Source organism: Chelonia mydas, chromosome 17, assembly GCF_015237465.2.
Source record: "Chelonia mydas isolate rCheMyd1 chromosome 17, rCheMyd1.pri.v2, whole genome shotgun sequence".
In the NCBI taxonomy this organism is placed as follows: Eukaryota; Metazoa; Chordata; order Testudines; family Cheloniidae; genus Chelonia; species Chelonia mydas.
In genome coordinates, this window is record NC_051257.2 from 24,108,213 (window position 1) to 24,238,584 (window position 130,372).

At 55.7% G+C, this 130,372-nt stretch overlaps 1 protein-coding gene across 29 annotated transcripts; it reads left to right on the forward strand.

The window, feature by feature from the left end:
• Nucleotides 1-4,768: 4,768 nt before the first annotated feature.
• Nucleotides 4,769-117,347, forward strand: ELN (elastin). 29 transcript variants are annotated; one of them, XM_043531120.1, is made up of 41 exons: nt 4,798-5,087; nt 15,133-15,180; nt 17,764-17,823; nt 18,449-18,481; nt 20,762-20,797; nt 27,964-28,062; nt 28,950-29,027; nt 29,163-29,231; nt 29,312-29,359; nt 32,641-32,712; nt 33,491-33,520; nt 33,813-33,884; nt 46,255-46,296; nt 47,403-47,465; nt 48,112-48,156; nt 49,360-49,470; nt 56,454-56,501; nt 57,204-57,281; nt 57,312-57,320; nt 57,415-57,462; nt 67,414-67,560; nt 67,655-67,702; nt 73,096-73,242; nt 73,337-73,384; nt 83,588-83,734; nt 83,829-83,876; nt 94,408-94,554; nt 94,649-94,696; nt 97,937-98,053; nt 98,148-98,207; nt 101,586-101,717; nt 102,017-102,070; nt 104,059-104,157; nt 104,909-104,962; nt 105,655-105,834; nt 106,142-106,189; nt 112,984-113,010; nt 113,701-113,742; nt 114,237-114,266; nt 115,556-115,606; nt 116,262-117,347. In XM_043531120.1, the coding sequence occupies exons 1-41, from the start codon at nt 5,009-5,011 to the stop codon at nt 116,309-116,311; spliced, it is 2,892 nt and encodes a 963-aa protein (XP_043387055.1). In that variant the 5' UTR covers nt 4,798-5,008; the 3' UTR covers nt 116,312-117,347. The 29 variants fall into 29 exon arrangements, with proteins under 29 accessions (XP_043387073.1, XP_043387076.1, XP_043387057.1 ...); XM_037880679.2 differs by having other exon boundaries at nt 4,799-5,087; nt 57,204-57,320; XM_043531122.1 differs by lacking the exon at nt 106,142-106,189 and having other exon boundaries at nt 4,797-5,087; nt 57,204-57,320.
• Nucleotides 117,348-130,372: the final 13,025 nt, after the last annotated feature.

Sequence of the window (130,372 nt, forward strand, 5' to 3'; positions counted from 1 at the left end):
CAGCGTGCTCCAGTCAGCCACACTGTGCTCTGCCCCTGCCCACTGCCCAACATGGAAGATGCCCTTTTCTCTCTGTGGCCACACCCACATCCTTACACACCCTACCAGGGGTTCTGCACATGGTGGGTGAGGATTTGCAAAGGGAAAGCAAGAGCAGGTGAAATAAAAAGTCCATTTGACTGAAAACCCTTCCACCCACAGCGGAGACACTGCCCTGTTTGTTTGCGTTTGCCTGCTGTTTGCATTCATTGGCTTAGCAAGTTCCTACAGACATCCCCTGCCCAATACTGCAAACTGTCCCCCAGATTTCCTGTGGCTGTAGCTACTAGCAGCTTCCCTAGAAGGCACAGGGAGGCGAAACAACCCAGACACTCAGCACCCAGTGATACTGTCTTGAGCAAGGATGTGAGCAGCACTTCTTGAAGCCGTGTCAGAGGTTCAGGAGCCCTCCCAAAAAGCTTCATATTCTTGGCTCCACCTGTAGGGGAGAAGAAGGAGCTAGGTGACCTTGTTGCTCATGTGCATGCCCAGGACGCTCAGGAAGCTGCTGTTTTCCAGTCGGGGGATCAGTGTGCCCGGTGACATGAGTGGCAAAGGTGGGTGTGCCCGGAGCAGCAAGAGAGGCCAGCAGGAAGCGGGCGCTCCGTGTGCACAGCCAAGGAGTGATGTGCTCACGCGGAAGAGGCAGTTGCCAATGGCTTGATGTTCCAAGACGGTGGGTTTCCAGCGCTCTTGCTGAAGTTCAGAGGCACCGCGGCTCAGCACCTGGCGATCAGGCTGCCTGCCTGGGCTACCGACCGTGGAGTGTGCAGCTCCCATTGACCCCTCCCCCTCCCAGTGAGGGGGCACGTTCCCTGCCCCTTTCTTAGTTCCTGCGTGGCATGTAGCTGGGATGCTTTCTCCGCCTCATGCCTCAAGCTGGTTTCCCCACCGCACCCGTGTGGCAATGAATGCTTTGTGGCTCAGGGTCCCTGAGGAGCATACTGTCTGGAGATCACAGTCCTGGGCTCTCTGCAGAGGTAGGAGCATGTGTGCCAGGGGCCACCCTCCCTTGTTTTAGCCTTTTCAAACTTCTATCAGTTACAAAAGCTGCCCACTGGGCCTTTGCTTCGGAGTGCCATCTGCCCCCCCCGCACACACACACACAAAGTTGCTCCACCCAGCCCCAGGCCCTGAAATGCTCTCTCTAGGGGCTCTTCCTTCCAGGAGGGAGGCAGAAGTGAAGCTGGCTCTCATGCCCATGGGGCCTCCTGGAGATCTCCTGCAGGGAAGCACCCTGTGCCCCAGGACAGCTTGCGCTGGGGAGGGGGCTGGGGAAGCATGTCCCCGGCTGCTCCCCAGAGCCTGGTGCTCTGGCAGGGAGGAGGCAGAGCACTGCAGCCGCTCTGGGCTCATGTTCATCATAAAACTCTGCTTTCTCTTTTGGAAGCCTCTGTTGGGAAATGCCGGTTCTTGGGCTTTTGAACACCTCACGGATGCCCCCTAATGGCTGCTGGGTAAATGGCAGTCTGGCACCAGCTCCGCTCACTCCCGAATCTGTCCCCTTAGACATCTGCTCTTGACACAGAAACCCAAGGAGCGTCAGGACATTGCTCACCCGCGCACGACCCGCCTACCAGCTCCCCGTTCTCCACCGCCCCACGCACCTGCTCACGCACCCTCGCCAAGCCCTGCATTCCCCCTGTCCCACGGGGCCCTGTCACCCCACAGCCTCACCTCACCTGCCTCTCATCTAGCCGCAAATTCATCGGCATCCCAGGGTCAGCAGCCTCACCTCCCCTGGGTCTGCATCCCCCCTGTGCCCCATGGGCCTGCTCTGACCCCCCCATCACTGTTCTCTCCCCTCGCCAGTCTGCATCCCCCCTGCGGCCCATGGGCCTGCTGTGACCCCCCATCACTGTACTCTCCCCCCAAGTCTGCATCCCCCCTGTGCCCCATGGGCCTGCTGTGACCCCCCATCACTGTACTCTCCCCTCGCCAGCCTGCATCCCCCCTGTGCCCCATGGGCCTGCTCTGACCCCCCCATCACTGTACTCTCCCCTCGCCAGTCTGCATCCCCCCTGTGCCCCATGGGCCTGCTGTGACCCCCCATCACTGTTCTCTCCCCTCGCCAGTCTGCATCCCCCCTGTGCCCCATGGGCCTGCTGTGACCCCCCATCACTGTACTCTCCCCCCCAAGTCTGCATCCCCCCTGTGCCCCATGGGCCTGCTGTGACCCCCCATCACTGTACTCTCCCCTCGCCAGTCTGCATCCCCCCTGTGCCCCATGGGCCTGCTGTGACCCCTCATCACTGTACTCTCCCCCCCCAAGTCTGCATCCCCCCTGTGCCCCATGGGCCTGCTGTGACCCCCCATCACTGTACTCTCCCCTCACCAGTCTGCATCCCCCCTGTGCCCCATGGGCCTGCTGTGACCCCTCATCACTGTACTCTCCCCTCACCAGCCTGCATCCCCCCTGTGCCCCATGGGCCTGCTGTGACCCCCCATCACTGTACTCTCCCCCCCCAAGTCTGCATCCCCCCTGTGCCCCATGGGCCTGCTGTGACCCCCCATCACTGTACTCTCCCCTCACCAGTCTGCATCCCCCCTGTGCCCCATGGGCCTGCTGTGACCCCCCATAACTGTACTCTCCCCTCGCCAGTCTGCATCCCCCCTGTGCCCCATGGGCCTGCTGTGACCCCTCATCACTGTACTCTCCCCTCGCCAGTCTGCATCCCCCCTGTGCCCCATGGGCCTGCTGTGACCCCGCATCACTGTACTCTCCCCTCGCCAGTCTGCATTCCCCCTGTGCCCCATGGGCCTGCTGTGACCCCTCATCACTGTACTCTCCCCTCGCCAGTCTGCATCCCCCCTGTGCCCCATGGGCCTGCTGTGACCCCCCATCACTGTTCTCTCCCCTCGCCAGTCTGCATCCCCCCTGTGCCCCATGGGCCTGCTGTGACCCCCCATCACTGTACTCTCCCCTCACCAGTCTGCATCCCCCCTGCGGCCCATGGGCCTGCTGTGACCCCGCATCACTGTACTCTCCCCTCGCCAGTCTGCATCCCCCCTGTGCCCCATGGGCCTGCTCTGACCCCCCCATCACTGTACTCTCCCCTCGCCAGTCTGCATCCCCCCTGTGCCCCATGGGCCTGCTGTGACCCCCCATAACTGTACTCTCCCCCCCCAAGTCTGCATCCCCCCTGTGCCCCATGGGCCTGCTGTGACCCCCCATCACTGTACTCTCCCCTCACCAGTCTGCATCCCCCTGCGGCCCATGGGCCTGCTGTGACCCCCCATCACTGTACTCTCCCCCCCAAGTCTGCATCCCCCCTGTGCCCCATGGGCCTGCTGTGACCCCCCATCACTGTTCTCTCCCCCCCAAGTCTGCATCCCCCCTGTGCCCCATGCGCCTGCTGTGATCCCCCATCACTGTTCTCTCCCCTCGCCAGTCTGCATCCCCCCTGTGCCCCATGGGCCTGCTCTGACCCCCCCATCACTGTACTCTCCCCTCGCCAGTCTGCATCCCCCCTGCGGCCCATGGGCCTGCTGTGACCCCCCATAACTGTACTCTCCCCTCGCCAGTCTGCATCCCCCCTGTGCCCCATGGGCCTGCTGTGACCCCCCATCACTGTACTCTCCCTCCCAAGTCTGCATCCCCCCTGTGCCCCATGGGCCTGCTGTGACCCCCCCATCACTGTACTCTCCCCCCCAAGTCTGCATCCCCCCTGCGGCCCATGGGCCTGCTGTGACCCCGCATCACTGTACTCTCCCCCCCCCAAGTCTGCATTCCCCCTGCGGCCCATGGGCCTCCTGTGACCCCCCATCACTGTACTCTCCCCCCCCCAAGTCTGCATTCCCCCTGCGGCCCATGGGCCTCCTGTGACCCCCCATCACTGTACTCTCCCCTCGCCAGTCTTCATTCCCCCTGCGGCCCATGGGCCTGCTGTGACCCCCCATCACTGAATTCTCACAGCATCACAACTGTCCTCACCACATTCACCTCCACCCCACATAGAGCTGCTGGGGTCCCTGCCGCATAACCTGCCAGTCCCCTCCCCCCCAGCCACTCCTGCATGGCACTGCTGGGATCCCACTGACTGGCCCCCGGACCGGAGAGCTGACTCCCCCTCCGCCCACCAGAGCCCTGCTGCGGCCCATGCGGCGGCAGGGTCCTGGCTGTCCAGGGTTAAACCCTTGGCCCTGGGATGCGCAGGGCCCTGGTACCCTGCAGGGTGAGCGCAGGTTCAGGTGTAGGGTGTCCAGCACAACCAGCATTAGCAATAGGGAGGGGGAAGCAGGCGTTGGGAGCAGGAACCCAAAGCAGATCCACCAAGATCTCTGGCCTCTCATCCCTCCCTTCCCCTGTCCTCCCTGCCCTGGCCTGCTGGGGCTGAGAGCTCAGCCTCTTCCTGCCACCCCAACCCCCCCTCGCCGCCTGGCTGCCCCAGCCTCCCCCGCCTCTGGAGGGGGATATCGCATGCCCCTCACGAGCCACTTGTGCCCCTGACAAGCCTGGCACCCCCAGCAGGGCTCCGACCCGGGCCTGGCAAGGGTGGTGAGGCTGTGCAGGGCTCACCGATGGCCCTGCCTGGGCTGCAAGGGGCGAGTGGGCAGGAATGGTTCCAGGCGCTGGGTCTGGGGCCTGCCGTGCCCACGTGCCCCCAGAGGCGTGATGTATGGCCTGGCCATTATGGTGCGGGGGCAGGGAGCGTTCGGCAGCCCAGCCCTCCCCCTTCCTCTCGCTGAAGGCTCTCTTGGCAGCTGCCCCGCTCTCTTGGCAGAGACGCACCAGAATTGGAGAAAGCAGCAAGAGAGAAATTAAAAAGGGAAAAAAGCCCAATAGCCTGGAGAAGCTTGTGTGTTTGCCCTTTGTAATGACGTAGTGTCCTGTGCCTCTCCCCTAACTCCCTTCCCCTCCCTTCGGCCAGCCCCCACCCCTCGCCCCTCACAGCCTTGGAAGCCACAATTAAGCGGCTCTGGGATAAAACACACTGGCTGCAAGAGGACTGGGGCATTGCTTCAAGAGATGGCAAGGCAGCTGGCTGCATCCCTCCTTCCCGGAGTCCTCCTCCTCCTCGCCATCCTCCCGGCTTCTCGGCAAGGAGGTAAGGAAAGCAACAGCTGCTTCTCCCCAGCCTGAGCCAGCCATTTAGCCCCAAGCCAGGCCACCTCTCTTGGGACACCTGACCTCAGGCGCTGGCTGGCTGGGACAAGGCTCCTGGGCAGCTGGTTCTGGGGCATGTGTCCCCAAGGGAAGGGGAATGCCCAGTGGGCAGGCTGCTAATGCCACGAACCCCCTTTGGGAACGGAGCAGCTCAACAAAGCCCCTGGGCCAATCGGAGACTTTGCCGTGTCTGCGCTGCCCTGGGCTCAACTTCCCCCTGCCGTCCGTGGGTCCCATCCACAGCTCCTCGCAGAACCTGGCCTGTCCCTTCTGCTCCCCGCCGCGGGGGCAGGCATGCTCCCAACTAGCCATGCCCAAGTGTGACATGGCACTAGGGCTCTCCCTGGGGCAGGGGTTGGAGCATGTCGAGCTGGGAGCCCAGCCAGGGGCTGCGCCTGGGGATCCCTGCCTGACACTGGACAGCCGCTCTCCTGGGGGGAGAGGTGCTTGTTGAGGGGCTCCTACCGGGTCATGCAACGTCCTCCCTAGCGCATCCCAGAAGGCAAGATCCCAGCCCCAGCTAGGGTACCAGGGCCCGCCGGGCTGTCAATGTGGGGGACTGAGACACAGAGAGCAGGCGTGGGGTGAGTGTGAGAGTCCGGGGTTCACTCTGTGTGTGTGTGTGTGAGACACAACCCATGTGTATCACACTCTCAGTATCTCATGTGTCACTCTGCATCTGTGTGTGTTACCCTCCGCGCATGTGACACAGCCTGTGTGTAGCCACCTCAGTGTGTATGTGAGAGACACAATACACGTGTCTCATTCTGTGTGTGTCTGACACAGCCTGTGTGTTTTGCTGTGTGTGACAGAGACACAACGTGTGTGGATCACTGTCAGTGAGTGTGTGTGACACGGTGCCTGTGTAGCACTCTCACTGCAGGTGTGGGTGTGATAGAACCTGTTCATAGCACCCTTGATGTGTGGATGTGAGAGACACAACCTGTTTGGAGCACTCTATGTGTGTGTGTTTGTATGCGTGTGTATGTATGGCACAGTCCATGTGTAGCACCTTCAGTGTGCGGGTGTATGAAAGAAAGAGAAACAAAGCCCCTGTGTATAATTCGCAGTGTGTGTGACACAGTCTTTGTGTATCACTTTGTGTGTGTGAGACAACACCCAAGTGCATTACTCTGTGTGTGTGTGTGTGTGTGTGTGACAGCCTGTGTGTATATGGGTATATGTGTGACACAGCCAGTATGGAACACTCTGTTTGTGTGTAGGTGTGACACAGCCCATCCGGATCACTCTGTGTGTGTGTGCGTGTGTGTGTGACATAGCCCAGGTGGATAACTCTGGGTGTGAGTGTGTAGTTCTGACACAGCCCATGTAGATCACTGTGTGTATATGTGTAAATGTGTGACACAGCCCGTGTGGAGCACTGTGTGTGTGTGTGTGTGTGTAGTTGTGACACAGCCCGTGTGGAGCACTCCCAAAGGCAAAAGGGATGAAAATGCAGCCTGTAGTTCACAATGCACATTGCAGCTGGAGGGGCGGGGCTGGGAGTGGCTGTGGGGCGGGGCAGGGCTGGGAGTGGCTGTGGGGTGGGGCAGGGCGAGTGTAGCTGTGGGGCGGGGCTGGGAATGGCTGCGGGGTGGGGCAGGGCGAGCGTAGCTGCGGGGTGGGGCTGGGAGTGGCTGTGGGGCAGGGCGGGGCTGGGAGTGGCTGTGGGGTGGGGCAGGGCGAGCGTAGCTGTGGGATGGGGCTAGGAGTGGCTGTGGGGTGGGGCGGGGCTGGGAGTGGCTGCGGGGTGGGGCAGGGCTGGGAGTGGCTGTGGGGTGGGGCAGGGCGAGTATAGCTGCGGGGCGGGGCTGGGAGTGGCTGTGGGGCAGGGCTGCGAGTGGCTGCGGGGTGGGACAGGGCGAGTATAGCTGTGGGATGGGGCTAGGAGTGGCTGTGGGGCAGGGCGGGGCTGGGAGTGGCTGTGGGGCGGGGCAGGGCGAGCGTAGCTGTGGGGTGGGGCTAGGAGTGGCTGTGGGGTGGGGCGGGGCTGGGAGTAGCTGTGGGGCGGGGTTGGGAGTGGCTGTGGGGCGGGGCAGGGCGAGTGTAGCTGCGGGGTGGGGCTGGGAGTGGCTGTGGGGCAGGGCGGGGCTGGGAGTGGCTGTGGGGTGGGGCAGGGAGAGCATAGCTGCGGGGCGGGGCTGGGAGTGGCTGTGGGGCGGGGCAAGGCGAGCGTAGCTGCGGGGCGGGGCGGGGCTGGGAGTGGCTGTGCCCGCCTGCGGGAGGGGCCGGCACGCCCAGGAAGGTCTCTGGGGGAGCGGGCAGCAGGGAGGGGACGTGTCAGCTGGCCTGGGCGGGCTGCGGGCGGCACGCTCTCGGCTGCCGAGCAGTGGCGGGGAGTGCCTAGGAGGAGGTGCCTAGTGGAGGGGCTGCCGAGCAGTGGAGGGGCTCGTGCCAGTGCAGACTGTCTCCTGGGGGCCTGTGGCACGTCTGCGTTTCCCAGGCGGGGCAGAGCTTTCTGCCCGGCCCTGTGACCGTGCCGCTGGCTGCAGCGGGCTCAGATTCTGCCCGCTTTGCAGCCGGCAACCCGGGTAGTGCCCACGCTGGCTCGACGGTGGGACTGGGCTTGCCTAGGGGGGAGGTGCAGGGGACCTGCCTCCAGTGGGCCCGACCCTGCCAGGGAACTGCTGTTTGTCCAGACTCCCCTCGCCTCCCCCCATGCCCACGGGGTCTCTGTGGCCACAGGGCTGGCCCCCCCAGAGACACACCTGTAGACCTGGGGTGTGCCTCTCCCCTGCCACGTGTAGGCAATGGGGCAAGTGGTGCTGGGGTAGTGGGAGAGGCCAGGGCTCTCTTCCCAACTCTGTGTGGGGCCCTGCTGCCCGTTGGCAGCTGTACACTGCACTCCCTCCACAGGCTTGAACTGGAAGAACCCAGGCTGCGCGAGCCATAGCATCAAGCACTCCCAGGCCAGGCAGGGTGCTGGCTTCGTCTCCCAGCTCTGCCCTGACAAATCCTGTCCACACAGGCTCACGGGCTGCAAAGGGCAGGAGTCCCGCAGGCCAGGCAGCAGGGACCATGGAGAGCGATTCCCACCCAGGCTGGGGCCAGGTGTGCAACCCAGGGCTGGATCACAGGCCTGGAAAGCAGGGCCTCGCGCCCGTGGCGTTTACTGCCCAGGCCCATCCCACCATCTGCCTGCTGCATCGCTGGGGATAATGCGAGCATGCCTGAGCCAGGCCCAAAGCCTGCACCTGCCCCGGCCCAGCTCCGCAGTAAGGCGATTAGCACTGAGCAGCCTCAGCCTGTGACGGTCACATGCTCACTGAGCACCTCCGAGGCAAGTGTCAGGCTGTGAGAAGCCAAGACCGCCCACGGGGCGCTTCTGGGGACTTGCAGCTCCTGACACTGTGCTCTAAGCTCTGTGTCTCGGAGCTCACAGCGAGACGGACAGAGAGGCCTTTGTTCTGTGCAATGCACTCTGCCCCATCTGGGCCCCCTCCTCACTTGGGGCCCTACAGAAATGGCGCCTACACTGCCCAAACCGTGGGCGCTCCATCGCCGGGATGGCCAACCTGGGAGCTGCCCCGCAGCCAGCACTCCTGCATTGGTCCCTCCAGCGCCTCCCGCTGGGGCAGGCTGGGAACTAGTGCTCCTCCACTCTCTACAGCACCTCCTGCTGGCGAGGCTGGTGCTCCCTGCAGCTAGGACTTCTGCACCATTCCCTGCCGCCTGGAGGAGCTTCTCAAAGCCAGTGCTGTTCCTACTCCCTCCAGCGCCTCCTGCTGGCAGAGGCCACAATGCTGCTGTGAGCTCGCCCCTGCTCTGCTTTTTGTGCAGCAGATAGGTCCAGTGCACAGCAGCTGGGTGTGGGGACGGGAGCTGCCCTATTCCCTGTACCTGTGCAGCAGGCATGGCCCCGTTTTCAGTCTACGTGTCTCCCACCCTTGTGCTGCACACCTGATGATGGCTATTCTCAGATATGGCCAGGCTTTCATAATCTGAATTTTGCCTCTTTTCTAGGGTGACCAGACGTCCCGATAAAATCAGGACTGTCCCAATTTTTAGTTCTTTGTCCCGTGTCCCGACCGATGCACGGTCAGGACGCCATGTATCCCGATATTGCGGCTTTGGCCGCTCCAGCGGGTTTTTTGTTGTTGTTGTTTCGGCAACTCCGGCCGGTTTTTTTTTTTTTTTTTTTGCTTCCCCCATGTGTCCCGATATTTTGTCCGTTTCATCTGGTCACCCTACTCTTTTCCTGCTCATGAATTGTTCCCCAGGGGCATGACTTTCACCCAGTGATTTCAGTGAATAATTTGCCATCTGCAGTTCCGCGACGCCCAGCACCGGTGAGCCCTGCTCCACAGCTGGCAGCAGGAACCAGCATGGCAGAGGTCTCCTGGAAGCCAGGACAAGGGCCCTGAATGGAGCTTTAGCCGCATGGCAGCGAGTGACTGGCCTCTGATTCCTGCCAGATGGTGCCACCCATCTTATCAGAGCCTCGTAGCCTGGTCCTTGCTGGGGTGGGGGGTCCAAGAGGGGCACTGCAATCTCAGCCCCACGCCAATGGGCAAGAGAACAAATGCCTCTGTGCTGGCTGGAAGGCGAGAAGTCTGCGGGAGCCCTGGAGTGCGCCATGTGGAGCTGCCCCTGACGAGCCCCCCTGGGTCGGGGATGCCCAGGGCGACCGCTGCAGTTCTGTTGGTTTCAGTGCGATCGCTTGCACCAGGGCTGAATTCGGTTCCTCGTGTCTGGTCGTTGGCTTTATAGCTCAACAGGTTAGGGCCCCCAGGGCCAGCCTTGCACGTCTGGAGGGGCTGTGCAGTCTGGGGCTCAGCAATCTCCTTAGCACAAGATCCTAGAGACCTGCCTGGCTGTGAGCAGCAGCCCCTGAAGCCAGCTGGGAGGGGACCTAACCAACTCGCCTTCAGGGAGCCTCTGAAGGAGACACTAGGGGCTATCTACTCTGCAGTTGGCAGCCAGCCGCCCAGCCTGGGTAGGGCTCTGGCAGGGCCCGAGCTAGTGCGCTAACTAGCTGTGTGAACGCCGTGGCTGTGGCCAACATGCAGGCTAGCCACCCAGCTCAGGCCCAGGGCTCGGGTGGGCCTGAGAGCTGAGCTGCAATGCCCACACAACTATTTCCAGCATGCTAGCTCGAGCCCCGCTAGCACGTCTGTCTGCCAGGGCTGGGAGGCTTGCCCCAGGTTCAGTGTGGACCACCCTCATGCTCCAACAAAAGGGCAGGACAGCCAACATCTGGCACCAGCGATCTGAGAGATCTGACCCGTGGACTCTTCAGAGCGTGCAGTGAAGAGCTGGTGCTAAGCTGGGGCCTGGGACTTATTGCCGTCAATACGAATGGGCTGGGATATGAACTAGCCAGCTTGGTGCATCTTGTCCAGCCATGGGCCAAGCTAACCGAGCTCAGAACGGGAGAGTCTGCCATTAGCAGATGTCACCTCCTGATATTCTTTCGACTGTAGGATTCCAAAACCCTCCTGCCAAGCAAGACAAGGCCCCCCTTCCAGCAGCACACAAGGCCACGGTGAGCTTTGCCAAGATCCAGGGGAGGTTGGCACACTCCTCACTCAGCTCAGCTCCACTCTCAGCCCTGTCTGGGGAGGGCAGACTCGGGAAAAGTTGGGATCAGAGCCTAGGAGAGATGGAAACCTCTGTGACAGCCAGTCAGTGAACAGCTGGTGAGGAGGGCTGAGTGGGAGATAACGCTGAAGGTAGCAGGGCCCCATGAGAGACATATAAGCCTGATGGATGGCGCCCGCCCAAAGGATCCAGAGTATCCTTAGGAGCCCTTTGCCCAGCAGCTGAGAAGCATGGCTGAGGCACCGAACATGAGAAGGTCTGCACAGAACAAGCCCGTCTCGATGACAAATCCTGAGTTAACAGGGACCTGCCCTTGGTGCTGGGGAGTGACGCCAATCAGGAGCTGGCACTGGGGCGAAGGAGAACTAGACCGAGGAGGAAGGATGCCCGGCTTCAAACCCCCCACCCCAGCCTACCCAGGCTGGGCAGGGACATTCATCAGCCATGGCTCCAGGAAGGCTTCTGTCCCATGTGTGGTGGTGCCAGGTGCTGCATTAAGTGGCACCAGTGCTGGGCCAGCTCCTGCCAATGGGCGCCATCCAGGTCGTGCCCACGCTGACTGCCGTCTCCTCTCCGCACACCCGGCCTTCTCAGACTGCTCTTCCTGGGAACCCAAACTCCGCGGGGAGGCTGGGCTGGGATGACTCAGCACCAAAGAACTTACCGGGAGCCAAAGGCCCCTCTGACCTCTCTGGAGGGGCAAATGGAGCCCCTCGCTCGAGTCTTGCTGAGGAATGTCCTCATCCCAGCCCAGCTGGCACTGCACAGCTAGCTGCTTTAGCCACCATGTGGGACCATTCCTCCCAGCAGCAGCCCAGAGGCTCCTGCGGCTCCCCCGGCTCTGGGGCAGTCACATGCCCTCAGTGCCGTGTCACGCTGGCAGCCGCGCCAGATAACCACTGCCTGGCGCACAGAGCTCCCGCCGACACAATAACCTACTTGGCAGCAATGAGCGCCGAGCTCTGAGCCCTGGAGACAGGGGACAGAGGCTCCCCCGAGAGCTGGGGGGGGGTGTCTCCCTTTCCCCTAGAGAGTCTGCCCCCCTTCCCCTCTCCCTCCCAGCAGGCAGGGGCAGCAGACTGGGGCTGCCCTCTGGACAGCTCTCCAGGGCCAGGGCTGGACGGCTTACTGGTGGGGAGGCTGGAAGCCCCACGGGGCCCCCCAGTCAGACACAAGCTGCTCCAGCTACTCCCACCACGGCTCCCCCACTCCTCTCAGCAGCCAGGGAAGGGGTCGGAGGGAGGTGAGTTCCCCTTGCCATGCTGTCCCTTCCTGTGGCCTTGGGTCCCCGGCTGCACATCGCAGTCCATGGCTCACAGGGCCAAGCTGCAGCCCGGTGCAAACATCAGTGCAGTTCTGCCATTTACAGCAGGGCTGCAGTTGGCCCTCAGAGTGAGTCTGTGGTGCAGACAGGGCATTGCTCTGGGGAACCTCGCAGCACTGGCATCCCAGCTGCGCCCCAGTCTGGGGAGCCCCCCTTGGAGATGTTTGCAGCGGCTGAGGCTGGCGGTGGTCTGAAGTGCAGGGCAGGGAGGGGCCGCACGGACACTTTGCGTTTGTTTTTAAACAAGGAATTATCTGGGATTTGTTTTTCCGAGCCAGCGGGAGGCGAGCGGAGCGGGAGCCAGGGTTCTAATCCCTGTTTGAAAAGGTCAGAGCCCTGTCATTCATCCCAGCCAATAACGCAGTCTCTGCGACGGGAAAGTGGGGCAGGGCCAGGCCAGGGGAGTGAGAGGGACAGACAGACAGACGGATGGGGAGACAGGAGAGCGAGGGCTGGAACGAGTGCCTTTGGCTGCGGGAACGTGTTATCGCTCTGAATTCCATGCAAAGTGAGATCAGCTCGTCTGGAATCTGGAACCAATTCCAAAGCCTGCGGAGGCTCAGTGTAATATGCTCCACATTAGGCCGGCTCTGTGCTAGCTGCGTGGGCCAAGGGCTGCGGGCCTGGGCATGCAAGCTGCTGCCAGTGCAGCAGAGGTCCACTGGGCTTTGCCTTCTCCAGGGCCTGACACCCAGGGCTCTCAAAACATTTTGCTGTCCTGTGACCTTCCCATCCCATCAGGGGCACCTAGCGCTACCTCACATTACAGGTGGGGCAACTTCCCTGAGACAGGAGGGGAAGCCCCTAGGCTGCCTGGCAAGTCATTGGCACAGGTGGGATGGCACCTATAACTCATGGATCCCAGCCTTGTACTCTGTCATCCATCCAGTGCTGCTAGTGTGAACCCTGGCACTAGTGCTCTGTCTGTGTCTGGGGCTATAAGTGTGACCCATGACACTAGTGTCCTCTGTGTATCTGGTCTGTGAATGTGAACCCTGGCACTAGTGCCCTGTGTGTACATGGGGGCTGTGAGTGTGAACCCTGGCACTAGTGCCCTATGTGTGTCTGGGGCTGGGGGTGTGAATCTTGGCACTAGTGCCCTGTGCGTGCCTGGGGCTGGGAGTCTATGTCTATGTCTTGGGGCTGTCTATGGCGCAGGCAGGATGTTGTCTCCTCCCCCAGGGGCAGAAGCAGCTGGAGCAGAAAGCACTAGGAAGGCTTGTCCCAGCTGGACACGTGTCCGTGTCCCTGGCTGGAGCGGGTGAGAGGGCAGCTGTAGGGAGCCTGGTCTGGGTGTTGGGAAGGAAACGAGAACTTCTCCAAAGCCTGCTAAAGCTCCCCAGCAGTGAGAGCAGCCGCCTGCGGGCAGGCTCCGTCTCAGCCCCTCGATGCCATCTGCTGGGCATGTTTATTTGGGCAGCTGCTAGTGACTCCTTCAACTTCCACGCCCGAAGAACATAACCTAGCTGGGCGAGCTGGCCCGGAAGGACCTGGCTGGGTAGAGACTTACACAGAGCACCCGGCCATGGGCTGGGCTGAGGTGGGAGCAGGGCTGCCACCCGTCACCCCTCTCCAATGTGGGAACAATGCCCCCTCAGACCAGCCCTTGCCTAGGGGCAGCTGTGCACACTGGGACTGGGCCAGCTCCTGCAGGCAGCGGGTAGGACGTCTGTGCCCTCCCAGCTGGAGGCCCCACCCAGGGCAGGCAGGCAAGCCGTGTGCCCCGATTTACACAGAGGTCGCACTAGGCCACCCCAGGCAGAACTCCATGCCTAGCATGGCAACCCCGGGCTCCCTGCTCAGCACAGCAAACCCATCCTCCGCTGTCTCCCCTGCAAGGGGGTCCTGGTCCTGCCTTTGAGGTGCTTAGTGATCTGGGCCTGGGATACCCCGTGGAACTCCAGCTCCCACATCCCAAACACCGCACCCCGTTTTGTGCTGTCTGGGAGACTCAGCAGAGGCCAAGAACTACCTGGCGCTGCCCTGTAGAAAGACGGAGTGTTCGCTCCCCAGTGCTGTGTCTAAATACAACAGCCCTCCCAGCACCGAGTCCACACACAAGGGCTTGTCAACAGAAGCATATGGCTCTATGCAAAGGAATGGAAGTTCATGCAGCAGTGCCCCAGTATGTCCTCAGGGCTGACTAACCTAGCTAGGAGCAGGGTGGTGGCAGGCAAAGGTGGGCCCTGTCCCTGCTCCGTATGGGGGCAGCTGTTGGTGGGATTGGGGCGAAGATCTGCCTGAGGGTATCAGGTGGGGCTCTCCTAGCCCCATGGCAGCCGTCAGGTTCATTGTAGCTCAGCCTCCCCTCCCCCGCCTGAGAAATGGTGCTGGCTTGAATCCCAGGCAGCACTGGGCTGGCACAGATCCTGCTGCAGGGCAGCCTTTACTGACACAGCCATGGGCCTCCCCCTTTCCGGGGCTGTCCCAGAGCTGTGTGGGGTGTTACAGGAACAGCCGGCATCCCAAAGCCGAGCCCCTCCCCCCACAGCGTGCTCAGCCGCCCAGAGATCAGGGCCCAGGAGACGGGCCTGTTAGTCCCAGACAGGCCCGTCTCCCTTGGAGACCCCCCCCCCCGGAGTCTTACACCAGCTGGATAGGAATTAGAGCCAGGCCAGACTCCTGCCCCAGGGAGGAGAGCCAGGTACTCCCTTGCCTCAGGGGTGAATAGCCCTCCGCCAGGGCCCTCAGGGGTGTACAGCCCTCCCCCTTGGGCCTGAAGGGTGTCACGGCCCTCCACCATGAGTCTCAGGGGCACATGTGGCTTTTCTGGGTCCCATTAGCAAAATGACAGGGCTCTGAGCACACCGACCCCGTGCTGCTACCTACACTGGGCTTGCCAATTGTAGATCTCAAAGCACTTCCCCAGGATAGGTCTGTGTCACTATCCCCACAGTAATGATGGGCAAACTGTGGCACAGGGAGGTGCAGGGAATGGCTCGTGATCCCACGGCAGAGCTGGGACCTGACACTGCCCCGCAGCTCGTGCACTCAAGAGGGCAGTCCTGCTTTCTCTGTTTGTCCCAGGAAGGTTTCTGGGGTCCCTATGGGCTGGGTGGACGAGGCCCGGCGGATGTGTTTCCCAGCTGGCTGTCTGTGACGCTGCCTGTTCCTTTTGCAGGGGTGCCTGGTGCTGGAGGGGGAGTTCCAGCTCTAGGATATTACCCAGGTAAGAACCCACTCCCCCAGCTGGACATGGGAAGCTGCTGTTTGCAGGGAATGGGACTGTCTCCCCACCCAGCAGGGCACGCTCTCCCCTGCATGGGAAGGGAAGTGAGGGTGCAGTGGAAGAGGGGTCCCCAGGCCGGTGGATGGAAATATCAGCCTGTCCCAGAAGGGGGTGCTAGCCCCAGGGGAGAGGGGTCCCCAGGGCTGGGAGCTCAGGGAATGTCTCCCTCGCCTCAGCAGGAGTGTGTTTGGATGAATCTGGCCAGCAGGAGCCATGTGCAGGGGTGGGAACCCCGCAAGGGACAGTCAGGTGTGGATCCAGGCAAGCAGAGCTGTCTGTGTCATCCCTCCACACGTGGCTGGGCTGGCCACGGTCCCTCTGGGCAGAGGCATTGCTGCTCGGTGTGGCTGGGCCTGAGCTGAGAGTCAGGAGAGCCCGGTTCCTGTGCCAGCTCTGGCAGTCACTTGCGGCGTGGCCCTGGCTGAGGCACTGCTTGGGGTCGGGGAGACACGGAGCCCGGGGAGCGGTCTCTGCTCAGTGAGCGCAGCCGCAGCCTGGGCCCCAGCAAAGCAGCCGTGCTCTGGCATTTGTGCGCTGGTGGCCCTGACCAGTGCCTGAGGGACGATCCAGGCAGTTGGGGTGGTGGCAGCAAGGTGACATCTGGTAACACAGCAGTGGGAGGCCTATCAGCAAGGCACGCTCTAGCCCGGCCCTCTCACGAGTCATGTTGTAGCCCAGTTCCTTTGTCTTGCCCCCGGTTTATGACAACTAGGGGTCCCATCCAGGCCTGAGTCGCTGCATGGGCTCAGGCCCGGATCCACAAGGGACGTAGGCACTGCAGTGCAGAGCATCGCAGTGCTTAACGTCTAGGTGCCTTGAGAATCCCTGGAACACGCTGCAATCCACAAAGCCCATCTAGGGGCCCAGGCCCCCTGCATAGTGCCTGGAAGAGGGGGTGCGCCAGACTGCTGGGCACAAAAGTCAGCACGTGGGGCAAGGAGCCACCTAAGCTAGCCAGTGGGCACGGCCGACGGCAGGGGCGTGTCCGCAGCCGGGCACCTGTCTCTGCTCGCAACCCAGAAAGGGTTCAGTAGGAAGCCCTCCGCTGGCGTCTGGGGGGCGCAGCTCCTGCTGGTTTCTCACAGGCATGAGGTAGCCTGTGCCTCACTCCACACACAACAGCTGGAGGAGAGCACGGGGCTATTCTGCTGTGGGGCCCCCTCAGGCTCTCAGTGGATCAGGGGGACTGGAACCAGGGGTCTCCCACCTCCCAGGGGGGCCAAAGCACTGGACTATAGAGCCATTCTCTTGCTGTCACTTTCTGCCCCAGTGGTTGAGCTACTGGGGATTAATGCTGGCCAGTCACTGGCCAGAGAGAGCGGGACTGTCTGTGGTTAGGGCACACGCTTCGGAGGTGGAAGCCCCGGGCCTGCCCCCTCCTCTAACCCTCGGATTAGTTAGCCCCATTGAACAGCTTCAGCAGGAGACCCAGAGGGAGCCTCCCACCATCAGACTATCCCATGGCTCAGTCGTTAGAGCACCTTGGTGAGCGGTGGGAGGCCCCTGTTCAGATCCTGGGGGGGATGGGAATTGAACCAGGGTCACCTACATCCCAGGTGAGCATGCCAGCCCCTGGCTACGCGTTATAAGATGGGCACCACTACTCCTCCAGCTGGATTTTGAATGGGCCCTGATCTGGCAGGTGGCCTCTGAGCCCGCCCCCGGATGGCGCTTGGCAATGACTCAGATGGAGGAATGCCTGTCTTCTCCCCCTCGCATCGGGGCTTGGGCCAGAGGTGGGCTTTGGGGGCCTAGAGAAGGCAGCAGGGCCTGTACCCAGATGCAGAAACGTAGGCACTGAGGGAACTTTAACCCTCAAAACGTAGGTGCCGAGAGTTTCGGCACCTCCAGCATGAGCGGGAGCTTTGTGGATTGCAGCGGGGCCTAGACCTGGGACTTGGGCGCCTAAAGCCTGAACTAGGCACTGCCTTACCTATGTCCCTCAGGGCTCAGCTCCTGCGCCGGGCTGTGACAGAGTTCAGAGCCTGCATTCCAGGCACAGAGCCAGCCCCTCAAGTCCTTCTGGGAGCCAGGGAACCACTGGCCCGTGAGCCCAGCTCTGGCTGGCGGGACTCTGTGCTTTGCAGCTCCATCTACTGAGAGCGCAGGGCTGCTGCAGCGCAGCACGAGCTGTCCTTGCTGCGGCGAGCACTGGAAGGGAGCTGTCTCACCGCGTGGCTTTAGCCACAGCCGGCAGCCTGGCTTCACCTGCTGCTGGCCTGACTGGGCCGGGGTGGGGCTGACAGGCAGTGACCTTCAGCAGGGTGCTTTCCGTGCCCTTTCACTGCCCATTTCCCAAAGGAAAGAGGAGTCTCACTCGGGCAGTCCGACTGCAAGCTGGCAGAGGACCAGCTGCCCATGTCTTCCTGGCTCTAGTTCCTGTGGCTCTGGGCTGGAGCATGGTGGGGTGGAGGCCCTGGGATGGCAGCTCTCGGAGCTATACCCATGGGTGCTGATTACTCCAAAGCCGTGATGCGGGCAGGGCTGGAGGGCAGGGCGCTAAGCACGTGCTGCTGTTTGCAGGAGCTGCTGGGGTTGGAGGCCTGGGAGCAGGAGGCCTGGGGGCGGGAGCTGGACTTGCAGGTGAGTGCTGCCCTGAGATGCACAACCCAAAGTCACCACCTACATGGCCCAAGGCAATGGTGGCTGGCGAGCAGGCTTGCTGCTGGCTGAGTCCCTGGAAACAAGCATCTCTCCTGGGTATGGGGGCACCGTACAGCAGCTCCCCCCAGTAAGGAGGCACCCCTGCCCCTGTGTGCAGAAGCGCCTGTAGTGGGTCCTTCACCTTAGTGTGGAGGTATCTGCTTCCTGAGCTGCAGTGTCCCCCCATAACCAAAGGGGGTGGCACATGCCCCCTTCTGTGGTGCTATTGGATTCTCCAGGGAGAGAGCCCTTCAGTCTTGCAAACTAACATCTGGAAGCTTCTGCTCCAGCCACCCAGGGATCAAGTCAGGGAAGTTCTCAGATCCATGCTGTCGAGGAGACCAGCCTCGTGGGGCCTTCGAACCCATGTGCCTGGCTCTCAGGTGGAACAGTACAGGTTCTCTGCCCTGAGCTGCATGGCCAGTGTGCCAAGTTCATCTTGCCGGCTCCAGGCCAGCTGCCTGTGTGACACAATCTCCCAAGGCCAGGGACTGGGCAAAGCCTTGTGTGTCTCCATCCAAACCACCAGACTTACCGCATCAATTGGGCTCTTGCTTTTCTCTAGGGCTCGGTGTTGGAGCGAAACCTCCCAAGCCAGGTAAGGACGTCTCCCCGTCTGTGGGCTCTCGGCTGTGCAGCACAGGGCTCCATTTGCTAGGGCAGGGCTCGGCAGAAGCCAGGCATGGACATGCAGGGGTTTCCCATCAGCTGCTCCGCTTGCTTCTCTCGCATGGGGCTGAGTGGGGGGTCACTACTATGACTCCTCTGTGGCTGCCTTCTCCCTCCCAGCCTGAGCCCTGCTCGCTGTGCCCTGATGGCACCCATGCCCGCACATCACACTGCCCCAGCTTAGACCCCTCCCACACTCTATAGTTCCCTGCTTTGACAGCTGCCCCCCTCCCCAGACGGGCAGAGCCCCCTGCCCTGTCTCCTTCCCCAGTGCCTTGGGATCACGAGACCTCTCTTGCTGCTCACCCACACGGAGCTCTCCTCAGCCACAGTCACACAGCTGGAAACGCTCCTGTCCATGCCTGGAGCCCAACGCAGGGATTCACACCTTGGGGGCAGAGAACTCACTGGGTTCTTGTGTGGGAACCTCCTTCATACCCTGGGGCTGGCAGCCCATGACCCCTGGGAGCACTGGTACGAGGGGTGGTGCTAGGGCTGTGGTTGGCACTGTCCCCGCTCTGCAGGAGGCAGAGTGGCAGCCAATGCCTCGATGAGAGGAAGGCCCAGGCCACAGCAGAGCTGCTGGCCTATGGTCATCTGCACCTTCCTGGTTCAGGGCCTGGCAGCCTCAGGGCACTGGTTCCAGGCAGCCTCTTCTGCTGCCAGCGAGGCTTGGTTAAGGCATGTGAGGCCCCAACTAGCCTGAAGTTAAATGCCAAATCCAGGGGACTGAGCCAAAGCCCAGCACTCCCCGGTGCCCAGCACCACCCGGGGAACTGCAGCATGCAGAGCCCTAGGGCAGGGAGAGGATCCTGGCTCCCCCAGCCTGTCTGTAAGTCAGCCATCCCGGCGCTAGGGACAGAGCTCAGGAGCTCCAGAGTCAGTTGTGCCCATCTGAGAGCAGACATAAAGTTGCAGTAATGTCAGCCCCGTGCCAAACCCAGTGGTTGCCAGGAGGTTGTGCCCTGGAAAGCTGGCAGAGCCTCTCTCCGACTTTCAGGATTCAGTGTCAGGCCAGACAACCAGCCAGGTGCCTTTGCTCAGGCAAACCCCACACTGGAGCAGGAGGCACCTGTGGGGCAGAGGGTCCCATTTACAGTGAGAGATGCGCAGCCCGCAGGAGGCTCAGCACAGGGCTCCCAGGAGCCTGCTTGTGTCCCTCAGATGGCAGTGCCCAGCCTGCCCAGTCCAGCCTTTCCCCTGCAATGCCTGCAGTGGGGTCAGCTGGGCAGGGTGCTTCCCAGAAACCTCTCTGGCATGGCTAGACATGGCTTCGGCCCTGTGGGGTGAGGGGCTCCCCGGTGGCTGTGATGGTGCCTGGAGACACCCAGCCCCGGGCGGCAGCACCCTCCAGCTGTGGATGGAGCTGCTGAGGAATCGTCTGGTTGTTGTAGGATGGATCCACACTTACTCCAAGGAGCATGTCGCTGGCAGTCCACATGTCATCACCGTACTGTTTGGTGGGACAGCTGGGCCAGTGCACATCTCATCATGGGACCCTCTGCTGTGCCAGGCTGGGCCAGTGTGTTTGGTCATCACCAGATCAGGGGCATGCAGCTGGGCCCTAGCTCATCTGGGTGCTAGGGAGGGAGCAGGAAGGAAGGGGGCTGAGCCCCTGGCATGTTGGGAGGCAGGTGAGAGATGCTGAGTCAGTCCCGGGGACAGGGCCTGGAGGTCGACCATGCTGCCAGGTGCCCATCTGAGTGGGGCCAGGAGGCTCAAACCCCTTTGGGGTACTCCCAGGTCAGACTGCCCACCCAACCTTGGCCCTGCCCAGAGCCTAAGTGAGCAGCAATGTGATTGGCCCCTGGGCCTGTCCATCTGCATCTCCGCGGGTGTCCCTGGCAAGGTGGGTCTCCGATTTCAGTGTATGGAAAGAAAAACAAGGCCTGTGTTTGTGGGTAATGAAACCCAAATGGTGCAGAGCTGTGCAGGCCCAGCCTGACTGCTGGCAGCCGCCCTGCGCCAAGGGCAGTGGAATGTGCGCCTGGAGGGAGCGAGCGGGTGATTAGGCACAGATGTTGGAAGGCAGCAAAGTCCTGAGCCAGAGCGATTGCCATTGTGTCTGCTCAGAGCCTGGCTGAAATAACTGGGCTGAGCTTAACTGTCCCCATCACCTGTGCCTGCCTCCAGCCTTCCCTCCTTACCCAGCATGCCAGGCTGGGCAGCCGTCCCCTGATGCCCCTTCTCACCAATCTTCTCTTTCCAGGCCTCGGGGGACTTGGCGCACTTGGCCTGCAGCCAGGTGAGTGTGTTGACTCTTAGGGGCTCTCTGGCGAGGCTGAGCCCTGCCCCGGAGGGGCTGGCATGGGACCCCTCAGCCAGGGCACTCCCTTGCATACAGCACACACTGCAGATCCTTGTGCACCTCTCCTGATTCCTGTTTGCCCAAGCCACAGAGACAGGCGCTGAGATATGCAAGGCTGCCAAGGGGGTTGGACAACCTCGCAGTGCGTGGGGGTTGGGGAGCCAGGCTCCCTCGCAGCTGTGGGGCCCAGGGAGCTGGGGCGGTTCCCAGTCTCGAGTGATGGGATTCAGCCACAGCCCCCGATCAGGGTCAGGGCTCCATTGTGCCAGGCACTCCAGGCCTGGCTCCCACCCCACAGGCATGAGCACATGGGGCAGGAAGGAGGGATGGAGCCCACCTTTTGGGGAGCCACAGGACAGCTGGGTGCTCCACACCATCTCGGGATCTTTTAACTGTCTGCAGCCCAGCTTGGCTGTGGTTGGCCAGCTGGGTCCCTACCAGGGGCTGCAGGGAGCAGAGGGTGAGGGTGCCAAGGGATAAGGCAGGAACATGGAGGAGAGCTCAGAGATATTTGTGGGACGGGGGTCAAAGCTGGGATGGGGAGAAACGTGGTCAGAGACACGGGGAGACACGTACAGAGGGGCAGAGCTGGGTAGGGGATGCGGTGGGAGTTAAGGAGTCTGGACAGACATTGAAGAGGGGAGAAAATGGTCATATAATAGCAGGAAGGGAAAAGTGTGCTCACTCCAGCAGCCCCCCTGCTATCCCAGCCCAGGGCTCCCCCCACAAACCTACTGATACAACTCAATCCTGACCACAGCCCCCAGCTGCGCCCAATCTGGGGCCCCCCCACAGCTCTGCCAGTGCCCACCCTGATCCTGCCCTTCAGTCCCTGCAGTCCCAGCCCTGGGCTCCCTACACAGCTCAGCTGGCGCTGTGAGCTGAGAGCCGGTTTCCACCCCAGGCTGCCTGGAGCAGCGACTCACTAGGAGTCCCCTCAGGAGGTGGTCCCGCTCCCTCCACATGGGCTCTGTGACGCAGCAGGGAGCGGGGAGCCTTGACCTGGGAATGTGGCAGGGGAGTTTCACTGGGGGTGGGAGACCTGAGAGCCTGTCACCTGAGCCAGGAGGGGGAGGGGGAGGTAACACCTCTGCCCGGGAACCTGGACAAAGGCTGCAGGAGAGAGCCTGCTGGTGGGGTTTTGGTTTCAGTTTGGGGCTGGGTGGAGGAACGCAGGGAACCCCAGGGCTGGGGTCTAAGCTCCCCACCTGCCCCCCAGAAGGACTTGACTGAGGGGTCCTGGTTGTACCCACAAGCTCTGTTTTGGACTGTGTTCCTATTGTCCAATAAACCTTCTGCTTTACTGGCTGGCTGAGAGTCACGGTGAATGCCAGGAAAAGGGGTGCAGGCCCCGGACTCCCCCACACTCCGTGACAACTGGTGGCAGCGGTGGGATGTACTGCACCCCCTGAACGGCGCTTCCTGCAGTAAGTGACTGGGGAACAGTAAAACGAAGGGGGATTGATGGGAACCAGGCGTGCTGAAGATTCAGAGAGAGACGGTTTCAGGGGGCAGTTAACCCCTGGGAGTGTGTGACCAGAGAGAAGGACTTTTGCAGTAACAGGGTCCCCCGGGGGATTGCAGCAAGCGGTCCCAGGGGCGGAGGAGTCTGCAGCTCGACCCTGGCAAAGAGGTGGTGACCTCAAGAAGGACTGGCACCCTCGGGGTTCTTCCTGGAAACCATTGGGAGGTCCACCAAAGAACAGCTGATTGCCCAGTTGAAGGATAGGGATCGCTTGGATGACCCGATCCCTGTCCCTGACGGAAGCCGCCCGGTGGACGCAGCGTGGGCCTGGGGCCTGACCAGGCTGGGAGGGGTCAGACTGCTGCCGAGGATATCCCGAGACCCATCCTACCTATGCCTAGGGGAGGGGTTGGGGGAAACCCAGCGAATGCCAAGGGCACCCTGACCCCGGCAGCCAGCGGGGGATCCTCCTGGCAGAGCTCCCCATCCCTGGAGCGGAGGCGGCTGGAATGGGAGAGGGAGATGAAAATGAGCAAGCTGGAGGATCATGAAAGGCAACGTCAGCATGAGCAGGAGGAGAAGGAGAAACAGAGGCAGCATGAAGAGAAGCAGAGACAGCATGAGCTGCAACTGGCCAGGCTGAGGAGCAGTGGGGCCCTGGCTGCGGTGTGTGAGGGGGGACCCAAGACTGCAAGGAGCTTTGATAAGTGCTTCCTGGCCCAGTGTAAGCAGGGGGAGGACATAGATAGCTTCCTGACGGCCTTTGAGAATGCCTGTGAGATGCACAGGATTGACCCTGCAGACAGGCTCCAGTTCTTCACCCCCTTACTGGACCCCAAAGCCGTGGAGGTGTACAGTCGAATGACAGGGGCGGAGGCAGGGGACTACGAACTGTTCAAACAGGCCCTGCTCCGTGAGTTTGGACAGACCCCCGAGATGTACTGGAGAAGGTTCCGGAGTCAGCGTAAAATGCCTGAGGTCACATACCTACAACTGGTCAACCGGATGCAGGGATATGTCCGCAAGTGGACAGCTGGGGCCCAAGCTAAAGAGGACCTGCTTGACCTAATCGTACTGGAGCAACTGTATGAACAGTGCCCTTCCGACCTGAGGCTGTGGCTGGTGGACAAAAAGCTAGAGAACCCCCAGCACGCAGGGCAGCTGGCCGACGAGTTTGTGAACAGTCGGTCAGGGGGTAGCAGGGAGGAGTCCCAAAAGAACAGCTCCCCCCCCCCCCCCCCCCCCCCGATGCAGAGAGAGAGTCACCATGGGACCTCCCAGCGGGGAAATATGGAGAACCCCCTCCCAAGGGGAACGCCTGGCGTTGGGCCCCTCCGACCCGCTCGAGGGGACCAACGCGACCTGAGCTGCTATCACGGTGGCCAGAGAGGCCACGTACAGACCCAGTGCCCCAGGCTCAGGGACAGACTGAGCAGACCCAACCTACCCAGGGTTAACTGGGTAGGGACCCAGCTGGACGAGGGGCAGATGGCCCAGGCAAGGGGGGCTGCCAGTTTACCACCTGCTCGGGAGGGAAGAGTACCCCCGGCCAGCTCCGCCAGAGGGCTGGATGCTCTGGACTCAGGGTGCTCGGTTTACAGGGTGGGCGCGGGGCTGTTCCTCCGGAGAGAGTGCCTTGTTCCCCTGGAGGTGGATGGGAGGAATGTCAATGGATACTGGGATACGGGCGCGGAGGTGACGCTGGCCTGGCCCGAGGTGGTGGCCCCAGATCGGGTGGTGTCCAACACCTACCTGACCCTAACAGGGGTGGGCGGGACCGCATTCAAGATGCCCGTGGCAAGGGTACACCTGAAATGGGAGGCCAAGGAGGGCCCCAAGGACGTGGGGGTGCACCACCATTTGCCCACTGAGGTTTTGATTGGGGGGGGACCTAGAGGACTGGCTGAACAACCCCCAGACTGCCCTGGTTGTGACCCGTAGCCAGAGCCGGCGAGGGGCACTGCACCCTGACCTTGGGGAGGGTACCACACCGGAGGCGCAGGACCCTACCCTGGTGGGGAGGGAGCGCCGAGGGGCACGGCTCAGAGAGGCTGTGGCCTCAGACCCGGCCAATGAGCGGGAACCGGGCCCCATCCCTTCCCCAGCCGCTGAGTTCCGGGCCGAGTTGAGGAAAGATCCCTCCTTGCGGAAGCTCAGGGACCTGGCCGACCTCAGTGTGGGACGGACCATGAGGAGAGGTTGCCAGGAGAGGTTCCTGTGGGAGAAGGGGTTCCTGTACTAAGAATGGGCTCCCCCAGGGGAAGTGGAGTCCTGTGGGATCAGGAGGCAGCTGGTGGTGCCCCAGAAGTATCGCTGCAAGCTCCTGTACCTGGCCCATGACATCCCCCTCGCAGGGCACCAGGGAATCCGGCGCACCCAGCAGAGGTTGCTACAGAACTTTTACTGCCCCGGGGTCTTTACCACCGTCCGGCAGTATTGCCGATCCTGTGACCCCTGTCAGAGGGTGGGGAAGGCCCGGGACAAGGGGAAAGTGCCTTTGAGACCTTTGCCCATCATAGAGGAGCTTTTCCAGAAGGTGGCCATGGACATAGTGGGGCCTCTCAGCAAGACGACCCGGTCGGGGAAGAAATACATTCTGGGGGTGGTAGATTTCGCCACCCGCTACCCCGAGGCAGTGCCCTTGGCTTCCATTGAAGCAGACACCGTGGCAGATGCGCTCCTGACCATTTTCAGCCGAGTGGGGTTCCCCAAGGAAGTCTTGACAGACCAAGGATCCAACTTCATGTCGGTCCTGCTCTGGTGCTTGTGGGAGAAATGTGGGGTCCGGCTTATCAACCCCAGTCCAATGGGCTGCTGGAGAGGTTCAATGGGATGCTAAAGATGATGCTGAAAACATTTATGAACCAGCACCCACAGGATTGGGACAAGTACTTACCTCACCTGCTGTTCGCGTACAGGGAGGTGCCCCAGGAGTCTACCGGATTTTCGCCTTTCGAACTGTTATATGGAAGGAGGGTAAAGGGCCCCCTGGACCTGATGAGAGACGAATGGGAGGGAAAGGCCACTCCCGATGGAGAGTCAGTGGTGGAGTATGTCCTGATCTTCCGAGAGAGACTGGCTGAACTCATGGGCCTGGCCAGGGAGAATCTGGCCAGAGCCCAGAAGAAGCAGAAGGTCTGGTATGACCGCACGGCGCGGGCCCGTGCCTACGCCGCCGGGGATCAGGTGATGGTTCTCATCCCCGTGAGAAAGAACAAACTACAGGCCGCCTGGGAAGGCCCTTTCAAGGTTGTCAAGCAGCTCAATGAGGTAAACTATGTGGTGGAGCTGTCGAAACGGGCGCACCACCGCCGGGTGTACCATGTGAATATGATGAAGCCATATTATGCCAGGGGGAATGTGGTGTTGGCCGTGTGTGGACATTGGGAGGAGCAGGGAGATGACCCTTTAGTAGATCTATTCCCTGGGACCAGAGCTGGCTCCCCCCTGGAAACAATTCCCCTCTCGGATCAGCTAACCCCTGCCCAGCAAGCTGAGGTCAGGGGGGTGCTGCATCCGTACCGACAGCTGTTTTCCAACCAGCCTGGACGCACTAATCTGACTGTCCACCGGGTGCAGACAGGGTCACATCTGCCGATAAGATGCTCCCCCTTCCGAGTCACAGGGAAAACTGCTCAGGACCTGGAGAGAGAGGTCAGGGACATGCTGGCTTTGGGGGTGATCCAGCCATCTGCCAGCCCTTGTGCCTCGCTGGTGGTGCTGGTCCCCAAAAAGGACAGGTCGGTCCGGTTCTGTGTGGACTATTGGAAGCTTCATGCCATCACTGTATCTGATGCCTACCCCATGCCCAGGCCCGACGAGCTCCTAGACAAGCTGGGAGGAGATCGGTACCTTACCACCATGGACCTTACAAAGGGCTACTGGCAAGTGCCGCTGGATGCAGATGCCTGGCTGAAATTGGCCTTTATCACCCCTCTGGAGCTCTACGAGTTGCTGACCCTGCCTTTCGGCCTCAAGGGAGTGCCAGCCACCTTCCAGCGCCTGGCGGACCAGCTACTGAGGGGGATGGAGAGTTTTGCCGTGGCGTATATTGATGACATCTGTGTCTTTAGCCAGACCTGGGAGGACCATGTGTCCCAGGTTAGACAAGTGCTGGACCGACTCCAGGGGGCTGGGCTGACTGTAAAAGCGGAGAAGTGCAAGGTGGGGATGGCTGAAGTATCTTACCTGGGCCATCGGGTGGGGAGCGGCCGCCTAAAGCTGGAACCAGCGAAGGTGGAGGTGATCAGAGACTGGCCCCCTCCCCAGACCAAAAAGCAGGTCCAGGCCTTTATTGGGTTGGCAGGATACTACCGAAGATTTGTGCCCAACTTTAGCGCCATAGCCAACCCCATCACCGAGCTATGCAAGAAGGGGAAGCCAGACAAGGTGGTCTGGACTGAGCAGTGCCAGGAGGCTTTCTGGGCGCTGAAGGAGGCTCTGGTCAGTGGCCTTTTTCTGGCAAACCCAGACTTTGGCAAGCCCTTTATGGTGTTCACCGATGCCTCAGACACGGGACTGGAGGCGGTGTTAATGCAGGAGGATGAAAAGGGGGAGAGACACCCCATCGTGTACCTGAGCAAGAAGTTGCTTCCCCGGGAGCAACACTACGCGGCCATCGAGAAGGGGTGCCTGGCCATGGTGTGGGCCCTCAAGAAACTAGAGCCCTATCTCTTCGGGCGACACTTCACCGTGTACACCAACCACTCTCCCAACATGAGAGCGGACGCGCTGTCCCGGAGAGGGGGCCCTGAACTTCCCAGGTCGCTGGTCAGAGTGACCCCGCTCCGTTCAGTCTCGAAGGGGGGAGAGATGTGACATGGCGGGGCGGGGGGGGGGGGGGGGGGGGGGGGGGGGGGGAGGGGAGTGTTGACCTGGGAATGTGGCAGGGGAGTTTCACTGGGGATGGGAGACCTGAGAACCTGTAACCTGAGCCAGGAGGGGGAGGGGGAGGTAACACCTCTGCCCGGGAAACTGGACAAAGGTTGCAGGAGATAGCTTGCTGGGGGGTTTTGGTTTCAGTTTGGTGCTGGGTGGAGGAACGCAGGGAACCCCAGGGCTGGTGTCTGAGCTCCCTGCCCCCCCAGAAGGACTTGACTGAGGGGTCCTGGTTGTACCCACAAGCTCTGTTTTGGACTGTGTTCCTATTGTCCAATAAATCTTCCGCTTTACTGGCTGGCTGAGAGTCACGGTGAATCCCAGGAAGAGGGGTGCAGGCCCCGGACTCCCCCACACTCCGTGACAGGCTCAACCCAACGCCTGCTGACGGGTGCCCTGGAGACCCGCCTGGGATGGAGTCTGTCCCCTGTGGGCCCTGGCAGCCATTCGCTCGATGGCACCTCAGAATACCGCTGCGGTGTGACTCCGAGCACGCGGCCCTGATTTACTGGGGTGCCCCTCTGACCCAGGCAGCAAGGCACCTGGCAGAGACGTGGGTGAGTCACCAGGGTGGGGACTGAGGGGGGCTGCTTGTGCCTCTGCTCTGTAGAACCGGCAGGGTCCAGTCCGGTCCCTGGGGCAGCCCTGAGGCCTGATTGCCCTCCCCCTGCCATGAGTCTTGCGGCAGTGAAAACAACAAGGAGTCCTTGTGGCACCTTAGAGACTAACAGGTCACAGCTAACTCTCCTCTTCCTGGCAGGTGGCATAGTCCAGCCAGGTTTCTACCCAGGAGGCGTCTACCCGGGCGGCATCTACCCAGGGGCTGGGCTGGGAGCCTATAAAGCTGTTGCCAAAGCTGGTGAGTGCACATGGCTTTCTGCTGCAGGGGCTGATCCCGGGTGCCTGCATGCCCCTGCGTCTCCCTGGTGCCCGCTGCCACTGCCAAACACCAGTTGCACTCATCTGCAAGCTGGCTTAGGACAGGCACTGGGACCGGCATCGCCAGACACCCTGGCACCTGGCACCGCAGCCAGACCAGGAGCTCAGGCCTCCCAGGGGGAAAGGCTGGTGCAACAGCACTTCATGATCTGGCAGAGCTGGGATGCCCTGGGCTTGAAGAGGTATCCCCTGCTGCCTCCCTTGCCTTACCCTCTTGCCTGGCTCTCTTGCCATGAGCCCTGGGGTTCCTGGCTTCTCTGGGACAGGTCCTGGTCTCCAGCCAGGTGTGAAGCGTCACATGAGAGGCTCTGGTCTCTTGGGCTAGAGCTGGCCTGGGGGGTGGGGTAGGGAGCTGGGGGTGAAGGGGCAGGAGTGGGCATGCACTAAGGGCCTGGAGACTGTGCCCGTGGGCCACATGCTGAGCCGCGTGCACTGGCTGGAGTTCGAGGTCGCTGCATGGGGAGCGCAGAGCTGGGTGTGCAGCACCTGGCACCTGACAGGTTGGGACCCCGCTGCCCAGGCTTGGGGAGGCCTCTCCCTATCCGATGCAACAGAGGTTGTCACTCCTGTGGCCTGTGGGACAGTGTGGGGAACCCCACATTGGATGGCAGCCGTCGGCGGAAGGGCAGCATGGGGAAGCCCAGAGAAGAGTGCCCACTGAGGCTGAGCTTCCCTCGCGCCCCTGGAGCATATGGTCCATCGAGGCTGGGCATGGGGCCCATGGCTGAGCCTGAAATACCTGGGGCTCTGGTCTCCTGCTCGGAGCCCGCTGTGCACTGTGGCTGAGCGCTTCCTTTTCGTAACCAGGTGCTGGTGTGGGCGGAGTCGGCGGTGTGGGCGGAGTCGGCGGTGTGGGTGGACCCGGTGGTGTTGGGGTCTCCACAGGTAAAGTGTGTCGCAGTCCAGAGCTTGCCCACCCCTGGGCGCAACTCTGACTGCCCCGTGCCCTGCCCTGAGAGGAGCAGGGGCCTGCCGTGCTGTCTGCTGCTCCAGTGCTCATGGCCTCTGGCTCTCCTGCAGGTGCTGTAGTGCCCCAGACTGGGGTTCAGCCAGGTGTAGGCGCTGGAGGGAAACCTGCCAAGGTACCAGGTAGGTGACGGAGAAGGCTGGGAAGGGTGGGACTGTGCAGCTGGACAGAAAGTCACTGCTCTTCCTTTCTTGGCCGGCAGGTGTTGGCATTCCAGGGGTGTACCCAGGAGGCGTGCTCCCAGGAACAGGTGAGCGGTAGTCGGGCCCTGGTACTGGGCTCTACTGATGAAGCCTCTGGCCAAGGGACCCACCAGTGGCAGTGTCCCATATGCCCAGTCCGTCAGGACACCGCCCAGCCAGCCTGACTGCCACCAGCTCGCTCTGGGAAGGGCCTCACCCTGTCCAGACCGAATCTAGACCAGAAACTGAGCACTTTGCTCATGGGTGCAAGCCCTGGAATGGGGCTGAGAGGGGCTCTTTGGGTGAGGGGCACGGAGTGGAGAGGGGCTGTTTGGGTTTGGGGCATGAGGTGGGGAGGGGAGGGGATGGGCTGTTTGGGTGTGGGGTGGGGAGGGGCTGTTTGGGTTTGAGACACAGAGTGGAGAGGGGCTGTTTGGGTTTGGGGTGCAGGGTGGGGAAGGGCTGTTTGGATTTAGGGGGCGGGGTGAAGAGGGTCTGTTTGGGTTTGGGGCACAGGGTGGGGAGGAGCTGTTTGGGTGTGGGGTGGGGAGGGCCTGTTTGGGTTTGGGGCGTGGGGTGGGAGGGGTTGTTTGGGTTTGGGGTGGGGAGGGGAGGAGCTGTTTGGATTTAGGGGGCGGGGTGGGGAGGGGCTGTTTGGGTTTGGGGCGTGTGGTACGGACAGGCTGTTTGGGTGTGGGGCATGGGGTGGGGAGGGGCTGTTTGGGTGTGGGGTGGGGAGGGGCTGTTTGGATTTAGGGGGTGGGGTGAAGAGGGTCTGTTTGGGTTTGGGGCACAGGGTGGGGAGGGGCTGTTTGGGTGTGGGGTGGGGAGGGGCTGTTTGCGCGTGGGGTGGGGAGGGGCTGTTTGGATTTAGGGGGCGTGGGGTGGGGAGGGGCTGTTTGGGTGTGGGGTGGGGAGGGGCTGTTTGGATTTAGGGGGCGTGGGGTGGGGAGGGGAGGAGCTATTTGAGTGGAGGTGGCCCAGGCTCCCCCAGGCGGCTGCTGCGGACACCAAGCAGCGGTGGCGTTGGGCAAAGCACTGGCGTGGGGCAGCTGCTGGCAGCAAAGCGCAGGAAATGTCAGGGTGGGGGGTAGAGTTGACAACATGGCAATGCCCGTCTCTCGTTCAGTGGGCTCCCATCCCCAGGGATACCTGGTGCACTTCCCCCCGTCCCTGAGCTGGGGGCTTGGGGGTGGGGTGGGAATGATCAGGACCCTGGAAACTTCCACCTCTGTCTGGGGCTGTGAACCCCGGAGCGCTCAGTGTCCACTGTGAAGGGGGTGCTGGAGAGACACAGGGGGAGAGATGGCAACTGGCGTGGCCACAGGCCTGGCCAAGAGGGGTGTGGAGTTCCTGGGGACAGGGGTCCGGCCCTGGTAATCGCAGTAACCACGGAGCCCCAGCTCTAAGGGGGTTGGGGGGGGTGTCAGAAAGTACAGCCCTCCCATGGCCTGCACAAGCCTGCAGGTGTGGGAGCAGGGGCCTGCTGGGCCATTTTCACTGTGGGGTGTGCTCTGGGCTCCTACTCCACATTCACAGGGCAGGAGCCCCGGGGCCTGTCCACCTGTCGGGAGAGCCCTGTGCCAGTGCTGCTCATGAGAGAGACATTGGCCACAGAGCTGGCCCCTCACCAGCCCTCAGAAGGCTGCAAGCTGCCCCCACAGCCACTGAGCCACCTCTAGGCATGGCTGCTTGGGCTGTTCAGTGCGGTGCCTACCCATGCACCAGGCGCCTGACGCCCTCCCCTCCCCAGGACCACGGGAGACCCTGAACAGTCTCTCGTACTGCCACCCGGGGTTAGATTTCAACAGGCACCCTAGAGGAGAAAAGCCCCACCTCCCATCCCCGATTCCCTGGAGCCAGCTAGTCCCCCGCCCTGGGGCCGGATGGGAGCTGGTGCCCCCTAAAGGGGAAAGGTCCAGAGTCCTATTCCCCACCCCCTGAGTCTCCCTCACCTGGATTGGATCAGAACAAGAGCCTTTGAAGGGCCCCATCTCCCAAGCCCCTCCCTGTCCATTCGTTGTAGATGTGGCCTTGATACGCTCTCTGCTCTAGAATGGCCCGGCTTGGTGTAGCTTGTGAGAAGGCAAGTCCCAGTGGATAGAGGCATATCATGCATCCCAGACACTGACTGCAGCCTGGGCGTGCAGAGGGGACACACCTCTCTCCCTCTGCCCCAGTGCTCGTGGGATGGCAGGAATCGGTCCATCCATCCCAGGAGCACTGGGGCAGGGAGAAAGATGAGGAAATGAGAGGGTGGGGGAGCGACTCCTCCAGCAAACTCCTCCAGACTGCCCGCCTTAACCGGACCTTCCAGGTGATATGCAGGGAACACCCAGGGAGCAGCTCCCAGAGACATCTCTGCAGAGTCCAGCTCCTATCACTGGCCACGCACAGAAATGACCAAGGCAGCTGCCTCCAAAGAGGCTCAGCTGAGGTTGTCCATCTCCCTTCAGTACAAAGCACTGAGATGGATTATAGAGAAACTAAGCATCAGTCTATTAATAAGGAATAGAGATTTAAGTGATACGAGCAAGAGAAAAATGGACAGATCTGGTTACAAACAAAACAAAAATAACCTGCTTTCTGGTGAGCAAAACTTCACTCCAGCAAGCTACAGTCTTTGCCTGAGCAGCTTTCTCACTTACCGCCAGCTACCAGCATCTCTGGCCCCTCAGGCAGGAGGACCCACCATGCACAGAATTTTGTCCCCTAAGTGATGGATAACCAAGTCCCCTTTCTTCCCTTTCATAGTCCAGCAAACCTCGGCAATGTGTTCTTGGGAAGTGTCTCCCCAGATGAAGCTTTCCTTTCCTGGTGCTTGTGCTCCAGGAAGCTGGTGCCCCTGCTGTCTAAACAGAGAATAGTACCGTATTTCTAGCACACCTCCATAACCTTATGCGCTAACCATACGGGCATCATGTAACATCCATGACCAGTGTCACCAGTCCATATCATACCTTGCAAGATACTTTTTGGATAAATATTATGACAGTGTGTTCTGTGTAGTGAGTTTGCCGGGCCCAGTAAAAACTGTAGCTACAGACAGTGACCCCTTTGGGCACTGAGGATCACGTGGATGGAGGAGACAGAAGGATGGGAATGGAGAGGGGGAGCAAGACTGCAAGAGACAGGAAGTAACAGGATCTGAGCCAGGGAACAGAACAGCCCAGCAGCAGCCGCTCAGCAGGAGTTGGGACAGAGCAGGGATCGGGGCACAGACAGGTGCCTGGCTCTCAGTCCCACGATCTGCGTTGGGACAGGGATCGGTGCGCAGGGGGCTGGTGGGGCTGTCACTGGGGGTGTCCCTGCCCTGCATTCAGTTGGCTCCCTCTGCACTGTGTTGTAGGGGTCCGTTACCCTGGCATAGGTGTCCTGCCTGGTGTACCCACTGGGACTGGAGTCAAGGCGAAAGCCCCAGGTATGTTGCCCTTCCCCAGGGAGTATCAGGTACCAGTGGGGTGGGAGCTGCCATGTCTCCTGTGTGGGCTGGAGTGGGCAGCGAGGTCTGGGCAGAGATGACAGGAGGCTGCATCCTTCTGTGAGGATGTGACGCAGCAGGGAGGGGGGAGTGTTGACCTGGGAATGTGCCCTGGGGATGGGAGACCTGAGAGCCTGTCACCTGAGCCAGGAGGGGGTGGGGAGGTAACACCTCTGCCTAGGAATGTGAACAGAGGCTGCAGGAGATAGCCTGCTGGGGGGGGGTTAGTTTTCAGTTTGGGGCTGGGTGGAGGAACACAGGGAACCCCAGGGCTGGGGTCTAAGCTCCCTGCTCCCCCAGAAGGACTTGACTGAGGGGTCCTGGTTGTACCCACAAGCTCCGTTTTGGACTGTGTTCCTATTGTCCAATAAACCTTCTGTTTTACTGGATGGCTGAGAGTCTCAGTGAATCCCAGGAAGAGGGGTGCAGGGCCTGGACTCCCCCACACTCCGTGACACCTTCATCATGCCAAGAGTGCACGGGGTGGGAGAAGGCACATTTTCTTGGGGTTGTCACAGGGTGTAGGAGGGACTTGGGTGAGGTGGAGGCCTACATTGATTGCCTCAGGCCCATATAGACCTGCTCAGGCCTGTATGGACCCGCATGGACCCCTGTGGACCAGCTAAGACCCACATGGACCAGCTCAGGCCTGTATGGACTAGCTCAGACCTATATTGGCTGGCTGTGAGGCTCATGTACCTGTTTCTGTCTTTAACAGGAGCAGCAGGAGCCCTTGCAGGAATTCCCGGTGAGTCTCCTGGTTTCCCAGCCTGCTGCATGCTTTTGTTTGCATGGTCCATATACCCAAGTGATGTCTGTACAGCCCCAGGGCCTGCCCATGCTGCAGTCAGGGTCTCAGAGCCCCCAGCTCTGCCAGCTCTGCCCACATGTTGCTTCCTGCTCTGCTCTGTTCTTGCTCTGGGATTCTGGACACCCCACAGACACTCCCCTTGTGCCCTTCGGCTGGTGGCGGGCTCATGGAGCAGCTGCTGGCAGGAGCACTGGGCATTCGCCTGAGAGTTTCTGCTGTTGTCTTTCAGGATTTGGAGGCTTCGGGGGCCAGCAGCCTGGCGTCCCTCTGGGATACCCCATCAAAGCCCCCAAGCTCCCAGGTAGGTAGCCATCAGGCTGGACAGGAGCGGGCAAGCCTTCCCTAGCTTTGCCTTTGGGGAGAACGGGCATTGCTGCTGCTCTGCTGGGGGATTTCCTCTAGCTGAGCCCCGCCTTGCCTGCTGCAGTTAGACCTAAACTGGAGCCCCAGCTCTTCCTGCCACCCCCTGCGCACCAGCATGTGGGAGCAGGAAAGACCTGTGCCCAGGGCGAGCCCAGGAAGGAGTGGACAGCACTAAACTCTCTGCCAGAGCAGGGAGGGGGCAGGCGAAGGGGGAGGCACAGAGAGGCTGGCAGTACGTTACCAGCTCTTCCTTTCCTTTGGATCCTATAGGCTTCTTCTTTGTTATTTGTATTACTGCAGCGCTTAGCCCGGGGCCCCACTGTGCTCGGTGCTGTACAGACATGTTCATATTTGGTGCAGCTCTTACCCCAGGGCTGCTGCTGGCTGACCTGCGGGTGACCGTTCCAGCATGAGGCCCTGAATCCATAGTAGGACCTAGAAAGTGGCCTGCCTGGAAGTTCGTGAGAGCTGCTGGGCTCAGGCATCACCTGTCCAGGGACCCAGCTTTAACCTCCCATGTGTGAGGACACCAGGCCGTGCCCTGGTCTGTCTCCCTGTGGGGGCAGGGCTGGCTCCTTGCGCCTGCTGGGCGTGGAGGGGAACAGCAGTGTAGGAGAGGGTAATATGGAGGTGAGACCTGTCTTGTTTTACCCCCACTCCACTGGAGATGAGCGGGAGAGTGCGAGCGCAGGGCTGGGGACACATCGGGTGCATGCCTTGGCCGGGCTGTCCAGAGACGCGCAGGGTGAGGGCTGGGAGCTCCTGCAGGTAGCAGCCTGGGCCCTTAGACCCTGGGAGCGCTGCAATGTCTTTCCTGGCAGGCTGAGGAAACTTGCTGTTGCCAAGGTTTATTGTGCAACATGCTGATCCAGGACTGCAGCAGATGCCGCCGTCGGACGGGAGGAAGGGGGTCAAAGCCAGGCCAGGGGAGCTGCTCCCACAGGGCTGTTAGCAAGGGGTAGCTTTTAAGCCCTATCTCTGAGGATAACTGGTTTGCATGGTTACAAACTGCTGCTTTGGTAGCAGCCTCCCTGGAGAGAGGCGACCCTGGCTTCCTGAGCCCCTGGCGCTGGGCAGGGTCCCAGACAGACAGGGCAGTGCAATGTGAAACTCCTCGCCAGACCAGCCAGAGTCCCCCACTGGGGCCCATCGCAGCGAGAGGCAGAAATACTGGAACCAGGCCGACTTCCTCCCGCAGAGGCAGAGTTACACTCATTAGGGCCCTTCTCTTCCTGAGCAGCCTGGGCTGCTGATTCCTGAGAAGCCAAAGAGCCACTCAGTGAGATCGCTCCCCGAGCTGTCTGGCATCTGCCCCGCAGCACGGTTTCCGCCGCCTAGCCGCTGCTCCAGACTGTCTTTGATGGGCTGCCTGGTGCTAACGAGCAAGCCACCAATGTATGGCTGAGGCAGCGCCTGGCTCCTGCAGCACAGCCCCGCCAGTGGCCCAGAGCCCAGATGCGGCCCTGCCGCCGGCTGACCCACTTACTGGGGAGCCACCGTTAATAAATCGCAGGAGATGGCCCCCCTGGGGAGCCATGCTCTCAGCATCTCCCTGCTCCAGGCAGCACTCCCCCACCCCTCCCTTCATGCTGCGGGGCTCCCCACCAAGCGCTGACGGCCAGGTCCCTCTGTTTCTCTGCTCAGCCCTCCACAGAAATACCCTCCTCCTGAGGCAGCTGTAGCAGCCCTTGTCAGAGTGCTGGGGTCGCTCCCCACACCCAGGCACCTGGAGCCGGGCAGGGAGACGGGCTTTTTGTCCCAGCCACTCTAGTTTGTTTAGTGCTACCCCTGCACTGTAAACTACTGCCATTTTAGCATGAGTCTCACCCTCCTGGGAGTTGTTAAAGTCTCCCATGATCTCACGGGCTCTGAGCTCAGCTTCACCAGCCTCCCCTTGCCTGTGAACCCTCCACATGGCTTATTTTTAAGCTAGTCTCCTGATTTTGTGGAGTTTGGGCCTGACTTGTTTTTGAATGCTTGCAGTTGGCCAGACTGAATCAGAACATTTTTCGGGGTGCCTAAATAGGGGTTGAGGGGCAAAAGCCCCCAGGCTTGATACAGTAAGGCGTTTTTCACAAAATGGGTCTCTGTGTGGGGGGTAGGAGTGGGGCGGGTTGGGGCTAGCTGCCCCTCCGAGCACATTTAGCGCCAGATGATATTTTCTAAGTTGTTGGCTTTCTTGTGGCGGGAGGCACCATCCTGTGTCCTGGTGGTTATTCATAGACTTCATAGCTTAACCATTGTGATCATCTAGTCGGACCACCGTCTAACATAGGCTGGAATATAGAATGTCCCCGTTAAAAAGGGCCACTGCCCTGAGAACGAGGATTCTGGGTCTCCACCTGCAAACTCCAGGCCTACAAATGAAGGTTTGATGCTAGCTATTACTCCCTGGTACAAAAAGTCCAGTCGAAATGAATAGGCCTCAGTCGGCTACTGCCTGTCCTAGCGTTTACGTGGTGAGGCCTTGATCGCACCTTCTGTGGGTTGTTTGAATAAACAGCCGCTGCTCTTGCTGTGGGTTATCAGAACAGACAGCGATCACACTTTCCAGGGGCTGTTTCCATAGGCAGCAATTTTGGTGGGTTCATTGAATAGGCCCCAGTCCCTTTTTCTGTCAATATTTGAGTAGGCAGCAAACACTCTTTCTGTGGTTATTTGAACCCTGTTCTATGAGTCATTTGACGAGGTAGCTGTGACCAAGTGAGAGTTTTCTGATGAACGTTATGCATGACAGGACCTACTCGACTAGGGAATGCAACTGCAGAGGGGTTCGAATGCTGCTCCCAGGGCAAAGCAGGATACATGAGGTGTTTGGGTCACATAACTGTCTGGGGTGATATGAATGTGTTGCTGTGGATGAAACTGACCCCTATCAATAGAGGATCCAGAAAGACAGTGGGAACCCCAAGGACTGAACAATTGACACGTAACAATGGGAAACTCCAGCAGGCAGAACATGTGAACTCAGTAGATGTCCTGCAGGAGGACAATGGACCATTTTTGCTGATCACAAATCTGATGTGGATACAAATTTTGTATCCGCGCAGGGCTCTAGACATAGGTCTGACCTGGGACTGACAGACAAGAGCAGAAATTGACAGAAAAGAAATCAAGATGGTTCCTAGAGCAGCACGGTCAAGGGACCCCTGGCTTTAGGGGAACCTATAGCCCATGGGCCAGATCCAGCCTGCTGCTTCATTTCATATGGCCCGCAGCAAGTCTCCGCGCCGGGGGCCGTAAACCTGGAGCCTTGGCGCTCCCCCCGCGGGGCTGGAGCAGCAAGTGCCGGCTCGCCCTGCTTCAGGGAGAAGAAAGGGTCGGCTCCAGCTCCCGGAAGCAGCTGGCATGTCCCTGCAGCCCGTAGCAGCAGGGGTGATCAGGGAAGCTCTGCACACTGCCCCCGCCCCCAGCGCCAGCTCTGCAGCTCCCATTGGCTGGGAACCACGGCCACGAGGAGCTGTGGCCACAGCACCTGTGAGTGCGGGCAGCGCGCACCGCGCAGAGTCCCCGGACCCTCTACCTAGGGGCTGGACATGGCGGCCGCTTCTGGGAGCAGCGCGGAGCCTGGGCAGGCCAGGAGCCTGCCCTAGGCCTGCTGCGCTGCCGACCGGGAACCACCAGGAGTAAGCACCGTCCAGCTGGAGCCCGCACACCGAACCCCCTGCCCCAGGTCAGAATCCCCTCCCGCACCCTAACTCCCTCCCAGATCCCGCACTCCCCACACATACCCCCAACACCCTGCCCCAGCCCTGAGCGCCCTTCCACACCCAAACTTCCTCCTGGAGCCTGCACCCTGAACCTCCTCTCACCCCTACGCCCTGTCCCAGCCCTGACGCCACTCCCGCATTCCAAACACCTTGGCCCCAGCCCTTAGCCCCCTCCTGCACCCCAAACCTTCATCCCCAGCCCCACCCCAGAGCCCTCACCCCCTCCCGCACCCCAAACCTTCATCCCCAGCCCCACCCCAGAGCCCTCACCCCCTCCCGCACCCCAACCCTCTGCCCCAGCCTGGAGCCCCCTCCTGCACCCTGAACCCCTGGTTTCTGTCCCCACCCCAGAGCCTAGGGGAAGGCTCGAGCCTCCCCCTCCGCCCCCCACGGGGCTGTGTGTAGCCCGCAACTGATTTTTTCTGTGGGTCAATGGCCCCGATAGAAAAAAGGCTTTAGCCGGTATGGAGGGAAGGGATAGCTCGGTGGTTTGAGCATTGGCCTGCTAAACCCAGGGTTGTGAGTTCAATCCTTGAGGGGGCCATTTAGGGATCTGGGGCAAAAATTGGGGATTGGTCCTGCTTTGAGTAGGGGGTGGGACTAGATGACCTCCTGAGGGCCCTTCCAACCCTGGTATTCTATGACTATGCCTTAACCTTTGCTTCTTTATTGTACCCTAAGGACTTCCCGATGTTGACTAATAAACACTTCTTTGTTTCGAAAAGGCGGCCTGGTGTCCCTGCAAATACCTGCTGAGGTTCACTGATCCCTGAAGAGGGCAGAAAATCTCAGAACTGGAGTCTATCTTAGAGCTCATGGAGTGAAACAGGAGTGCTGGAGCCCAGAGGCTCAGTCTTAAAGGTGTTGAGGCCACATGGCCTACGCTGAAGGAGGAGTGGGACCACTTCAAGTTCTGGCACACTGAAGGGGTTCCTCCCTGAGGTACAGCTCTGTGACAGTAGCACTCACCTCTTCTATGATTATTGGAATAGGCAGCAAGGGCTCTACCTTGACTAGGTATCAATTGCCCTTCCCATAGGCTTATTTGAATAGGATATGATCCCCCTTTCGATGGGTTCTTTGACTAGGACTCAATCCCCATCCGATGAAGTGAGCTGTAGCTCACGAAAGCTTATGCTCAAATAAATTGGTTAGTCTCTAAGGTGCCACAAGTACTCCTTTTCTTTTTGCAAATCCCCTTTCTTTGGTTATTTGTCTAGGCCTCAATCCCCCTTTGTCTAGACTTCAATCCCCCTTTCTATGGGTTCTTTGAAGAGGCCTCAGGTGCTTTTTCTGTTGGTTGTTTGACTAGGATGCCTCACCCATTCTGCAGTTAGTAGACTATGCACTGATTGCCCTTTTCTATTGTTTATTTGACTACGCACTGATTGCCCTTTCTGTCCACTATTTGACTAGGCAGCAATTAGCCTATGACTAGGTAGCAATGGCCCTTTGAAGAACGGCAGTCGCTCTCTGTATTGGTTATTTCAATAGATCATCATCACCCTTTTTATGGGTTATTTCCATAGGCAAAGATAACGGAATGGGATGTGATTGCCCTTTCTGTGTGTCATTTGAGTAGGCCTTGATCACCCTTTTTATGGCTATTTGAGTAAGCAGAAATCACCCTTTCTATCAGTTCTTTGGCTAAGGCTATGTACACACTACAGCTTCGGTCACTACAGCTTGTGTTGATCGCGGGTGTGAATTAGCCATCCCCCAAGTGGTGTAATTTACACTGTTGTAAGTGCTGGCGGGGACAGCGCTATGTCGGCACGAGAGTTTCTCACGCCAACATAGCTACCGCTGCTCATTGGGGGTGCATTAATTAAGTCGACAGGAGAGCTCTCTCCCTTGGCTTAGCTCCTCTGCACTAGCTGAGCTGCTGAAAGCCCTGTCATGTAGCTGTGCCCGAAGCAGTGATCACCCTTTCTATGTGTAAGTAGCAATCACTCTATGTATTAGCCTTTTGACTAGGCAGTAACCGCCCTCCCTACCAGTTATTTGAATGGGCAGCTTTCACCCTTTCTGTGGGTTGTTTGACCAGGTGTTGATAGCTCTTTCTATTTGTTATTAGCCTAGGCAGCGATTGCCACCAGTAATCTGAATAAGCAGCATCTGCCCTTTCAATGGTTTAGTTGACGAGGCATCTGTTGCCCTTTCTATGCATTATTTCAGTAGGCAGCGATTACCCTCTCTAGGTTATTTGACTAGTCAGCAATCCTCCTGTTAAAGCTATTTGAATATTATGTGATTGCCTTTTTATAAATTATTCCCATAGTTATTTGACTAAGTGTCGAAAGCCATTTATGTGAGGTATTTGTCTAGGTAGTGATTGCTCTTCCTACGGTTATGTGACTAGGCAGTGATCACGGTTTATGTCGGTTATTTGAAAGGGATCACCCTTTCTGCTGTTTATTTGACCACACTTTGATCGTCCTTTCGGTGGGTTATTTCAATAATCATCAATCACCCTTTCTATAGGATATTTGATATGATACACACAGCCTTTCTATGGGACATTTGACTAGGTGTCAATAGCCCATTTGGTCATTTGACTTGGATGCTATCTCCCTTTCTGTGTGTTATTTGATATGATGCTGTGGCCCTTTCTGTGGGTTATTTGGCTGGGCATTGATACCCCTTCCTATTGGTTATTTGAATGGGCAGCAATGACTTGATTGGTGTTTTGACTAGGCATTGTTTGGCCTTTCTATCAGCTGTTTGATTCAGGAGAGATTGCTTGTCAGCGTTCCCTCCCCACTCTGAACTCTGGGGTACAGATGTGGGGATCTGCATGAAAGACCTCCTAAACTTTCCACAAATTCCTTTCCTTGTCCTTGGATGGTATTGCTGCCACCACCAAGTGATTTACACAAAAATTCAGGAAAGGGTCACTTGGAGTCCCTATTTCCCCCAAAATATCCCCTCAAGCCCCTTCACCCCCTTTCCTGGGGAGGCTTGAGAATAATATACCAACCAATTGGTTACAATGTAAGCACAGACCAAACCCTTTATCTTTAGGAAACTAAAATCAATCAGGTTCTTAAAAGAAGCGCTTTATTATAAAGAAAAAAGTAAAAGAATTACACCTACAAAATCAGGATGGAAGGTAACTTTACAGGGTAATAAAAAGATTTAAAACACAGAGGACTCCCCTCTGGATTGAGCTTCACAGTTACAAAAAACAGGAATAAAACTACCTCTTAGCATAGGGAAAATTCACAAGCTAAAAACAAAAGATAACCTAATGCATTTCCTTGCCTCACTTACAATTTTTGTAATTCGTAGATGGATTATTCCAGGTATATTTTCAGGAGATGTTGTCCCTGCTTGGCTTTTCTTGCTGTCCGGAGAGGGAACAAACAAAAAGAGCACAAACAAAACCTTCCCCCCCAGATTTGAAAGTATTTTCTTTCCTTATTTGGTCCTTTTGGTCAGGTGCCAACCAGGTTATTTGAGCTTCTTAACCCCTTACAGGTAAAGATTTAGTACAGCTGCCCAGGAGGGATTTTATGCTACCCTTCTCTATATGTTTATGACATTGCTCTTTCGGAGGGTTATTTGCCTTGGCCTCGCCAGTGCTTTCTATTGGTTAATTGACTAGACAGCTATTGCCCTTTCTAGGGATTATCTGAACAGGCAGAAATCACCTTGTCTGTGGGTTATCTGAATAGGCAGTGATTGCCCTTTCTGCTGGTTACACCAGTAGGCAGCGATGGTCACATATATCGGCTATTTGACTGTCACCATTTCCAGCCTAGGCAGCGTTCGCCCTTTCCATTGGCTGTTTGAACAGGAAATGATTTGCTTTTTCTAGGGTGTGTTGACAGTGCAGCTGGCAGCGAGCCTCCCAGCCTGGGCAGAGAGACAGGTGCTAGCAGGGCTCAAGCTGGGCACTGAAAACAGTTGTGTGGACGTTGCAGCTCAGGCAGATTCTCAGGCTAGTCACCTGAGCTCACGCCCACCCAGGGATCGCTCTTTCTGTGGGTTATTGCACCAGGCAGACGTTGCCTTTTCATTGGTGACCAGAATAGGAAGCAAATAGCGATTTAATCTTAGAGTAGGCTGAGCTCACCCCTTCTGTGAGTTATTTGACTAAGGAGCTATTGCCCTTTCTGTAGGCTGGTGGACAAGGTAGCAATCGCCCTGTGTCTCTTGGGGGAATAGCAGCCCTCTCCCTTTCCATGGGTTGTCTGACAAGGCAATATTGAAGAGGAGCCACCAGAGAGTATTGGTTGGAATGCTAGTCGTCAGGCGAGGAGCTTTGGGAGAAGTTGATATTCCCGGCTGGAGGCAGGTTGTGCTGCGACCTGGCTGAAGGTAACAGGAAGGGACTCTAAATTAACTCACTCCTGGGCTGACTTGTAATGATCACAGTCCGAGTTTGTGAAGTCTGCAGTGGAGCTGTGGCGGCTGGGTTTTCCCGCAGTGGCCTTTGAAGAGCACCTGCTGTGTGTACCAGAGGACAGGACCCTTGGAATAAGGGAGCTGAGGTAAAATTTCCAAGTGCAAAGCTTGGTGATGGTGGCAGCTACCTGAGTGGCAGGTGTAGGACACCCCAGGCCGTAACGAATCTGTTTGCCCTGTTGGTGGGTTATTTCAATAGGCAGCAATCAACAATTTCTTGCAAATTTTTGAATTGTGAAGTTGTTCCCTGTTTATGGGGGTTTCAAACTGGGGGGGGAGGGAATTTAAAAATGTTCACAAAATATTTCTTTGACATTTTGAATGTTTGTTTTTGCCGCTGAGTGCTCGACAATGTCTTTCCACTTTCTTCTTTCTCTTCCCTCTCCCACCTTTTTTCACTGTAATTTTCTCAACATTTTGATAAGTTACACAGTGAGAAAAGAAAAATGAAAAAAGAGAAAGGAATATGGGGGGGGGAATCTTAGGAAAAAATATCCCCAAGGGTATTTGTTTTTGGAAAACAGAAAGCAAACCAAAAACATCATTTTATATTGTTTCAAAATTTTCCACTGAAAAATCAAAAACTATCCCTGAAAATAAAATTTTACCCCAAAGCTGTGGTTCATCTTCAGCTTCCTCCCATTTCTTGGTGAGAAACATTTTCAGACACAAAAATGCCGCCCAGCTCCAGTGCTCTGCTCTGCCCCACCCAGGCGAGGCGGGGATTCTGTCCCTGCGCAGGGATGCTGCGGGCTGTTTGCGACACACCGTACAGAGGAGGTGCCCGTCCCTATTACATTCATAGGTACGAAGCGCCCCATTAAGGTTTTGTAGAACTCTCTAGGCTTCGTCTCGATACCATTCATAGGACGGTTCCCTAAGAACCGAGAAAGACAATGGGAGTTGGAGAGTTTAAGCCCCTCACTGGATCAAACGCTTACTGCTAGCAGAGAGAGGTCTAACACGATCCAATGGCTGGAAGTTGGAACTAGACAAATTCAGACTGGAGATACGGTGTAAAATGTTAACACTGAGGGGAATTACCCACTGGAACAACTTACCAGGGGCCGGGGTGGATTCTCCATCACTGGCCAGTTTTAAATCAAGACTGGCTGGTTTTCTAAAAGCTCTGCTCTGGTGCAACCAGGAATTAATTCAGGGCAGGTCTCTGGCCTGTGCTATGCAGGGGTCAGACTAGATCAGTGGTTTTCAAACTGCGGTTCGTGACTCAGAACTGGGTCGTGGAATGCCAGGCACTGGGTCGCGGCGGCTCTGGTCAGCACGGCCAACTGGGCAGTTAAAAGTCCTGTCGGGGGTGCTGCCTGGCTAAGGCAGGCTGGTCCCTACCTGGTCTGACACCGCGCTGTGCCCCGAAGCGGCCAGCAGCAGATCTGGCTCCTAGGCAGGGGGGCCATGGGCTCTGCACACTGCCCCCACCTTGAGCACCTGCTCTGCATTCCCACTGGCCAGTTCCCGGCCAGTAGGAGCTGGGGAGGGGGACGTGCCTGCCGGTGAGAGTCACGCGGAGCCACTTGCGTACTTCCGCCTAGGAGCCAGACCTGCTGCTGCCCGCTTCCAGGGCGCAGCGCGGTCCGCGGTGCCAGGACTGGCAGGATGCCTGCCTTAGCGCCCCCATGACACTGCTGATCGGGAGCCACCCCAGGTAAGCCCGCACCCCAACCCAGCGCCCCAATCCCCTGCCCCAGACCTGAGCCCCCCGCAAACCCAGAGCCCCCTCCTGCACCCCAAACCCCTCATCCCCAGCCCCATCCCAGAGCCTGCACCCCCAGCACAGAGCCCTGACCCCCTCCCGCACCCCAATCCCCTGCCCCAGCCCAGACCTCCCTCCTACACCCTGAACCCCTCATTCCCGGCCCCACCCCACAGCCCTCACCCCTGCACCCCAACCCTCTGCCCCAGCCCTAAGCCCCCTCCCACACCCCAAACCCCTCATCCCCAGCTCGGTGGGTCGCGGGCATCAAGAATTTTCTTCAACTGGGTCGCCAGAAAAAAAGTTTGAAAACCACTGGCCTAGATGATCACAGTTCTCCCTCTGGCCTTCACATCTCTGAACCTGTGAGTGAACCCCTGGCCTCACTGGAGTCAGTGGCCAGTGGCCATCTTGGAAGGAGCAGGCTCCCTGCAGCCTGGCACACATAGTTGACTTTTGCCCTGCACGGTTAGAAGATCCCCTCCCTTCGCAGGCTGCGGCCAGTGGTGGCCGGCCCGGAGTCGCATTTCGAGTTACGTACGTGCTCTCTGTGAGCAACGGCTCTGGGCTGGCAGGGCGCTGACCAAGGCCGTGTGGTCTGAGGCTCATAGACTCATGCTCCTCGGGCCGCTGGCTGAGTTTGGTGAGCACAGTACTCCGCCAGTGTCCCCACTTGCAGCCCGTGGGGCTAGTGGACTGGAATCTCACAGCCGTTGCACAAGCATAGCCTGGTGAGCCTTCTCCCAGAGAGGCCAGGCTGTTCACCGCCCAAACTGTGTATAACTCCTGGCTGTGTCAGCTCCCAGCACACAGATGACCAGTAATGCAGCCATTGATGCCTTTTGCTTCCGTTTAGAGTGCTGAGGAAACAAAATCCCGCTGTCACCACTGCCTAGCCAATTATCAGAAAGCTCTCATGGCCGACAGGTGCAGGCCTGAGCTTGGGAGAGCTGGTTCTAGTCCAGGCTGAGTCTGTGGTCTCTGAGCAGGCTGTGCTGTACCTTAATTTCCCTGTCTGTGGAGCACGCAGGCAGGCAGAGATCAGCGCACTCACATGGCCTCACAGCCCAGCCTGCCTATCTTATCACCAGTAAGAGCCCGGCAGGCATGTCCAGGTGCCGATGGTACCGTGGGGCATGTGGAGACAACTAGCCCTAGGGACTGGTGGGTTGCTAGAATCCTGTAAAATGGAGTCTCCCCAGCAGCGAGCTCACAGCAGCATCTGGCCAGAGAGCTCTGCTTTCTGTCAGGGCCGTGTTGATGTGGGAATGCCTGGAATGGGCTCAGGGAAATCTGGTCTCCACATGTTGGCTTGCAGGAGGAGCGAGAGCACTCTCCACCCACAGAGACATGAGCAACAAAGCTCTGACTCCCTTTGATCCCTGCACCCCAGCCCGCTCTGGCTGGAGAGGGCTCTGGTGCCAGGGGAGAAGCCCTGTGTGCTCTGGTGGTGCCAGGGGAGAAGCCCGAGTGCTCTGGTGGTGCTCAGGCCCACAGTTTCTAACATGAGCTCAGATCAAGTTGTCTCTGGCTGGGCACCAAAAATGGAGATTCCTGAAACCAGCAGCCTCTCTTCAGCCTTTGGGCCTAAATCTTCCTTCTTCTCGATCTGCTCCTGCCAGAGCCCTGAGGGGCTGGTCCCCGCCCCAGATACTGGGCTCCCCAGGCCCTGCCTGGCTCACTCTAGAGATGGAGCAGGCTGCCCTGCTCCCTGCAGCCAGGCTGCTGGAGTTCCGTACTGACGTGTGGTTTGTCCAGCCCTGGTTCATACGTCCCATGCGACGGCGCTCCCAGCCCTTCTCTAGGAGACTGTTCCACTGCAGCATGTTGCCCCTGCTCCCCAGTGGCAATGTTCCTCCCCACACGCTGCCCCAGCCCCCTTGCTGACCTCAGCAGGAACTCCCAAAGACTGACTCCACCAAAGCCTCTCATTTGGCTGTGGCCAGCACGGAGCCCGGTGGGAGCAGCTCTCACGGCAGAGCCTTCCGGGGGCTCCTTGCAGAGCCTGCGCTGGGGGACACGCTTGGAAACATGCTCTGCTGGGAGGTGGGCTGTGGGTAGTGCCGCCCTCGGCCTGGGGCAGAAGCTCCCCCGAGCGTGGGAGAAGTGGCACCCTAACCAGCTGGGAGGGTTCTGCTGCCATATCAGGAGTGTGGGGCCGGGGGTCTCACTGCCTGGCGCTACCCTGCCCGTGGCTGGCAGGAAGTGGAGTCTGCAGGCGCTTGCTGCAGGAAGAGGTGGCTCTGAGACAGTCTCCCTTGGAGTTAAGCTTGGACAGCTCATGTTCCACAGAGTGCTAGCAAAAGGGGCAGTTCTGAACTGGAGCAGAGCTGGGCTTCGAATGGCGTGGCTGGTGTGCCGGTCTTGCTTGGCAGTGCAGGGACACGATGCCCCGGGCCTGCAGGGCAGGTGGGATGGAGCTCACACGCACAGGCTGCTGCACTCACCCCCCGTCCCCGTGTGTTTTTTCTCGCTAGGTGGCTATGGGCTGCCCTACAGCACTGGAAAGCTGCCTTACGGTGAGTGCTCTTTCATTCTCTGCCCTCCCAGGATAAGCCCTGCCCTTCCCCCAGCTGAGGGAAAGCTCTGCCTTTGGAGTGCCAGCTGCCTGCTCACACGACCTGGCCTCCCACCTTGGGAGGGTCTCAGGACGCACAGTGCCAGACACGCCGAGCCGAGAGCACTGGGGCTGCTCACTGTCATGCTGACAAGCTCCTAGCCTGGAGATGGGGGTGCTGAGCACTGCTCCCCCAGCACAAGGCAGCTTTTACCTCTCGGGCACCCCCTTCCCATCCTCTTGTTCAAAGGGGTGTCTCTGTGATCCCTGGCTGCCCAAGTGACCCCTGGGGCTGTGGGCAGCTGGGACCAGGGCAGCACTGGTGGCCTGGCATTGGGGGGGGGGGGTGAAGGTGGCTCAGAGCTGCCTTTGCTCTGCCCTGCTGTGGTCCTGCAATGAGTACAGCTCAGCCAGGCCAGGGACTCTGGGCCCAGAAGCTGTCACTGCCGGTGCCTGCTTCGCTGGAGTTGACTGTGCAGGGCTGTGGCCCCAGGGCTGCCAGGCAGAGAGGGGACGGTGCTGTGACTCATATGCACTCGAAGCCCCAGCAAGGTCAGCAGCCAGACCAGGGGCTCCACGAGGAGAGCAGGGTTTGTTTATTGCTGTACTTTGTTACCTGAGACCTGAGTGCAAGTCTCCCCTCCTGGAGGCCCATGCACCCTCCTGCTCCCCGTGCGGAGCAGCGGCCTCCCTGGGCCAACTTGCAGGGGAGGAACAATGCTGACAACTGTGCACATCTCCCAGTTGGAGGCTGGCCCAAACTGGAGCCGTCTCCCTGGATTCCTGGCATCCCGGCAGCGCAGGGCTGTAAGCCAGATGTCCTGAGGCCCCAGCCTGGCTCCCTCCGGCGGCTCGGTAAGCTGAGCACTGGCCGTCCCCGAGGACATGCCTCACGCCTCAGCCAGCCTCACTCCGAGACGTTTGGAAATCTGGCTCCCACCTAGCAGGACTCTGCCACATCCCCAGGCTGCCTTGGCATGCCCTGCCCTTTGGGCTGCCCTGCTCCCATCACAGCTACCTGCCTTGATGGGATGGTCTAACAGAGTCCTCTGCTCTTTGTGGTTGCAGGGTACGGACCAGGTGGGCTAGGTGCTGGTGCTGCGGGAAAGGCAGGATACCCAACAGGGACAGGTGCGCTGCTTGGCCTCTTCCCAGGGAGCAGCTCTCTGAGCCGAGGGGGCAGCTGCCTAGAGCCTCCCACGCTCTTTGGCACAGGAATGGGGCCTTGAGTCAGGCCCTGCAACTGGCCAGCCAGCCTTCCTCCCAGTCTGCTCAGGCTGCAGGCCGCTCTGTGGGGACGGGCATGGGGCTGGCTCTGGGGGAGGGGGTAGAGGGACTGGCTTTGGGGGGAGGGGGAGAAGGGGCATGGGGCTGGCTCTGGGGAAGTGGGGGGCTAACTCAAGGGAGGGGGAGTGGCTGGGGCAGGGGAGAAGAGTTGACTCTCGGGGGAGGGAGCATGGGGCTGGCTCCAGGGGAGGGCGAGGTGCGTGGCAGTAGGATTGCTCTCAGTGTGGAGGCCAGGTGTCTGGGCAGTGGCCAGGGCTCCTTAACTCTGTGCCTCTCCATGGGGGAGAGGCCAGGTTGCTGCAGGGCAGGCGCCTTCACAGACACCAAGGACGAGTTCCCCTCGCGTGACAGGCGGACCCAGGAGGGTCTCTCTGGCTCAGTATGGGGGTGGCCAGGGTTTGGAGGGTGGCCGAGGGGGTCTGGGGGCCGCTGTTCTGCAGGCATGTGATGAAGTCCAGATCTCTGAACGTCTCCTTGTTTGTGTCTCCAGGAGTTGGAGCTCAGGTAGCAGCAGCTAAAGCAGCAGCTAAATATGGTGAGTTGCCTGAGCCTAAATGCCATGGTGATGGGCATGGGCCAAGATGCTAGAGAGTGGCACTGCGGAGCCTGCACCACCAAAGGGAACCGAGTGGTGTGTTTGGCAGGAGCCAGGCGGGTAACGGGCTCCCTCGGGAAGGCAGGATGGAGACGGATGGACAAACCTGCTCTTCGCAGACCCCAGCTCCATCCATGGGCAGCAGCACCAAGGACCCCTGTTCCCATTCAGCCTGCGAAGGAGCCACGGCTGCTGGAAACCCCAGCCCTGGGGTGCCATTGTGGGCTAGAGCATACGTGAGCAGGAGGCAGGGAGTGATGGGGCATCGGGGCCAGCCCACCTTGGGGCTTTCCAGAGAGCCAGAGCGAAAGCCTGAGACCCCCACACTGACCTGCCAACCACAGCTCTGGGGTGTGCCCCTCAGACTGTCCCTGCACCGCCCAGTACAGCCCGGCAGAGCCTTCACTGTGAGCCATGGCACTGCAGAGCAGGTGGGGCCTGCAGCTCACAGCATGGGGCAGTGGGGAAAGCCTAGGGATGTGAGGCTGGGAGTGCCCCAGGGTAGGGTTGAGGTCCCACTGCAGGACCAGTGAACCCAGTTGGAGATCCAGGAGAGGGGTCCCCTGAAGGCCAGGTGCTGGTGTCCCACTGGACTTCCCCTGCCACCCGGAGGGGGTGGGCAGCATGTGTGTGCTCACGTCCTGCACCGCTCTGGCCGGCGGGGGCATGTGGGCTGCTCTGTCCCAGGCCTCTTTGGCAGCAGCGCCATTGTGGTGTTAGACTCAGCAATGATACAGGGCAACAGGGACTAATGGGCCCAGCACGTCAGCCTGGGCACGCTCCTCCAGCCCTGCGCTGCCATCCAGGCCTCGCGTCCAGCTGGGAGAACGTGCACCATGAAGGACGTAACGACTGGTGCATGGGGCGACACAGTGGAGAGAACGACGTTCTCTGCGTGCCCTGCCTGGATGGGGGGCTGGGAGGCCTGGCCTCACTGTGCCGTTCCACAACAGGCAGGGGCACTGGTAGGGATGCCTGCTGAGCGGGGCCCCTCCGGGACACTGCGGGGAGCTTGCTGCTCCATTCACTCTGGAGTGGACCCTGGCTTTGTAACCCTGGCCACTGATTCTGCTGGGATTTGGGCCGTTCTGCACTCCCTGCACCAGAGTGCCAATGCTCGTCTGGCTCCTGTGCTCTCTGCAGGTGCTGGTGTCGTGCCTGGTGCTGCTGGCATCCCCGGAGTCGGAGGTCTCGGAGGCCTGGTGCCTGGCGTTGGGGGTCTCCCTGGAGTTGCAGGTGTCCCAGGGGTTGCAGGTAAATGTGCTTGACTAGCCCAGCCGATGGGCCTGTGAGGCTGCGTTCCCCATCTCAGAGCCTGCGTTCCCCATCTCAGAGCCCTGACTCTCTTCCCTTGTGACCCAGGAGCTGGAAGCCAGGCAGCAGCAGCAAAAGCAGCAGCGTATGGTGAGTGGGCTCTGATTGTTCCCCGCAGGCCCACTGGGACAAGCAGCTCCTAAGGGCTGGCTCGGGCAGTTGCTGGCCGGGAGGTGCTGCGTCCCTCTTGTGCCATGCCTGGCACAGAGTCTCTGTGATGAATCAGCACCATAGGGCAAACAGCTGAGCCATGAGATAAATGGGTTTATGGAGCACCTTTGACCTTTTCATCTGCCCTGAGCCCACAATCCATCTCCCCGGGACGGACCCACCCGGAGCAGTTTCAGAGGACAGAGGATGCCACGGCCCAGGGTAGGCAGGACTCAGCCCTGCCCCAGGGACAGCTCTTCTCTGTCCTGATTTAAAGCCAGGTTGCCCAGCCCTGCAGGGCAAGAGAGGGAACGTTACCCCTGCCTGCAAAGGGGGATTTCTGCGGCCTGATGGAATATTCTGCGCTTGTTTCCTGCACTAGAAGGGCCTCTGATATCAGACTTTAAAGCCATGATGTTTCACAGCTTTTTTTTATAGCTCCCTCTGAGACCTGCACAGCTGAGCTCATGGTAACCCAGGCTATGGCTACACTAGACAGCTTACAGTGCAGCTGTGCCACTGTAGGGCTGCTAGTGCAGATGGGAGAGCTCTCCCGTCGCCTGAATTACTCCAGCCCCTGTGAGTGGCAGTAGCTATGTCAGCAGGAGAAGCTCTCGGGGGTCACTGAGGAGGTCTGTGCATTCACACTTGTGTAACTCCGAGCCGATCTGCACCAGCGGAGCATTGATGGGGAGGAGAGCAGCTTGTCCGGGTAGATTCCATTCTGCTAGCTGTGTGTTGTCATGTGTTTCCCCAGGACCTTTCAGCTCCACGACAGCAGCTGCTTTCTCTTGGGAGTTGGGGTGTGTGTGCGATCTTTGCTTTTGGAAAGCCCTGCTCCCAGGCAGTGTTGTGTGTGAGCGTGCGAGCGACGGTGAATGTGCATGCGACACAGCTCTGTTTCCCCTCCAGCAGTCAGCTAAGAGGCAGCCCCTGGTTTCAGTGGGGCTGCACACGTCACATTCATTTCCTCAGCAGCGCTGGGCGCCGGTTGTGTCTAGCTGCAGTAGGGTCCTTCACTCGGAGCACCCGCAAGCCGCGGCATCAGTGCAGTGCACGAGCCTGTGCACAAAGGGCTCCTGCTCCTCACTCCTCAACCAGCTCCATTGATTCCCAGCTTGTCAGCCAGAGGACCTCTCCTGGCAGCTCTGAGTACAGCACTTCTGAGTGCAGGCAATGCCTGTTGCCCCACGGCACAGGGAATCCTTCCCAGGCCGTCAGCTGTGTTCCGACATCGCTGTCTTGCCTTATAAACGCCAAGGCTAGGGCAGGTTCTCCTCCAGTATCACTAGTGTGGCTGCTCTGGAGTGACCTGCTGTGCGAAGTGTAACCAGGACAGTCAGGTCCATGGTGCGCGGCATGCTGCAGGATCGGAGGTTCCAGCCCACGAAGGCTTATGCCCAGATAAATTTTTTAGTCTCTAAGGTGTCACAGGTACTGCTCGTTGTTTTTGCTGATACAGACTAACATGGCTGCTACTCTGAAACCTAGCTCCAGCCTGGCGTCCTGCTCCCAGGGCTTTAGCCCAGAGCGCACACAGAGATGTGTCCCATCCCAGGCTGGGATAGGCTGGCCCCACAGAGCAGCGGGGAGGCTTGAGCTTGGACATCTCTCCCAGCTTTCTCCTGCAAAGGGTGCGCTCTTTGGGCAGCCCTTTTCAGTCGTGGGTGTCCAGGGTGGATTTGGATGGAGGCGAAACTCCCTGCTCACTCCATCGTCCCTTTGTGGTGCTGATGGCACTCCAGAACCGGTTCCTGGATGGAGGCCTGGGAGGGGGCACCCCGGAACTGGGGCTTCCTTCTCACTCCAAAAAAAGCTGCCAATCCAAGCTGGGCTCTAGCTGCACTGGTGAAGCAGGATGTTCCTGGAGCGAGAGGCCAGTCTGCTCTTCATGCCTGCCCAGGACAGAACAGGGCGCATTGTGACGAAGTGGAACTGTTCTTAATGTTTCCTCTGAATAGTGTGGGGGTGCCTCAGTTTCCCCTATGCAGTTCTTAAGTACCTAGGGGGTGGGAGAAGGGTGTATGATCGTTGCAGAGCCCTAGAGGGCAGGTGTGTGCAGGGGTCTGGACACAGAGAATGGCCAACACCCTGTTTCCTGGCCACTGATGGCCTGGACCCTTCCCCCCTGCAAGGTGAGAGCTAAAGGGTTGGAGAACAAAGGAATCAGGTGACCTCCGGGCCCTGGGAAAGGGACAAAGCCCAGAGGAGGAGGGGCTGGAGAGAGTTTCAGTTTGGGGCCTGGCTGGGACATGGAGTGAAGTGCAGACGTGGTTGTCTGGCTCACTAGCCCCAGAATGGACCCAGCTGAGGGGTCCGGTTCTCTGCACCTACAAGCTCTGTGTTAGACCGTGTTCCTGTCGTCTAATAAACCTTCTGTTTTACTGGCTGGCTGAGAGTCACGTCTGACTGTGAAGTTGGGGTACAGGACCCTCTGCCTTCCCCAGGAGCCCCGCCTGAGCGGACTCGCTGTGGGAAGCGCACGGAGGGGCAGAGGATGCTGAATGCTCTGAGGTCAGACCCAGGAAGGTGGAAGTTGTGTGAGCTTTATGTCCTGCAGACAGGATCCTCCCAGAGAGGAGACTTCCCCAGAGTCCTGCCTGGCTTCATGGGGAGCAGTTCCAGAGCATCGCCCAGGCAGTCTGTGACAACTGGTGGCAGAGGTGGGATGTACTGCACCCCGTGGACGGCGCTTCCTGCAGTAAGTGACTGGGGAGCAGTAAAAAGAAGGGGGATTGACGGGGACCAGGTGTGCTGAAGATTCAGAGAGAGACGGTTTCAGGGGTCGGTTAACCCCTGGGAGTGTGTGACCAGAGAGAAGGACTTTTGCAGGAACAGGGTCCCCCGGGGATTGCATCGAGCGGTCCCAGGGGCGGAGGAGTCTGCCGCTCGACCCTGGGAAAGAGGTGGTGACCTCGAGAAGGGCTGGCACACTAGGGGTTCTCCCTGGAAACCGTGGGGAGCTGAGAGCACACAGGCCTGTGGAGTCCACAACAACTTGGGAAGAGTGGAGTGATGGCCTGTCACCGTCTCCTTAAGAAGGATATTGTAGCCCTGTGCAGAAAGGAAGGGTTGCGCATTGGAAAGTTCACCAAGGCACAGTTAATCGTGCAGCTGGAGGAGGATGACCGCTCTAAGGAACAGATTCCTGACCCCAAATGGGGCTATAGCAGGATCTGGGAGCAGCTGGAGTGGGAGCCAGGCATCCCCAAGACTCCTGTCCCCGACCAGACGAGGGTCTTCACAATTGGGTTCCCCATCCGGGGATCGGAGACGGACGGGATTGGAGCTGAGTCCGAGAGAGCAAGAGGACTGTGAGAGACAGCGAGAGCCCGAGAAAGAGCTGCAGAAGCAGCAGCAGCATGAACTGGCGGTGGGGGAGCAGAGAGGCCTAGGGGACCTCCCAGGGATGAGCGGGGATAGACCCCGGGGGGCCAGTTCCGCAGGGAACCTCGAGACTAAATTGCTGCCCCTGGTTAAGGAGGGGGGGCTGTGGATGCCCTCCTCACTGCCTTTGAGCAGGCTGGCGATTTGAACCAGGGGGACCCTGCGGAAAAGCCCCGGTGTCTAGCTCCCTTACTGGGTCCCAAGGCCATAGACTCCATCAGCACGATGGGTGGGGAGGTGGACAGGCTCCCACTCCTGACCCCAACATATTTGTCTGTGTGGAGTTTCCTGGGGCCAGGCCCCTCGGACCTCCAGTGGGAGCAGAAGGTGATGGTCAATGGGGAGACATTCCTGGGGTGGCGAGATCTGGGACAGAGAGAACTGTTGTCAGGCCCTGGGTGGTGCAGCCTCAGATGCTGAGGGGCTAGCTGAGGGTCTTAGGGATGGAACCATTCGCCCTGCCTATGGCCCAGATCCCTGTGCAGACCCAGGAGGAGTGGGGCTGGCTGGCCGTTGGGGTTCTCCAGGATACCAGCTGCAAGACCCTGTTGTGGGGCGACTGTGTCTGTTTGGGACAGGATCCAGGCCCTGCTCCTGTAACTGCCAAGGGTTTGAATTTGAATCCAGGAAACCAATCGGTGGAGAGAGAAATGGTCAGTGAAAATGCAGATGACCTGCCTGGCAGGGGGAGGAGCTGCTAGGCTCAGGCTACCTGCCTGCCTGTGACCAGACCCCTGGGGCTCCCCGCCCCCTTGCACACTGGAGAGGGGGCTCACACTGGCTCTGATGCAGTGAGGAAAGCAGTGAGCTCTCTGCCTACCCCACTGGGACAGCAAGGGCAGTGCTGAGCACAGTGGGAGCTGAGACCCCAGCTGAGTGGGGGGAGACACAGGCAGGGCAGGGGATCTGTTGGGAGTGGCAAGGTGCTTGCTAAGAAAAGTTTGGATGAGCCTAGGCAGCCTTGTGAGATGATGGCTTTGTCTAGTCAGCAGGGTGCGAAGGCGAGGAGAGTGGAAGATGAGTGTCCCTGGACCTTACCTATTACCTGGGTGGAGAAGTGGGACAGTGAAGGAAATGTGCCTGTGTCTGTCAGGGGTATTGACTTGCCTGTGGAGGGAGCCACCCTGGTCTCCAAGCAGTTGTCTGTGACCAGCCTTGTGTGCTGGGACAAGGGGAAAGAGATCCCAAGCTGTGTGTCTGGGAAAGGAGAAAGTGTGTCCGGCTCTTCTTTAACTGTGGAGCAGACAGAAGGGGCCTTTCAGCCTCTGATGGTTGAGGGTAGTGCAGTTGTCTCAGAGTTGGTTCTGGATTCCGCTAAAGCCCAGGATGAGAAGGGCCCTAAGTTTGTGTCTGCTCGGGAGAATGGCCCTGTAACTAGGTCGCATCCAGTTAGTGTCTATGTAAAATCCCAGAGACCAGACAATTCTGGTGCTTGTATTTTGCCTGTTGCTAGTGTGTTTTTGGGAAAGGGTGTCGCAACTCTGTCTAATCAGGGTGAGATCCTAGCCAGGGCACAAGGAGAGCATGAAGGTGTTGTGATTGTGTTACCTACTGAGGGTGTGGAAATCTGTATCAAGAAGGAAAAGATTCCTGAACTTGTGTGTGGCAAAGGGAAGAAGAATGCTTCTGACCTTTTATCTAGGAAGTCTGTCAGTTTGCCTGAAAGGGGATTGTGTAGGAATCCGCCAGATGGGCCAGAGGTAATTCTGGATGTGAGAGAGACCCAGAAAGAGTCTGTTGTTGCTCAGGAAAGTGTTCCTCTAGAGCAAGCCCTCGGTAAAGAGGGTAAGGGCAGAATTTCTGTGAGGGGTGAATTGTTGCATAGAAAAGCCCTAGGGAAAGGAATCCTCATGGAGTCTTTGCAAGCAGTTTACTGCAACTGAAGGGTGTGAAAGTGATTTAATCAAGAGAGTTTCAGTTCCTAACAGCCAGAAATTTTCTGTTGTGAATGGATCCACTGACTTTCCTGTTGAAAGACCCAGTGTGGATAGCTTTGAGATGGTCTCAGATGAAGTGAAAGCTGTTAAGAAAATTAAACAGTCCTCTAACCAAGTGGCTGTGTTTGGCCAGCTTGTTGGGGAGAAGACCCAATCCCAGTTTGACCCCCTGCGGTTTTGGGGTGGCCAAAGGGCACGGGCCACATAAACCTTCCCACATGCGGCCTGCGAGTGCTATCGACCACCCCGACCTAAGGGAGGGCGTGAAACTGGAAGGGCCTGGTGTAACTCCTACCAAGGAATGGGAGAGATGCTGGGGCATCCACGGGAATGTTGGTGGTTTCAAAGTTCCCCAGGTCACCGGCTAAAGTGACCCTGCTCAGTTCGATGTCAAAGGGGGGAGAGATGTGACGAAATGGGACTGTTCTTAATGTTTCCTCTGAATAGTGTGGGGGTGCCTCAGTTTCCGCTATGCGGTTCTTAAGTATCTAGGTGGTGGGGTAAGGGTGTATGATCATTGCAGAGCCCTAGAGAGCAGGTGTGTGCAGGGGTCTGGACACAGAGAATGGCCGACACCCTGTTTCCTGGCCACTGATGGCCTGGACCCTTCCCCCCTGCAAGGTGAGAGCTAAAGGGTTGGAGAACAAAGGAATCCGGTGACCTCCTTGCCCGGGAAAGGGACAAAGCCCAGAGGAGGAGGGGCTGGAGGGAGTTTCAGTTTGGGGCTGGCTGGGACATGGAGTAAAGGGCAGACTTGGTTGTCTGGCTCACTGCCCCCCAAAATGGACCCAGCTGAGGGGTCCTGTTCTCTGCACCTACAAGCTCTGGTTTAGACCATGTTCCTGTCGTCTAATAAACCTCTGTGTTACTGGCTGGCTGAGAGTCACATCTGACTGCGGAGTTGGGGGGCAAGACCCTCTGGCTTCCCCAGGACCCCGCCTGGGCGGACTCGCTGTGGGAAGCGCACGGAGGGGCAGAGGAGGCTGAATGCTCCGAGGTCAGACCCAGGAAGGTGGAAGCTGTGTGAGCTTTGTGTCCTGCAGACAGGCTGCTCACAGGAAGGCGACTGCCCCAGAGTCCTGACTGGCTTCATGGGGAGCAGTTCCAGAGCATTGCCCAGGGACTCCGTGACACGCATGGTTTCCGTTTTCCTGGACTTCCCTCCTCTCCCCTCAGAGGACTGGTTCTCCTCCCTGTGCTCTTACTTCATGCTGTGTCTCACCCTGTTGCTCTCTGCAGGTGCTGGAGCCCTGCCAGGGCTGGTGGTTCCCCAGGCCTGGTGCCTGGTGTCAGTGCAGTTCCTGGTTTGGTGCCCGGTATTGGGGGCAACCCAGGGCCTGCAGGTGTGGCAGGTGAATGTGCTTAGCTGGCTCTGCCGATGTGCCTTCTGCTTTCTGTGTCTGTATGGTGTCAGGTTTCTGAGATTTCCTCTCCTTCCTTTATCCGCAGGAGTTGGAACCCCAGCGGCAGCAGCAGCAGCAAAAGCAGCCAAGTACGGTAAGATGGCCTTCAATGCACACAGCACCATGAAGAGTCCAGTCCTCCCTTTCTTATGGCCACATAGTTGCCCTTGTTACCCAGACTTGTATTCTCATCCCAAACAATGCCAGGCTTGTTTCACAGGCTGTCTTCTCTGTAAGACCATACTAAATGGCATGCTGCCATTTTTAATACTTTCCTAACTGCATTCCATATCAGCCCTTCCATGACTTTGCCCAGGATTGATATCAGGCTACCTGGCCTATAGCTCCCCAGATCATCCCATTTTCCCATTTGAATACTGGCACACATTGGCATTTTGCTAGTCTTCTGGGATTTGCCCAGGCTTGAAGATTTATTACATCAACATTAACAGCGCCGGCACCTCCTCGGCCAGCTCTTTAAAACTCTTGAGTGTAGGTTATCCAGTCCGGCACATTTGTATATCTTTAGCAGTTGCCTTTTAACACCCTCCCTAGTTCCTGCTGGAGCAGATGTTTCATTCCCTTGGAGAATGAATTCCTATCCCATCGGACTGTCCTTCTAGTATATTGCTGAGATGAACAGGCAGGATGGCGCAGGATGTTTACAGTGCCCCTTCCTTTGGTGTGTCTGACATGATGGGAGCGCACAGCAGCGGAATAGCACTGGCCCGGCTCCACTGGGCACTTAGGGTATTTGCGTTGACCAGGACTGGGTTTCTCTCCTCTAACTCTGCAGGAGCGGCTGGTGTTGGAGGCCTGGTGCCCGGTGTCGGCGCTGTCCCTGGCGTGGTGCCCGGTGTTGGCGGTGTCCCTGGCGTGGTGCCCGGTATTGGCGGTGTCCCAGGAGTTGGAGGTGAAGTTGCACAATTCGACTGACCGATGGGCCTGTGGGGTTGTGTTCTCCCCGTCTCAGAGCCCTGACTCTCTCTCTACTGTGTCCCAAACAGTTGGAATCCCAGCAGGAGCGGCAGCAGCAGCAAAAGCCGCCAAGTACGGTAAGCTGGCTCCCTCCCCCTTCTCCCTCCGTGCAGCCCATGGTGATGGGGTGCCCGCCTGTCACTCCTGGAAGTGTGTAGCTACTTGGATCCAAGCCCAGAGACAGTCTGTCCCTTTGGGAGCAATCAGTGGAGCCACTGGCATGTCTGGGATATATTCACATCCCTCCCCTCCCCGTTCCCCATGGAGCTTCACCCTGTCCTGCAGCACGTGGCATAGAGAGCTCCTGCCTTAGGTCCACTGGCAATGGGGGGCACGGTGGCCAGCAAGCGAGTTGGGAGCCCAGCTCCGACTACAAGCCAGGCTCCCTGCAGCCAGTAGAAAGCATGGGGAAGCTTCAGACAGTGTGACAGCGCAGAGCGCATTCCCCTGTTACTCTGGGCAGGCTGCTGCCCCATGGCTCAGTTTGGAGGGCTGCGGATGAAGCCGTTTGGGATGTGCCGGTCAGTGAATTCCCAGAGCCCCTCGCCAGGGCCCAGGGCATGATCTTTTCAGCTCTATCATCAGCCTGTGTGAATCCACTTCATACATAATGGCCACAGTTCCCAATCCGTCAAGCGCACACTGCAGGATGCAAGAAGGAAGAGAAGGACCATGGGGAATTCCTGGTGTGGGGGGAATCTGTGCAGTGCAAGGCTGGCTGAGTTGGCTTCACTGACCTCAAGCCGGCACTGCCATGTGGTGCTGGGTGAGGCAGGGGGTGTGCTGGGGGAAAGGAAAAGGGGTCTCTGCTGAAGGAGGGACAGGGCACTTCAAGTGAGGGAGAGGAGACGCGTGTCAAGGTGTGAGAGAGGAGGGCTGTCAGGAGAGGGAGGGGAGGGTTGTGGGGGGAGGGGCGTGTTGGAGTGAAGGAGGGGATGTCAAATGAGCCAGGGGATGGGTGATCAGGGGAAAGGCATGTTGGGATGGAGGAGGGGGTGTCAGATGAGGGAGGAGACAGGGGGTCAAAGTGAGCAAAAGGAGGGCATCTCCCAGAGCTAGATTTCCCACTGGCACTTGGTCCCAGAGGGACCTATCGCCAGCAATGTAAATTAAAGTTTCCTCCTGCACCTTATCTTAGTCTGGGGCCAAGTGCTGAGGACCTGGGAACAAAGACTGGCCCCCGTTGGCCTCCCACTTCATCTGCGCTCTGACCGGGCACCATGAATGGTCCAGTCTTCCCTTTGTTATGGCCACATAGTTTCCTTTGTCTCCCTAACTGTAGGGATGACATGGATGCTGCTATCCTTAATACTTTCCTGACTGCATTCCATATCAGCCCTTCCATGACTTTGCCCAGGACTGATGTCAGGCTACCTGGCCTATAGCTCCCCAGGTCATCCCTGGACTCCATGACTGGAGTACAGGTGTGGAAGGGCATGTGCTGTTCAGGAAAGACAGAAATAAAGGCAAAGGTGGTGGAGTAGCATTGTATACCAATGACGAGGTCGACTGTAAAGAAATTAGAAGTAATGGAATGGATAAGAGAGAGTCTGTCTGGGCAAAAATCACATCGGGGAAGAAAGCTACTCGAGCAGAGGTGGGCAAACTACGGCCCACGGGGCACATCCGGCCTGCGGGACCCTCCTGCCCAGCCCCTGAGCTCCTGGCCTGGGAGACTAGCCCCCGGCCCCGCCCCTGCTGTTCCCCCTCCCCCGCAGCCTCAGCTCACTGCGCTGCCAGCGCGATGCTCCGGGCGGGGGGGCTGCGAGCTCCTGGGGCCTGGCCTGACCCCGTCTCTAGGCTGGCTCCAGCCGGGCGGCCTGGCTACCTGTCCTGGTGCAGCCGCGCCGCCAGCCACCGGTGCTCCAGGCAGCGTGGTCAGGGGACAGGGAGCCGGGGGGTTGGATAGAGGGCAGGGGAGTTTGGGAGGTGGTGGTTCGGGGGCGGGAGTATGGCTAGGGGTTGGGGCGGTCAGGGGGTGGGGGGTTGAATGGGGCAGGGGTCCCGGGGGGGGTAGTCAGGAAGGAGAAGGGGTTGGATGGGGCAGTGGTCCGGGGGGCAGTCAGGGGTGGGGGTTTTGGGGGCGGTCAGGGGACAGGGAGCAGGGTGGGATGGATGGGGCAGGAGTCCCGGGGTGGGCGACAGGGGGCGAGAAGCTGGGGCGGGGGGGGGGAAGGAAAAGGGGCTGGGCCATGCCTGGCTGTTTGGGGAGGCACACCCTCCCCTAACCAGACTCCATACAATTTCCGAAGCCCAATGCAGCCCTTAGGCCAAAAAGTTTGCCCGCCCCTGCACTAGAGCCTCCCCTGGGATAGTGCTTGGGGTGTGCTATAGACCACCAGGATACGATCTGGATATGGATAGAGACCTCTTTAATGTTTTTAATGAAGTAAATACTAATGGGAATTGTGTGATCATGGGAGACTTTAACTTCCCAGATATAGACTGGAGGACAAGTGCTCGTAATAATAATAGGGTGTGACGAAGTGGGACTGTTCTTAATGTTTCCTCTGAATAGTGTGGGGGTGCCTCAGTTTCCCCTAGGCAGTTCTTAAGTATCTAGCTGGTGGGGTAAGGGTGTATGATCATTGCAGAGCCCTAGAGGGCAGGTATGTGCAGGGGTCTGGACACAGAGAATGGCCGACACACTGTTTCCTGGCAACTGATGGCCTGGGCCCTTCCCCCTGCAAGGTGAGAGCTAAAGGGTTGGAGAACACAGGAATCCGGTGACCTCCTGGCCCTGGGAAAGGGACAAAGCCCAGAGGAGGAGGGGCTGGGGGGAGTTTCAGTTTGGGGCTGGCTGGGACATGGAGTGAAGTGCAGATGTGGTTGTCTGGCTCACTGCCCCCCAAAATGGACCCAGCTGAGGGGTCCTGTTCTCTGCACCTACAAGCTCTGTTTTAGACCGTGTTCCTGTCGTCTAATAAACCTTCTGTTTTACTGGCTGGCTGAGAGTCACGTCTGACTGCGAAGTTGGGGTGCAGGACCCTCTGCCTTCCCCAGGACCCCGCCTGGGGGGACTCGCTGTGGGAAGCGCACGGAGGGGCAGAGGATGCTGAATGCTCCGAGGTCAGACCCAGGAAGGTGGAAGCTGTGTGATCTGTGTGTCCTGAAGACAGGCTGCTCACAGAAAGGCGACTGCCCCAGAGTTCTGCCTGGCTTCATGGGGAGCAGTTCCAGAGCATCGCCCAGGGACTCCGTGACAACTGGTGGTAGCGGTGGGATGTACTGCACCCCATGGTTGGCACTTCCTGCAGTAAGTGACTGGGGAGCAGTAAAACGAAGGGGGATTGACGAGGACCAGGCGTGCTGAAGGCTCAGAGAGGAGCAGTTTCGGGAGACGGTTAACCCCTGGGAGTGTGTGACTAGCGAGAAGAATTGTGCAGTAATGGGGTCCCCCTGGGAACTGAGGTGAGCAGTCTCAGGGGTGGAGGAGCCTGCGGCTTGGCCCTGAGAGAGAGAAGGACTTTTGCAGTAACAGGGTTCCCCTGGGGATTGCAGCGAGTGGTCCCAGGGGCGGAGGATTCTGTCGCTCAACCCTGGGAAAGAGGTGGTGACCTCGAGAAGGGCTGGCACACTAGGGGTTCTCCCTGGAAACCGTGGGGAGCTGAGAGCACACAGGCTTGTGAGTCCACAACAACTTGGGAAGAGTGGAGTGATGGCCTGTCACCGTCTCCTTAAGAAGGACATTGTAACCCTGTGCAGAAAGAGAGGGTTGCGCATTGGAAAGTTCACCAAAGCACAGTTCATCGTGCAGCTGGAGGAGGATGGCTGCTCGAAGGAACAGATTCCTGACCCAAATGGGGCTATAGCAGGATCTGGGAGCAGCTGGAGTGGGAGCCAGGGATCCCCAAGACTACTGTCCCCGACCAGACGAGGGTCTTCACGATTGGGTTCCCCATCCGGGGATCGGAGACAGACGGGATTGGAGCTGAGTCGGAGAGAGCAAGAAGACTGTGAGAGAGAGTGGTAGCCTGAGAAAGCTGCAGAAGCAACAGCAGCATGAATTGGCGGTGGGGGAGCGGAGATGCCTAGGGGACCTCCCAGGGGTGAGTGAGGATAGACCCCGGGTTGCCAGTTCCGCAGGGAACCTCGAGACTAAATTGCTGCCCCTGGTTAAGGAGGGGGGGCTGTGGATGTCCACCTCACTGCCTTTGAGCAGGCTGGCGATCTGAACCAGGGGGACCCTGCGGAAAAGCCCCAGTGTCTAGCTCCCTTGCTGGGTCCCAAGGCCATAGACTCTGTCAGCCAGATGGGTGGGAAGGTGGACAGGCTCCCACTCCTGACCCCAGCCTATATGTCTGTGTGGAGTCTCCTGGGGCCAGGCCCCTCGGACCCCCAGTGGGAGCGGAAGGTGATGGTCAATGGGGAGACATTCCTGGGGTGGCGAGATCCTGGGACAGAGAGAACTGTTGTCAGGCCCTGGGTGGTGCAGCCTCACCAGATGCTGAGGGGCTGTGTGAGCTGGGTGAGGGTCCCAGGGACGAAGCCCCTCGCCCTGCCTATGGCCCAGATCCCTGTGTAGACCCAGGAGGGGTGGGGCTGGCTGGTCATTGGGGTTCTCCAGGACACCAGCTGTGAGACCCTGTTGCGGGGCGACTGTGTCTCTTTGGGACAGGATCCAGGCCTTGCTCCTGTAACTGCCAAGGGTTTGAATTTGAATCCAGGGAACCAATCGGTGGAGAGGGAAATGGTCAGTGAAAATGCAGATGACCTGCCTGGCAGTGGGGAGGAGCTGCTAGGCTCAGGCTACCTGCCTGCCTGTAACCAGACACCTGGCGTTGGGTGGGACAGAGAGATGTTCCCTGCCCCCCTTGCACACTGGAGAAGGGGCTCACCCTGGCTCTGATGCAGTGAGGAAAGCAGGGAACTCGCTGCCTACCCCCACTGGGACAGCAAGGGCAGCGCTGAGCACAGTGGGAGCTGAGACCCCAGCTGAGGGCGGGGAGACACAGGCAGGGCAGGGGATCTGTGGGGAGTGGCAAGGTGCTGGGTAAGGAAAGTCTGGATGAGCCTAGGCAGCCTTGTGAGATGATGGCTGTGTCTAGTCAGCAGGGTGGGAAGGCGAGGAGAGTGGAAGATGAGTGTCCCTGGACCTTACCTATTACCTGGGTGGAGAAGTGGGACAGTGAAGGAAATGTGCCTGTGTCTGTCAGGGGTATTGACTTGCCTATGGAGGGAGCTACCCTGATCTCCAAGCAGTTGTCTGTGACCAGCCTTGTGTGCTGGTACAAGGGGAAAGAGACCCCAAGCTGTGTGTCTGGTAAAGGAGAAAGTGTGTCCGGCTCTTCTTTATCTTGGAGCAGACAGAAGGGGCCTTTCAGCCTGTGATGGCTGAGGGTAGTGCAGTTGTCTCAGAGTTGGTTCTGGATTCCGCTAAAGCCCAGGAAGGGAATGGCCCTAAGTTTGGGTCTGCTCGGGAGAATGGCCCTGTAACTAGGTCGCATCCAGTTAGTGTCTATGCAAAATCCCAGAGACCAGACAATTCTGGTGCTTGTATTTTGCCTGTTGCTAGTGTGTTTTTGGGAAAGGGTGTCGCAACTCTGTCTAATGGGGGTGAGATCCTAGCCAGGGCACAAAGAGAGCATAAAGGTGATGTGATTGTGTTACTTACTGAGGGTGTGGAAAACTGTATCAAGAAGGAAAAGATTCCTGAACTTGTGTGTGGCAAAGGGAAGGAGAATGCTTCTGACCTTTTATCTAGGAAGTCTGTCAGTTTGCCTGAAAGGGGATTGTGTAGGAATCTGCCAGATGGGCCAGAGGTAATTCTGGATGTAAGGGAGACCCAGAAAGAGTCTGTTGTTGCTCAGGAAAGTGTTCCTCTAGAGCAAGCCCTCGGTAAAGAGGGTAAGGGCAGAATTTCTGTGAGGGGTGAGTTGTTGCATAGAAAAGCCCTAGGGAAAGGAATCCTCATGAAGTCTTTGCAAGCAGTTTACTGCAACTGAAGGGTGTGAAAGTGATTTAATCCAGAAAGTTTCAGTTCCTAACAGCCAGAAATTTTCTGTTGTGAATGGATCCACTGACTTTCCTGTTGAAAGACCCAATGTGGATAGCTTTGAGAAGGTCTCAGATGAAGTGAAAGCTGTTAAGAAAGTTAAACAGTCCTCTAACCAAGTGGCTGTGTTTGGCCAGCTTGTTGGGGAGAAGACCCAATCCCAGTTTGACCCCCTGCGGTTTTGGGGGTGGCCAAAGGGCACGGGCCGCATAAACCTTCCCACATGTGGCCTGCGAGTGCTATCGACCACCCCGACCTAAGGGAGGGCGTGAAACTGGAAGGGCCTGGTGTAACTCCTACCAAGAAATGGGAGAGATGCTGGGTCATCCATAGGAACGTTGGTGGCTTCGAACTTTCCCAGGTCACCGGCTAAAGTGACCCCGCTCAGTTCGATCTCGAAGGGGGGAGAGATGTGACGAAACGGTACTGTTCTTAATGTTTCCTCTGAATAATGTGGGGGTGCCTCAGTTTCCCCTATGCAGTTCTTAAGTATCTAGGTGGTGGGGTAAGGGTGTAGGATCATTGCAGAGCCCTAGAGGGCAGGTGTGTGCAGGGGTCTGGACACAGAGAATGGCCGACACCCTGTTTCCTGGCAACTGATGGCCTGGCCCTTCCCTCCTGCAAGGTGAGAGCTAAAGAGTTGGAGAACACAGGAATCCGGTGACCTGGCCTGGGAAAGGAACAAAGCCCAGGGGAGGAGGGGCTGGGGGGAGTTTCAGTTTGGGGCTGGCTGGGACATGGAGTGAAGTGCAGACGTGGTTGTCTGGCTCACTGCCCCCCAAAATGGACCCAGCTGAGAGGTCCGGTTCTCTGCACCTGCAAGCTCTGTTTTAGACCATTTTATGCATGCATCCGATGAAGTGAGCTGTAGCTCACGAAAGCTCATGCTCAAATAAACTGGTTAGTCTCTAAGGTGCCACAAGTACTCCTTTTGTTTTAGACCATGTTCCTGTTGTCTAATAAACCTCTGTTTTACTGGCTGGCTGAGAGTCACGTCTGACTGCAAAGTTGGGGTGCAGGACCCTCTGGCTTCCCCAGGACCCCGCCTGGGCGGACTCGCTGTGGGAAGCACACGGAGGGGCAGAGGATGCTGAATGCTCCGAGGTCAGACCCAGGAAGGTGGAAGCCGTATGAGCTGTGTGTCCTGAAGACAGGGTGCTCAAAGAAAGGCGACTGCCCCAGAGTCCTGCCTGGCTTCATGGGGAGCAGTTCCAGAGCATCGCCCAGGGACTCCGTGACATAGGGCTCAGATTTTCGTGGATGCGATAGCTGACGGATTCCTTCACCAAGGAGTTCCTGAACCGACTAGAGGGGTTGCCATTTTAGTTTCAGTTTTGGTGAGCGGTGAGGACCTCATAGAAGACATGGTTGTAAGGGACAACCTTGATTCGAGCGATCATGAGCTAATTCAGTTCAAACTGAATAGAAGGATAAGCAAAAATAGATCTGTGACTAGGGTTTTTGATTTCAAAAGGGCGAACTTTAAAAAATTAAGGAAATTAGTTAGGGAAGTGGATTGGATTGAAGGATAATCTAGGCATGGCCCAATATCTAAACAAATACTTTGCCTCAGTCTTTAATGAGGCTAATGAGGAGCTCAGGGATAATGGTAGGATGACAAATGGGAATGAGGATATGGAGGTAGATATTACCACATCTGAGGTTGAAGCCAAACTCGAACAGCTTAATGGGACTAAATCAGGGGGCCCAGATAATCTTCATCCAAGAATATTAAAGGAATTGGCACATGAAATTGCAAGCCCATTAGCAAGAATTTTTAATGAATCTGTAAACTCAGGAGTTGTACCGTATGACTGGAGAATTGCTAACATAGTTCCTATTTTTCAGAAAGGGAAAAAAAGTTATCAAGGTAACTACAGGCCTGTTAGTTTGACATCTGTCGTATGTGAGGTCTTGGAAAAAATTCTGAAGGAGAAAGTAGTTAAGGACATTGAGGTCAATGGTAAATGGGACAAAATTCAACATGGTTTTACAAAAGGTAGATCCTGCCAACCCAGCCTGATCTCCTTCTTTGAGAAGGTAACAGATTTTTTAGACAAAGGAAACGTAATGGTTCTAATTTACCTCGATTTCAGTAAGGCGTTTGTTACGATTCCACATGGGGAATTTTTGGCTAAATTGGAAAAGATAGGGATCAACATGAAAATTGAAAGGTGGATAAGGAACTGCTTAAAGGGGAGACTACAAAAGGTCCTACTGAAAGGTGAACTGTCAGACTGGAGGGAGATTACCAGTGGAGTTCCTCAGGGATCGGTTTTGGGACCAATCTTATTTAATCTTTTTATTACTGACCTCCGCACAAAAAGTGGGAATGTGCCAATAAAGTTTGTGGATGACACAATGCTGGGAGGTATTGCCAATTTAGAGAAGGACTGGGATATCATACAGGAAGATCTGGATGACTTTGTAAACTAGAGTAATGGTAATAGGATGAAATTTAATAGTGAGAAGTGTAAGGTCATGCATTTAGGGATTAATAACAAGAGTTTTGGTTATAAGCTGGGGACGTATCACTTGGAAGTAACAGAGGAGGAGAAAGACGTTGGAGTATTGGTTGATCACAGGATGACCATGAGCCGCCAATGTGATGTGGCCGTGAAAAAAGCTAATTCAGTCTTGGGATGCATCAGGCGAGGTATTTCCAGTAGGGATAAGGAGGTGTTAGTACCATTATACAAGGCACTGGTGAGACCTCACCTGGAATACTGTGTGCAGTTCTGGTCTCCCATGTTTAAGAAGGATGAATTCAAACTGGAACAGGTACAGAGAAGGGCTACTAGGATGATCCAAGGAATGGAAAACCTGTCTTATGAAAGGAGACTCAAAGAGCTTGGCTTGTTTAGCCTAACCAAAAGAAGGCTGAGGGGAGATATGATTGCTCTCGATAATTTTTCAGAGGGATAAATACCAGAGAGGGAGAGGAATTATTTAAGCTCAGTACCAATGTGGACACAAGAACAAATGGATATAAACTGGCCACCAGGAAGTTTAGACTCAAAATTAGATGAAGGTTTCTAACCATCAGAGAAGTGAAGTTCTGGAACAGCCTTCCAAGTGGAGCAGTGGGGGCAAAAGACATATCTGGCTTCAAGATTAAGCTTGATAAGTTTATGGAGAGGATGGTATGATGGGATAGCCTAATTTTGTCAATGAATTGATCTTTGACTATTAGCGGTAAATATGCCCAATGGCCTGTGATGGGATGTTAGATGGAGTGGGATCTGAGTTACTACAGATTGTCTGGCTGGTGAGTCTTGCCCACGTGCTCAGGGTTTAACTAATTGCCATATTTGGGGTCAGGAAGAAATTTTCCTCCAGGGCAGATTGGCAGAGACCATAGGGGTTTTTCACCTTCCTCTGCAGCGTGGGGCACGGGTCACTTGCTGAAGGATTCTCTGCACCTTGAAGTCTTTAAACCATGATTTGAGGACTTCAGTAGCTCAGACATAGGTTAGGGGTTGGTTACTGGAGTGGGTGGGTGAGATTCTGTGGCCTGCATTGTGCAGGAGGTCAGACTAGATGATCATAATGGTCCCTTCTGACCTTAAAGTCTATGATTCTATGATTTGATGATTCTATCCCACTTTCCCATTTGAATACTGGCACACATTGGCATTTTGCTAGTCTTCTGGGACTTGCCCAGGTTTGAAGATTTATTACATTAACAGTGCCGGCACCTCCTCGGCCAGCTCTTTAAAACTCTTGAGTGTAGGTTATCCAGTCCGGCACATTTGTATATCTTTAGCATTTGCCTTTTAACACCCTCCCTAGTTCCTGCTGGAGCAGATGTTTCAGTCCCTTGGAGATTGAATTCCTATCCCATCGGACTGTCCTTCTAGTATATTGCTGAGATGAACGGGCAGGATGGCGCAGGATGTTTACAGTGCCCCTTCCTTTGGTGTGTCTGACATGATGGGAGCGCACAGCAGCGGAATAGCACTGGCCCGGCTCCACTGGGCACTTAGGGTATTTGCGTTGACCGGGACTGGGTTTCTCTCCTCTAACGCTGCAGGAGCGGCTGGTGTTGGAGGCCTGGTGCCCGGTGTCGGCGCTGTCCCTGGCTTGGTGCCTGGTGTCGGCGCTGTCCCTGGCGTGGTGCCCGGTGTCGGCGCTGTCCCTGGCGTGGTGCCCGGTGTCGGCGGTGTCCCAGGAGTTGGAGGTGAAGTTGCACAATTCAACTGACTGATGGGCCTGTGGGGTTGTGTTCTCCCCGTCTCAGAGCCCTGACTCTCTCTCTACTGTGTCCCAAACAGTTGGAATCCCAGCAGGAGCGGCAGCAGCAGCAAAAGCCGCCAAGTACGGTAAGCTGGCTCCCTCCCCCTTCTCCCTCCGTGCAGCCCATGGTGATGGGGTGCCCGCCTGTCACTCCTGGAAGTGTGTAGCTACTTGGATCCAAGCCCAGAGACAGTCTGTCCCTTTGGGAGCAATCAGTGGAGCCACTGGCATGTCTGGGATATATTCACATCCCTCCCCTCCCCGTTCCCCTTGGAGCTTCACCCTGTCCTGCAGCACGTGGCATAGAGAGCTCCTGCCTTAGGTCCACTGGCAATGGGGGGCACGGTGGCCAGCAAGCGAGTTGGGAGCCCAGCTCCGACTACAAGCCAGGCTCCCTGCAGCCAGTAGAAAGCATGGGGAAGCTTCAGACAGTGTGACAGCGCAGAGCGCATTCCCCTGTTACTCTGGGCAGGCTGCTGCCCCACGGCTCAGTTTCGAGGGCTGCGGACGAAGCCGTTTGGGATGTGCCGGTCAGTGAATTCCCAGAGCCCCTCGCCAGGGCCCAGGGCATGATCTTTTCAGCTCTATCATCAGCCTGTGTGAATCCACTTCATACATAATGGCCACAGTTCCCAATCCGTCAAGCGCACACTGCAGGATGCAAGAAGGAAGAGAAGGACCATGGGGAATTCCTGGTGTGGGGGGAATCTGTGCAGTGCAAGGCTTGCTGAGTTGGCTTCACTGACCTCAAGCCGGCACTGCCATGTGGTGCTGGGTGAGGCAGGGGGTGTGCTGGGGGAAAGGAAAAGGGGTCTCTGCTGAAGGAGGGACAGGGCACTTCAAGTGAGGGAGAGGAGACGCGTGTCAAGGTGTGAGAGAGGAGGGCTGTCAGGAGAGGGAGGGGAGGGTTGTGGGGGGAGGGGCGTGTTGGAGTGAAGGAGGGGATGTCAGATGAGCCAGGGGATGGGTGATCAGGGGAAGGGCATGTTGGGATGGAGGAGGGGGTGTCAGATGAGGGAGGAGACAGGGGGTCAAAGTGAGCAAAAGGAGGGCATCTCCCAGAGCTAGATTTCCCACTGGCACTTGGTCCCAGAGGGACCTATCGCCAGCAATGTAAATTAAAGTTTCTCCCCGCACCTTATCTTAGTCTGGGGCCAAGTGCTGAGGACCTGGGAACAAAGACTGGCCCCCGTTGGCCTCCCACTTCATCTGCGCTCTGACCGGGCACCATGAATGGTCCAGTCCTCCCATTGTTATGGCCACATAGTTTCCTTTGTCTCCCTAACTGTAGGGCTGACATGGATGCTGCTATCCTTAATACTTTCCTGACTGCATTCCATATCAGCCCTTCCATGACTTTGCCCAGGACTGATGTCAGGCTACCTGGCCTATAGCTCCCCAGGTCATCCCTGGACTCCATGACTGGAGTACAGGTGTGGAAGGGCATGTGCTGTTCAGGAAAGACAGAAATAAAGGCAAAGGTGGTGGAGTAGCATTGTATATCAATGACGAGGTCGACTGTAAAGAAATTAGAAGTGATGGAATGGATAAGAGAGAGTCTGTCTGGGCAAAAATCACATCGGGGAAGAAAGCTACTTGAGCAGAGGTGGGCAAACTACGGCCCACGGGGCACATCCGGCCTCCAGGACCCTCCTGCCCAGCCCCTGAGCTCCTGGCCTGGGAGACTAGCCCCCGGCCCCGCCCCTGCTGTTCCCCCTCCCCCGCAGCCTCAGCTCACTGCGCTGCCAGCGCGATGCTCAGGTGGGGGGGCTGCGAGCTCCTGGGGCCTGGCCTGACCCCGTCTCTAGGCTGGCTCCAGCCGGGCGGCCTGGCTACCTGTCCTGGTGCAGCCGCGCCGCCAGCCACCGGTGCTCCAGGCAGCGTGGTCGGGGGCAGGGAGCCAGGGGGTTGGATAGAGGGCAGGAGAGTTTGGGAGGTGGTGGTCCGGGGGCGGGAGTATGGCTAGGGGTCGGGCCGGTCAGGGGGTGGGGAGTTGAATGGGGGCAGGGGTCCCGGGGGGCGGGGTAGTCAGGAAGGAGAAGGGGTTGGATGGGGCAGTGGTCCGGGGGGCAGTCAGGGGTGGGGGTTTTGGGGGCGGTCAGGGGACAGGGAGCAGGGTGGGATGGATGTGGCAGGAGTCCCGGGGTGGGCGACAGGGGGCGAGAAGCCGGGGGCGGGAGGGATAAGGGGCTGGGCCACGCCTGGCTGTTTGAGGAGGCACACCCTCCCCTAACCAGACTCCATACAATTTCCGAAGCCCAATGCAGCCCTCAAGCCTCACCTGGGATAGTGCCTGGGGTGTGCTATAGACCACCAGGATCCGATCTGGGTATGGATAGCGTCCTCCTTAATGTTTTTAATGAAGTAAATACTAATGGGAATTGTGTGATCATGAGAGACTTTAACTTCCCAGATATAGACTGGAGGACAAGTGCTCGTAATAATAATAGGGCTCAGATTTTCGTGGATGCGATAGCTGATGGATTCCTTCACCAAGGAGTTCCTGAACCGACTAGAGGGGATGCCATTTTAGTTTCAGTTTTGGTGAGCAGTGAGGACCTAATAGAAGACATGGTTGTAAGGTTTCAGAGTAACAGCCGTGTTAGTCTGTATTCGTAAAAAGAAAAGGAGTACTTGTAAGGGACAACCTTGGTTCGAGCGATCATGAGCTAATTCAGTTCAAACTGAATAGAAGGATAAACAAAAATAGATCTGTGACTAGGGTTTTTGATTTCAAAAGGGCGAACTTTAAAAAATTAAGGAAATTAGTTAGGGAAGTGGATTGGATTGAAGGATAATCTAGGCATGGCCCAATATCTAAACAAATATTTTGCCTCAGTCTTTAATGAGGCTAATGAGGAGCTCAGGGATAATGGTAGGATGACAAATGGGAATGAAGATATGGAGGTAGATATTACCACATCTGAGGTTGAAGCCAAACTCGAACAGCTTAATGGGACTAAATCAGGGGGCCCAGATAATCTTCATCCAAGAATATTAAAGGAATTGGCACATGAAATTGCAAGCCCATTAGCAAGAATTTTTAATGAATCTGTAAACTCAGGAGTTGTACCGTATGACTGGAGAATTGCTAACATAGTTCCTATTTTTAAGAAAGGGGAAAAAAGTTATCAAGGTAACGACAGGCCTGTTAGTTTGACATCTGTCGTATGCCAGGTCTTGGAAAAAATTCTGAAGGAGAAAGTAGTTAAGGACATTGAGGTCAATGGTAAATAGGACAAAATTCAACATGGTTTTACAAAAGGTAGATCCTGCCAACCCAGCCTGATCTCCTTCTTTGAGAAGGTAACAGATTTTTTATACAAAGGAAACGTAATGGTTCTAGAGTAACAGCCGTGTTAGTCTGTATTCTCAAAAAGAAAAGGAGTACTTGTGGCACCTTAGAGACTGCTTTCATGAGCTACAGCTCACTTCATCGGATGAAGTGAGCTGTAGCTCACGAAAGCTTATGCTCAAATAAATTGGTTAGTCTCTAAGGTGCCACAAGTACTCCTTTTCGTAATGGTTCTAATTTACCTCGATTTCTTTTAGCTAAATTGGAAAAGATAGGAATCAACATGAAAATTGAAAGGTGGATAAGGAACTGGTTAAAGGGGAGACTACAACGGGCCACACTGAAAGGTGAACTGTCAGACTGGAGGGAGGTTACCAGTGGAGTTCCTCAGGGATCGGTTTTGGGACCAATTTTATTTAATCTTTTTATTACTGACCTCCGCACAAAAAGTGGGAGTGTGCTAATAAAGTTTGTGGATGACACAAAGCTGGGAGGTATTGCCAATTTAGAGAAGGACTGGGATATCATACAGGAAGATCTGGATGACTTTGAAAACTAGAGTAATAGTAATAGGATGAAATTTAATAGTGAGAAGTGTAAGGTCATGCATTTAGGGATTAATAACAAGAGTTTTGGTTATAAGCTGGGGACGCATCACTTGGAAGTAACAGAGGAGGAGAAAGACCTTGGAGTATTGGTTGATCACAGGATGACCATGAGCCGCCAATGTGATATGGCCGTGAAAAAAGCTAATTCAGTCTTGGGATGCATCAGGCGAGGTATTTCCAGTAGGGATAAGGAGGTGTTAGTACCATTATACAAGGCACTGGTGAGACCTCACCTGGAATACTGTGTGCAGTTCTGGTCTCCCATGTTTAAGAAGGATGAATTCAAACTGGAACAGGTACAGAGAAGGGCTACTAGGATGATCCAAGGAATGGAAAACCTATCTTATGAAAGGAGACTCAAAGAGCTTGGCTTGTTTAGCCTAACCAAAAGAAGGCTGAGGGGAGATATGATTGCTCTCGATAATTTTTCAGAGGGATAAATACCAGAGAGGGAGAGGAATTATTTAAGCTCAGTACCAATGTGGACACAAGAACAAATGGATATAAACTGGCCACCAGGAAGTTTAGACTCAAAATTAGATGAAGGTTTCTAACCATCAGAGAAGTGAAGTTCTGGAACAGCCTTCCAAGTGGAGCAGTGGGGGCAAAGGACATATCTGGCTTCAAGATTAAGCTTGATAAGTTTATGGAGGGGATGGTATGATGGGATAGCCTAATTTTGGTAATGAATTAATCTTTGACTATTAGCGGTAAATATGCCCAATGGCCTGTGATGGGATGTTAGATGGGGTGGGATCTGAGTTACTACAGATTGTCTGGCTGGTGAGTCCTAGGTATCTGGCTGGTGAGTCTTGCCCACATGCTCAGGGTTTAACTGATCGCCATATTTGGGGTTGGGAAGGAATTTTCCTCCCGGGCAGATTGGCAGAGACCCTAGGGGTTTTTCACCTTCCTCTGAACCGTTGGGCACGGGTCACTTGCTGAAGGATTCTCTGCACCTTGAAGTCTTTAAACCATGATTTGAGGACTTCAGTAGCTCAGACATAGGTTAGGGGTTGGTTACAGGAGTGGGTGGGTGAGATTCTGTGGCCTGCATTGTGCAGGAGGTCAGACTAGATGATCATAATGGTCCCTTCTGACCTTAAAGTCTATGATTCTATGATTTGATGATTCTATCCCACTTTCTCATTTGAATACTGGCACACATTGGAATTTTGCTAGTCTTCTGGGACTTGCCCAGGTTTGAAGATTTGTTACATCAACATTAACAGTGCCGGCACCTCCTCGGCCAGCTCTTTAAAACTCTTGAGTGTAGGTTATCCAGTCCGGCACATTTGTATATCTTTAGCAGTTGCCTTTTAACACCCTCCCTAGTTCCTGCTGGAGCAGATGTTTCAGTCCCTTGAAGAATGAATTCCTATCCCATCGGACTGTCCTTCTAGTATATTGCTGAGATGAACAGGCAGGATGGCGCAGGATGTTTACAGTGCCCCTTCCTTTGGTGTGTCTGACATGATGGGAGCGCACAGCAGCAGAATAGCACTGGCCCGGTTCCACTGGGCACTTAGGGTATTTGCGTTGACCGGGACTGGGTTTCTCTCCTCTAACTCTGCAGGAGCGGCTGGTGTTGGAGGCCTGGTGCCCGGTGTCGGCGCTGTCCCTGGCTTGGTGCCTGGTGTCGGCGGTATCCCTGGCGTGGTGCCCGGTGTCGGCGCTGTCCCTGGCGTGGTGCCCGGTATTGGCGGTGTCCCAGGAGTTGGAGGTGAAGTTGCACAATTCGACTGACTGATGGGCCTGTGGGGTTGTGTTCTCCCCATCTCAGAGCCCTGACTCTCTCTCTACTGTGTCCCAAACAGCTGGAATCCCAGCAGGAGCGGCAGCAGCAGCAAAAGCCGCCAAGTACGGTAAGCTGGCTCCCTCCCCCTTCTCCCTCCGTGCAGCCCATGGTGATGGGGTGCCCGCCTGTCACTCCTGGAAGTGTGTAGCTACTTGGATCCGAGCCCAGAGACAGTCTGTCCCTTTGGGAGCAATCAGTGGAGCCACTGGCATGTCTGGGATATATTCACATCCCTCCCCTCCCCGTTCCCCATGGAGCTTCACCCTGTCCTGCAGCACGTGGCATAGAGAGCTCCTGCCTTTGGTCCACTGGTGATGGGGAGCATGGTGGCCAGCGAGCGAGTTGGGAGCCCAGCTCCCGCTACAAGCCAGGCTCCCTGCAGCCAGCAGATACCGAGGGGAAGCCTAGGACAGTGTGACGGCGCAGAGCGTGTTCCCCTGTCACTCTGCGCAGGCTTCTGCCCCACGGCTCAGTTTTGAGGGCTGTGAGCGAAGCCATTTGGGATGTGCCGGTCAGTGAATTCCCAGAGCACCGCACCAGGGCCCGGGTGTGATGGGTTCCCTAGGGTGCAACCTGGACCTGGGGTACCGCTGAGCCCTCTGTCTCACCAACCTGGACTCCCTCTCACATTGCATTGCTGTGACAAGCTGCAAATCTCTCCAGGTACTGCACTTACACAGACATCCACAGGCAGGGACACACCCAGCTGAGTTACTTGAATGCTTTTGCCAGCCACTCACTAACCAACAAGAGGGGCTCGAGCCAATTCCTCCAGCTCCGCAGCTTAGGACCCCAGGGCTGCACTCATAGAATCATAGTATATTAGGGTTGGAAGGGACCTCAGGAGGTCATCTAGTCCAACCCCCTGCTCAAAGCAGGACCAATCCCCAACTAAATCATCCCAGCCAGGGCTTTGCCAAGCCTGACCTTAAAAATATCTAAGGAAAGAGATTCCACCACCTCCCTAGGTAACGCATTCCAGTGTTTCACCACCCTCCTAGTGAAAAAGGTTTTCCTAATATCCAACCTAAACCTCCCCCACTGCAACTTGAGACCATTACTCCTTGTTCTGTCATCAGCTACCACTGAGAACAGTCTAGATCCATCCTCTTTGGAACCCCCTTTCAGGTAGTTGAAAGCAGCTATCAAATCCCCCCTCATTCTTTTCTTCCACAGACTAAACAATCCCAGTTCCCTCAGCCTCTCCTCATAAGTCGTATGTTCCAGTCCCCTAATCATTTTTGTTGCCCTCCGCTGGACGTTTTCCAATTTTTCCACATCCTTCTTGTAGTGTGGGGCCCAAAACTGGACACAGTACTCCAGATGAGGCCTCACCAATGTCGAATAGAGGGGAACGATCACGTCCCTCGATCTGCTGACAATGCCCCTACTTATACATCCCAAAATGCCATTGGCCTTCTTGGCAACAAGGGCACACTGTTGACTCATATCCAGCTTCTCGTCCACTGTAACCCCTAGGTCCTTTTCTGCAGAACTGCTGTCGAGCCATTCGGTCCCTAGTCTGTAGCAGTGCATGGGATTCTTCCGTCCTAAGTGCAGGACTCTGCACTTGTCCTTGTTGAACCTCATCAGATTTCTTTTGGCCCAATCCTCTAATTTGTCTAGGGCCCTCTGTATCCTATCCCTTCCCTCCAGCATATCTACCTCTCCTCCCAGTTTAGTGTCATCTGCAAACTTGCTGAGGGTGCAATCCACACCATCCTCCAGATCATTTATGAAGATATTGAACAAAACCGGCCCCAGGACCGACCCGTGGGGCACTCCACTTGATACCAGCTGCCAACTAGACATGGAGCCATTGATCACTACCCGTTGAGCCCGACAATCTAGCCAACTTTCTATCCACCTTAGAGTTCATTCATCCAGCCCATACTTCTTTAACTTGCTGACAAGAATACTGTGGGAGACCGTGTCAAAAGCTTTGCTAAAATCAAGGAATAACACGTCCACCGCTTTCCCCTCATCCACAGAGCCAGTTATCTTGCCATAGAAGGCAATTAGATTAGTCAGGCATGACTTGCCCTTGGTGAATCCCTGCTGATCACTTTCCTGATCACTTTCCTCTCCTCTAAGAGCTTCAGAATTGATTCCTTGAGGACCTGCTCCATGATTTTTCCAGGGACTGAGGTGAGGCTGACTGGCCTGTAGTTCCCTGGATCCTCCTCCTTCCCTTTTTAAAGATGGGCACTACATTAGCCTTTTTCCAGTCGTCCGGGACTTCCCCCGATCGCGATGAGTTTTCAAAGGTAATGGCCAATGGCTCTGCAATCACATCCGCCAACTCCTTTAGCACTCTCGGATGCAGCGCATCTGGCCCCATGGACTTGTGCTCGTCCAGCTTTTCTAAATAGTCGCAAACCACTTCTTTCTCCACAGAGGGCTGGTCACCTCCTCCCCATGCTGTGCTGCCCCATGCAGTAGTCTGGGAGCTGATCTTGTTCGTGAAGACAAAAAGAAAAGGAGTACTTGTGGCACCTTAGAGACTAACCAATTTATTTGAGCATAAGCTTTCGTGAGCTACAGCTCACTTCATCGGATGCATACTGTGGAAAGTGTAGAAGATCTTTTTATACACACAAAGCATGAAAAAATACCTTCCCCCACCCCACTCTCCTGCTGGTAATTGCTTATCTAAAGTGATCACTCTCCTTACAGTGTGTATGATAATCAAGGTGGGCCCACCTTGATTATCATACACATTGTAAGGAGAGTGGTCACTTTAGATAAGCTATTACCAGCAGGAGAGTGGGTTTGTGTGTGTTTGTGGGGGAGGGGAGGAGGGGGGGAAAAAACCTGGATTTGTGCGGGAAATGGCCCAACTTGATTATCATACACATTGTAAGGAGAGTGATCACTTTAGATAAGCTATTACCAGCAGGAGAGTGGGGTGGGGGGAGGTATTTTTTCATGCTTTGTGTGTATAAAAAGATCTTCTACACTTTCCACAGTATGCATCCGATGAAGTGAGCTGTAGCTCACGAAAGCTTATGCTCAAATAAATTGGTTAGTCTCTAAGGTGCCACAAGTACTCCTTTTCTTTTTGCGAATACAGACTAACACAGCTGTTACTCTGAAACCTGTCTTCGTGAAGACAGAGGCAAAAAAAGCATTGAGTACATTAGCTTTTTCCACATCCTCTGTCACTAGGTTGCCTCCCTCATTCAGTAAGAGGCCCCCACTTTCCTTGACTTCCTTCTTGTTGCTAACATACCTGGAGAAACCCTTCTTGTTACTCTTAACATCTCTTGCTAGCTGCAACTCCAGGTGTGATTTGGCCTTCCTGATTTCACTCCTGCATCCCCGAGCAATATTTTTATACTCTTCCCTGGTCATTTGTCCAATCTTCCACTTCTTGTAAGCTTCTTTTTTGTGAAGCCTGAGCAGTGTAAGTTCATTACCCAGTCCACCCCTACCTCAATGTGGAGAGGACACACACCAGCCTTTGTAACCTGAGCTGAGATTCCCCAAGCACTTCAACCCAAACACAGTGTCTTAGGTAAAATATAAAACAGATTTATTAACAGCAGACAGAGAGATTTAAAGTGATTATACGTAGTAAGCGTAGAGATCAAATTTGGTTACCTAAGAAAGAAAAATAGAAGCGCAATCTGAGTTCTATAAACTAGATAGGATTTGAATCAAGCATTGTCTCACCCTGATGGTATAGTTCCTTCATCCACAGGCTGGGATTCCTCTTTTCAGCCTGAGAAATCCCAACCCTTCCCTGTTCAAAGGCTTCGTTCTCCAGATTTGTTTCCAGGTATTGAGTTGTGAGGGGAGTGAGGCCAAGTGATGATGTCACTTCCCCTCCTTTATAGGTTCTTCCAGCTTGCTGGAAAAATCTTTTGCTATGATCTGAGTCAAAAATTGTCCATTGTTTACGTGCCCCCTCTGAGAATTCTTCACTGTACACAGATCCTGTGATAGTCCTTGGTACCGTGGATTCTCCTTAATGAGCCTGTGACGGGTTCGATCACAGAGACTCTCCCCGAGACTGTCACTCAATGAGCTGGGATACCACTGAGAACAACCCTCCTGCCAGAAAAGGCGCCCCTCCACTCTTCTCCTGCTGAGTGAGACACTCCAGTCAGCTCCAGCACAGACCCAGAGGTTGGGCCACACCTCTTTGCAGTTCACTGGAACTGAGATTCACTCAGCCAGGGGCTTCTCCGTTAACAGGGAGTTTCCCAGCACCCAGTGTTCAGCCTTTCTGGGAGCCTGAACCCCAAAAGATCCGTTTTACTCTCTATAAAGCTTATACAAGGTAAAGTCATAAATTGTCTGCCCTCCAAAACACTTGTGGCAAATTGCCTGCACCAGTATGAAGGGTCTCGCGCTTTCTCTTCTCGAGGGGGGGGGGGGCCCTCAGGGCACCATTTCTTGCCCCTGAACTGGGGTATGAACTGTCCCACTAGTGTCCTAGAGGAGGGGAGTGGAGAGGGAGGGACTTGGGCCCACCCTCTACTCCGGGTCCCAGCCCAGGGGCCCTAGGGATAGCGGTAAACCACTAGAACTAGCGATTCCTTCCCCTGGGCTACTTCCCTCTCCTGCCCTTCAGCTTCTGGGGCTTCCTGCCCTCCTCTGCACAAACCAAGTGTCTCTTTACCTGGGGTCTTGGTCTTCTTAGCCCACTGCAGCACTTCTCCAAACTCTCCTCTGCTTCCCTCCAAACGGCTCTCTGCCCCAACGCCAATCCACTCCGCTTCAGCTCCTCCAAACGGCTCTCTGCTCCAACGCCAATCCACTCCGCTTCAACTCCTCCAAACTGCCCTCTGCTCCAACGCCAATCCACTCCGCTTCAACTCCTCCAAACGGCTCTCTGCTCCAACACCAATCCACTCCACTTCAACTCCTCCAAACTGCCCTCTGCTCCAACGCCAATCCACTCTGCTTCAACTCCTCCAAATGGCTCTCTGCTCCAACGCCAATCCACTCTGCTTCAACTCCTCCAAACGGCTCTCTGCTCCAACGCCAATCCACTCTGCTTCAACTCCTCCAAACGGATCTCTGCTCCAACGCCAATCCACTCCACTTCAACTCCTCCAAACTGCTCTCTGCTCCAACGCCAATCCACTCTGTTTCCACTGCTCCAAACTGCTCTCTGCTCCAACACCAATCCACTCTGCTTCAACTCCTCCAAACGGCTCTCTGCTCCAACACCAATCCACTCTGCTTCAACTCCTTCTCCTGTCTGGCTGAAGCAGGGGGTTTTTATCATGTGACTGGCTTCAGGTACTTTAATTGGCTTCAGGTGCTTTAATTAATCTATAGTGAACTTTCTTCCCTCTACAGGGAATGAGGCTCCCTTCTAACACTCTCCTGCTGCCCTCTGGCCATGCTGTATCACATACCTCCCCCTCCCCCGCTCAACACCATGGGGTTGGGCTACTTGGGACGAGAGGCAGTGCTGTCGTGATAGGCCACCAGCATTGCCGGGTTGGCTTCCGGCCCTGTGCTGTACCCGGAAATGGAAGGGCTGCAGGGATAGGAACCGCCTAGTCACTCTTGCATTCTTCCCTTTGTTTCTGTGCATCCACTGGAGTGGGGCGTGGTCTGTCACAAGGGTAAACCACCGCCCCGGTAGGTGGTAGCGGAGAGTCTCCATAGCCCATTTTACCGCCAGCCATTCCTTTTCAACGACGGCATACTTTTGTTCCCTGGGGAGGAGTTTCCTGCTGAGGTACAAGATCGGGTGTTCCTCCTCCTCTACCATCTGTGAAAGGATGGCTCCTAGCCCTGCCTCTGAGGCATCTGTCTGTAGGATGAATTCCCTCTCGAAGCCTGGGGCTATGAGTACTGGATGTCAGCAAAGGGCTGTCCTTACATCTGCAAATGCTCCTTCTGCCGCATCAGTCCACTTTACTATATTATCAAATCCGTCAATGGCCCTGCTCTTGTGGCGAAATGAGGGATGAATCTCCGATAGTATTCTACTATCCCTAGAAATGCTCTGACCCGCTTTTGCGGACTGGTCGAGGCCAACCTTGTATTGCCTCCGCTTTGTTCCACTGGGAACATCTGCTATCTGCAGATGCCTCCATCTCAGCCTGGGGGTTGCTACCCTCCCCTGGCTCTACTTGGGGGAGTAAGCTCTCAGACCCAGGGAAGTCCCTACCAATTAAGACAGGGTAGGGGAGCCTGGGGACCACCCCTGCAGTCACCCTGGTAGTATTCCCCTGGATCTCAATCCGTACCGGGATTGTGGGGTAGAAATTTACGGTGCCATGAACGCACGTTACCCCTGTGTTTTTGGCCTGGGTTAGTTGATCTTGCCCCACCAACTTCTCTGAGACCAGCGTGACAGCACTTCCGGGATCAACTAATGCTATAGTCTCAATACCATTCATTTTTACTGATCTTATATACCCGTGTGAGGTCATTGCGACTCCTACAAGGCAGATTAGGCCACATTGCTCCCCGTGATCCCCCAGATTACATTGCATAGGCTCTTCCCTGCTGGGGCATTGGGCTGCTATATGCCCCAGTTCCCCACACTCGTAACACCGCCCCCTTATTCCGGTTGCTGCCCTCTGCCTGGGGCTATTTGGCCGGCCCCCCCAGCCCTCTCTTCCCAAACCCCCAGGTCACTTCTTGGCCACAGGCCATTCCTTGGTGTCTTTCCTCCCAGTTATGGTTCTCCTGGAGTTCTCGACAGTTCGGGGCCCTGGGTTTGAGGCTGACTTCCTGGTTTGCCGTGTCTCACACCCTGGGGTCTGGAACAGTTCACGGGCTGCCAGCTGTCTTTCCACGAGGGAGACCAACTCACCATAGGTGGAGGGGTCATTCTGGCCAACCCAAGCCCGGAGGCCTGGTAGTAGCCCCCTCATATACCGGTCCAGTACCAAGAACTCCATCATCTTCTCAGAGCTGAGGGCCTCAGGGCGCAGCCATTTCCGGGCCAGGTGGATCAGGTCAATCAATTGCAATCGGGGTGTCTTGTCCTCCGTATACTGCCACTCATGGAACCTCTGGGCTCGCAATGCTGTCGTTACTCCAGATCTGGCCAGGATCTCTGCCTTCAGCTGGGAGTAATCTGCTGCAGTCTCCACGGCCATATTGTAGTAGACCTTCTGGGCCTCCCCACACAGGAACGGGGCGAGGATACCAGACCACTGATCTCGGGGCCAGGCCTCCCGCAGGGCTGCTCTTTCAAAAGCCAGGAGGTATGCCTCCACATCATCCTCCCGTGTCATTTTCTGTAGGCAGTAGCTGGCCTGTATGGTCCGGGTCCCATCGCAGTTGCGGTTCAGCTCCATAAGGGCCTTCATCTGGTTCACCAGCTCTTGCAGCAGGGCTCGGTCCTGGGCAGCCTGGCTCATCAACAGACGATTAGTCTCCTGCTGCATCCAAGTCGCCCCCTGTTGGGTGGTTGCTTAGACCCGGGTAGCCTCCTGCTGGGCGGCGGTGGCTTGTATTAGGGCCTTGACCACGTCGTCCATTTTAGGGATGGGAGGGTTTTGGCTAACCCTGCTTTAAGTCCCCAGCGTGTGATGGGTCTCGCGCTCTCTCTCCTTGGGTGGGGGGAGGTTTCAGGGCACCGTTTCTTGCCCCGGAATTGGGGTATTAACTGCCCCACTAGTGTCCTAGAGGAGGGGAGTGGAGAGGGAGGGACCCGGGCCCGCCCTCTACTCCGGGTCCCAGCCCAGGGGCCCTAGGGATAGCGGTAAACCACTTGAACTAGCAGTTCCTTCCCCTGGGCTACTTCCCTCTCCGGCCCTTCAGCTTGTGGGGCTTCCTGCCCTCCCTCTGCTCAAACCAGATGTCCCTTTACCTAGGGTCTTGGTCTTCTTAGCCCACTGCAGCACTTCTCTAAACTCTCCTCTGCTTCCCTCCAAACTGCTCTCTGCTCCAACACCAATCCACTCTGCTTCAACTCCTTCTCTTGTCTGATTGAAGCAGGGGTTTTTTATCAGGTGACTGGCTTCAGGTGCTCTAATTGGCTTCTGGTGCTTTAATTGGCTTCAGGTGCTTTAATTAATCTATAGGAAACTTTCTTCCCTCTACAGGGAATAAGGCTCCCTTCTAACACTCTCCTGCTGCCCTCTGGCCCTGCTGTATCACACACTATAGAGAGATGCACAGCTGTTTGCTCCCCCAGGTATTAATCACTTACTCTGGGTTTATTAATAAAAAAAGTGATTTTATTAAGTATAAAAAGTAGGATTTAAGTGGTTTCAAGTAATAACAGACAGAACAAAGTAAGTCACCAAGCAAAATAAAGCAAAAACACGCAAGTCTAAGCCTAATACATTAAGACACTGATTACAGGTAATATCTCACCCTCAGAAATGTTCCAATAAGCTTCTTTCACAGACTAGACTCCTTCCTAGTCTAGGCCCAATCCTTTCCCTGGTACAGTCCTTGTTAGTTTCACAAGACATCTCAGGTGGTAAGCAGGGGTTTTCTCATGACTGGCAGCCTCCTTTGTCCTGCTCAACCCCCTTTTATAGCTTTGGCACAAGGCGGGAATCTTTTGTCTTTCTGGGTCTCCACCCCTCCTTCTAAATGGAAAAGTACCAGATTTAAGATGGATTTCATTATCAGGTGACCTGGTCACATGTCACGGTAAGACCCCTAGTCTCCATTCCCCATGGGCTGGCCCACACATACGCAGGAAGGCTTTCAAGTAACTAAGGCCATTTACAACTGATTGTTTCTGGACCACCCTTAATGGCCTCCACTTAATATGTTTACATCAGTGATACAAGTTTATATCTTATTCTCCTAACTTCAGATATAGAAATAATACATGCAAACAAATAGGATGAACAAATTTAGTCAATTACAAGCTTTCTAATGACACCATACCAAGGATATTTAGTATAAAGCATATTCCAGTTATGTCATATTCATAAGCATATTTCCATAAAGCATATGGAGTGCAACATCACACCCTCCTTCTGAACTTACTGCCATAGTCTTGGGCACTGTCCATGGCAGAGGCAGTACATGTAAAATCCCTGTTAGTCTCTGGGCCTCAGTTTCTTTGTCTTTTAAGTCCAGGGTTTGCTGATGGGTGGCCTTTTCTTTGTCAGCCTCCAGCTGCCTGAGTTCATACATAAGGGCCTTAGTTCCCAGCTCATCAAAGGAACTCTGTACCATGAAAGCAGGGAGAGAAGGGCCATGGGGAATTCCTGGTATAGAGGGAATCTGTAATGTGCAAGGCTGGCTGAGTTGACTCTGCTGCCCGCAGCTGGCTCTGCCATCTGGTGCTGGGCAAGGCAGGGAGTGTGTTGGGGGGGAAGAAAGGGGGTGTCAGGTGAAGGAGGGGAGAGACACTTCGGGTGAGGGAGAGAAGAGGTGAAGGAGGGGAAGGGTTATCAGCTAGAGGGGTATGTTGGAGTGGAGGAGGGGCTGTCAGCAAGGGAGGGGAAAGGAATGTTGGGGTGGAGGAGGGGGTGTCAGATGAGGGAGGAGACGGGGGTCAAAGTGAGCAAAAGGAGGGCATCTCCCAGAGCTAGGTTCTGCTACAGATGATTTCCCACTGGTACTTGGCCCCAGAGGGGCCTATCACCAGCAAAGTAAATTAAAGTTTCCCCCCCTGCACCTTATCTTAGTCTGGGGCCAAGTGCTGAGGATCTGGGAACAAAGACTGGCCCCCGTTGGCCTCCCACATTGTCTGCGCTCTGACTGGGCCACATAGTTGCCTTTGTCTCCTTGACTGTATTCTGCTCACATGCTAAGACCATGCTAAACAGCATACTGCTATCCTTAATACTTTCCTGACTGCATTCCGTATCAGCCCTTCCATGACTTTGCCTAGGATCAATGTCAGGCTACCTGGCCTACAGCTACCCAGATCATCCCACTTTCCCATTTGAATACTGGCACACATTGGCATTTTGCTAGTCTTCTGGGACTTGCCCATGTTTGAAGATTTATTACATAACAATATCAACAGCTCTGGAACCACCTTGGCCAGCTCTTTAAAAACTCTTGGGTGTAAATTATACAATCTGAAATATTTGTATAACTTTTTCAGTTGCTTTTTAACATCCTCCCTAGTTCCTGCTGGAGTAGAAGATGTTTCATCCCCCTGGAGAATGAATTCCTGTCCCATCGGACTGTCTCTCTAGTATATTGCTGAGATGAACGGGCAGGATGGCGCAGGATGTTTACAGTGCCCCTTCCTTTGGTGTGTCTGACATGATGGGAGCGCACAGCAGCGGAATAGCACTGGCCCGGTTCCACTGGGCACTTAGGGTATTTGCGTTGACCGGGACTGGGTTTCTCTCCTCTAACTCTGCAGGAGCGGCTGGTGTTGGAGGCCTGGTGCCCGGTGTCGGCGCTGTCCCTGGCTTGGTGCCTGGTGTCGGCGGTATCCCTGGCGTGGTGCCCGGTGTCGGCGCTGTCCCTGGCGTGGTGCCCGGTGTCGGCGGTGTCCCAGGAGTTGGAGGTGAAGTTGCACAATTCGACTGACCGATGGGCCTGTGGGGTTGTGTTCTCCCCGTCTCAGAGCCCTGACTCTCTCTCTACTGTGTCCCAAACAGTTGGAATCCCAGCAGGAGCGGCAGCAGCAGCAAAAGCCGCCAAGTACGGTAAGCTGGCTCCCTCCCCCTTCTCCCTCCGTGCAGCCCATGGTGATGGGGTGCCCGCCTGTCACTCCTGGAAGTGTGTAGCTACTTGGATCCGAGCCCAGAGACAGTCTGTCCCTTTGGGAGCAATCAGTGGAGCCACTGGCATGTCTGGGATATATTCACATCCCTCCCCTCCCCGTTCCCCATGGAGCTTCACCCTGTCCTGCAGCACGTGGCATAGAGAGCTCCTGCCTTTGGTCCACTGGTGATGGGGAGCATGGTGGCCAGCGAGCGAGTTGGGAGCCCAGCTCCCGCTACAAGCCAGGCTCCCTGCAGCCAGCAGATACCAAGGGGAAGCCTAGGACAGTGTGACGGCGCAGAGCGTGTTCCCCTGTCACTCTGCGCAGGCTTCTGCCCCACGGCTCAGTTTTGAGGGCTGTGAGCGAAGCCATTTGGGATGTGCCGGTCAGTGAATTCCCAGAGCACCGCACCAGGGCCCGGGTGTGATGGGTTCCCTAGGGTGCAACCTGGACCTGGGGTACCGCTGAGCCCTCTGTCTCACCAACCTGGACTCCCTCTCACATTGCATTGCTGTGACAAGCTGCAAATCTCTCCAGGTACTGCACTTACACAGACATCCACAGGCAGGGACACACCCAGCTGAGTTACTTGAATGCTTTTGCCAGCCACTCACTAACCAACAAGAGGGGCTCGAGCCAATTCCTCCAGCTCCGCAGCTTAGGACCCCAGGGCTGCACTCATAGAATCATAGTATATTAGGGTTGGAAGGGACCTCAGGAGGTCATCTAGTCCAACCCCCTGCTCAAAGCAGGACCAATCCCCAACTAAATCATCCCAGCCAGGGCTTTGTCAAGCCTGACCTTAAAAATATCTAAGGAAAGAGATTCCACCACCTCCCTAGGTAACGCATTCCAGTGTTTCACCACCCTCCTAGTGAAAAAGGTTTTCCTAATATCCAACCTAAACCTCCCCCACTGCAACTTGAGACCATTACTCCTTGTTCTGTCATCAGCTACCACTGAGAACAGTCTAGATCCATCCTCTTTGGAACCCCCTTTTAGGTAGTTGAAAGCAGCTATCAAATCCCCCCTCATTCTTTTCTTCCACAGACTAAACAATCCCAGTTCCCTCAGCCTCTCCTCATAAGTCGTATGTTCCAGTCCCCTAATCATTTTTGTTGCCCTCCGCTGGACGTTTTCCAATTTTTCCACATCCTTCTTGTAGTGTGGGGCCCAAAACTGGACACAGTACTCCAGATGAGGCCTCACCAATGTCGAATAGAGGGGAACGATCACGTCCCTCGATCTGCTGACAATGCCCCTACTTATACATCCCAAAATGCCATTGGCCTTCTTGGCAACAAGGGCACACTGTTGACTCATATCCAGCTTCTCGTCCACTGTAACCCCTAGGTCCTTTTCTGCAGAACTGCTGTCGAGCCATTCGGTCCCTAGTCTGTAGCAGTGCATGGGATTCTTCCGTCCTAAGTGCAGGACTCTGCACTTGTCCTTGTTGAACCTCATCAGATTTCTTTTGGCCCAATCCTCTAATTTGTCTAGGGCCCTCTGTATCCTATCCCTTCCCTCCAGCATATCTACCTCTCCTCCCAGTTTAGTGTCATCTGCAAACTTGCTGAGGGTGCAATCCACACCATCCTCCAGATCATTTATGAAGATATTGAACAAAACCGGCCCCAGGACCGACCCGTGGGGCACTCCACTTGATACCAGCTGCCAACTAGACATGGAGCCATTGATCACTACCCGTTGAGCCCGACAATCTAGCCAACTTTCTATCCACCTTAGAGTTCATTCATCCAGCCCATACTTCTTTAACTTGCTGACAAGAATACTGTGGGAGACCGTGTCAAAAGCTTTGCTAAAATCAAGGAATAACACGTCCACCGCTTTCCCCTCATCCACAGAGCCAGTTATCTTGCCATAGAAGGCAATTAGATTAGTCAGGCATGACTTGCCCTTGGTGAATCCCTGCTGATCACTTTCCTGATCACTTTCCTCTCCTCTAAGAGCTTCAGAATTGATTCCTTGAGGACCTGCTCCATGATTTTTCCAGGGACTGAGGTGAGGCTGACTGGCCTGTAGTTCCCTGGATCCTCCTCCTTCCCTTTTTAAAGATGGGCACTACATTAGCCTTTTTCCAGTCGTCCGGGACTTCCCCCGATCGCGATGAGTTTTCAAAGGTAATGGCCAATGGCTCTGCAATCACATCCGCCAACTCCTTTAGCACTCTCGGATGCAGCGCATCTGGCCCCATGGACTTGTGCTCGTCCAGCTTTTCTAAATAGTCGCAAACCACTTCTTTCTCCACAGAGGGCTGGTCACCTCCTCCCCATGCTGTGCTGCCCCATGCAGTAGTCTGGGAGCTGATCTTGTTCGTGAAGACAAAAAGAAAAGGAGTACTTGTGGCACCTTAGAGACTAACCAATTTATTTGAGCATAAGCTTTCGTGAGCTACAGCTCACTTCATCGGATGCATACTGTGGAAAGTGTAGAAGATCTTTTTATACACACAAAGCATGAAAAAATACCTTCCCCCACCCCACTCTCCTGCTGGTAATTGCTTATCTAAAGTGATCACTCTCCTTACAGTGTGTATGATAATCAAGGTGGGCCCACCTTGATTATCATACACATTGTAAGGAGAGTGGTCACTTTAGATAAGCTATTACCAGCAGGAGAGTGGGTTTGTGTGTGTTTGTGGGGGAGGGGAGGAGGGGGGGAAAAAACCTGGATTTGTGCGGGAAATGGCCCAACTTGATTATCATACACATTGTAAGGAGAGTGATCACTTTAGATAAGCTATTACCAGCAGGAGAGTGGGGTGGGGGGAGGTATTTTTTCATGCTTTGTGTGTATAAAAAGATCTTCTACACTTTCCACAGTATGCATCCGATGAAGTGAGCTGTAGCTCACGAAAGCTTATGCTCAAATAAATTGGTTAGTCTCTAAGGTGCCACAAGTACTCCTTTTCTTTTTGCGAATACAGACTAACACAGCTGTTACTCTGAAACCTGTCTTCGTGAAGACAGAGGCAAAAAAAGCATTGAGTACATTAGCTTTTTCCACATCCTCTGTCACTAGGTTGCCTCCCTCATTCAGTAAGAGGCCCCCACTTTCCTTGACTTCCTTCTTGTTGCTAACATACCTGGAGAAACCCTTCTTGTTACTCTTAACATCTCTTGCTAGCTGCAACTCCAGGTGTGATTTGGCCTTCCTGATTTCACTCCTGCATCCCCGAGCAATATTTTTATACTCTTCCCTGGTCATTTGTCCAATCTTCCACTTCTTGTAAGCTTCTTTTTTGTGAAGCCTGAGCAGTGTAAGTTCATTACCCAGTCCACCCCTACCTCAATGTGGAGAGGACACACACCAGCCTTTGTAACCTGAGCTGAGATTCCCCAAGCACTTCAACCCAAACACAGTGTCTTAGGTAAAATATAAAACAGATTTATTAACAGCAGACAGAGAGATTTAAAGTGATTATACGTAGTAAGCGTAGAGATCAAATTTGGTTACCTAAGAAAGAAAAATAGAAGCGCAATCTGAGTTCTATAAACTAGATAGGATTTGAATCAAGCATTGTCTCACCCTGATGGTATAGTTCCTTCATCCACAGGCTGGGATTCCTCTTTTCAGCCTGAGAAATCCCAACCCTTCCCTGTTCAAAGGCTTCGTTCTCCAGATTTGTTTCCAGGTATTGAGTTGTGAGGGGAGTGAGGCCAAGTGATGATGTCACTTCCCCTCCTTTATAGGTTCTTCCAGCTTGCTGGAAAAATCTTTTGCTATGATCTGAGTCAAAAATTGTCCATTGTTTACGTGCCCCCTCTGAGAATTCTTCACTGTACACAGATCCTGTGATAGTCCTTGGTACCGTGGATTCTCCTTAATGAGCCTGTGACGGGTTCGATCACAGAGACTCTCCCCGAGACTGTCACTCAATGAGCTGGGATACCACTGAGAACAACCCTCCTGCCAGAAAAGGCGCCCCTCCACTCTTCTCCTGCTGAGTGAGACACTCCAGTCAGCTCCAGCACAGACCCAGAGGTTGGGCCACACCTCTTTGCAGTTCACTGGAACTGAGATTCACTCAGCCAGGGGCTTCTCCGTTAACAGGGAGTTTCCCAGCACCCAGTGTTCAGCCTTTCTGGGAGCCTGAACCCCAAATAAATCCGTTTTACTCTCTATAAAGCTTATACAAGGTAAAGTCATAAATTGTCTGCCCTCCAAAACACTTGTGGCAAATTGCCTGCACCAGTATGAAGGGTCTCGCGCTTTCTCTTCTCGGGGGGGGGGGGCCTCAGGGCACCATTTCTTGCCCCTGAACTGGGGTATGAACTGTCCCACTAGTGTCCTAGAGGAGGGGAGTGGAGAGGGAGGGACTTGGGCCCACCCTCTACTCCGGGTCCCAGCCCAGGGGCCCTAGGGATAGCGGTAAACCACTAGAACTAGCGATTCCTTCCCCTGGGCTACTTCCCTCTCCTGCCCTTCAGCTTCTGGGGCTTCCTGCCCTCCTCTGCACAAACCAAGTGTCTCTTTACCTGGGGTCTTGGTCTTCTTAGCCCACTGCAGCACTTCTCCAAACTCTCCTCTGCTTCCCTCCAAACGGCTCTCTGCCCCAACGCCAATCCACTCCGCTTCAGCTCCTCCAAACGGCTCTCTGCTCCAACGCCAATCCACTCCGCTTCAACTCCTCCAAACTGCCCTCTGCTCCAACGCCAATCCACTCCGCTTCAACTCCTCCAAACGGCTCTCTGCTCCAACACCAATCCACTCCACTTCAACTCCTCCAAACTGCCCTCTGCTCCAACGCCAATCCACTCTGCTTCAACTCCTCCAAATGGCTCTCTGCTCCAACGCCAATCCACTCCGCTTCAACTCCTCCAAACGGCTCTCTGCTCCAACGCCAATCCACTCTGCTTCAACTCCTCCAAACGGATCTCTGCTCCAACGCCAATCCACTCCACTTCAACTCCTCCAAACGGCTCTCTGCTCCAACGCCAATCCACTCCGCTTCAACTCCTCCAAACTGCCCTCTGCTCCAACGCCAATCCACTCCGCTTCAACTCCTCCAAACGGCTCTCTGCTCCAACACCAATCCACTCCACTTCAACTCCTCCAAACTGCCCTCTGCTCCAACGCCAATCCACTCTGCTTCAACTCCTCCAAATGGCTCTCTGCTCCAACGCCAATCCACTCCGCTTCAACTCCTCCAAACGGCTCTCTGCTCCAACGCCAATCCACTCTGCTTCAACTCCTCCAAACGGATCTCTGCTCCAACGCCAATCCACTCCACTTCAACTCCTCCAAACTGCTCTCTGCTCCAACGCCAATCCACTCTGTTTCCACTCCTCCAAACTGCTCTCTGCTCCAACACCAATCCACTCTGCTTCAACTCCTCCAAACGGCTCTCTGCTCCAACACCAATCCACTCTGCTTCAACTCCTTCTCCTGTCTGGCTGAAGCAGGGGGTTTTTATCATGTGACTGGCTTCAGGTACTTTAATTGGCTTCAGGTGCTTTAATTAATCTATAGCGAACTTTCTTCCCTCTACAGGGAATGAGGCTCCCTTCTAACACTCTCCTGCTGCCCTCTGGCCATGCTGTATCACATACCTCCCCCTCCCCCGCTCAACACCATGGGGTTGGGCTACTTGGGACGAGAGGCAGTGCTGTCGTGATAGGCCACCAGCATTGCCGGGTTGGCTTCCGGCCCTGTGCTGTACCCGGAAATGGAAGGGCTGCAGGGATAGGAACCGCCTAGTCACTCTTGCATTCTTCCCTTTGTTTCTGTGCATCCACTGGAGTGGGGCGTGGTCTGTCACAAGGGTAAACCACCGCCCCGGTAGGTGGTAGCGGAGAGTCTCCATAGCCCATTTTACCGCCAGCCATTCCTTTTCAACGACGGCATACTTTTGTTCCCTGGGGAGGAGTTTCCTGCTGAGGTACAAGATCGGGTGTTCCTCCTCCTCTACCATCTGTGAAAGGATGGCTCCTAGCCCTGCCTCTGAGGCATCTGTCTGTAGGATGAATTCCCTCTCGAAGCCTGGGGCTATGAGTACTGGATGTCAGCAAAGGGCTGTCCTTACATCTGCAAATGCTCCTTCTGCCGCATCAGTCCACTTTACTATATTATCAAATCCGTCAATGGCCCTGCTCTTGTGGCGAAATGAGGGATGAATCTCCGATAGTATTCTACTATCCCTAGAAATGCTCTGACCCGCTTTTGCGGACTGGTCGAGGCCAACCTTGTATTGCCTCCGCTTTGTTCCACTGGGAACATCTGCTATCTGCAGATGCCTCCATCTCAGCCTGGGGGTTGCTACCCTCCCCTGGCTCTACTTGGGGGAGTAAGCTCTCAGACCCAGGGAAGTCCCTACCAATTAAGACAGGGTAGGGGAGCCTGGGGACCACCCCTGCAGTCACCCTGGTAGTATTCCCCTGGATCTCAATCCGTACCGGGATTGTGGGGTAGAAATTTACGGTGCCATGAACGCACGTTACCCCTGTGTTTTTGGCCTGGGTTAGTTGATCTTGCCCCACCAACTTCTCTGAGACCAGCGTGACAGCACTTCCGGGATCAACTAATGCTATAGTCTCAATACCATTCATTTTTACTGATCTTATATACCCGTGTGAGGTCATTGCGACTCCTACAAGGCAGATTAGGCCACATTGCTCCCCGTGATCCCCCAGATTACATTGCATAGGCTCTTCCCTGCTGGGGCATTGGGCTGCTATATGCCCCAGTTCCCCACACTCGTAACACCGCCCCCTTATTCCGGTTGCTGCCCTCTGCCTGGGGCTATTTGGCCGGCCCCCCAGCCCTCTCTTCCCAAACCCCCAGGTCACTTCTTGGCCACAGGCCATTCCTTGGTGTCTTTCCTCCCAGTTATGGTTCTCCTGGAGTTCTCGACAGTTCGGGGCCCTGGGTTTGAGGCTGACTTCCTGGTTTGCCGTGTCTCACACCCTGGGGTCTGGAACAGTTCACGGGCTGCCAGCTGTCTTTCCACGAGGGAGACCAACTCACCATAGGTGGAGGGGTCATTCTGGCCAACCCAAGCCCGGAGGCCTGGTAGTAGCCCCCTCATATACCGGTCCAGTACCAAGAACTCCATCATCTTCTCAGAGCTGAGGGCCTCAGGGCGCAGCCATTTCCGGGCCAGGTGGATCAGGTCAATCAATTGCAATCGGGGTGTCTTGTCCTCCGTATACTGCCACTCATGGAACCTCTGGGCTCGCAATGCTGTCGTTACTCCAGATCTGGCCAGGATCTCTGCCTTCAGCTGGGAGTAATCTGCTGCAGTCTCCACGGCCATATTGTAGTAGACCTTCTGGGCCTCCCCACACAGGAACGGGGCGAGGATACCAGACCACTGATCTCGGGGCCAGGCCTCCCGCAGGGCTGCTCTTTCAAAAGCCAGGAGGTATGCCTCCACATCATCCTCCCGTGTCATTTTCTGTAGGCAGTAGCTGGCCTGTATGGTCCGGGTCCCATCGCAGTTGCGGTTCAGCTCCATAAGGGCCTTCATCTGGTTCACCAGCTCTTGCAGCAGGGCTCGGTCCTGGGCAGCCTGGCTCATCAACAGACGATTAGTCTCCTGCTGCATCCAAGTCGCCTCCTGTTGGGTGGTTGCTTAGACCCGGGTAGCCTCCTGCTGGGCGGCGGTGGCTTGTATTAGGGCCTTGACCACGTCGTCCATTTTAGGGATGGGAGGGTTTTGGCTAACCCTGCTTTAAGTCCCCAGCGTGTGATGGGTCTCGCGCTCTCTCTCCTTGGGTGGGGGGAGGTTTCAGGGCACCGTTTCTTGCCCTGGAATTGGGGTATTAACTGCCCCACTAGTGTCCTAGAGGAGGGGAGTGGAGAGGGAGGGACCCGGGCCCGCCCTCTACTCCGGGTCCCAGCCCAGGGGCCCTAGGGATAGCGGTAAACCACTTGAACTAGCAGTTCCTTCCCCTGGGCTACTTCCCTCTCCGGCCCTTCAGCTTGTGGGGCTTCCTGCCCTCCCTCTGCTCAAACCAGATGTCCCTTTACCTAGGGTCTTGGTCTTCTTAGCCCACTGCAGCACTTCTCTAAACTCTCCTCTGCTTCCCTCCAAACTGCTCTCTGCTCCAACACCAATCCACTCTGCTTCAACTCCTTCTCTTGTCTGATTGAAGCAGGGGTTTTTTATCAGGTGACTGGCTTCAGGTGCTCTAATTGGCTTCTGGTGCTTTAATTGGCTTCAGGTGCTTTAATTAATCTATAGGAAACTTTCTTCCCTCTACAGGGAATAAGGCTCCCTTCTAACACTCTCCTGCTGCCCTCTGGCCCTGCTGTATCACACACTATAGAGAGATATGCACAGCTGTTTGCTCCCCCAGGTATTAATCACTTACTCTGGGTTTATTAATAAAAAAAGTGATTTTATTAAGTATAAAAAGTAGGATTTAAGTGGTTTCAAGTAATAACAGACAGAACAAAGTAAGTCACCAAGCAAAATAAAGCAAAAACACGCAAGTCTAAGCCTAATACATTAAGACACTGATTACAGGTAATATCTCACCCTCAGAAATGTTCCAATAAGCTTCTTTCACAGACTAGACTCCTTCCTAGTCTAGGCCCAATCCTTTCCCTGGTACAGTCCTTGTTAGTTTCACAAGACATCTCAGGTGGTAAGCAGGGGTTTTCTCATGACTGGCAGCCTCCTTTGTCCTGCTCAACCCCCTTTTATAGCTTTGGCACAAGGCGGGAATCTTTTGTCTTTCTGGGTCTCCACCCCTCCTTCTAAATGGAAAAGTACCAGATTTAAGATGGATTTCATTATCAGGTGACCTGGTCACATGTCACGGTAAGACCCCTAGTCTCCATTCCCCATGGGCTGGCCCACACATACGCAGGAAGGCTTTCAAGTAACTAAGGCCATTTACAACTGATTGTTTCTGGACCACCCTTAATGGCCTCCACTTAATATGTTTACATCAGTGATACAAGTTTATATCTTATTCTCCTAACTTCAGATATAGAAATAATACATGCAAACAAATAGGATGAACAAATTTAGTCAATTACAAGCTTTCTAATGACACCATACCAAGGATATTTAGTATAAAGCATATTCCAGTTATGTCATATTCATAAGCATATTTCCATAAAGCATATGGAGTGCAACATCACACCCTCCTTCTGAACTTACTGCCATAGTCTTGGGCACTGTCCATGGCAGAGGCAGTACATGTAAAATCCCTGTTAGTCTCTGGGCCTCAGTTTCTTTGTCTTTTAAGTCCAGGGTTTGCTGATGGGTGGCCTTTTCTTTGTCAGCCTCCAGCTGCCTGAGTTCATACATAAGGGCCTTAGGTCCCAGCTCATCAAAGGAACTCTGTACCATGAAAGCAGGGAGAGAAGGGCCATGGGGAATTCCTGGTATAGAGGGAATCTGTAATGTGCAAGGCTGGCTGAGTTGACTCTGCTGCCCGCAGCTGGCTCTGCCATCTGGTGCTGGGCAAGGCAGGGAGTGTGTTGGGGGGGAAGAAAGGGGGTGTCAGGTGAAGGAGGGGAGAGACACTTCGGGTGAGGGAGAGAAGAGGTGAAGGAGGGGAAGGGTTATCAGCTAGAGGGGTATGTTGGAGTGGAGGAGGGGCTGTCAGCAAGGGAGGGGAAAGGAATGTTGGGGTGGAGGAGGGGGTGTCAGATGAGGGAGGAGACGGGGGTCAAAGTGAGCAAAAGGAGGGCATCTCCCAGAGCTAGGTTCTGCTACAGATGATTTCCCACTGGTACTTGGCCCCAGAGGGGCCTATCACCAGCAAAGTAAATTAAAGTTTCCCCCCCTGCACCTTATCTTAGTCTGGGGCCAAGTGCTGAGGATCTGGGAACAAAGACTGGCCCCCGTTGGCCTCCCACATTGTCTGCGCTCTGACTGGGCCACATAGTTGCCTTTGTCTCCTTGACTGTATTCTGCTCACATGCTAAGACCATGCTAAACAGCATACTGCTATCCTTAATACTTTCCTGACTGCATTCCGTATCAGCCCTTCCATGACTTTGCCTAGGATCAATGTCAGGCTACCTGGCCTACAGCTACCCAGATCATCCCACTTTCCCATTTGAATACTGGCACACATTGGCATTTTGCTAGTCTTCTGGGACTTGCCCATGTTTGAAGATTTATTACATAACAATATCAACAGCTCTGGAACCACCTTGGCCAGCTCTTTAAAAACTCTTGGGTGTAAATTATACAATCTGAAATATTTGTATAACTTTTTCAGTTGCTTTTTAACATCCTCCCTAGTTCCTGCTGGAGTAGAAGATGTTTCATCCCCCTGGAGAATGAATTCCTGTCCCATCGGACTGTCTCTCTAGTATATTGCTGAGATGAACGGGCAGGATGGCGCAGGATGTTTACAGTGCCCCTTCCTTTGGTGTGTCTGACATGATGGGAGCACACAGCAGCGGAATAGCACTGGCCCGGTTCCACTGGGCACTTAGGGTATTTGCGTTGACCGGGACTGGGTTTCTCTCCTCTAACTCTGCAGGAGCGGCTGGTGTTGGAGGCCTGGTGCCCGGTGTCGGCGCTGTCCCTGGCTTGGTGCCTGGTGTCGGCGGTATCCCTGGCGTGGTGCCCGGTGTCGGCGCTGTCCCTGGCGTGGTGCCCGGTGTCGGCGGTGTCCCAGGAGTTGGAGGTGAAGTTGCACAATTCGACTGACTGATGGGCCTGTGGGGTTGTGTTCTCCCCATCTCAGAGCCCTGACTCTCTCTCTACTGTGTCCCAAACAGTTGGAATCCCAGCAGGAGCGGCAGCAGCAGCAAAAGCCGCCAAGTACGGTAAGCTGGCTCCCTCCCCCTTCTCCCTCCGTGCAGCCCATGGTGATGGGGTGCCCGCCTGTCTCCTGGAAGTGTGTAGCTACTTGGATCCGAGCCCAGAGACAGTCTGTCCCTTTGGGAGCAATCAGTGGAGCCACTGGCATGTCTGGGATATATTCACATCCCTCCCCTCCCCGTTCCCCATGGAGCTTCACCCTGTCCTGCAGCACGTGGCATAGAGAGCTCCTGCCTTAGGTCCACTGGCAATGGGGGGCACGGTGGCCAGCGAGCGAGTTGGGAGCCCAGCTCCGACTACAAGCCAGGCTCCCTGCAGCCGGTAGAAAGCATGGGGAAGCTTCAGACAGTGTGACAGCGCAGAGCGCATTCCCCTGTTACTTTGGGCAGGCTGCTGCCCCACGGCTCAGTTTGGAGCGCTGCGGGTGAAGCCGTTTGGGATGTGCTGCTCAGTGAATTCCCAGAGCCCCTCACCAGGTCCCGGGGCATGTTCTTTTCAGCTCTATCATCAGCCTGTGTGAATCCACTTCATACATAATGGCCTCAGTTCCCAATCTGTCAAGCGCACACTGCAGCATGCAAGAAGGAAGAGAAGGGCCATGGGGAATTCCTGGTGTAGGGAGAATCCGTGTGGAGGAAGGCTGGCTGAGTTGGCTTCGCTGACCTCAAGCCAGCACTGCCATCTGATGCTGGGTGACGCAGGGGGTGTGTTGGGGGAGAGGAAAGTGGGTGTCAGGTGAAGGTGGGGAGGGTCACTTCGGGTGAGGGAGAAGAGACAGGTGTAAGAGAGGAGGGCTGTCAAGTGAAGGAGGGGAGGGGTGGTCCGGGGGAGGGGCGTTTTGGAGTGGAGGGGGGATGTCAAGTAGGGAGAAGAGCGGTGGTCAGGGCAAGGGAAGGGAGGGTGTCTGCCAGAGCTAGATTCTGCTACAGGTGTTTTCCCACTGGCACCTGGTCCCAGAGGGACCTATCGCCAACAGTGTAAATTAAAGCACCCCCCTGCAGTTTAACTTCGTCTGGGGCCTAGTGCTGAATACGTGGAGATACGGCTGGCCCCTGTTGGCCTCCCGATCTGTCTTCATTCTGACTGGGCACCGTTGAGACGGGTTGGATCACGGAAGCCCCCTTTGGGACTGCCACCTGTTGTGCCGAGACTACCTCCGAGCCCGTTTTCCGTGCCAGCGTGGGGCTTCAGAGCCCTGCCTGGTTGTATCAGATACTCTCACCTGCTACAAACACAGACCCAGGTCTGAACCACATCCCCCAAAAGCTGCAGGTTTAACTGAAAACAGCTTAAGAAGTGTTCCTGTCTCCAACACTCAGATACCCAACTCCCAGTAGGGTCCAAACCCCAAATAAATCCATTTTACCCTGTATAAAGCTTATACAGGGTAAACTCATAAATTGTTAGCCCTCTATAACACTGATAGAGAGATATGCACAGCTGTTTGCCTCCCCCGCCGGTATTAATACATACTCTGGGTTAATTAATAAGTAAAAAGTGATTTTATTAAATACAAAAAGTAGGATTTAAGTGGTTCCAAGTAATAACAGACAGAACAAAGTGAATTACCAAGCAAAATAAAATGAAACATGCGAGTCTAAGCCTAATACAGTAAGAAAGTGATTACAGATGAAATCTCACCCTCAGAGATGTTCCAGTAAGCTTCTTTGGCAGACTAGCCTCCTTCTAGTTTGGGTCCAGCAATCACTCACACCCCCGTAGTTACTGTCCTTTGTTCCAGTTTCTTTAAGGCATCTCCTTGGGGCAGAGAGGCCATCTCTTGAGCCAGCTGAAGACAAAATGGAGGGGTCTCTCAGGGCTTTACATAGTTTCTCTCTTGTGGGTGGAAACCCCTTCCTCCCCCTGTGTAGAATTCCCTCTACAAGATGGACTTTTGGAGTCACCTGGGCAAGTCACATGTCTATGTATGACTTAGTTCTCTACAGGAACGTTCCAAGGAAAGCTCAGATGTGGATTGGCATCTATCAAAGTCTGTTGTCAGCTTAAGTGTTTCTTGATTGGGCACTTACTGAGAATAGTCTTTTCTCAAGAAGCTAACCAAATGCTTCACTGAGGCTACTTAAAATCAAACAAGTACACAGCCAATATTTATAACTTCAAATACAAAAATGATACATGCATGCAAATAGGATGAATACATTCAGTAGATCATAACCTTTGCAGAGATATGTTACATGGCATATGTAGCATAAAACATATTCCAGTTATGCCATATTTACATTCATAGGCATATTTCTATAAAGCATTATGGGGTGCAACGTCACAACTGTAAAGACCTCTCTTTAATATCCACATTATTCTCTTTGTCACCCAGACTTGTATTCTCCTCACAAACAATGCCAGGCTTTTTTGACAGGACCTGTTGTCTGGAAGAGCATGCTAAATGCCATGCTGCTATCCTTAATACTTTCCTGATTGCATTCCGTATCAGCCCTTCCATATCTTTGCCCAGGATTGATATCAGGCTATGTGGCCTATATCTACCCAGGTCATCCCACTTGCCCATTTGAGTACTTGCACACATTGGCATTTTTCTAGTCTTCTGGGACTTGTTCAGGTTTCCAAAATTTATTACATATCAACATCAATGACTCTGGGACCTCTTCTGCCAGCTCTTTTAAAACTCTTGGGTGCAGGTTTTCCAGTCCAGCAGATTTGTATAACTTTAGCAGTTGCTTTTTAACATCCTCCCTAGTTCCTGCTGGAGTAGAAGATGTTTCATCCCCCTGGAGAATGAATTCCTATCCCATCAGACTGTCCCTCTAGTGTAGGGCTGAGATGAACTTGCAGGATGTTTACAATGCCCCCTCCTCTGGTGTGTCTGACATGATGGGAGCACACAGCAGCAGAATTGCAGTGGCCCAGCTCCACTGGGCACTTAGGGCTTGTCTACATTACCCGCTGGATTGACAGGCAGCGATCGATCCAGCGGGGGTCAATTTATCACGTCTAGTCTAGATGTGATAAATCGACCGCCAAGCACTCTCCCGTCAACTCTGGTACTCCACCAGGGTGAGAGGCACAGGAGGAGTTGATGGGAGAGCGTCAGCCATTGATTTACTGCAGTGAAGACACCACGGTAAGTAGATCTAAGTACGTCAACTTCAGCTACATTATTCAATTAGCTGAAGTTGCGTAACTTAGATCGATCCCCATCCCTAGTGTAGACCTGGCCTTAGAGTTTACGTTGAGTGGGACTGGGTTTCTCTCCTCTAACTCTGCAGGAGCGGCTGGTGTTGGAGGCCTGGTGCCCGGCGTCGGCGGTGTCCCTGGCCTGGTGCCCGGCGTCGGCGGTGTCCCTGGCCTGGTGCCCGGCGTCGGCGGTATCCCAGGAGTTGGAGGTGAAGTTGCATGATTGGACCTGTCGCTGGGCCTGTGGGGTTGTGTTCTCCCCGTCTCAGAGCCCTGACTCTCTCTCTACTGTGTCCCAAACAGCTGGAATCCCAGCAGGAGCGGCAGCAGCAGCAAAAGCAGCAGCGAAAGCAGCAGCCTATGGTGAGTCAGCTCCTCCTCTCTTACTGCTCTGCAGCTTTGCCCTTTCCCCAGGGCTTCCTGGTTGCAGGCCAGAGTCCTTTTTGCTGGCATCTGTAGCCTTCTGGCATCACTGGCATCTGTTAGTTCAGACAGGCCATCGTGCAGCATGGAGCGCAGACGGAGACCGGTCCACGCTGTGCAGCAGGATACCAGGGTCCCATGGCACAGGGGGTCACCTGGTGGGAGTGCCCAGCCTGCACTCCCCTTACGTGTCTCCGATGACACCAGGCACCGCAGAGACCTTTGCAGACCTACCCCTGCTGTACCAGAATGTGAAACTGAATTCTTCTGTTCAGCCAGTAGGTGGAGCCCAGTGTCACTTATCTTATCTGCACAGGTCATAGCTAAAGTAAGGCAGAGCACTGAAAAGTCTTGGAGTGAATCCATCTCCAGTGTATCTCTCTGGGAAGGAAGCACCGCAGCCAATCCATATCGGGTAGTAGCAGCCCTGCAATTTACCATCTACAAGAAGTACATGACATGGTGTTGGAAGTAAACTAGCGCCAGAGGAGAACAGAAACAGAAGGAAAACAGCAGCAAAGGTTGCAAACAGAAGGAACAAAAGCAACAAAGGTTGTGGGATCTCATCAACGTGCAGTTCTTCTCTGCCCTTCAGAATGGCCAGACTGGAAGCCACATTTTTCAAGATTTTGCATTGCTATGAGACTCCATAAGGAAACTGGGGATATTCCAGTATCAATATTAATTGATGCTGTGAGAAGCAGACAGAGCATATCTTTAAATCTTTTACCTTTACTGCAGACAGTCAAAAAGATACCTAGGAAAGGGTTCTGGCTATGTCCGATGCATACTGTATACCTCAGAAAAATGTAGTTTATGAGAGAGCATGTTTCCACCAGAGAATTCAAGAACCAGGAGAAAATGTTTAATGTTTTATAATAGCTCTGCATGTATTGGCCGACAACTGATTTTGGGAATGCAGAACATGAAAATATCAGAGACAGGCTGACTACTGAGTCAACAGACAACTACAGCGACAGGAATGGCAATTAAAGGCAGATTTAAACCTACTCGCAGCTACTCAGAGAGCAAAGCAGGCTGAGCTTGTCAAAAAGTAGCGCAAAAGGCAGGAGCAACTTGAAACATCTGAAAGTATCTTAGAAGCTGTAAACAGACACAGCATGAGTTGAAAAGGCACCAAAACCCTGAGGCTATGAGGGAGTCCCAGGCAAACTACAACACCTTTCAGACAGAATGTACAAGACATGGAAAAATTCACAGTCCACCAGATTTATATTTAGTCAAAGGCACAAGATATAATAAATGCACCTGTAAATAATACGGACATTTTGTAGCTGTTTGCCATACCAAGGCAGTCAGGGAGTTGACTAACATTACAGATGATCACATGCCATTGTTCATACAATATATCGTGTGATGACAGCCTGGAGAATGAAACACAATATTCATGGGAAGACTATTAACTTTAATATTAACTCAGGAGCAGATGTGACCATCATCTCAGAAGGGATTTACAATCCCCTTCTGCCCCTCCCAGAGCTGAAATCAGCTGACACAGCTCTGACTAGCCCTGGGGGTATTCTGAACTGCATGGACCACTTCGCCACAGTAACACAAGACAAAAGCTGTGCGTTCGGAGTGCGTGTGATCAAAGACCAAGAACCTTCTCAGACACAGCATGGCAGCCATGACAGGCCTAGTGAGAAAGGTGGAAGAACTCAGAGGATTTGATGATATTGGACTTTAGAAAAGAGATCCAGTACAAATAAACTTGAGACAATGGTAGATCATGCAGTGTACAGACACTCCTACCAGAGAGACCTTAGAAGAGACCAGCTGATTTATGCAAATTCAGAGGAGATCATTACCTAGTCATTGTGGACTATTTTTCCAGGTATATAGTGTGGCAAATTGCCAGCACTACTATGATGGGTCCCGAACTTTCTCTTCTAGGGGAGGTTCAGGGCACCATTTCTCACCCCTGGTCTGGGGTATTAACTGTCACACTAGTATCCCAGAGAAGGGGAGTGGAGAGGGAGGGACCTAGGCCCATCCTCTACTTGGTGTCCCAGCCCAGGGGCCCTAGAGATAGCAGCAAACCACTTGAACTATTTCAGAGTAACAGCCATGTTAGTCTGTATTCACAAAAAGAAAAGGAGGACTTGTGGCACCTTAGAGACTAACCAATTTGCATCCGATGAAGTGAGCTGTAGCTCACGAAAGCTTATGCTCAAATAAATTGGTCTTCTGAGCTACAGATCAACACCAATAGTGGCTACTGTACATAGTCCCAGCACAACTCCTGGTGAGAAGACAACTATGAACTACTGTTCCAACTCTGGAAAAGAATCTATCTCCAAAGTGGCCAGACATGAAGAAAGTAGCCAAATTGGATACAAAGGCAAAAAGAGCTTATGGAACACTTTTACAACAGACATCACTCTGGGACCTGCTGGGTCTAGAAGCTGGAGATGTGTTTGTGTCAAACAGGATGGAGAAAAAGGAAGGACAACTCCAGCTGTTATAAAAAAAGAGAATTCAGCCCCCAGATCGTACATGATTGAGACCAACAGTGGAGAGTTCAACATCTAGAAGCGATCAACATCTACATTTTGTTCCTCAGAAAGAACAATCAACAAGCAAATTCTACAGATGGCAGATGCAGAATAAGAAGAAGATTCAAAGATTCCAAACTGACCAGAGACAGTTGTTACAACCAATGGACAGCCAGATGACCTAGTTGTTATGTATTCAGGTCATGTAATTAGAAAACCAGTACGATTCAGAGACACTGAACAATCTGATCTGTACTGGTAGGAATGTAGAATTTAAAGGGGGAGACATAATGGAATGCTAAATTGTACTATACTGATCAGCCACGAGTTAGCGCCAGGTGTAACATCCTTATCTGAGCAGGTCATAGCTAGAGCCAGACAGTGCATTAAAGGATCTCATGGAAGAAACATGGAAGAAACTGGTACAACAGTCTGACCTGCTGGTAACAGCCCTGCAGCCTATCGTGTACATGCAGTACATGACTCCTGCCTCTGCCAGAGTGGGGCACTTTGAACATTGGGACTGAGCACTTCACAGCATTCACTGTGCGTCACATGGGTGAATGGATGGACATGAAAAGGATAGTGGGTGGGTCTGTTTTGGGATGGCTGGATGGCCCCTATCGGTGCCTGGTTATGGGCTGAGAGGATAATGGGGGAGTGGATGGCAAACCAGGATCTCCATTCATATCTCTCTAAATCTAATGGCAGGGCACCCTTTACAGCCATATCATGGGCCCCCGAGTACAGGGGGATACAGCCCTGCTTCCTGCCCTGGCCTCACCACTGAACCTCTCAACAGGGGCTGGACGCATACCAGGTGTGGTACCGGGAGTTGGAGGCTTGGTGCCCGGCATTGGTGGGGGTCTGGTGCCCGGCGTTGGTGCCGGTCTGGTGCCCGGTGTTGGTGGAGCCCTGGTGCCTGGCATTGGAGGTAACTTGTGCTTTAACTGAGAGATAGGACTTGCCACTTGGTCTGGGATCCTCACTGCTGCAGTGATCTGTAACGGCCACTGCAGGGGAAGGAAAAGAGCCCCATGATGCCCCGCTGCAATCTGGAGCATCCCCAGGTGCTGCTGAGGGTGGGGTCTTCCCCCTTGTCCCTGCGGTGGGAGAGCATGCTGCAGGAACAGTGGTTTTTTGAGCTGGGATATGCTATGGGGTCTGTTGGATTCCATCCCTGGGGAATGCATCTCCACCCAAGTCTCATTCTCCACACATTTCTGTCCCCAGGTGTTGTCAGTCCGGCAGCAGCAGCCAAAGCAGCAGCCAAAGCAGCCAAGTACGGTGAGTCAGCTCTTCCTTCTCTGGCTATCCACAGTGCCCTGCGACTGCTGACTCCCTGAGAGTCCCAGCAGAAGGGGGTCATGGCCAAAGCTGGGGCTTGGGGTTCCAGAAAATAGCAACCTCCCACCCAGAGCAGTCTGGGCTCTCCTAAGAAGGGGTGAGGCAGCTGCCTGAGCCGCATGTGAACAGAGCAGAAGTAAAGGCACGTGGTGAGTGCCATCACCTTTCTAGCCCAGTTGGGGCAGAGATTCCTTTGGGGGCGGGGAGGGGTGGTATGTGCTGACCACAATGTGTGTAACCCACACACCTCCTGGGCTTGGGGCTCTGTCACATCTAGCGGCACCGAGACCCCTTAGAGAGAGAGTAATGAGTCTGCTCTACAGCCTTCACTAAGATCCATACAGCTCTTAGCTCATGCAGTAGCTGCTCATGAGGCCCAGGTTCAATTCCGCCTACTGGCGAACGGGGTCTGTCCGTGTTACATATAAGATATGGGCAACCCAGCCCCTCGGGCGAGGACTAGCCCAGGACACATCGTGGATTCAGTTGGCAAACTCCTCTTCCCTGTACTGAGGGGTTGGTGGAGTCTGGAGAGCCCTTTAGGAAATAATGCAGCTAATTCCATCCACCCCTCCCTAAACAGAACCCCCACTATCCAATGCACCCATCCCCAAACAGACCAACCCACTGTCCACACACCTATCCCCAAAAGAGCCCTCCCACTATCCATGCAGCCATCCCCAAACAGACCCATCCACTGTCCATACACCCAGCCCCAAACAGACCCTTCCGCTGTCCATCCACCCATCTCCAGACAGACCCATCCACTGTCCATCTACCCAGCCCCAAACAGACCCATCCACTGTCCATCCACCCAGCCCCAAACAGACCCTTCCGCTGTCCATCCACCCAGCCCCAAACACACATCCACTGTCCATCCACCCAGCCAAACAGACCCTTCCACTGTCCATCCACCCAGCCCCAAACACACATCCACTATCCATCCAACCATCCCCAAACAGACCCTTCCACTGTCCGTCCACTCAGCCCCAAACAGACCCATCCACTGTCCATCCACCCAGCCCCACACAGACCCATCCAATATCTGTCCAGCCAGCCCCAAACAGACTCATCCACCGTCCGTCCACCCATCTCCAAAGAGACCCATCCACAGTCCATCCACCCAGCCCCAAACAGACCCTTCCACTGTCCATCCACCCATCTCCAGACAGACCCTTCCACTGTCCATCCACCCATCTGCAGACAGACCCTTCCACTGTCCATCCACCCAGCCCCAAACAGACCCATCCACTGTCCATCCACCCAGCCCCAAACAGACCCTTCCACTGTCCATCCACCCATCTCCAAACAGACCCATCCACTGTCCATCCACCCAGCCCCAAGCAGACTCATCCACTGTCCGTCCACCCATCTCCAAACTGACCCATCCACTGTCCATCCACCCAGCCCCAAACAGACCCTTCCACTCTCCATCCACCCATCTCCAAACAGACCCATCCACTGTCCATCCAACCATCCTCAAACAGACCCTTCCACTTTCGGTCCACCCAGCCCCAAACAGACCCATCCACTGCCCATCCACCCAGCCCCAAACAAACCCATCCACTGTCCGTCCACCTAGCCCCAAACAGACCCATCCACTATCCGTCCACCCAGCCCCAAACAGATCCTTCCACTGTCCATCCACACATCTCCAGACAGACCCATCCACTGTCCATCCACCCAGCCCCAAACAGACTCATCCATTGTCCATCCATCTCCATACAGATCTCTCTCTCTCTCTTAATCAGTTCTTATACTGCACCCAGTGTTTTGCTATCTGAGCACTGCTCTCCGTTACAATCCACCTGTGTGCTACTTGAAGGCCCCACACTTTCTATCTACCTCAGTCCTTGCCATCTTCCACACCTTTATAGGCCCTGCGTTCCCAGACCACGGCTGCATTTCACATATCTAACCTTCTGCAGGAGCTGGCGGAGTCGGAGGCCTGGTGCCCGGTGGAGTCGGAGGCCTGGTGCCCGGTGGAGTCGGAGGCCTGGTGCCTGGTGGAGTCGGAGGCGTCCCAGGTGCGGGCAGAGTTGGAGACCATCTCATTCTATTCCAGTAGTGGATGAGTGGGTTCGGCTCCCCGGTACCATACGATAGGGTTGGCCAGTGACGGAGCTGAGTGTACCCCTGCCCCCTTGCTGGTCTCTCTGAGTGACCCCTCTGCTGTCCGGCCTCCTGCCCCTTCCTGTCTGGGGTGGAGTCCTGCCATTCTCCCACTCTCAGAGTGGGATCTGGGTATGGCACCCCAGCTCTGCCAACCGCTCATTGCTGACTACGGTTCTGGCACGGGCTTGGGACCTGCCCGTAATCAAATGGGAGCTGGTGGAGTCGGCTGTGTCACAGGCAGGCAGCAGTGCCAGGCTGTGCTGGTGTCTGAGCAGCCCAGAGTCGGCGTCCTTCCATCCCCGCCAGGCTCAGAGCCACTGATCCCACTGGCCCATCTCCCTGGGAAGCGCCAGCGCTGGGAGCGCTGGCGCACAGGGGGCAGGTGCTGGTGCCACCAGGTGATCTGAGCCTGCGCAGGGACGGATCAGACAGACGCAGGCTGCTCTGCCCCTGCGAGCAGGCTGGGTCCCTTGTGCCCGTGCAGACACGGCCGGAGAGGGAATCTGCAATGGTGTAAGGGGAAGAGCAGGAGGGGTTCAGCAGAGGCAGAGCTGGGCAGGGGCAGTGGTGCCCATGGTCCTGGCTGGGCAGAGGAGAGAGTGTGAATGAGCCGGGCTGATCACCAGGGCAGAACTATAATCCCTGCCTCTCGCTCTCTTCCAGGAGTCATCAGTCCCGCAGCAGCAGCTAAAGCAGCTGCCAAAGCAGCCAAGTATGGTGAGTTGGGCTTCCCTGGCTCTCCCACTCCAGCCTTGGTTCTCCCCCACTCTCTCCAGCCCTCCTCCTCCAGCCCCGACCCTCCCTCCTTCCCTCCAGCCCTCCCCCTCCAGCCACAACCCTTCCCCCTTCCCTCCAGCCCTCCCCCTCTAACCCGGGCTCTCCTCCCCTTCCTTCCAGCCCTGGACCCTCTGCTCCAGCCCCAGCCTTGCATCTCCCTCTGTCCTTGGGGCCATGGAGCAGCAGACAGCCCTTCCTTGCAGGGGGCTGTCTGAGCCCTGGTCTTTCTGACCTGGGTCTGAATCCCGACTCACCACAGGAAAGGATGCTCCAGCCTCCAAGCAGCTAGGGCAGCCAAGCCTGCAGCTGGCAAGTGGCTCCTCCAGGCCGTGACTGTATCTGTGGCTGGTGCGGTGTGGGTTGCATCCTAGACACAAGACCCCGCCCAGCTCGGGTGTCAGGGCCCCAGTGCAGAGCGCAGGGTTGCTCCTAGAGGCCCTGCTGCCCATCGCCTGCCCTCACCCCCATGCGGAGCGAGTGCGAAGGGCTACGGGTCTGGCCCACTGAATGGGCCCATGTCAGAGGCACAGAGACCCAGCCCAGAAATACTCACACTGAGCCTGCACAGGCTCCTCGTGTCCCCTTCCATCCCAGCCTGCGCTTCTGGCCTTAACCCCCGTTCCTCTCCACAGGTGCTGGCGTCGTGCCCGGGGCCGGCGGGGTGCCTGGCTTAGTGCCCGGGGCTGGCGGGGTGCCAGTCGCAACGCCTGGGGCCGGTGGGGTACCTGTTGTAACGCCGGGGACTGGGGGAGTGCCAGTCTTTGTGCCCGGCGCAGGACAAGTGCCAGGAACGGGCATTGTACCTGGAGCAGGTAATTGCATATCCTGTCACTCGATGGTGCTGGTTCCCATGGAACATGCATGGCTAGACTTCTCCCACAGCACGATGGGATGACCCTCAGAGGGTATCTCCTGGGCACTGGGGCAGCTCTGGCATGGGAGCACCAGAAGGGTTGGGCCCTGCTGTGAGTAGTAGCAGGTGGCTCTGAATGTGAAGTGCAGAACAGTCACCCATACGCCATCTTTCTCTTGAAGCCAAGTGAGGCGGGTTGGCAACGGACAGGCACCGGGTGCCATGCAGCTCCTGGGTCTAACTGCAGCGCTCTTCTCACCCTGCAGGGATTCCTCAGCTGGGCGTGCAGCCAGGCGCCAAGCCTCCAAAGTACGGTATGCACCTCCCCACCGTGACCCAGCCAATGGCTCTTCTCTGCCCTCCACTGACTGTGGCCCATCCTGTCCACTTTTCCCCAGTGCCCTCTGTGTGGAGGGCTGAGGAGCTGTCCTGTCGCTCAGCGCAGACAGCCAGAGCCAACCACCTCTCTCTCCAGACTGACAGCAACTTCCGATCGGAGCCGCCAACTTCCATCCTGGGAACACTGTCTCCACACACCAGCCTTGGCTTTGAAATTCTGCCCCCTCCTGCCCTGCACGGCCCCACTTGGGAGCTAGGGCCTCCAGGGCCTAGGCAGCTTCCCCATAGCCAATGCTCCTGCCCTGTTCCACACCCCTCTTCTACTGAAGGGAACGGGGGCAGACATAACATAAGAACGGCCATACTGGGTCAGACCAAAGGTCCATCTAGCTCAGGGGGAGGCAACCAATGGCAAGCATGCCTAAGGCAGCATGTGAGCTGATCTTCAGTGGCACTCACACTGCCCGGGTCCTGGCCACCGCGCCGGGGGGCTCTGCATTTTAATTTAATTTTAAATGAAGCTGCTTAAACATTTTAAAAACCTTATTTACTTCACCTACAACAATAGTTTACTTATATATTATAGACTTATAGAAAGAGACCTTCTAAAAACGTTAAAATGTATGACTGGCACACGAAACCTTCAATTAGAGTGAATAAATGAAGACTCGGCACACCATATGCTCCAATACGTCTGTTAGTCTATGAGGTGCCACAGGACTCTGCCGCTTTTACAGATCCAGACTAAAATGGCTACCTCTCTGGTATTTGGCACTTCTGAAAGGTTGCCGGCCCCTGATCTAGCCCAATATCCTGTCTTCCGACAGCAGCCAATGCCAGGTGCTTCAGAGGGAATGAATAGAACTGGGCAATTTACTGAGTGATCTATCCCCTGTCATCCATTCAAAGCATCTGGCAGTCAGAGGTTTAGGGACATCCAGGACATGGGGTTGCATCCCTGAGCTCTTGGCTAATAGCCATTGATGGACATGTCCACCAGGAACTGATTTAATTCTTGTCTGAACCCAGTTATACTTTTGGCCTTCACTAACTCCCCTGGCAAGGAGTTCTGTAAGTTCACTGTGCGTTGTATGAAGTGCTTCCTTCTGTTTGCTTTAAACTTGCTGCCTACTAGACACGTCTTTGTGTGCCACAGAGCCAGTGCTTCTGCTTCCCCCCTTCAGTGCCACATGCAGGGAGGGGTTGGGGCAGGAGGAGCTGTGGATTTCCTCTCCAGCTAGCATTCCAGAGCAGGCTTTGTTCTTTCCTTTGGCCGGAATTGGCCCCAGCTCCACTTCTGAGTTTAGCTAGGTAGGTTCTCATTATTTTGCCCCAGATGTGCATGTCGGAGCAGAACTGTATTGTTTTGTGAGTTCAGGCCTGTGAATTCTCTGCCTGCATTAAGGAAAAATGGCAGAAGGCATTTGGGGTGAAACTGAGCATTACAGACTATGATCTGTGGCCACGAAACCACTGCAGACTGGCCAAAGGTTGCAGTGTCCACAGCGAGCAGGCAGAAATCCCTGAGCCCCTCACTGCTCTGCCTCGCAGAAAGAACTTACCTGGCAGGTGTGCAGGGCCGGGTATGTGCAGGGACCGGGCGCTTTCCTTCTCGGCCTGTAGTGCCATGGCACCATCAAGAGGCCAGTTCATTTTATGTTTCTAGAGCATTTTCCCTCTGTCTTCCTGGTGCTATTTTATTAAATCTTGCAGTGCATTCTTATCGGGATCATTGATGTAGGCTGTGTGTGCGCAGCCGTGTGTGTGTGTGTCTCTTAGTACGTGTGCGTGTGCAGGTTGTGTGTGTGGGTGTGTGTGCACGTATGCAAGTCATGTATGCACATGTATGTGTGTGTGCGTGCAGGTCACTTACATGTGTGCATATGTGCGTGTGCAAGTCATGCCCGTGTGGGTGTGTGTGCGCATGTGTGTGTGCACACCCTTTGGAAATCCATAGGTTTAAAATCTTGTGACAATCCGGTTTCCTGTGACAGGGAACCAGGAGATACACCTGTTTCACACTGGAGGGGCTGGTCGTGCAGCTGTGAATGCGCTGCCAGCACGGCAGGGCTCAGAGCGAGGGGTTCTGGGCCTACGATTAGGGCTAAGCTTTTGTCATGGTTGTTTTTAGTAAAAGTCACAGACAGGTCACAGGCAATAAACAAAAATTCACGGGAGCTGTGACCTGCCTGTGAGTTCTGCTGTTGCGGCTCTCTGGTTTCCCCCCCACCCTGGTGGCTGGGCGCTGCAGGGTTCCCCCTCTGCCCAGGGCAGCTGGGAGCTGCAGGGTGACCATATTTCCCAAAGAGAAAATGGGACGTGCCCAGCCACTGGCCCGAGGTGTCCCCCACTCCCCGCTGTTGCTGGAACCCTGCGGAGGGCCTGTCACCTGTCGCTGGAACTTTGCAGGGGCCCCTGTTGCTTGTTGCTGGAACCCTGCCAGAGCCCCCGTGGCTGCCAGCTGCAGAGTCCTGCATCCCCTGGGCTGAAGCAGAGAATGTCAGGGAGGTCTCTGGAAGTCACGGGTTCCGGGGCTCCTGTGACCTCTGTGACAGAAACGTAGCCTTACCTATGATCCAGCAGAGGCACTGGCCTAGGAAAGTATGTCCAGTGAACGGGAGGAACGTGGCTGGTGTAACCGTTTGTTCTCTGACTGACAGGTGTCCCTGGGGCTGGGGTCACAGGTGCCAGGGGCCTCCCAGGTATGCAGCTGCCAGAGATGCTGAGCTCTGTGGGCCAGGAACTCTGGAGAGGCAGGATTTGCCCCTGCGCTCTGCCCAAGTGTGCTGTCAGCATGGGAAAGAGAGGGGCTCTGCCCTCGAGCCCTTGTGGCAAGGCTTCCCAGAGCTGGTGGGCAGTCTGGTGCTGCAGGGCTCCGGTGCTCTCCCCTGGTACAGCATTGACCCTGCTCCCAAGCTCCCCTCTGGAGCACGGAGAGCCCTGGCCAGGGACCTAGCCCTCATAGCTGCAGGCAGGCGTCCAGGACGGCAAGTAGCAATGTTTGACTCATCCCTTCCCCCTTCAGCAAGGGCTGAGGGCATCCCTGTCCCTCCGAAGCTGCCCTCCCTGGTAGTGGCTCTGGTGGAGTGTGGCTGGCTGCAGGCCAGTCCCGGGTTAGGAGCCAGGCTCATGGGCTATACAGGCAAGAGCGGCTGAGGGTGGAACTGTCCCAGGCCTGGCTTCTCCCTGTGCAGCATGGAATGGCTGGGGTGATCAGTGTGGGGTTCCAGCCGCTGTGGCTGTGAGCCCTTCACTCAGCACATGGCACCAACACCCCAGAGCCACCGCACTCCGTGCAGGAGCTGCAGCCCTTCCCCAGCCTCACCCAGTGCGTGGCCAGGCTCCACCCCACCCCGTCCCACTTGCCAGCACGCCCTCCCTGGCCTGCCATCTTTGTGTCAGTGACTCAACCCCTTGTCTCGCCTCCTGCGCTGGGGCTGGCAGGCTGGGACATATCTGCATTTCCCTGGTCCCTGGGCTGGGAGAGACCCAGGGCAGGGACTGACAGGGGGCTAGCAGTCAGGCACAGTGGGGGGCCACCCAGTGGTTTGTCACCTGCTCCCCTCTCCTCCCTTGCACCCCTGCTCACAGAAGGCCTCGTCCTGGCCAAGGCTGGCACTGGCCTGAAGGCTCTTTCAGCAGGCGAGGCCCTGATGCCGGGTGGGGGAGACATGCTGGGAAGGGTGCTGGGGGTGACATGCTGTGTCTCCAGACAGGGAGGGCAGGATTCTCCCTATAGTCCAGTCTCCAGGCCCTGATCCTACCCCTTTGCCCCAGGCCCTTGCTATCCTGGCATCCCTGGCTAGTGTCAGACCCAGCCTGGCTAGCTCCCTTCCCCCAGAGGCCCCGTCCCTAAGGGCATGCCAGCAGGAGTCTGCTCCCTGGCACAGTGCTGGGGCCGGGCAGTGGCTCTGCGGGGTGCAATACCTCCCACTGGGGAGCCCTCACGGAGGAGCCAGCACGCAGGACTACCAGAGTCTCTGCACTGCCAGAGGCTTTGTCCAGAGGAGCCAGATGGAGCACAGAGTGTGTGATGGGGGCTGCCAGCCTACAGGCCACTGCCCTCCTCTCTCTCCCTTCCCCATGTGGCGCTTTCCACACGCCACTCCTCACTTCTGGGAGGCCACAAACTTCTCGGGCACTCCCCTACCCACTGGCTCTGCTCTTCCCAGAGGGGCTGGCCCAGCTGGGGCACGGCTGGCCTTGGGTGCCTGCTGCCGGCAGTGAGCAGCTGCTCTCACTGGCCAGTGGCTGATGGAGCCTTTGCTTGGCAGGCCACGGCACTGGAGCTGGGCTGCTGGGGGTCAGCCAGCGCTAGAGGCTCATAGGACCTGGTTCCTCCCCACATGGCAGTGTGTGCCCATGTTCCCCCCAGGGCATCCAGGCCTGCACACAGCTCTCCAGGGCCAGGTGCAGTGCTTCACTTAGCATGGACAGCCCTGCATGCATGTGTGTGCTGAGTGTGTGCGTACTATACACTTGTGTGCGTACACATGGGGGGTGTGCATGTGTGCGTGCGGGTGTGTGTGTCTGCATGGTGCACAGGTTCACATTAAGGTCCCAGGGCCTTCTCATGCACACTACCCAGACACCTGTCCTGCTCCATGCCCGGCCCTGTGGGGGAGGAGGTTGCTGGGACAGTTCCCAGAGCTCCTGGCCTCAGGGCTGGGCTGTCCCCTGCTGGGCACGGGGGGTGGTAAGGGATGGCCTCCCCACAGATGGCAGGGTGAATGGCTACGGAGTGCTGGAGTGGGATGCCAGTCTTGGGGAATGTCGCCTGCTTGGTCCCAGGGGAAGGGGGCCCCAGCCCCAATGCCTCTTGGTCCCCATGGGAAGGCGGCCCCAGCCCCCTGGCCCCTCGGTCCCATCCAAAGCAGCCTCCAAACAGTGGCAATGATGGGATGTTCCTTTCTTAGCATCTCAGATCCAGGAGACTCCACTGCCGCCCTGAGGGCCCCCATCTGTCCAGCTCTCAGCACCTTGGGCCCCCCACACTGTCATGGAGCCATGAGCCACAGGCTTGTGCCCACTTGAGGCCTTCCTCACCCCTGTCACCCAGCCGGGGGCTGCTACAGTTTTTGCTGAATGCATTTCCCACCTGTTCTGTGCCATAGGGTTTCTGTATCTAGGAGCTAGTGGCAAACCTCTCAAGCCATGTAACTGGCCCAGCTCCACTGGGTTCAGCCTCTCCCAGCAGGGGGTGCTGTGGGGACTAGGGCAGGAGCGCTGGCTGTAGGGAGCTCCTGGCTACTCCAGCCCCTGCCTCTCCCAGCAGGGGCACTGTAGGGAGCAGGGTAGGAGCGCTGGCTGTGAGCGGGGGGCGCTGTAGGGGCAGGTGTGCTGGTGAGAGTGCAGTGTTAGTGTCCCTCGGGAGTTACTCAGAAGCCTTTGCCCTGCGGGTTATGGGCTGGGCACCCGTCCCATACTTTGAGGGCCATCCCTTGACCACTGGAACGTTACGTTGATGCAGGTGGTAACTGCACTGGACACCTGAGGGCAGGGCAGTAGAAATGTTCACTTGAGAGAGAAATCCAGGTGATGCTCAGAAAAATGTTGTGTCCCTAAAATGGCCCTTGAAATACCGTCTTGTCCCGTATTTCCCACGTGCTTTCCCCTTACTACCATCCAACAAAGGTGGGCAGCCTATGCCAGGTCCGCAGCCATGGCAATAAATGAGGAACTGGGTTCTCCCTGGCCCAGCTGTCAGCTTACACCAGGGACAGCCCCGTGCGCAGAGACAGTGCCTCTCAGCTGGCTGTGGGGAGCAGCTTGGCCTGGGCTGCCTGCACTGGCTGGCACATGGGCCGGAGTCCAGCCCTTAAGGCCCTGTGTACTGTGACTGGTCACCTTAGTCCCAGGGGATTGTCACTGGGCCCTGTGTCAGTCTGGGGGGCTGTGAGCCCAGGCTTGCCCCCACCCTGCCTCACCCAGCCCTGCCTTGTCACTCTGCTTTGTATTCTGGCTCTGTCCATGGATCTGGGGGTCTCAGTCCCTGGTGCCCACCTGGCTGCTCCTGGGGCAGGCAGCTGTTCCAGGCAGCTTTCCCCGTCAGAGGCTGCAGGTGACAGCATGTGCCCAGTGCAGCCACCTCTCCCTGCTCATCCCCTCAATATCCGGGCGCGGTGGCCATGCTGGTGCAGACAGGTTCGAGCCTCCCCAGCACGCACCTTCCCCTGCGCAGCAGGTTGTGAACCGTGGGCACAGGAGGGGCCAGCCCAGCCGAGTGGAGCTGTAATTAGAACGAGGGAAACATTCTCTCTGCACCCAGCTGGACCGTGGCTGGACTGCAGGGAGTCCACGGCTGCTTAGCTTGACCCCCTCCCCTCATCTCCATGTGGCGCAGTCCTGTGAACAGCCTGTTTCCAGGCGCTGGCATCTCTTGGTTCAGAGCAGTACTGGGAAGGGAGGGTCCTGGGGAGAGGGGCATGGGCCTGTGAGATAAACCTCACTGGAGCTGCTCCAGGTGACACCAGCAGCAATCGCCAGTGCCCAGTTCCTCTGGCCAGTCCCCAGAGCCCTGGGCCTCGGCTGAGCAGCCAGCTGTGCCTTGCCCTTTGCAGCGGGACCTCTAGACTTAGGGCCTCCCACCAGGCAACAGTGTAGGAAACAGGGCAGGAGCGCTGGCTGGGGCAGGGGGGCTCCGAGTCCTGACTATACTAGCCCAGCCTCTCCCAGCATGGGGCGCTGGGGGGGGTGGGGGATGGCAGGGACCTTGTGACCCTGGCGCTGCTGTCATTGTGTTCGTGACTGGCTGTGTTTGCTGTTGTAGGGTTCGGTGTTGGGGGCCTGCAGCCAGGTGAGTGAATGGGGCTGTGGGGGGAGCTCTCCTGCGGCTCTGCTGGGCATTGCCTAGGGGATGCCTTAGCCTCCCTGGGCTGGGATGCTGGTGCCGGTGCTGCCTTCGGCAGGGCCCTGTTCTTTAGCCGCTCCCCAGGCAGGCTCGTGGAGAAGCTGGACTGTGCTGTTCCGGCAGGAGGAGCAAACCCAGGCAGGCTAGTGTCCCGGACAAGCTGCCAGGACCTACGGCCACTGCGCCCTGGGCACCAGGGAACCGAACTTCTCTTTAGCCACCCATGGCCTGGGAGGGCTTTCCGGGGCACAGGAGCCAGCGGGGCCCCATTCAGCCAGATGTCCTGGAACTGGTGGCCCTGGTCTGGGTTCCCACAGCCCAGCTCTGGGGATGGGGCCAGGCATTCGCAGCCATTGCTGCTCAGGTGGGACTGAGCCTTGATCAGATGAGGACTGGACCTTGGGGGCTCAACTTCCTGGCCAGGGTGGGGCCAGGAATGCTGTGGCCCAGGGTGGTGCCAGGCCATGCCCTGGGTCTCCTCTGGCACAGCCTCTGGTACTGCTAGGCAGCCCCCAGTGGGGCAGGGTGTTACTGTGACCTGCAGGCCCAGAGTATGCTTGTGGGGTGCATGGCACAACCCTCCTCAAGCCAGGCCAGTGGCTCGCCCCAGCTTCACCCACTCTCATTTTGTTCTAGGGGCTGGAGTTCCTGGCTTCGGTTTGTCTCCCATTTACCCAGGTATATTTGGCAGCTCAGTTCCTATCTCCTAACAGCTGGGCCATGAGCCCGGCCTAGTGCCCCATCCCCCTGCATGGGCCTCTTGGCCGCACCTGGGGTCCCAGCATGGCTCTGCCACATTGTGCTGCAGTCAGGCCAACATCGACAGGCGGGGCCTGTGCACAGGGGACTATGCCCAATGGCTGGGGCCCAGGAGGGGGGCCTGTGGCCAGGCGGATGGGCCAAGGACTGGGGACTGTGCCCATGGGACTGTGCCCACTGGCTGGGGCCTATGCCCAGGAGGCTGTGCCCGCTGGCTGGGCCCTGGTCTATGCTGGCCTCCATACCGCATACACTCAGTCTGCCTGGAAGACTGATTGAGCTGGTGGAGCTGGGGCAGCCCTCAGGGGATGGTATCAGGTACCCTGCGAGAGGCCCCAGTTCAGCACAGGGGTGTCTAAAGGAGGGGGTGAGGCACCAACAGGACTGGCACTGAGGATTTTGCTTTCTTCCAGGTGGACTCGCTGGCCAGCTGGGATACGGCGGTGAGTGGGTGCCCATGCCTGCCAGGGCTGGGCGAGGCAGGACTCAGTGATGCCCGGAGAACCAGCCCCTCTCCCTGGGGAAGCCCAGTGTGGCTGGGGGCCCCCAGAGCCTGCTCTCCCCAGCCCTGAGATGGGGCAGTTTTCCCAGCTCCTGAGGACGATGCCAGGCAGCCGCCAGTGCAAGGGGGTGGGCACCGTGTCTGGGACGGGCGTGCGGCCTGTGAGCGCAAAGCCATTTGCTCTCCCCTAGGGCTCATTGCAGCGCAGTGGTTTCTGCTCAGGCCCCACCTTCTCTGGTAATGGGGTATGGGGTAAGAGCAGCCCCTTCCCGATTCCTTAGGTACAGTCCCTGTGGCCTGGGGCATGGGCCCGAGACAGGTCCCCATGCCAGCCCGGCCCTGCCCAGATGCACGCAGCCCAAACCAGCAGACACAGGCTGGGTCTCTCCTCATGTTACAAATGGGGACCCTGCGGCCCCTTCCCAAGGCCTGGATTCCCCAGCGCTCCGCAGCTGTGGGGCCAGATTCCCCAAGGACTGCGCCCATTGGAAACCCAGGCCCAGAGTGAATTGCCCTGGGTGGCAGTCCCAGGGAAGGGAGTCCTCATCTCCTGAGTGCCCGTGCAGTGCCTTAGCTCCCAGATCCACCCTCCTCAGCAGCACCCCCGCAGCAGCCAGGGGGAGAGGGTCCAGCAGCCCCAGACTCCCCTACTCTGTGGAGGCAGTGGGCCCCATCACTAGCACACAGCACTTCCACTGGGCAAGCCAGGCTCCAGTGCTGGGCTCCTCTACCCCTACCCCCCGTGCCTTCACCCATCTGAGCAGGGGTGCCTTCTGCAGCCAGGTACCCTGCCTTAGTCCCTGGCTGAATGCTTGCGAGGTGGGCCCTGCACCCTGCCTGGTGCACACAGCAGGGGCGGGCACGTCTCTGTGCCTTGCAGCTGCAGCCAGGCCCTGGGGCAAAGGGGTTCGATCGCATTGCTCTGCTGGTCGATAGGGATCGTTGGCTTTGGGGCGGGGAACCGCTCTCTGCTGCCTTTGGGAACTGGCATCCTGGATGAGCTGCCAACAGCCCTGCTGCTCCAGGGAGTCCCCCTGGGGTCCCGTGAAGTGCCCCTTGTGAGAGGTGCTCCGGGGAGAGGGCCCGTGAGGCACACCGCCGGTCCTCAGGCTCCCAGGGACTGTGGCTGGCAGAGCGGGGACCTGGTAGCACATGCTCCCTGCTGCCCCCGCGTGGGCTGCGCACTCCTGGGGCCTGTGCTGATGGATTGTTTTCTCTGCCTCTCCACAGGAAAACCTCTCAAGACCTATGGTGGGGCCCTGGGAGCCCTGGGATACAGAGGTAGGTGTCCCCTACAGGGACTGTGCCAGACAGGGCTAAGTGGTCGCCAGGCTTTGCCAGCAGGCGCTGGGGGAGCAGGATAGGAAAGCCCCACTCACCGTTTGCACTTGGAAGGAGGAAGCCATGTGACTTCTTAGCCTGGGGCTCCCCCGGCCTCTTCACTTCGTGCAGCCTGGTTCTGCTGCGCTGGCCACGCCAGGTGCCAGCCGAGGTGCTCATGCTGCCCATGCCCAGGCTCCTGGCCATAGCCTTGGTGCTTGGTTCGGCATGCCCCACTGCCAGGGGCTCACCCAGGCCACTCCCACTTTGGGAGCAGCCTTTGTCTCCCCACATTGCAGCTGTGCCCACAGGGCGGCACTGGCCCGCCTCTGGCACAACCCTTCATTCATAGCATGTTGCTGCCTGACCTGGCCTCATGCTCGTTGCCTCACGCAGCAGCCCGTGTGTCAGGCTGGGGCGAGCCCACGCCCTCCGCAGCATTGTGCCCGGGCCGGGAGCACCTCACTCCGCTCGCCCAGCCGGCAGCAGGGGGCCTGTTGGCCTGCGCCATCACCACCAGGTGGCAGCCTCGTGTCCCACACCCTGCTGCCCCTGTCTGGGGGGAGCCCAGGGGCTTGGAGTGCTGGGACTGACACCCTCTTTTGTCCCCTGCCAGGTGGCGTGGGCTGTGCGCAAGGGAAGTACTGTGGCAGGAAGCGGAAGTAACCCAGCCAGGCTGCTACCATTAACCTCATGAACTTTGGTGCTACTGCATGGTCTAGAATGTAAACCCTGAGTAAAGCAGCGATCCCGCCCCATCCCCCGTTCCCCCGCCAGCCCCCCGGAGGGAATTCCATGGCCCCTGACGCTCCCTTCGCTCCGGCCCAGGGGTCCCTGCCCTCTCTCCAGCGGGAAGCACAGAACAAACTGTGGGAAATGCCGTTCCCACTGGTGCTAAAGCTCCCTGCAGGGAGAGCTGGGCAGGCCTCCATGGGGCAGGACTGGACCCTCCCCAGGGGACGGGAGCCATGGGCCCTCGGGGAGGAGGAGATGGGGGCTGGTTTCCAAGAGGACAGCGAGCGGCTGGGCTCCACCTGCCTCCAGCATATGGGCGAATGACCCGTCAGCAGTGCCCAGGCCCAGCATATCCCAGCTGCTCCCAAGACTCCGTCCAGCTGGCCAGGAACTGCTTAGCAGCTAGCCAGCCTTGATCCCCCGCCCCTCATGTCTGTCAGCCCCCTCCGTGCCTCCCCGCCCCAGTGCCCACGCTGCGGGATGCCACGGGATGGGGCTTGTGGGCTCCATGCAGGCGGGCAGGGGGATTCCTCCTGCTCTGACACTCATGCCAGCGGGGCCTGTAGGGCTCATGGGTCGGTTAAATTCACCCAGAGTTCTTTGCGGTGGGGCCATCTGATTGGCTGACGCGTCCCCATGCTGGAGGACACGGCCCTTCCGGTGTGTGGGGAGGGGTTGGCACGATCAGCAGAGCCAAGTCACTAACACTGATGGGATTCGCCATGTGCCCGCCCTCACTCAGCAGTACTGTACGGGCAGCCAGCGCCAGCCCAGCCCTGCCATGTCTCTGAGGCCCCGCTGGGACCTGCCCTTCCTCTTGCCCTGGATGCCCGTGTGTTCCTGAGCCGTGGGCCGGAAGGAATCGCACCTCTCCATGTTACTCACTTGGTATAGCTCGGGTGGGACATGTTATAAAGAGGGAAAGTAACTGCTTCCAAACGACTAATAAACAATGACTTCTAAAGGACTGCAGCCTCCTGCTTCTTCTTCGCTGCTTCTCCAGACCCAAAGCTGGGGATCCACCCCAGCAATCTGCCCCCCTACCCCCGGATTTGGCTTGCACCCCCCCCGTCCCCAGGGATCCATCCTGCCCCCCAGGATCCTCACACACACACACCCCCAAACGGTTCTGCCCTGCCTTCCCAGGATCCTCACAGTCTCCCACCCCCCGGGGATCCTCCCTGCCTCCCTGCCCACCTGGGGATCTGCCTCACCCAGTTCCTCACTGCACCTGTCTGGGACTCACCCCATTTCTCCAGCTCCACCGCCTGCAGCGCCTGGCCCCTTCTGCTGCAGGTGTCTGCCATGTAATGTGCCCATTCCACATGGGGCTACATCAACCCCTGTTGCCAGCTAGATTCTCTCTAGGGGTTCTACTCCTGTGCTCTCGCTGCTGGCACTCACAGGGCACTGCTGCAGGGAAGCTCACAGTGCTGACGGCCTGCTGGGACGGAAGTCACAGTGAAGTTGTGCTATGTTCGTGTTACATTGCTGGCCTGGCAGAGTCTGGGGCAGCAGGACGGAGCTGAGCACTGTGCTGGAGCCAGGCAGGGAGTGACTGGACTAGCAGGTGTGTTCACCCTGCACAAGCAGGGGCTGGAGTGTCCACACACAGGGTCAGCCCCCTGCCCCCAGCCCAGCTGCAGTAGGAGCCAAGCTACAGTCCCCTGAAGAAGAGGGTTTAGGCGCAGCAATAACTGGGCTCTGTGCTGAGAGACACCAAACCAAAGTCCTCTCCAGAGCACTAAGGCCAGTAAAATGAGGCCAGGAGCAGAGCAGCCCGTAGCTAGAGTTGCCAGGCATCCAGTTTTCCACCAGAACGCCTGGTTGTAAAGGAACCCTGGTGGCTCCGGTCAGCACCGCTGACTGGGTGGCTAAAAGTCCCACTCGGCGGCGCAGCAGGCTCAGCCTGCCCTGGCTCTGTGTGGCTCCCCGAAGTGGCTGGCATGTCTGGCTCCTAGGAGCAGGAGTGGCCACAGGGGGCTCCACGCGCTGCCCCTGCCCTGAGCACCAACTCCACAGCTCCCATTGGCCGGGAACCACAGCCAATGGGAACCACGGCCAATGGGAGCTGTGGAGGCAGTGCCTGTGGGCCCAGCAGCATGCGGAGCCGCCTGGTCCCTCCGCCTAGTAGCCAGACATGCCAGCCACTTCCGGAAGCCACCTGAGGTAAGCACCGCATGGCCACAGCCCGCACTCCACACCCCTCAACTCCATTCCAGATCCCACACCCCAACCCCCTGCCCCAGCCCGGAGCCCGCTCCCACGCTCCAAACCCCTCAACCCCAGCCCAGAGCCCCCTCCTGTACCCCAAGCCTTCATCCCCAGCCCCACTCCAGAGCCCGCACCCCCAGTTGGAGCCCTCACTCCCCCCACCCCCTGCCCCAGCCCAGAGCCCCCTCACTCACCCCAAACCCCTCATCCCCAGCCCCACCTCAGAGCCCACACCCCCAGCCAGAGCCCTCACCCCCTCCTGCACCCCAACCCACTGCCCCAGCCCTGAGCCCCCTCCAGCACCCTGAACCCCTCATATCTCGCCCCACCCCAGAGCCCTCACCCCTTCCCGCACCCCAACCCCCTGTCCCAGCCCAGTGAAAATGAGCGAGGGTGGGGGAGAGCAAGCAACAGAGGGACGGGGGATGGAGTAAGCGGGGGGCGGGGCCTTGGAGAAGGGGCAGGCAGGGGTCAGGCCTCAGGGAAGGGGCAGGGCAGGGATCAGGCAAGGATGTTAGGATTTCTGCAATCAGAAAAGTGGCTACGCGTAGCTGGCATGCATAGTGCGTGTGTCACAAGGCAGGCGTGCCTGGCCAGACCGTAGAGCAGTGATCCTCAGCCTCAGACTGAGGCTAGCAAGCTGCAAGCGGCGATTCAATGCTCCTTGCAGCACGTGACTTTAAAACTCTGGGTGATTTAATTATTAACCAATCTAAGTTAGTAACCAATCAGCATGCTTTTACTATGTAATTAATCAATTGCAGTTGATAAATAATGCTTGGCCAGTCATTTTGCTGTGAGAATAATAGATATAAAACAATAGTAAATGAGCCAATGAAGTCACAGGACTGTGGCTCTTCTGGGCATAAGAACATAAGAACGGCCATACTGGGTCAGACCAAAGGCCCACTCAGCCCAGTATCCTGTCTGCTGACAGTGGCCGATGCCAGGTGCCCCAGAGGGAGTGAACCTAACAGGTAATGATCCAGTGATCTCTCTCCTGCCATCCAGCTCCACCCTCTGACAAACAGAGGCTACGGACACCATTCCTTACCCATCCTGGCTAATAGCCATTAATCGACTTAACCTCCATGGATTTATCCAGTTCTCTTTTAAACCCTGTTATAGTCCTAGCCTTCACAACCTCCTCAGGCAAGGAGTTCCACAGGTTGACTGTGCACTGAGTGAAGAACTTACTTTTATTTGTGTTAAACCTGCTGCCCATTAATTTCATTTGGTGGCCCCTAGTTCGTATATTATGGGAACAAGTAAATAACTTTTCCTTATTCACTTTCTCCACACCACTCATGATTTTATAGACCTCGATCATATCCCCCCTTAGTCTCCTCTTTTCCCAGCTGAAAAGTCCTGGCCTCTTTAATCTCTCCTCATATGGGACCCGTTCCAAACCCTTAATCATTTTAGTTGCCCTTTTCTGAACCTTTTCTAATGCCAGTATATCTTTTTTGAGATGAGGGGACCACATCTGTACGCAGTATTCAAGATGTGGGCGCACCATGGATTTATATAAGGGCAATAAGATATTCTCCATCTTATTCTGTATCCATTTTAAATGATTCCTAACATCGTGTTTGCTTTTTTGACTGCCGCTGCACACTGCGTGGACGTCTTCAGAGAACTCTCCACGATGACTCCAAGATCTTTCTCCTGATTAGTTGTAGCTAAATTAGCTCCCATCGTATTGTATGTACAGTTGGGGTTATTTTTTCCAATGTGCATTACTTTACATTTATCCACATTAAATTTCATTTGCCATTTTGTTGCCCAATCACTTAGTTTTGTGAGATCTTTTTGAAGTTCTTCACAGTCCGCTTTGGTCTTAACTATCTTGAGCCGTTTAGTATCGTCTGCAAACTTCACCACCTCACCGTTTACCCCTTTCTCCAGATCATTTATGAATAAGTTGAATAGGATTGGTCCTAGGACTGACCCTTGGGGAACACCACTAGTTACCCCTCTCCATGCTGAAAATTTACCATCTATTCCTACCCTTTGTTCCCTGTCTTTTAACCAGTTCTCAATCCATGAGAGGATCTTCCCTCTTATCCCATGAGAACTTAATTTACGTAAGACCTTTTGGTGAGGGAACTTGTCAAAGGCTTTCTGGAAATCTAAGCACACTATGTCCACTGGATCCCCCTTGTCCACATGTTTGTTGACCCCCCTCAAAGAGCTCTAATAGATCAGTAAGACATGTTCTCCCTTTACAGAAACCATGTTGACTTTTGCCCAATAATTTACATTCGTCCATGTGTCTGACAATTTTATTCTTTACTGTTGTTTCAACTAATTTGCCAGATACTGATGTTAGACTTACCGGTCTGTAATTGCCAGGATCACCTCTAGAGCCCTTCTTAAATATTGGCGATACATTAGCTATCTTCCAGTCATTGGGTACAGAAGCTGATTTAAAGGACAGGATACAAACCATAGTTAATAGTTCCACAATTTCACATTTGAGTTCTTTCAGAACTCTTGGGTGAACGCCATCTGGTCCCGGTGACTTGTTACTGTTAAGTTTCTCAATTAATTCCAAAATCTCCTCTAGTGACACTTCAATCTGTGACAATTCCTCAGATTTGTCACCTACAAAAGACTGCTCAGGTTTGGGAATCTCCCTAACATCCTCAGCCGTGAAGACTGAAGCAAAGAATTCATTTAGTTTCTCTGCAATGACTTTATCGTCTTTAAGTGCTCCTTTTGTATCTCGATCGTCCAGGGGCCCCACTGGTTGGTTAGCAGGCTTCCTGCTTCTGATGTACTTAAATAACATTTTGTTATCACCTTTTGAGTTTTTGGCTAGCTGTTCTTCAAACTCCTTTTTGGCTTTTCTTATTACATTTTTACACTTAATTTGTTTATGCTCCTTTCTATTTACCTCACTAGGATTTGACTTCCACTTTTTAAAAGATGCCTTTTTATCTCTCACTGCTTCTTTATCTGGTTGTTAAGCCACAGTGGCTCTTTTTTTGTTCTTTTACTGTGTTTTTTAATTTGGGGTATACGTTTAAGTTGGGCCTCTATCATAAATATAAAGGGAAGAGTAACCACCTTTCTGTATACAGTGCTGTAAAATCCCTCCTGGCCAGAGGCAACATCCTGTTACCTGTAAAGGGTTAAGAAGCTCAGCTAACCTGGCTGGCACCTGACCCAAAGGACCAATAAGGGGACAAGATACTTTCAAATCTTGGGGCAGGGAGGGGAAGCTTTTGTTTGTGCTCTTTGTTTATGTGGTTGTTCTCTCTTGGGACTGAGAGAGGCCAGACAGAAATCCATCTTCTCCAACCCATCCTAATCCAAGTCTCCAATACTGCAACCAGTGTAGGTAAGCCAGGCAAGGCGGATTAGTTTATCTTTTGTTTTATGTGAATTTTCCCTGTGCTAAGAGGGAGGTTTATTCCTGTTTTCTGTAACTTTAAGATTTTGCCCAGAAAGAGATCCTCTGTGTTTTGAATCTGAATACCCTGTAAAGTATTTCCCATCCTGATTTTACAGAGGTGATTTTTACCTTTCTTTTTTTTTAAATAAAACCCTTCTTTTAATAACCTGACTGATTTTTCCATTGTTCCAAGATCCAGGCGTTTGGGTCTTTGATGATTTTGTAACCAATTGGTTAGGATATTATTCTCAAGCCTCCCCAGGAAAGGAGGTGTAGGGCTTGGGGGGATATTTTGGGGGAAGACGTCTCCAAGTGGGCTCTTTCCCTGGTCTTTGTTTAAAACGTTTGGTGGTGGCAGCATACTGTTCAAGGACAAGGCAAAGTTTGTACCTTGGAGAAGTTTTTAACCTAAGCTGGTAAGAATAAGCTTAGGAGGTCTTTCATGCAGGTCCCCTCATCTGTACCCTAGAGTTCAGAGTGGGAAAGGAATCCTGACAGCCTCTATTATGGTGTCTTTGAAAAGTATCCATGCAGCTTGCAGGGATTTCACTCTAGTCACTGTACCTTTTAATTTCTGTTTAACTAACCTCCTCATTTTTGCATAGTTCCCCTTTCTGAAATTAAATGCCACAGTGTTGGGCTGTTGAGGTGTTCTTCCCACCACAGGAATGTTATGATGTAAGCGGAGTCAGGTTGAGCTCTACCCTGACATCTGGTGGTGAGTTGTGGAAAAGGACTTCAAGGGCTGGTTATGTGAATCAAGGACAGTAGAACTGTACCTGGCATTTTATGAAGGAGGGACTTGCCCTCAACTGAGGAGCACTTGCTGGGCAAGGGACATGGGTTCTAGAAGCTTGTGAGCTGAGAGGCAGGCAGGCTGGCTGGCTGGCCTGGCTTGCTTCTCCCCCTCCCCTGTGTAACCGCAGAGCTAATTTGATCCTATTGGGAGTCTGGTTACAGGCTGCTGAGTTTACTTTAGATCAGTGGTGCACCAGTGCTGTGGCTCCCCCGCTATGAGCTGAAATCACTAAGTGGTGTTAAGTACTGGGGGAGTCTGAAGAGATATTGGTGGGACGTCTGCTGGAGATGAGTGTCTAGCGGGATGGCTGGCAGAATGGCTTGCAGGGCTGTCAGGATTGCTGGTGCAGATGAGCAGCTCGCAGGGCTCTCGGGATGGCTGGTGGAGATGAGTGGCTTGCGGGATGGCTGGTGGAGATGAGTGGCTTGCGGGATGGCTGGTGGAGTGGAGTAGCTCATGGTGAAGGCTGCAGTAGACCCCTGTGGAAAAGCAGGGCAGTTGGCTGTCGACATGAGCAGTGGAGCAAGTAAGGTGCCCCCATACCTCCCCCCTTTTTCACCCAGGCTGGGAGGTAAACTCTGCAAATGAACTTTTCAACTCTGGGGCTGCGCTGGACTTTGGGTGACTTTTGGGTTGCTGGACTCAAGAACCAAAGGGAAAGGACACAGCCCAATCTGCTTGCGGGGGGTCTTCTGGTTCACGGTTTGTGTTTATGAACCCTAGTTGTGGTGTTTCCCCAGCATAATGATGCATTGTTTCCCTCCTTTATTAAAAGGGGGTTTTTTTGCTACACTCAGACTCTGTGCTTGCAAGAGGAGAAGTATTGCCTCTTAGAGGTGCCCAGGGGGGTGGTATGTAATTGTCCCAGGTCATTAGGTGGGGGCTTGAGCCGGTTTTGCATTGTGTCATGTCATAAATATCAAGGGAAGGGTAAACACCTTTAAATCCCTCCTGGCCAGAGGAAAAACTCTTTCACCTGTAAAGGGTTAAGAAGCTAAGATAACCTCGCTGGCACCTGACCAAAATGACCAATGAGGAGACAAGATACTTTCAAAGCTGGAGCGGGGGGAAGTAAAGGGTTCTCTCTGTCTGTGTGATGTTTTTGCATCACACAGACAGAGCAGGAATGCAGGTCAAAACTCCTGTAAAGAGTTAGGAGTACTTGTGGCACCTTAGAGACTAACAAATTTATTTGAGCATAAGCTTTCGTGAGCTACAGCTCACTTCATCGGATGCATAGCTCACAAAAGCTTCTGCTCAAATAAATTTGTTAGTCTCTAAGGTGCCACAAGTACTCCTTTTCTTTTCGCGAATACAGACTAACACAGCTGCTACTCTGAAACCTGTAAAGAGTTAGTAAGCAATCTAGCTAGATATGTGTTAGATTCTGTTTTGTTTAAATGGCTGATAAAATAAGTTGTGCTGAATGGAATGTAGATTCCTGTTTTTGTGTCTTTTTGTAACTTAAGGTTTTGCATAGAGGGATTCTCTATGTTTTGAATCTGATTACCCTGTAAGGTATTTACCATCCTGATTTTACAGAGGTGATTCTTTTACTTTGTCTTTAATTAAAATTCTCTTTTAAGAACCTGATTGCTTTTTCATTGTTCTTAAGATCCAAGGGTTTGGGTCTGTGTTCACCTATGCAAATTTGGTGAGGATTTTTATGAAGCCTTCCCCAGGAAAGGGGGTGTAGTGCTTGGGGGGATACTTTGGGGGGGAGAGTTTCCAAGTGGGCACTTCCCCTGTTCTTTGTGTTACACTTTGGTGGTGGCAGTGTTTAACCTATGCTGGTAAAATAAGCTTAGGGGGTCTTTCATGCAGGTCCCCACATCTGTACCCTAGAGTTCAGTGTGGGGAAGGAACCTTGACAGTGTTATTTAAACAGAACCCCCTAGATACTGAACCCGGCCCTTGTTGCTGCCAACTATGATGGGCAGAAGGGTTACTTATATTATGGTCACTATTTCCAAGCAGTCCTGTTATAGTTACCTCCTGGACCAGATCCTGCGTGCCACTCAGGACTAAAGCGAGAGTTGCCTTTCCCCTTGTGGGTTCCTGTACCAGCTGCTCCAAGAAGCAGTCATTTAAAGTATCGAGAAATTTTGTCTCTGCATTTCTTCCTGAGGTGACATGTACCCAGTCAATATGGGGATAATTGAAATCCCCCACTATTATTGAGTTCTTTATTTTGATAGCCTCTCTAATCTCCCTGAGCAATGGGCAATGGCGAGCGCTAATTTGGCTCCTGAATCACTGAGGTCTGAGTATCACAGATGGAGAGTCATAAATCCCAAGGCCAGAAGGGACCACTGTACAGCACAGGCCAGAGAACTGCCCTAGAGCAGGTCTTTTAGACAACCATCCCATCTGATCCAAAAACTGCTAGTGATGAAGAATCCACCACAGCTCTTGATGAATTGTTCCAGTGGTTAATTACTCTCAGCTGTTAAAAACGTACATCTCATTTCCAGTATGAATTTGTCCAGTTCTGGGGTTCTCAAACTTCATTGCACCATGGACCCCTTCTGACAACAAAAATTACCCCCAGGAGGGAGGACCAAAGCTTGAGCCCACAGAAGCCCTGCCAGTGGGGGGAGTCAAAGCCCAAAGTCTTCAGCCCAAGGTGGGGGGCCTGTAACCTGAATCCCACCACTCAGGGCTGAAGCCCTTGGGCTTCGGCTTTGGCCCCAAGCAGTGGATCTCAGGCTTTGGCCCTAGGCTCCAGCAAGTCGAACGCCAGCCCTGGTGACCCCATTAAAATGGGGTTGCAACCCATTTTGGGGTCCCAACCCACAGTTTGAGAACCGCTGGTCTAGTTCTACCTTCCAGCCATTGGACCGTGTTACACCTTTCTCTGCTAGACTGAAGATCCCATTGCTTAGTATTTGTTCCCCATGAAAACACTTATAGATTAAAATCAAGTCACCCCTTAACCTTCTCTGTTAAGATAAACAAGATTGAGCTAATTAATTCTCTCACTAGAAGGCAGGTTTTCTAATCCTTCAGTCATTCTCTGGCTCTTCTCTGAACCCTCTGCAATTTATCAGCATCTTTCTTGAATTGTGGACATGAGACCTGGACACGGAATCTGAGCATTGGTTGTATCAGTGCCTAATACAGAAGTAAAATCACCTCTCTGCTCCTATTCAAGATTCCCCTGTTTATGCATCCCAGGATCACATTAGCTCTTTTGGCCACAGCATCGCATTGGGAGCTCATGGTCATCCACCAAGACCCCCAAGTCTTTTTCAGAGTCCATGCTTCCCAGGATAGAGTCCCCCCAGGCTGTAAGGGTGGCCTGCATGCTTTGTTCCTAGATGTGTACATGTACATTTAGTCGTATGAAAACACACATTGTTTGCTAGTGCCCAGCTTACCATGTGATCCAGATTGCTCTGAATCAGTGACCAGTCCTCTTCATTATTTACCATCCCCTAAGTGTTGTGTCATCTGCAAACTTTAACAGTGAGGATTTTAATCCATTTAATTTGCACCATATTAATTTTATATCTTGCTAGTTTTTTAGTCAAAATGTCATCTGGTGCCAAGTCACATGCCAAAGGAAGACTCAGTCTCTTACATGTAGTAAATGGGTCACTACAAAAAGTAAAAAGAAAAGGAGTACTTGTGGCACCTTAGAGACTAACCAATTTATTTGAGCATGAGCTTTCGTGAGCTACAGCTCACTTCATCGGATGCATTCAGTGGAAAATACAGTGGGGAGATTTATATACACAGAGAACATGAAACAATGGGTGTTACCATACACACTGTAACCAGAGTGATCAGGACAAGGACTCCTCATTGTTTTTGCTGATACAGACTAACACGGCTACCACTCTGCGAGCTGAGCTGGCTTCTTTCCACCTAGCTCACCAGTAACAAAGGTGCTGTAGGCAGAGTGTGCCTTCAGAAACAATGGTGCACACCCTTCTGCCTCCACTGGACTCTCACTGACTGGGGTTCAGGAAGCAATTCTCTTCCTGACACACAAGAAGGAACAGATCCTGCATGCGTCTTTGTCACTGGGCCGGGCAGGCAGAGCTAATGCGGGTAGACTTGAGCCCCCTCTCCCATCACTGGACTGACTGGGCAGGTAGGGTTGCCAACTTTCTAATCCCACAAAACCAAACACCCTAGCCCCATCCCTTCCCAGGGTGGAGCCAGGGATGAGGGGTTTGGGTGCAGGAGGGGACTCCAAGCTGGGGGGTGGGGCAGAAGGATTCACGTTGTGGGAGGGGGCTCCAGGCTGGCAGAGGGGTTCAGAGTGTGGGAGGGGGCTCTCATAGAATCTTAGAATCTCAGGGTTGGAAGGGACCTCAGGAGGTCATCTAGTCCAACCCCCAACTAAATCATCCCAGCCAGGGCTTTGTCAAGCCTGACCTTAAAAACTTCTAAGGAAGGAGATTCCACCACCTCCCTAGGTAACGCATTCCAGTGCTTCACCACCCACCTAGTGAAAAAGGTTTTCCTAATATCCAACCTAAACCTCCCCCGCTGCAACTTGAGACCATTACTCCTTGTTCTGTCATCTGCCACCACTGAGAACAGTCTAGATCCATCCTCTTTGGAACCCCCTTTCAGGTAGTTGAAAGCAGCTATCAAATCCCCCCCGCCCCCATTCTTCTCTTCTGCAGACTAAACAATCCCAGTTCCCTCAGCCTCTCCTCATAAGTCATGTGCCCCAGTCCCCTAATCATTTTTGTTGCCCTCAGCTGGACTCTTCCCAATTTTTCCACATCCTTCTTGTAGTGTGGGGCTCAAAACTGGACACAGTACTCCACATGAGGCCTCACCAATGTCGAAAAGAGGGGAACGATCACGTCCCTTGATCTGCTGGCAATGCCCCTACTTATACAGCCCAAAATGCCATTGGCCTTCTTGGCAACAAGGGCACACTGTTGACTCATATCCAGCTTCTCATCCACTGTAACCCCTCGGTCCTTTTCTGCAGAACTGCTGCCGAGCCATTCGGTGCCTAGTCTGTAGCGGCGCATGGGATTCTTCCATCCTAAGTGCAGGACTCTGCACTTGTCCTTGTTGAACCTCATCAGATTTCTTTTGGCCCAATCCTCTCATTTGTCTAGGTCTCTCTATATCCTATCCCTACCCTCCAGCGTACCTACCTCTCCTCCCAGTTTAGTGTCATCTGCAAACTTGCTGAGGGTGCAATCCACACCATCCTCCAGATCATTAATGAAGATATTGAACAAAACCGGCCCCAGGACCGACCCTTGGGACACTCCGCTTGATACCAGATTCCAACTAGACCATTCCAGCTGCCAACTAGACAGGGCTGGGGCAGAGGCTTTGGTGTGCAGGAGGGGGCTCTGGGTTGAATGGGGCTCAGGGTTCGGGCCGAGGGTTGGCTCTCAGGGTTAGGGCATGGGCTTACCTCTGGCGGCTCCTGGTCAGCAGCGCAGCGCGGGGGCTAAGGCAGGCTTCCTATCTATCCTGGCATGGTCCGCGCTGCACCCTGGAAGCTTCTAGCTGGTCCAGCTCCTAGGTGGGTGGACCAGGAGGCTGCGCACACTGCTCTCACCTGCAGGTACTACCCCTGCAGCTCCCATTGGCCGCAGTTCCCAGCCAATGGGAGTGCGGAGCCGGTGCTCTGGGTGGGAGCAGCACATGGAGCCCCTTGGCCTCCCCTGCCTAGGGGTCAGACCAACTGGCTGCTTTCGGGGCACAGTGCGGAGCCAGGACCAGGAGGGACTAGACTGCCTTAGCTCCACAGCACCACCAACCAGACTTTTAACGGAGGCAGTGCTGACTGAAACCACCATGGTCCCTTTTTTGAAAACCAGACACCTGGTCACCCTATGTGCAGGGCTAATGGGGGTAAGATCCATTTCCCTCTCTATTGCTGGGCCTACCAGGCAGGGATAATGGGATAGAATCCAGCTCCTGTTGCTGGGCCGGCTGGGCAGACCTAATGGGGGTAGAATCTGCTTCCTCTCCCATCGCTGGGCAGGACTAATGAGGGGAGAAACCGGCTCCCTCTCCCGTCACTGGGCCTGCTGATGAGGGCTCATGGGGGTAAGATCTAGTTCCCTGTCTCATTCCTGGGTTTGGCTGGCTGGGCAGGGCTCATGGGGGTAAGATCCTGTTCCTTCTGCCGTTGCAGGGCCGGTTGGGCAGGGCTAATGGAAAATAATCCAGCTCCCTCTCCCAGAGGTGATGCAGGGCCAGATTAATGCAGGGGTTTTAGGGGCTGCAGCCCAGGGCCTCAGGCTAAGGGGGCCCTGTGACATTCCCCTGGTGTTATCTGGACCGGTGATCTGCTAGGTCACTCCAATCCTTGACCCTGGACAGCCTTACCCTGCTCTGCTGTGAGAACCCCAACTCCTCGGCTGTTCACGCACAGCCTCTGGCATGTAAACTGCTTGGATTGTGCAACCGAATGATGCTAGCCAATACCCCCAGTCCCAGACACAACCCTAGGAACCTCCATTTTGCAGTGTCCAGTTATGCCCGCTGGATGCTGCAAGGTTGTATGACTTCGTCAATTTAACAAAGAAATTGATATGTACCAGGCTTGTTATCCCAAGGGGAGTCTCTGACATGCTTCAAACCAAACATACTGCTTCAGGTAGAATAAACAAACAGATTTATTAACTACAAAGATAGATTTTCAGTGATTATAAGTCAAAGCACAAGTCAGATTTGGTCAAATGAAATAAAAGCAAAACACATTCTAAGCTGATCTTAACACTTTCAATGCCCTTACAAACTTAGATGCGTCTCACCACAGGCTGGCTGGTTGCTCTTCAGCCAGGCTCTCCCCTTTGATCAGCACTTCAGTCATTTGGTGGTGATGTCTGTAGATGAAGGTGGAAGAGAGAGGAAGAGCATGGCAAAAGTCTCTCCCTTTCATCATGTTCTTTCTTCCCTCTTGGCTTCCCCCCCACCTTCAGAGTCAGGTGAGCATTACCTCATCGCAGTCCCAAACTGACCAAAGGAAGGGGGGTGACTCACTCAAGAGTCCAACAGATCCTTTGTTGCTGCCTAAGCCAGGGTCCTTTGTTCCTGTGAGGCTGGGCTGGGTTTGTCCCATACATGCCTTGATGAGGTGTGAATTGCCCCTCTGCTCTTGGAGAGTTTTTGCCTGGGCCTGTTTTAAGCCATGAAGACACATTGTCAGACTCATAACTATATCCATGAAATCCCAACCTATAACATCACTGTGACATCACTGTGACAACCATGCTCAGTGCATCCTGAGTCTTTCAAAGACACCTGAGATAAAAAATGTTTCATTGGATACCACACAACCATATGATAAGGATGAACATGGGGGTGCTGGGGGTTCCCTCAAGGCACAGAGTGTCACAGGCACCCGCAAAAATAAACCCATTATTATATACAATTCAGTGGTAACCAAGCCGTCGATTGTGATCAATGGTCGATCCGGGAGCCTTGGCCAGTCGATCGTGATCTCCGGGCCGCTAGAAGTCAAGTGGCACAGTAGGGCTCAGCAGGCTGCCTGCCGGCCATGGCCCCACACCACTCCCGGAAGCGGCCGGCTGCTGACACAACTCTGCGGCCCCTGGCAGGGGTGGTGGGAGGAGGCGCCGTG

Coding starts and splice junctions, on each gene's coding strand:
- ELN (XM_037880679.2), top strand. CDS start 5,009: ATGGCAAGGCAGCTGGCTGCATCCCTCCTTCCCGGAGTCCTCCTCCTC. Junction 83,877..94,407: donor AGCAAAAGCCGCCAAGTACG/GTAAGCTGGCTC, acceptor CTAACTCTGCAG/GAGCGGCTGGTGTTGGAGGC. Junction 98,208..101,585: donor AGCGAAAGCAGCAGCCTATG/GTGAGTCAGCTC, acceptor ACCTCTCAACAG/GGGCTGGACGCATACCAGGT.